Here is a 144179-nt window from a genome sequence, read left to right as displayed (position 1 = left end):
GCTGTAATCGCAGCAAAAGGTGGCGCTACAAAGTATTAACTTAAGGGGGCTGAATAATTTTGCACGGCCAATTTTTCAGTTTTTTATTTGTTAAAAAAGTTTGAAATATCCAATAAATTTCGTTCCACTTCATAATTGTGTCCCACTTGTTGTTGATTCTTCACAAAAAATTACAGTTTTATATCTTTATGTTTGAAGCCTGAAATGTGGCAAAAGGTCGAAAAGTTCAAGGGGGCCGAATACTTTCGCAAGGCACTGTATGATATGTACCGTACAGTAGTCTATATATGGTATGTACTGTACAGTAGTCTATATATGATATGTACTGTACAGTAGTCTATATATGGTATGTACTGTACAGTAGTCTATATATGGTATGTACTGTACAGTAGTCTATATATGATATGTACCGTACAGTAGTCTATATATGGTATGTACTGTACAGTAGTCTATATATCATATGTATTGTACAGTAGTCTATATATGATATATACCGTACAGTAGTCTATATATGGTATGTACTGTACAGTAGTCTATATATGGTATGTACTAAGCAATAGTCTATATATGGTATGTACTGTACAGTAGTCTATATATGATGGTAGGGATGAGAAATGGTGTTGGGAGGAGTTTCATACACTATTTACCCTAGAAGCAATAGAAGGTGATCTGCTGCCTTATTGTATGTAACTGACGTTGGGTGTGTCGCTGTGTGTGTGTGTGTGTGTTTGCAATATGCGTATGTGTGTTAGTAAAACTCACATTTAGCCTTAGCCCAGATTTCACTGAGTTCATCATGTCATGTGGCAGTAAAGCAGCCTGCCCTACTGCCATATACAATCCCCTGTGTTGTATCTGGTGCAACAATGAATGATTCCTCTAATACTGTATCAGTAAGCAGAAGCCATGTATTATGAGAGAGTTTATTGGATTAGAACAGGACGGAGGGTGTGGAATCAGAATCCCTCTATGAGGTACTTGGAGAGTGGAATCTGTGTATGAGGTTAGAGATGGACTAGGAGGTTTAGTTTGTGTATAAATCTCTGTGTGTGGAATTATATGTGTGAGTGTGTTTGGAATCTCTCTGAGGTTATGGTTGGGGCAGAAGAGAAGCCCAGGTCTCCCCAGGGGACAAATGTGTTTTCTCCTGTACGCAGCAGGTTACGTCAGCTCCTCCACACACACACACACACACACACACACACACACACACACACACACACACACACACACACACACACACACACACACACACACACACACACAGCTTATAAAGAACCCCTGTGAGGTCAGCTCCTACAGGCTGAGGCTGCCCACTGTTAGCCTGGCTAGCCAGCTAAGCTCCACAGTCTCCCAGGCGGCTCCAGCCACCAACCACCCTGCTGCCCTGTTCTCTCTCTATCTCTCCTGCTCTCTCTTTCTCTCTCTATCTCTCCTGCTCTCTCTCTCTTTCTCCTGATCTATTTCTCCTGATCTCTCTCTATCTCTCCTGCTCTCTCTCTTTCTCCTGCTCTCGCTTTCTCTTTCTCCTGCTCTCTCTCTCTTTCTCCTGCTCTCTCTCTTTCTCTCTCCCACTCTCTCTTTCTCCTGCTCTCTCTCTCTCTCCTGCTCTCTCCCGCTCTCTCTCTCTCTCTCTCTCCCGCTCTCTCTCTCTCTCTCTCTCGTGCTCTCTCTCTCTCTGTCAGCCCTGCCGTTGGCTCTCTGGAAGGTTGTGTGTGTATTTGGGAGGGGGTCAGTGCTGCAGACTGGGGCCTGGTGGCCTGGTGGTCTTTTCCTAAAATGTCGGCACCCCTCCTCTCGTCTTCCCCCTCTACCCTTTCCTCTCTTTTTCTCCCTTTCTCAGGGGCTTGGGGGGCTGTGGGCAGGGGCCTTATTCCGTCAGCCCCGGGGCTTCTGTCGGAGGCTTGTTCCATTTTGCGTCATGGTGTTGACTGAGCGGACCCCACACTTAACTCCCATAGAGCAGTAGGCTGGGCGGGCAGGCGGGCGGCGCGGGGTAACGCTGCCCCATGTTCACAGACTGGTGATCTGATGGCCGTGTTTATTTTATGTAGCACTCGTTTGAAGGAGCAGAAAAAGTCTTTGGGCTTTTTGTTTCAGCACTTTCACTGCCAGGTCAGAGGTGCTCACCGTGGTAACGCTCAGGAAGAATAATATTTGCCCTCATATTTGCTCCAAACAGGCTTTTTTCCATATTAGTGTGTGTGTGTGTGTGTGTGTGTGTGTGTGTGTGTGTGTGTGTGTGCGCGCGTGTGTGAGTGTGTGGTGTCAGGGATATTCGTTGAGTTTCTCTTCCACTGATTCGGCACATTGGAGGTGAGGGGTAGAGAGCGGGTGAGTCGACCGCACCGCGATAGCATCTCATTCCAAGAGGAGAGGGTGTTGTTCAGGTCAACCCCGGGGGCTATCCCTGCACCCCTGACTGAACCCCTGGCTGGAGAGGCCCAGAGAAGGCCTTCACGGCCACATAAAGCCCCACACACACACTCTCAGGTAGCCTAGAGGTTAAGATCGTTCGACCAGTAACCGATAGGTCGCTTGTTCAAATCCCCGAGCTAGCAAGGAGACAAAATCTGCCGTTCTGCCCTTGAGCAAGGCAGTTAACCCCCAACAACAACTTCTCCCCAGGCGCTGATGACATGGACGTCGATCAGAGAGGTTGGACCAAATGTGGAAGACACATTTTGGTTGAATGCATTCAGTTGTGCAACTGACTAGGTATCCCCTTCCCCCATGCCCCTGGCTCCCCCTCAGTTGTCTTGATTGTCAAAGCTTCCCGGGGGTTAATTCACTTGAATGGAGTTTGAAAAGTAAAGTTCAGGACTGGCACAGCAGCAACACCGCCCACTCCTCCAGCACTTTAACAAGCCTGGCCTATTAAAACTCACACACCCACCTATCTAAACCGCGTCAGCTGGTTTACATAACGCCTGTCAAACGAAGCGCCAGAAATCCCTGAGCAGAGTCGTTAAGTTTGTATGTGGCGCAAACAATAAGTAGAGAGAAAAAGAAGTAGTCGAACTACATAGCTCCTGTACCAAGCTACTGAGAAAGAAGAGGTAGAACTATAACTCCTGTACCAAGCTACTGAGAATGAAGAGGTAGAACTATAGCTCATGTACCAAGCTACTAAGAAAGAAGAGGTAGAACTATACCTCCTGTACCAAGCTACTGAGAAAGAAGAGGTAGAACTATAGCTCATGTACCAAGCTACTAAGAAAGAAGAGGTAGAACTATACCTCCTGTACCAAGCTACTGAGAAAGAAGAGGTAGAACTATAGCTCATGTACCAAGCTACTACGAAAGACGAGGTAGAACTATAACTCCTGTACCAAGCTACTGAGAAAGAAGAGGTAAAACTATAACTCATGTACCAAGCTACTGAGATAGAAGAGGTAGAACTATAGCTCTTTGTACCAAGCTACTGAGAAAGAAGAGCTAGAACTATAACTCATGTACCAAGCTACTGAGAAAGAAGAGGTAGAAGTATAGCTCCTGTACCAAGCTACTGAGAAAGAAGAGGTAGAACTATAGCTCATGTACCAAGCTACTGAGAAAAAAGAGGTAGAACTATAACTCCTGTACCAAGCTACTGAGAAAGAAGAGGTAGAACTATAGCTCATGTACCAAGCTACTAAGAAAGAAGATGTAGAACTATACCTCCTGTACCAAGCTACTGAGAAAGAAGAGGTAGAACTATAGCTCATGTACCAAGCTACTAAGAAAGACGAGGTAGAACTATAACTCCTGTACCAAGCTACTGAGAAAGAAGAGGTAGAACTATAGCTCATGTACCAAGCTACTAAGAAAGACAAGGTAGAACTATAACTCCTGTACCAAGCTACTGAGAAAGAAGAGGTAAAACTATAACTCATGTACCAAGCTACTGAGATAGAAGAGGTAGAACTATAGCTCTTTGTACCAAGCTACTAAGAAAGAAGAGGTAGAACTATAGCTCTTGTACCAAGCTACTGAGATAGAAGAGATAGAACTATAGCTCTTGTACCAAGCTACTGAGAAAGAAGAGGTAGAACTACAGCTCTTGTACCAAGCTACTGAGAAAAAAGAGGTAGAACTATAACTCCTGTACCAAGCTACTGAGAAAGAAGAGGTAGAACTATAACTCCTGTACCAAGCTACTGAGAAAGAAGAGGTAGAACTATAGCTCCTGTACCAAGTTACTGAGAAAGAAGAGGTAGAACTATAACTCCTGTACCCAGCTACTGAGAAAGAAGAGGTAGAACTATAAATCCTGTACCAAGCTACTGAGAAAGAAGAGGTAGAACTATAACTCCTGTACCAAGCTACAGAGATAGAAGAGGTAGAACTATAAATCCTGTACCAAGCTACTGAGAAAGAAGAGGTAGAACTATAACTCCTGTACCAAGCTACTGAGAAAGAAGAGGTAGAACTATAGCTCCTGTACCAAGCTACTGAGAAAGAAGATGTAGAACTATAGCTCATGTACCAAGCTACAAAGAAGAGGTAGAACTATACCTCCTGTACCAAGCTACTGAGAAAGAAGAGGTAGAACTATAGCTCATGTACCAAGCTACTAAGAAAGAAGAGGTATAACTATAACTCCTGTACCAAGCTACTGAGAAAGAAGAGGTAAAACTATAACTCATATACCAAGCTACTGAGATAGAGGAGGTAGAACTATAGCTCTTTGTACCAAGCTACTGTGAAAGAAGAGGTAGAACTATAGCTCTTGTACCAAGCTACTGAGATAGAAGAGGTAGAACTATAGCTCTTGTACCAAGCTACTGAGAAAAAAGAGGTAGAACTATAACTCCTGTACCAAGCTACTGAGAAAGTACATGAACACCAATCCTCCCTCTTACCCAATTCACCTCAGCCTCTATCACCAAATGTACAGCAACTGGGATTTCCCTGGGCTCCAAATACAAAACAGTCCATTCTCTATATGTCACTTAAAAGTGATGACAGAGGGTTGACACAGACACTTTCTCTGCTTCTTGAGACTGACTCTGATGCGTTTCACAATAAGGAAAATCACTGTGGCCCTCTGGGCCTAGTACCAACACTACTACTACATTAGCCTGCCTAGTCTTCTCTCCCTTCCCTTTCTCTATCGCTCTATCTCCCTATCTATCTCCCTCTCTCTAGCTCTCTTTCTTTCTCTCTATCCATTCTGTTCTCTTCTGACTCAGCTGTTATGTAGGAAACCCTGTCCCTTTGAAGAGGGGAAGAATCTTTCATTACTCAACAGAAGAGAGAGAGAAGGAAGGAGGGAGATGATAGGGAAAGAATAACTGGTCCATTGTCTCCCCCCCCCCCCCCTTCCCTTGCCCCCCTTCTCCCACCAATGATAATTGTCCTGAGCTAATTACAGAGAAACGCTCCAACAGGTGTGGAACTCTGCACCTGGGGACAGAGGTGTGTGTGTGTGTGTGTGTGTGTGTGTGTGTGTGTGTGTGTGTGTGTGTGTGTGTGTGTGTGTGTGTGTGAGAGAGTATGAGAGAGAAAGAGTAAGAGAGAGAGAAAAGGAGAAAGAGAAGATAGTTCTCCCTGTATGTCGATTTACATCCATATGACAGAATGTATGCACATATCAATGCGGCTGAATGTGTAGCTACTGGTGTGATGTATGTGTGTGTGTCGGTGTGCATATATGAATGTGTGTGAGTGTGTCACACACAGACTAACGACCAAACCTTAGACATGACACACATTCAAACTCAGACAGGGATCAGAGAGGTTAACTGTAGAGCATATAAACTGGACACAATATTACACAATCAGCACAGTGCGGTTACTCTCCCCTCCAGATCTATTTTCCATACATCTGGGTTAAATTACTGGAAAGTACAAATTTGCACACACAGACACACATTCTCACTCACTCTCATTCATACACTGCATTGAATTTCAAATGAGAGAGATTACAAAGTCACTTATTGATAAATGTAACCACAGGGGCCTCGTAGAGATGATTCACAATCTATAACTGACTCGAAGCATGTTTTTTGATAACAGCCGAGTAAGACAGAGACAGGACCCCAGTTAGAATTGGAGACGGTGACGATGATGTACAGTTGAAGTCGGAGGTTTACATACATTTTAGCCAAATACATTTCATCTCAGTTTTTCACCATTCCTGACATTTAATCCTAGTAAAAATTCCCTGTCTTAGTTCAGTTAGGATCACCACTTTATTTTAAGAATGTGAAATGTCAGAATAATAGTAGAGAGAATTATTTATTTCAGATTTGATTTCTTTACTCACATTCCCAGTGGGTCATAAGTTTACATACACTCCATTAGTATTTGGTAGCATTGCCTTTAAATAGTTTAACTTGGGTCAAACGTTTCGGGTAGCCTTCCACAAGCTCCCCACAATAAGTTGGGTGAATTTTGGCACATTCCTCCTGACAGAGCTGGTGTAACTGAGTCAGGTTTGTAGGCCTCCTTGCTTGCACACGCTTTTTCAGTTCTGCCCACAAATGTTCTATAGGATTGAGGTCAGGGCTTTGTGATGGCCACTCCAATACCTTGACTTTGTTGTCCTTAAGCCATTTTGCCACAACTTTGGAAGTATGCTTGGGGTCATGGTCCATTTGGAAGACCCATTTGCGACCAAGCTTTAACTTCCTGACTGATGTCTTGAGATGTTGCTTCAAGATATCCACATCATTTTCCTACCTCATCATGCCATCTATTTTGTATAGTGCACCAGTCCCTCCTGCTGTCATAGGCGTCGTAAGGATTGGACCAAGGCGCAGCGGGTAAAGTGCTCATCTTCTTAATTTATTTAAAGAAAACACTTAAACAAAATAAACAAACGATGAAAAACAGTTCCATAAGGCTCCCAGGCTATACAGAAAATAACCACCCACAAAACACAAGTGAAACAAACCTCAACTAAATATGGCCTCCAATTAGAGACAACGACAACCAGCTGCCTCTAATTGGAGGTCATTGCCAAAAACCCCAACATAGAAATAGAAAACTAGATATAAACATAGAAATAGATAACATAGAACCTAAACCCAAAAACACTGAAACACACAAAACAAACACCCCCTGCCACGCCCTGACCAAACTACAATGACAAATAACCCCTTTTACTGGTCAGGACGTGACACCTGCAGCAAAGCACCCCCACAACATGATGCTGCCACCCCCGTGCTTCACGGGTGGGATGGTGTTCTATGGCTTGCAATCCTCCCCCTTTTTCCTCCAAACATAATGATGGTCATTATGGCCAAACAGTTCTATTTTTGTTTCATCAGACCAGAGGACATTTCTCCAAAAAGTAGGATCTTTGTCCCCATGTGCAGTTGCAAACCGTAGTCTGGCTTTTTTATGGCGGTTTTGGAGCAGTGGCTTCTTCCTTGCTGAGCGGCCTTTCAGGTTATGTCGATATAGGACTCGTTTTACTGTGGATATAGATACTTTTGTACCTGTTTCCTCAAAGGTCCTTTGCTGTTGTTCTGGGATTGATTTGCACTTTTCGCACCAAAGTACGTTCATCTCTAGGAGACAGAACGCGTCTCCTTCCTGAGCGGTATGATGGCTGCGTGGTCCCATGGTGTTTATTCTTGCGTACTATTGTTTGTACAGAGGAACGTGGTACCTTCAGGCGTTTGGAAATTGCTCCCAAGGATGAACCAGACTTGTGGAGGTCTGCAATTTTTTTTCTGAGGTCTTGGCTGATTTCTTTTCATTTTCCCATGATGTCAAGCAAAGAGGCACTGAGTTTGAAGGTAGGCCTTGAAATACATCCACGGGTACACCTCCAATTGACTAAAATAATGTCAATTAGCCTATCAGAAGCTTCTAAAGCCATGACATCATTTTCTGGAATTTTCCAAGCTGTTTAAAGTCACAGTCAACTTGGTGTATGTAAACTTTTGAACCACTGGAATTGTGGAATACAGTTAATTATAAGTGAAATAATCTGTTTGTAAACAATTGTTGGAAAGATGACTTGTGTCATGCACAAAGTAGATGTCTTATCCGACTTGCCAAAACTACAGTTTGTTAACAAGAATTTTGTGGAGTGGTTGAAAAACGAGTTTTAATGACTCCAACCTAAGTGTATGTAAACTTCCGACTTCAACTGTAAGTCCTTTCTCTTTCGGGACTGTTTTCGGGCTTTTTACCATAAAAGCGTTGAACCAAAGTTGTTGACCGGATGAAAGGAAGAAGTTTGGCTACCAGCCAAAGCATTAGAGGAAAAAACACGCACAACTTCTTGAGATTTTAGATAAATACCACTTCATGAAGTCGTGGGAATTTGAGGATGCTCCAAAACTGAAGAACAAAGATAAATTGACAGACTAGTTTTTCCACTCTCACTAGGCTATTATGGGGAAGTAGGCTACTTTGTTTATTTAGAAATTCGGCATGAGTCTACTGAGTGACAACAAATAGTTAGGTTACTTACAGTAACATGGTTTATGAGACGCTCGCAGGCCGTCACACAAACAGATGTTACTCACACCACACGGTCTGACATCACCCGTCTGCTGCCCGTCCACGAAAACCGCGCACTAATTTCACTTAAACGAGCTACTGGCCATTTTATGAGACCAACTATCGGATATGGCGCATTAATGAAATAAAGGAACAAACTGATTAGACTGTTTAGCGTGTGTCATCACCGCACAGAAAGGAAATTAAAAATCTTACCCACTGCATTGGAGTCATTCTCTCTGACCCCTCAGACAGTTCACCTTGGCACAGCCAGGCATCATCGAGTGTGGTCGTCATCTGCTTCCTAAGCCATGGAAGCACCATCGTGCGTATGTTATGTCTATGTTGGAATAACCTATTAATCACACAGGAAATATGATATTTCGGAAATCGGGTTGATTGACAGGGACCCCCGCTAATTCCCTTGTCTAGTAACTGTTGAGTCATCATTCCAGGGGTTGGCTGAGTGCTGCGTCGCCACCTTGTGGTCCTTTAATTCTGGCACCCCGGGTACAAAATGAGCCGGGACATTCACCTTTCCAGACAATGTCTAGCTGTTGAGTAGTGTGGTACAATCAAAGTAAAAAAAACAAACAAGGACAAAACAGCCATAACAAAGGAAACACACTATGGACAGATCATAGGGTACCAACATTTTATTTATAATATGAGGACAGACGGTTAGAAATAAAATACACATGGTAAAACAGTTTCCTTCATAGTGTTAGTGTTTACTTTGGTATACAATCTAATGTTCTGTGACAATACACATTTACTATATTCTTTATATGAGAATATATGTGAGTATCCATCCATCCAGTATAAAGCTGACCTACAGGGATATCTTTTACATAATAACATTGTCATACCATAATTTATGCTTCACTTTGCAGGACTTTTCTTTTTCAGGCAACCACTGCATTCAGGCAATGAGTTACAAAATAAAGAGTGTTTAGAGAACAGTAAAAGAACAGTTGTATTGTCTTACAGTTAGATAACTATTACATTGTGTTATGACTTTCTTTTGACAGTTGCCATTCCTCACACCAGTTGCCATTCCTCACACCAGTTGCCATTCCTCACACCAGTTGCCATTCCTATCCATTGCATCTGTCTTACGACAGAGGGTTCAATATAGGGTTAATTTCAAAGTTGCCCGAGATGGATGAGGTTGCCCCTAGATGCTGATCATGGATCAGTTTTGTGTCTTTCTCCCTTCATGGTTGAGGCGGATGGTGAACTGATCCTAGAACTGTGCCTAAGTGTAGCTTCTACCCGGAGCTCAACTGTCCAGCGCTCACAGCCTGGTCCTCTGATTGGCTGGCAGCTCATCCTGGTCGAGTCCCCACAGGAAGTTGCGCAAGCGTGTCACTTCCTTTTGTAGCTCGGGGCTGGGGATTGGCTGGGAGAGGTCCAGCTGAGGCGTCTCATTTGGCAGGATGAGAGGGGGGTGGTCCAGGAAACTTTCGAAGATGTCTTGGACAGAAAAGCATGAATAGAAATGTAGTGGTCTGAGATTCTTAGGAAGAAATCATACCCCTTCTATACATGTGTACTTACAATGTTCAGAATGTCTAAGGGCTGAATCCTGACTTGAGATCACAAATATTTTCTAATTGACATAAATGCATAATTTACGGGAATAGTCTACTTATCTCAAGTTTGCAGTTGTATCTAATGTTCTGTTCATAACCAAGTTGGAAGTTGTGAAGTCGTAAATACCAGTTAGATGCATTCACATGCTTTAAACTCATTTAGAAACGCCGATTTGCTCATGTCCAAAAAGCTTCATCAACCATAATCTAAAAGTAGAGCTATCATGCTTGTAAACAAATTATAGTGTTCAAAAACCATATTAATAGATTGCTATTTATAATTTATGTTTTGTTGTTACATTTATCTACTGAAAATGCTGTTATCGAAGTCTATTCCTTAGTAGGTGATGTCAGAGGTCCGCATGTAGGAGAAGTCAGAGCTTAGGGATGATAGACGAGTTTCCCCCTAGTAATTACTAGTTGGAGGACAGTTCACACGGATATTTTCCCTGTCGTATATGGTAAATACTACCTTCCCACTTGGCTATGAATGCAGCATTGCTCCTACATAATGACCCTCCAGGACTCCCAACCCCTCCCCTCTCGTGTCTCACCTCCACTGAGCTCCGTCCCAGGGGGAGGGGCCCAGGAGGCCGGTGGGGCTCTGGCCGGTCCCAGCTTGTAATGGGTCAGCAGATGGTGCAGCTGGGTGGGGCTTAGCAAGGCGTGGTCCTCCTGTAGGCTGGCCCAGGATGACTGGCGGGGGAGACATAAGAGAACAACCAATGAGCAACAAAACAAAGAAGGAGGAAAAGTGGACGATATCAGCAACGTCTACAACTGAGATGGGATGCCAAATCTGAAATCTACCCCTAGCCCGTTGTCACCGCTAGATTACCCCTTATATCTGAAAATAACTAAATGGGTGTGAACAAATTAATGGAAAATATTGTTTTTCTAGCTTCCTAGAGCAGTTATCATACAGTTTATACCTATCTGATCCAATCAGCTTTAGGAGAAGGCATCAGGAAGTGTCTAGAGGTAGGGGCTAGGGGTGGATGTGTGATAAGTCAAATAGGTTTAGAGGAAGAACAACACAACAACAAAAACAACGAGACCATAACATGATTCTTTATCCAGAATGTTTTGTTTTGGGTCATTATCTTGCTAAATCGACTGATTGTTAACTGGCTAAACCAGCATTATTTTTACCTGGATGAGGCGGGTCTTAGGGACGCACAGGAAATTGACTGTGACGGACAGCTTCTTCAGGAACTCGGAGGCGATATCTCCAAGTCCTGCGCCCTGCAGCCAGTCCAGAACCAGGTCCAGGTTTGTACGGATCTGGACCGCTCTAGACCAGGAGAACAGACCATCTGAGTGAGGGACAGAGCGAGAGAAGAGGAAGAAGAGACAGAAAGAGAGGGAGTGTGTGTGTGTGTGTGTGTTAGTGCACATCTGAACCAGGGTTGGAAAGTTCAAGTTATTTCAGAGCCGCACCCAGATTCTCTGTCTCGCTGTGCTTGGTAGCGCGCATCCCCTTATGACCTCTACACTAAATGGTTCGTGCACAAACAATGGCTTGTGTAGCGGAAAGCAATTTCTGCATGTGTAATGTAGAACCCACTTAGCTCATGACTGCAGCTTCCTCAGACCAACCCCTGACCTTGGAACCCAGTATGACCCCTGCCCTCTCACCTCTCTCCAGCAGTGTGTTGAGCAGGGAGGTGTTGGTGAAGAAGAAGAGGTAGCCGAAGGTTTGGGAGGTGAGTGGGGGGGAGAGGCAGGCCTCCCGGGACAGCATCAGGGAGCAGCGGTACACCTCCACCAGCCCAGCCACCGTAGGGGGGAGGGAGGACACGTCATCCCCCTCTCCCTCCCCTCCACCACCCTCACCCCCCTCCATCTCCCTCGCCTCATCTCTCTCCTTCTCTTTCTCCAGGCTGGAGAAAGGGTTGTTGTCCAGGAGAGCTGGGAGGAGGGAGTACAGCGTCTGACAGAGACAGAGTGACAGAGAGAGAGATTAATTCATGTATAGATCGGGATATAATTATGTACAGTAACTTGATTGTGTCTTGAGTGTGAGGCAACTCAACCTCCCTCACCTTTGTGAGGTGGTACACGCACTGCTGGAAGGTGTGCATTATCACGTCATCAAGCTGCGCCAGGGCCTCGGAGCAGGTGTCCAGGTCAGCTGACAACACCGGGTCACCAGGAGCTGAGGGTAAATATATATGCATTAACTTCTAACTACTGTCATTTAACTACTGTTATTGCAGAACAATCGAAAATATATTTCACTTTCTCAATGACGAAACTAACTTGTTTTGACTACTGTGGGGCAAAATGATGATAGCATGAATGTCACACAGGAAGAGGAAGACAGGGAGACACAAAGACACAACGGCCATGTGACGTCAAAACAAGAGACAAGGTTAATATGACAAAATGCTTTTATTGGAGAAAGAAGCTTTTTGGCAGATGATCGATGGTGATCTGCATTGATCAAGAGGAAACGGACTCTTATGACACGGGTGTCTCACCCTCAAACTCCCAGTCTCTCTCCATGGCCTCAACTTTGACCTGGAAGAAGTTGAGGAGCTCTGTGGCATTGGACATCCAGAACATCAGAGGTCGAAGGTCAGAGGACAGCTTCTGAGCACTGGGCGCACTCAGTTCAACCTCCTGCTCTGTGGAACTGGACAGAACAGAACAGAACACACACAGTGTTATAGAAGTTGTTGTCACTATCTATTCATCTATCTCAAGGAGTTACAGCAAGTCCTTGATCTATTTTAATGAGCATGCAGTGACGGGGTTCAGTAACACTTTATTTGGGGCGGCAGTTAGCCTAGCAGTTAGAGCATTGGACTAGTAACCACAAGGTTGCAAGATCGAATCCCCAAGCTGACAAGGTAAAAATCTGTTGTTCTGCCCCTGAACAAGGCAGTTCCTGTTCCTAGGCTGTCATTGAAAATAAGAATTTGTTCTTAACTGGCTTGCCTAGTTAAATAAAGGTAAAATTAAAATAAATAAAAAATTACATTTGGATAGTCCATCTGCAGATGCTCTACAGACTATCAGTAACATTTCAACTAACTTCCTACTAACCCTAACCCTTAACCCAGATCCTAACCCTCAACTTAACCCTTATCCTAGCCCTTATTCTAAACTTAACCCTAACCGTAACCTTAGCATGCAGTTACTTATCAACAGATAGTTTGTTGATAACATGATCATATGTAGAGCATCTACAGATGGACAATCCAGACTATCCAAATAAAGTGTGACCCAGGGTCCCACTACATCTCATTACATCTGTTAACTGCTATTTGCTTGGGATAACATCTGCTAAATGAACATTAATATTAATAGATATTTGTGTACAGTATTAGTTTATCAGTATCATATACAGTTTATACTTTGTGTAAACGTCACATATTTTAATCATGAATCCTTGCATAATGCTAAATAGTATCTGCATGTTCATCACATAATTTACAGACACACAAGCTGGACAATCAGTGCTCTTGATTCCCCCTAATACAGCCCTAAGGGAAGTTCCAAACACAGGAAACAGCTGAAATATGACGTTGAGCAGAAATGATCTTACTTTTGCGTGGGATGCTTATCCCCAAATTCCTTAATGTTATCCTGTAAAAAGAGTTGGAGAGGACATGAGAGGAGAGACACGTCTTGGCTTAGTGGGGGGGGTGGGGGGGGAGAGTTGGGTTACAAAGTCTGGACAGGCCACCAGGACAATTACAACACAGTTTCCAGAAGGAAGTGACATCAGCTCATCCCCTGTTCTGTTCATCTACAGTGACAGGCATCTGTCTGTCTGTCTGTCTGTCTGTCTGTCTGTCTGTCTGTCTGTCTGTCTGTCTGTCTGTCTGTCTGTCTAAATGAATCCCTGTTCACAGCCTACAGGGTTTCAGAGAAAGACGTGTCAGTCTGGGGCTGGCTTTATAAGCTTTTACAATCCTATTTTATCTGGTGTGTATCTTTCTCTGTCAGTCTTGACTGAGCTACAGCTAGTTAGCGTTATTACAACTGAGATGATCCTAGACAGTCTTTCAAATGAACTCACCCAAACAATCCCTTTGATCTGATTGGCTGCTTTCAGCAGCAACTGAGGCGTGAGGGCGGGATCCAGGTGTTTGGAGGCGTGGTCAATCATGATTGACAGGAGAAAGGCTGGGGCTAAAGGTCCGCCCTCTGAGTCTGGAGAGGAGTTCTTAGAGATTATCTCCTGATGGAGAAAAAGTGAGAAACAGTGGCTTTCATTTATAGTCCTGTTTCAGCTCATATGTACCCGTTATCAACCAAGAAAGTAATATATGTGGTAACAATAGATACTTTAAGTTTCAGGTACCTCCCCCCCACTTATATAACACAGTTCTCTACTCTAATCTGTAGCAGACAGGTAGCAGACACAGTGGTGTAACTAACAGACACAGGGGTCTTTCTTCTGTCACCTGTAGCAGAGCGTCAGCGTGGCGAGGCTGGAACCGCAGCAGAGCCTCAGTGGACCCCAGGTACTGCCTTAACGCTTCCTGTCTGTCCACCAATCCCGAGAGGCAGCAAGTGGAGGGAACGTCAGCTTGCCAGGGCAGCGCCAAAGCCAGCGGAGGGGCCGGGGTCACTCGGGGGTCACGATACAGGAAGAGGAAGTGACTTCCTATACCAATCACGTCCCCAGGTTTAAGCACCGCCTCCCGGTAGAGAGCTTCTCCGTTGTGTGTGACAGCTCCTCCTCTGAAGGGACGCATCAGAGCTGGGGGGAGAGAGAAAATAGGTTGATTAACTAGTAACACTATAATTGAAGTTCTGCTCATAAACTGCTTATAAAAAGGTATGACATAGTTTTCTAACCATATATAAGGGGGTATCAAGAAGTGTCTAGTGGTAGGATCTCTGGAGGTTGATTGTGGACAGGAAATACTGTAAAATCAGGTGTCAACGTGTAGTAAGGAATTGTTACTTCTTTGGATAGATGTAAGCATATATGGAAAAGACTCCCTATTTTGCAGGCACTTTTCTGTTTGTTCAGGTCTGCAAACATCACAGGAGTATGGCCAGGATTTAGGACTAGGGTTGTTTGTGGACCAGACCTACCTTGCCCAGAGGGAGCGTCGGGTACGGCTGAATCTCTCCTGACCAACAGGTGCCTGGCCAGCATGTCTGGAGCAGAGAGGAACGTTTCCACCTTCAGAGGCCTCTTCCCCTTCCGCTCCCTTTCTCTGTCCTTCTCTCTCTCCCTCATCGTTGGCTTCCGCCCAAACACGTGTGTGTGCCCTGCCATGATGTACAAAACAAAGTCCTGTAGAAAACACACACAGAGGAGAACAGAAGAAGGAAATAAGAAAGAAAGAGAGAAGGGAGTCTGTTATCATCCAAAGGCCATGGTTATGATAATGGGACATCTTGGAGATCTTAAGTTGTGCGGAGGTCAGGAGATAAGGTATGAAGTGTGTCACAGTTTGCTACAATGAAGACTTGTGTGAGGTCAGTGTGAGAGATGGAGTGATGTACACAGTGGGGTTTTGTGTGTTTCCAAAGGTATTGTGTTGCTGTGAGTCTGTTTTGTGCTCAGGGTTGAATGGGAGAGGCTGGGGAAGGGTTGGAAACAGTGATGGTATGTGGCGATTAGGGGAATGCAGGTATGATGTCATGTTCAGGGTGTGTGTGTGTGATCATCTGGGAGGCGCAGGTCTAACCTTGCTCTGGTCGTAGCCCTGCAGCAACAGGAAGTAGGGTCGGTCCGTGGGCGGGAGGATCAGGCTCTGTGACATCACTTCCAGGTCGCAGGCTGAGTAGTCTTTCTCCTCCTCTACTGCCTTGTCTGCTTTGTTCCTCCGCTCCACCTCATCTCTGACCTTTGACCTCATCATCTAAGACAGAGGGAGGAGTCTTTATGGTCAGACTGCTGCACTGCTGAGATTAGGTGGGGTTGCCCTGTTGCTATCATGTTGCAATATGTGTTGAAACACATCCTCACCTCTCCGTGCTCCAATGGAGCTATCATGCTCACAATGTTCTTCCTGTCCTGGAGTCCTGCACTGTTGTTAGGGTGGTTTCCGGAGCGACTGGGGTCATTGCCGACGTGGTTTCCTTGGCGACGCCTCAGGCTGAGGTTCATGTCGCTGATGCTCCTCCTGAGTTCCGAGTTCCGTCCTCGATGACCTCGCTCACCCTCCTCAGCCCCGCCCCCCGACTGTACGCGGCTTCGCCTCCAACGTACACCTGTTACCACGACAACCAGACATATCATTAAAAACAAAGAAACGACACTTTCACTGGATGACTGTAGGAAACCTCAGATGTAAGAGCTGGTCATCTAGAGACACTATATTGTCCTTTTACCTGTGTGGTTCTCTCCTTCCCTCTCTCGCTCCTTCTCTTTCTCCCTCTCCTCTCTTTCGTAGTCGTCCCGTCTCTGGATCTCAAAGCGGCGTTCAAACCCATCCTTGGGCCGCCACATGTCCACCAATAGCAGCGGGCATTCCCATTCGGCCACACCCCTACGACACTCTGTCTCCCATTGGACGGCTCCATCTGGTTGCTGGATGGGCTTTCCAATGACATCACACAACAGGAAGTCTTCCGGGCTGTGTTTCTGCAGGGCTAGGAGAGGGAGGCAGGGCGACCAGGCTAATTATTTTTCCAATGAATATGACTTGCATAAACTGGACATTATTGCTCAGTTGAAGTGTTCACAGCTGTGGTTTATTTACTGGAACAATTCTGGCTATGTGCCTGACTTCATGGTGCAATGATATGTGTCAATAAGGAATATGAAAACCAGTAAGCCACTGTCCCGTTCTCTACAGTTACTGTCATTTCCCGTCCTTCTGCTATGGCAGGAATAGTCTACATACTGAAAGTCCCAAAGCTTTTGGCTATAATAGTTATTGTGTGGTAATCATACAATAATCTAATCCCATGTTTATCTGTACTTTCACCCCTCTCTTACATGAATCCCTGTACTGTACTCGGTCTGTACTCTCTCTCTCTTTCTGCCTCTTACCTGCATCGTCCGTCTCCTCCCTCTCTCTCTCCGTATAGCGGGTGATGACCTGGGCGATCAGCTGTTTGGCTGTAGAGTGGGCGGTGGCCAGCAAAGAGCGGTAGTTAGCCCCACTAGACAGAGCATCCCCATAGATCTTGATGAGGCCTGGGGCTGTGGAGGAGGCAGGGGGCAGGTAGTGGTGGGAGGAAGGGGCAGCAGAGTGGGCCCACACCTCCCTCTCCTTCTCCCCTATGGCCTTGTCTCGGTCACTGTTGGAGCGCCCCCTCAGGAAGAGGTGGGAAAGACGCTTGGTGCGGGACTGGGGCCCGGCGGGACGGGGCCGGAGGAAGGCCGGAGAGGGAGAGGGGGATGGGGGAGCGAGGGAGGGGGTGGAGATGGAGAGGGAAGAGGAAGGGGCAGAGGGGGCCTCGTGGAGGGACGCTGCATCAGAGCTGGTGGTGGACCTAGTGAGAGAGAAGGAGAGGAGGGGGAAGGAAAGAGAGAGAGGGGGAGTAGGGGATGTCAGCTGGGAGTTATGGCTGATAGAGCTGAACATAGACAATATTAACTGCTAGAAAACGGTCACGGGATTCAAGGAACACTGCATGACATGTGACACATGACCATACAATCAAATCAGTCCATAACGAGCTGTTGTCTTGTTTCATTTATTGTATGCAAAAACATGTCAGACGCTTAACTTGACTGTGGCTGGAGATATAGTGAGGAGGACTGAAGGATAAACAAACTGAATACAGAACAAACTGAAAAAACAGCGAGGCGGCAGACAGACAGACAGAAAGACCAACCAAGTTAAGAGACCTGGGTTGATGTGTGACAGACAAACAGACCAAAAGACCAACCAAGTTAAGAGACCTGGGTTGATGTGTGACAGACAAACAGACCAAAAGACCAACCAAGTTAAGAGACCTGGGTTGATGTGTGACAGACAAACAGACTGAAAGACCAACCGAGTTAAGAGACCTGGGTTGATGTGTGACAGACAAACAGACTGAAAGACCAACCGAGTTAAGAGACCTGGGTTGATGTGTGACAGACAAACAGACTGAAAGACCAACCGAGTTAAGAGACCTGGGTTGATGTGTGACAGACAGACAGACAGAAAGACCAACCGAGTTAAGAGACCTGGGTTGATGTGTGACAGACAAACAGACTGAAAGACCAACCGAGTTAAGAGACCTGGGTTGATGTGTGACAGACAGACAGACAGACAGACAGACAGACAGACAGACAGACAGACAGACAGACAGACAGACAGACAGACAGACAGACAGACAGACAGACAGACAGACAGACAGACAGACAGACAGACAGACAGACAGACAGACAGACAGACAGACAGACAGACAGACAGAAAGACCAACCGAGTTAAGAGACCTGGGTTGATGTGTGACAGACAAACAGACTGAAAGACCAACCGAGTTAAGACACCTGGGTTGATGTGTGACAGACAAACAGACTGAAAGACCAACCAAGTTAAGAGACCTGGGTTGATGTGTGATAAGTTGATTAGTTGAGTCAGATGTGTTACTGCTGGACTAGAACAAAGTCGTTGAGAATCAACATTGGACTAAGTGACATTGAGGTACTGTACATAGGTAGCAGAGAGACTGACTTGACAGAGATGGCGCTGGGCCAGCGGCCCCCCAGCTTGGCAAAGTGTTTCCTGGGAGAGTTGATCCACAGACCCACAGGGAAATGGAGCTTCCTGAAGCGAGGACTGTCAGTCCCCTCCATCTGATCCATCTGAGAACCAAAGAGAGAGAAAGGTATTGTGTAATGTGAGAACTCAAAGAACACAGATCAAATGTTCATAATCTTTGAGTTAATTAATTAATATGTGTGTGGACTATACTGTTTAACATTCTATTCATGTGGGCCTGAAACAAGGAAATCATCAGGGGGAGGAAGACTGACCTTTTCCTCCAAACAACCCAACTGGGGGTATGTAATCCTAAATTTATCAAATAATGACATCATCATCATGAATAGTTTAAGGTCATCATCATGAATAGTTTGAGATCCTCCGGATCCTTGTGGAATTGTTCATTGTTACACACCAAAGGAAATTGGCTGTGGAAGTGATTGTTGCCCCCCATTGGTAAAAAAATATATATTTCTTTTGAAAATGGTAGATAGGTTACACTTGGCTCAAATCATCTCAAATTCTTACGTTACAGCACTGTAAATTACATCTTGTCACAAAGGTACTCTAAACTGAATGTGTGTCATTCCTCCTTATCCAAACAGGAAGTGTGTTGTACAGGCCTCAGATCCAGCTGTCGTGTTGAAAGGGAAATCCCCACTCTTAAGGTCACTACATGTCTGTCGCCTCAGTCTACAACTAGGAGTTGAATGAAATTACTCGTAATGGTGGAATGTAGAGTTTGGGGAGGGAAAACTGTGCTTAGGGACAGCTTCTATTCTTCAAAAAATTTGATGTGTCAACATAAAAAATGAATGCAGAACGGTTCAAATTTGAACCCAAATAATCTATTTTCATTGTTATTTTTTTTATTCAATCTTCTATAATGCAATGTTGCAAAAGAAACAGCAAAAACTTATCAGCAACATTTTACTGTGGAAAATGATCAATATTGTGACCTCTAACAGCTTATCATGGATGACAGCTCAAATGTAAAAAAAAAAAATAGAGTGGAAAAGTGACGAACCAATGCAACACAATATGCCCTCTACAATAAAAGCGTACTTGAAAGTACTTACCGAGAATGACTGCAGTTCTCTCTTTGTATAAGTGTTTTATTAGTCCTTCTCAACAGAAAAAAAAGAAAATGGTTAAAAACAACTATGTATTTTCCTTTTTCCCCAAGACAAAAACTCCATTTTCAAAATGTCTATCTGCGCCACAGGTATCTCTCTCTCGAACACGTTCTCTTCATCAATATATTCTCTTTTTAAATCAGAACATATTTTTCTCCACTATCTCTCGTTTTCTTTGTGTTTTCTGTCTGTCTTCTAAGTAATGGTGGTACGGGCTCCTTCTCTCTCTTTCTCTGCCTCTGTGGGTCTATAGATAGAGAAACAGGCCCATTGTTCTAAGTGACAGAATTTCCTTCCTTCGCGCTGGACAACACCTATATCCTGAGAGAGAGAGAGAGAGAGAGAGAGAGAGAGAGAGAGAGAGAGAGAGAGAGAGAGAGAGAGAGAGAGAGAGAGAGAGAGAGAGAGAGAGAGAGAGAGAGAGAGAGAGAGAGAGAGAGAGAGAGAGAGAGAGAGAGAGAGAGAGAGAGAGAGAGAGAGAGAGAGAGAGAGAGAGAGAGAGAGAGAGAGAGAGAGAGAGAGAGAGAGAGAGAGAGAGAGAGAGAGAGAGAGAGAGAGAGAGAGGAAATGGGGAGATTATTTTGTGATGCACACACTTGCTGGCCCCTTGTACCTTCACTGTACATACACACTATAAAGAGATAAGACTAGAAATAGAGATTGGGGGGAGGGGTTAATCCAGCATTCCCCTGTCTCCCCCAAGCACACATGCACACTCGTGGACACTGGTCGGATTCCGTTAGACCATTGCCTTTGGCATTAGGGTGCTTTGGAGCGCTGGGGTTGGGTACGGAGAAGATTGGGTGGGGGTGGGGGTGTAGGAGGGGGCGTGGGCTGGGGGGCAGTGAGAATCTGTGATTAATTTGAACAACTAATTACTTTAACAATGCCACTCAGAGAAAAGAGGTTTATGCTCCCAGCTTAAAAATGATAGCAGTCAGTCAGAACGGCATATAATGTTTTCTAGAAAAGGACATAATTTGAGCAGCAGGTTTTTGCTGAAAAGAGGAAGAAGGAAACAGCGAGACAGGAAGTCAGAGAAAGAGGGACACCTGTGACCTCTGAACTTGTCTACAACAGGAAGATGGTGACAGGAAAAGAGAGGACAGGCAGGGAGAGAGGGGGAGCAAGAAAGGGAGAAAGAGAGAAAGTTACATTGGATTCATCATAATATCTGAACCAATAGGCTAAGGCTACATACATCCCTTCCACTATAATAACAGATATAGTACACACTATGCATTCTTACAATGTGTTAATAAATGTCCAATAAAGCTTGAAACTATGCAACTGAAATTATAGGCTATTACAGGTACTACCAAAACACACAAAAACTAGACGTTTCCTTCGAAATGAGACAGTGTGCCAAACCACACAGCGTACTTCCACTGAGAGGTAGTGAACCCGTCCAGACACTCTGAGGTCTTTGGTTTGGAGAGGTGCTCACAGACAGGGATGGCCGGGTGACAGCAGCCTGTGAACACTCCTTTGCGTCATGGAGTTTCTTTGTTTTGTTTGCTTTTGGCGTGCGGTTGACAATTCATCCCCTTTTCCAGGTAGGTAACCATCTGTGGGTTTTCATTGGAATAACTGTCAACTAAAAGAATGACACTTTAAACTTGGCACAGTTCAGGTGTGGGCCTGCATAGTATTCTCTTCCTTTTTCTCTATCTCTTTTCTTTGGGAACAGAGAAGAGTTAGAAGCTATTTATCTTTACTATTGTTAGACATACTGACACAGTTGCGGGGGATCTTTTTTAGCCTGGGCAAAGCTTTATCACAATGTCCATTTTGGCCTGCTACTGTGGGCCCTGTATTTTCGAAACAAAACAAACACGTTCTTCTCACAGCCTACATTGCTTACAAATGTGTGAGCAACTTTCATGAGCAAGACAACACTGCTGGAGGACAGAGATGTGCAGAGGTTTCTAGATGTTGAGAGGCAGAGGTAAAAATAGATGACTCACAGCATTGGCCATCCTATTGATTTGGGACAGGCGTAAGGCTGTTGATTTGGGATGGAATTTCATCCTGTTGATTTGAGGCAGGAGATCAGGCTTTTGATTTGGGACTGGATCAGGTGTTTTTGTCTGGGGCTACAACAGAAAATGTGCTGTTGGGGGTAATGGGAGACTGGCGTTGGGAAACACTGTACTAGGCTATCACTGACATGTTTGACATGATCTTCTTCGTGTAAATACATTATGCTAAATTCAGTGATTACACTTCATATGGCTTAAAAATCCCAAAGTGATTCCCATAATTTATTTGTGTTTCTAATCATTGTTTATAGGCAATAAAGAAGGAATTATGCCTAAAAACCTGGGAAACTGACTCATTCCTTTTCTCATTCCCATGCCAACTTTTCTCATTCGCATGCCATGGTGATTACGTTTGCTAGTCCACTCACAACCTCCAACATCCCAGCATACACTGCGTTACGGTCTTCCGGTGAGAGAGGACATCATACCAGAGAGGACACGAGAAACAGTCCAAGGTAGGTCGTGGAAAACTGCTGAAAAATCATAATAATTTGTCTCTTTCAATTAATATACTGAGGGTCATATTTTTTGGTTTGTGGAAAAGTATGTTAATGAATTGGAAATAACGTGTGCCGTGCCACTGTTTTGATACAGCCGGCTAGCTAGCTTGGTTCAAGCTAATGTAGCTAGCCAGCAAGCAAGCCAACAAATACATTTGAAGCTGTGCCAACTATTCTACATTAGTTCATTCGATGTGGTTAGCGAGCTTTAACTTCAAACGTTCTAGCTAGTCTGAAATCTCTATTCAAGTCTTTTACTTATTTGTTAACTAACTAACGTTAGTTACCTGGAAATAAGGATTGATAAGTCACCTTCCATGACTGAATTCTAGCTAGCTAAGGTTACAAGCTTTCAATCGGTCTGTTTGTCCTAGTTGTGAGTTGTCATTGCGGTACTTATCACCTAGTCAAATAGACACCTGTACAGGCTCTCATGGATAAGTATTTTGCAAGCTAATAAGCCTATCTGAACTAGTCCATTCCATATTCTATTATCATGACAACAAGATAATTTCCTAATGTATGTGCAAGTGTACAGTTCGCTTCGGAAACCCAGGCGAGTCAACGAGAGCAGATTTGGAAGGATGGCCTCGTGAGACTACTGTACAGCTCATGTTTCGTGACATTATATGACATCTCCCTATCAATGTGTTTCAGTGTTGACATAGTGAGACCGCCAGCTAACCAGCATGTCTGACGTTATTGAGGAGAAGATAAAGAACTACAGGACGGCTCCCTTTGACGCCCGCTTCCCCAACACCAACCAGACCCGCAACTGCTTTCAGAACTATCTGGGTAAGTTAGCTAGCTGATCAACTACTTCTCCTTTCTCTCCCCCTCTTTCTCCAGCGCCTGCCAGCAGTCTACTACTCATTTCTACCTCCCAACTGACACGCGCACACACACACACACACACACTCAATGGTGCAAGGACAGGATACTTCTAGCCATCAGGCTCTTCTGCCACCCTGACTCTTGGTTCCCTTCCCAGCAATTCTGTTCACAAAGATAAAGATCTGGGTTGGTTAACAAAACAAGGATTGTTATCTGAAGCTCAATTTTGACCTTATTTGCCTGGACTAAGAATCATGCGGTTGATGATTTGCAATTGATGTGCATTGTAAACGGTGGTATTTGCTCTCGAAGCATTGATGAATGTCCAACTTATTTGGTTGATAAGAGCCCCATGAGAAGCACCTCCTCACAGTGTGGTCTAAATCACTATCGGTTCACATTAGACCAGATAGAATGTTGGCTGTCCCTCAGCTATTCACCAAGGTACGCCATCATAAGCCAACTGTCTACTGACTGACATGTCTGTTAGGAAAGGGTACTACTTGGGTATGCCAGATCTTTTCGGTCTTCAACGCTCGTTTATTAAGGATAGCCTAATGTATCTGTCGTTGTACTTTTTTTTTACGTTGACATTTTAGTCATTTAGCAGACTAACAGTAGTGAGTGCATACATGTATTTTTTTTGCTTCATACTGGTCTCCCGTGGGATTCAAACCCACAACCTTGGCGTTGCACGTGCCCATGCTCAACCGATTGAGCTACACGGGGGACCCCACTGGTTTTCTCTCGGCTCTGTTAGTTTTAATTAGTGTCAGATTAATGTTGACATCATTTAGCACATCAGATAAGGGTCCATTTGTGGTGGCTGTTTGCTATTAGAGTTTTAGGTACAGAAACGTAACACCAGTGTCAGTAAAAGTTGTAATAACTGTCTTAATGCTTACCACTTCATTCTGTCAATATTAACTCTCTCCTCCCTCTCTTTCTAGACTTCCACAGGTGCAACAAAGCTTTGTCAGACAAGGGCCAGGATGTGGCTCCCTGTGACTGGTACCAGAGGGTCTACAAGAGTATCTGTCCCATGAGCTGGGTACGTATGCTGCCACTGTGGCTCATAGTATGGGGCGGGCACTCCTTTATAAGGTTAAGCAGAGCCATAGAGTGGCAAACTATTCAAACAGAGCCTAAAGGAGTGGGCATACACACAATGCCCCCTAACTGCCTTCCCATGGTTGTGGAGTATTGTCAGCAATGATTGGACCTCCCCAAGAGATGGATGATTAATCACTTTAATCAGCTCACGTTAGAACCTACTTTCACTCACATTAGCAGTGCCTCAACTATTCACAATGTGCCAACAGTCTGAGCACCACATTCCATAGAAGCCTTTAGTAGTTCCGGCATGTCTAAACTCTGCCAACAGTCTGTTCTGACATGTCCACTGAGTGGTACAGTTATGAATGTACCTGTTCTTCTGTGTCTCAAATGTCCTTACCTGAAGTGGTAGTTGGTATACAGTGTGGACCTCTGTTATGTTGCAAGTGTTTATGCACTCTGTTATGTTGCAAGTGTTTATGCACTCTGTTATGTTGTGAGTCCAATAACTGACCATGGTCCCAGTCTGAAGTCGATTCCTACCCCCTACCCTTAGACACTTTTCATAGATCTGAAAGCATGGGATGGGTGTAAAGTGAAGGCAGAATGAAGGCTACAGTAGCTACTGTGTTATAACTGTATGTTACACTGATAGGCAGTTTAACCTCATGAGTGCATTTCATCCTGCAGGTCGCCAAGTGGGACGACCAGATAGAGGCCGGAAGCTTTCCCGGCAAGATCTAAAATGGCTGACCTCAGGACATTCTGTTAGCCACACCTTCAACTTTGACCCCTATAGCGTGCCTAAGGACATGTGTTGACCACGTACCAGACCATTCTTAATGTTATTAACAGTGTTACTTATGTTACAAGCACTTAATAAAAATGCGCACCTGTTTTGAACCTGTCTGGTGGTGGTTCATTGGGTATTTTATTAGGATCCCCATTAGCTGTTGCAGCAGCTACTCTTCCTGGGTCTACACAAAACCTAAAACGTGACAAAATACATAACACTGATAGACAGGAACAGAAACACATTTTAGATAAGAACAATACAACTAAAAAAGGTCCTGTTGTACTGCATATATGTACACAGCATATACAGTTGGAAGTCGGAAGATTACATACACCTTACCAAAATACATTTAAACTCAGTTTTTCCCAATTCCTGAGATTTAATCCTTGTAGAAATTCCCTGTCTTAGGTCAGTTAGGATCACAACTTTATTTTTAGAATGTGAAATGTCAGAATAATAGTAGAGAGAATTATTTATTTCAGATTTTATTTCTTTCATCACATTCCCAGTGGGTCAGAAGTTTACATACTCAATTAGTAGTTGGTAGCATTGCCTTTAAATTGTTTAACTTGGGTCAAACGTTTTGGGTAGCCTTCCACAAGCTTCCCACAATAAGTTGGGTGAATCTTGGCCCATTCCTCCTGACAGAGCAGATGTAACTGAGTCAGGTTTGTAGTCCTCCTTGCTCGCACACGCCTTTTCAGTATTGCCTACAAATGTTCTATAGGATTGAGGTCAGGGCTTTGTGATGGCCACTCCAATACCTTGACTTTGTTGTCCTTAAGCCATTTTGCACAACTTTGGAAGTATGCTTGGGGTCATTGTCCATTTGGGAGACCCATTTGCGACCAAGCTTTAACTTCCTGACTGATGTCTTAAGATGTTGCTTAAATATATCAACATAATTTTCCTTCCTCATGATGCCAACTATTTTGTGAAGTGCACCATTCCCTCCTGCAGCAAAGCACCCCCACAACATGATGCTGCCACCCCCGTGCTTCACGGTTGGCTTGCAATCATCCCCCTTTTTCCTCCAAACATAACGATGGTCATTATGGCCAAACAGTTCTATTTTTGTTTCATCAGACCAGAGGACATTTCTCCAAAAAGTACGATCTTTGTCCCCATGTGCAGTTGCAAACCGTAGTCTGGCTTTTTTATGGCGGTTTTGGAGCAGTGGCTTCTTCCTTGCTGAGCGGCCTTTCAGGTTATGTTGATATAGGACTTGTTCTACTGTGGATATAGATACTTTTGTACCTGTTTCCTCCAGCATATTTACAAGGTCCTTTGCTGTTGTTCTGGGATTGATTTGCACTTTTCGCAACCAAAGTACGTTCATCTCTAGGAGACAGAACGCGTCTCCTTCCTGAGCGGTATGATGGCTGCGTGGTCCCATGGTGTTTATACTTGTGTACTATTGTTTGTACAGATGAACATGGTACCTGCAGGTGTTTGAAAATTGCTCCCAAGGATGAACCAGACTTGTGGAGGTCTACAATATTTTTTCTGAGGTCTTGGCTGATTTCTTTTCATTTTCCCATGATGTCAAGCAAAGAGGCACTGAGTTTGAAGGTAGGCCTTGAAATACATCCACAGGTGCACCTCCAATTGACTCAAATAATGTCAATTAGCCTATCAGAAGCTTCTAAAGCCATGACATAATTTTTGGGAATTTTCCAAGCTGTTTAAAGGCACAGTCAACTCAGTGCATGTAAACGTCTGATCCACTGGAATTGTGATACAGTGAATTATAAGTGAAATAATCTGTCTGTAAATAATTTTTGGAAAAATGACTTGTGTCATGCACAAAGTAGATGTCCTAACTGACTTGCCAAAACTATAGTTTTTTAACAAGAAATTTGTGGAGTGGTTGAAAAACGAGTTTTAATGAATCCAACCTAAGTGTATGTAATCTTCCGACTTCAACTGTACATACAAGATTTTAGGTCATACTGCGGGGTTCCCCAACTGGTGGGCCGATTCAGGCACGCGGGTGATTTTATTTGGACCCCCAAGTCATTTTTCATTGTTGGACATAAAAGAAAATAAAAACACTAGCAAATCAGCTCAAAGTGATTTTAATTTTGGTAATCCAAAGTATTCCCACACATAATAGAGATATATATTTTATCATATAGGAATGTAAGCAAGGTTTGCCATTTTTATGTTTTAGTCCAGTGTTATGTCTGTTTGGGCTTCTTGTGGTCAATTTGCAGTCTACAAATGATTTGTAATTTGGCCCGTGGCTGAATCTAGTTGATGATCTGTGTCAGACAGGGTCAGAGGCCATGAGGTGTTGCCTCACTTTGTTTTTTTAAAACTATTTTTGCCGCTTGCCTGAGTGACCCGAGTTGGAAGTGAGTTCCATGCAACCATCGCTCGATACGATACTGTGCAATACCTTGAGGGCATTCTGGATTTGGGGACCGTGAAGTGACCCCTAGTGTTATGTCTGTTGGGGTAAGTACTGTGTCAGCTGTATGTAAGTGAATTATACACACAGTTTGGAATTTTCAACAGTATGTTTCTTACAAGAGTGATGTGGTCAATCTCATCTACTTTTTGCCATGAGAGACATTGGGTTGTATTTTCAACATTCATTCTCGCTATTTTGACAGGGTACTTTTTACTTTGATATACCACTTAGTTCAGCTGGACATGTTTGAGTTACAATGATGTTTCTGTGATAGTCGGTCTATTGAATAGTTGTTGGTCATTAGGAATGCAAATTTTTTGGACTGAGAAATTTCATTCAATCTAATACATTTTATGATTGGGCTCAGTGCACAGCATAGACTGACATTGATTCTGCAGCTTCTAAGTGTTCCATAGAAGGTAATCTCCATATGATGGCAGTTGTCATTACTAGAAATCAATTCAATGCAATGCCCACTTTGTAACACAGGGTGGCAGTGTTGGATCAATTCAATGCATTTCTGCTAATGTAACCCGTTTCTGCATACTGGTAGTCTTGAAGAGCTTTCTGATCAGTGAGAATGTCTATTGATTTAAAAATAATAATAATAATTTGTGCCTTATATCATGACCACATCAGTAGGGTGGAGATGGAGTGTGTCTGAGTGCACGTAACACACCCCACACACCCCTCTCTCCCCCTCCCTGGCAACATGACCAGTAGAGATGTTGGCTGATTGGTTTCACTGGAAACAGCTCTGAGACCACAGACAGGATGTGAGAGAGGGGAGGGAGACAGTGATAGACTAAGCAAAAGTCATGTCTGTCAATCCCACGTAATCAAACTTGTGGGTCCCTGTCAAATGATCAAATTCCTTTTGTATTTGTCAGGATTTACTTGTTTTTGGACTGAAAGCAAACGAATTCCAAACTAGACTTAAGCAATGCATGTCATTCAGATTTTTTGTGGATAGTTAAAAGTGTTTTTTCTGCAGGATTTCATAGGGTTTCATAGAGATGATGTCTAGGAGAATGGGCAGGGTTTTATAGGCATGATGTCTATGAGAATGGGCAGGGTTTAATAGGCATGACATCTTGGAGAACGGGCAGGGTTTCATAGGCATGACGTCTTGGAGAACGGGCAGGGTTTCATAGGCATGACATCTTGGAGAACGGGCAGGGTTTCATAGGCATGACATCTTGGAGAACGGGCAGGGTTTCATAGGCATGACGTCTTGGAGAACGGGCAGGGTTTCATAGGCATGACGTCTTGGAGAACGGGCAGGGTTTCATAGGCATGACGTCTTGGAGAACGGGCAGGGTTTCATAGGCATGACGTCTTGGAGAACGGGCAGGGTTTCATAGGCATGACATCTTGGAGAACGGGCAGGGTTTCATAGGCATGACGTCTAGGAGAACGGGCAGGGTTTCGTAGGCATGAGTTTTGGAGAACAGGCAGGGTTTCATAGGCATGACATCTTGGAGAACGGGCAGGGTTTCATAGGCATGACATCTAGGGTTTCGTGCAGGATGGAGCATGCAAATGGAAGTCACAGTGGTTGGCTCTCACTGTATGATCACACTTCTGAGAATCTGTCTGCTGCACTTGGTGACTGGTTCCTGTTCTCATTTCACAGTTTCCTGTTTCAGAAAAGGAAGTTGGCTCAAGACTCACAGTTGCAGACAGAGAAAGACCGAACAGCAGTATCCCTCCCCAAGTTTTGAAAACAACTGAAAACAGAACTCTTCACCAACCTTATATTTCTTGCACTCGTACCTGAACTTGTCTTATCTTCCTGGCACTGATTCTGCTGATAACGGCTATTTTGAAGAAGAGTACTCTCAATGACTGTGATATGTGGTTGTTTTACCCTACTAAATATATTTGAATGCACTGACCGTGAGTCATTCTGGCTAAGCGTCTGCTAAATGACTCCAATGTAAGAAGTTTTTCAGCACACTGCATTAAGTTCTTCAGAAGTGACACACACACACACACACACACACACACACACACACACACACACACACACACACACACACACACACACACACACACACACACACACACACACACTGTAGCTGTTGACAGATCCATTACTAGCAGAGAGAACAGTGTCTAGTCCTTTCATTCACTGTGTTCCTCCACTCTCTGGCAGAGTCCAGGCCTCGTTTGTTCTAATTAAGAACATTCTTCACTTCATACCCTCACCCTACCCTCTTCCATAATGCACCACCGGCCAGCTCCAACAAGCCCTGGTCAGGCACTCTCTGTACGCAGCCTGCCCCTCTGTTCTGTACCTACCGACATCCATCCATCTTCCAGGTCAGCACACCTGTCACTACCACTACAGTATGTCCTGTCCTCTCAGAGTTTTCTCTTTTTCTCTCTGTTCTTCTCCCCTTTGTTCTGCAGGAGGAGTTCTGAATTTAGAGAGGTAGTGGGTCGGCTAAGCATAATAAAAAATATAAAAAACTGGCCATTTGTGAGGGATAAAAAAGTAATATGCTACATAAAAGCAGAATTGGTAAGAACAGAAATATTTAGTAGACTAATTATTATGCAGTAGTCTAGGCAGGAGAGTTTGTCAGGTTCCAGACAGGGAATTAGTGGGTAATGAAGATTAAAAAGTGTTGATCGAGATTAAAATGAGCAGGCCATTCTTACTGTTGTTTTACCACCCACTGTGCTGGTCTCATGATTTCTGCATGACCGTGCTTTTGTGTCCGAACTCAGTGGCCATAGTCTTTTGTTCTCGGGCCTGCGGTGGGCAGCACAGAGCTTCCATTCACCGGGGCTGTTTGTTCTCAATCTCGCGATCCGCACGCATTCCCGAGCACGTCTTCCCCCAGTTTCAGTCAAGCGCAAAAAAAACCAAAATATTGTTGCGCCACTGGTCCACAGTATTCACTAAATTCGTCGACTCAGAGCCGATGGCTCGTCTGGCATTTAAGGCCTGAACAGCGCCAAACCGGCAGCCGTGTCCCCCAGGCTGTATGCCGCCAAGACCATACCGGAAAAAACGCTTCTCATCTGTGGTAGGCTAAGTGAATAACATGCGCCTCCTCCTGTAATATTTATTTTGTTTTATAAGGGTGGGGACAAGTTTACCATTGAAGCTGCTTCACTCAACTCTGCCTCACGCCTTACACCAATACATAGTTTAGTTAGATTCTTAGCTATCTGTAAAAAGTGTTAGTGTTATTAGCCTTAGCCCATTTAGCTTGCTTGAACCAGCTAATCTCCCACTGCCACGATGGATATCAAACATGGGCTCCGCCAAAGTATCCAAACAAAGCCGAAGGAGAGCGATGAGCAGCAGCAGCATCAAACCACTGAGGCCGCCGCCAAGCCCATCAGCGATGATGCTGCCGAGCTCCAGCTAGCTCCGCGTGCAGAGCCTTCCCCCTCTTTCACAAACTCCGCCAGGATAATGGCTCCACAGCCCCATCCACCTCCAACTGCTCCTGACGATCTTGGAACAGAGGAGCCAGCCCAGGTTAGCCTAGAATCCTACCCTAGCTGTATGTTTTCTGTCCAAAAACATTTGTTTAATAGCAACTGGTTAATAGGAAGAGAGTGTCTGGAATACTTGGTTACTGCAGATGCAAAAAAAAATTCTCCCATGTCGAAAGTTCTGTGTTGGGTCCAATGTTAATGCAGACAAGGCCTTCACCAAATCTGGGTATTCTAACTGGATACTAAATCTGGGTATTCTAACTGGATACTAAATCTGGGTATTCTAACTGGATACTAAATCTGGGTATTCTAACTGGATACTAAATCTGGGTATTCTAACAGGATACTAAATCTGGGTATTCTAACAGGATACTAATGGATTCACTTGGCATGCATAACGCGAAGAGCATTTGAAATACACTGTGGAAAGAAAAACTAGTTTGGGTATGGGTACACAGGTGTCAACACTTGTTAATGATGGGCAGCTGGCAAGAAATCACATGTAAGTGTCGGCGATTGTGGACATTTATTGAGCTCCTTGTTTCAAACCAGCAACCACTGAGGGGGACATTGAACGCAATTGACTCAAGAGCGGATGGGGGCAGTGGACTTTTTTCTGTCTATGATGGAACATACTCTCTGAAAAGACAAGGAACTTGCCAAGGTGTTTAGCACCATACCCCACAATACCACATACACATCACACATTATTCTAAATGAAATCCTAGGGCTTATTAGTGGGATTGTCAATTAGGAAGCTAAGTGCGAGAACTAATTTTTCACTTAGAGAAACGTGTTCAGCCAGCAGAGAAGAAGCATGCTACACTGAATGAAAGTTTGACTAGTCCAACTGGCATTTGAGGGGGATCTTACAAAAAGTTTTGGAGAGAATGGAATGATTGATTACTCAGGAAGTTCTACAGAGCATCAATGAGGCTGCAAGTGTTCAGAAAAGTTGAGTTACAGTTCATATAAGGAAATCAGTCAATTGAAGGCTCTAATCCATGAATTTCACATGACTGTGCAGGGGCACAGCCATGGGTGGGCCTGGGAGGGCATAGGCTCACCCACTTTGGAGCCAGGCCCAACCACTGGGGAGCCATGTCCAGCCAATCAGAATTCGTTTTTCCCTAAAAAAGGGCTTTATTAGAAACAGAAATTCTCCTCAGTATCATCAGCTGTCTGGGTGGCTGGTCTCAGACAATGCCGCAGGTGAAGAAGCCGGATGTGGAGGGCCTGGGCTGACGTGGGTACACGTGGTCTGCGGTTGTGAGGCCGGTTGGACGTACTGCCAAATTCTCAAAAACAACATGGTAGAGAAATTAACATTAAATTATCTGGCAACAGCTCTGGTGCACATTCCTGCTGTCAGCATGCCAATTGCGCACTCAAAACTGCACATTTTAGAGTGGCCTTTTATTGTCCCCAACACAAGGTGCACCTGTATAATGATAATGCTGTTTAATCAGCTTCTTGATATGCCACACCTGCCAGGTTGATGGATTATCTTGGCAAAGGAGAAATGCTCACTAACAGGGATGTAAGCAAATTTGTGAACAAAATTTGAGGAAAGTAAGCTTTTTGTGCGTATGGAAAATTTCGGAGCTCTTTTATTTCAGCTCATGAAACATGGCACTAACACCTTACATGTTGCGTTTATATTTTTGTTCAGTAGATTAGGTCATGCCTTTATTGATCTGATATTTTGTTTACTATGCCTACTACTTGGTACCTCTGTTTTGTTCTGTTCGCTGAGATCGACTACAGATTTTGCACCAACCTCACTGTCACTTCAAAAGCACTCAATGATCTCGGAGTCTCGTAATTTTGTTTATTGTGGTATAGCGTGATATAAGCACAATTCAATATCATTTCAATGCAAGAACCTCCAAAAATATTGCCCTCTCGATGATTTCAGCTATCCTCTTATGCTGGCAATGAGTCTGCCCAACACCAGAGCCAATCGCATGCAAGGAACAAAGAACCATCGAGCCACATTGAAACAGCGCCAGAAAGCTGATGCCTAGAGGAAAAAAGTTAATATAGCTAGCATTTGTCTCTGCCTCATATTTCTGAACAGCTGAAATAAAAACTATGTGGCAATTTGAACGAACATTCCAAAAACATACAGTACCATTCAAAAGTTTGGACACACCTACTCATTCAAGGGTTTTTCTTTATTTTACAACGTTTTACATTGTAGAATAATAGTGAAGACATCAAAACTAGCGTTAAACAAAAAAGCGTTAAACAAATCAAAATATATTTTATATTTCAGATTCTTCTAAGTAGCCTCCCTTTGACTTGATGACAGCTTTGCACACTCTTGGCATTCTCTCAACCAGCTTCACATGGAATGCTTTTCCAACAGTCTTGAAGGAGTTCCCACATATGCTGAGCATTTGTTGGCTGTTTTTCCTTCACTCTGCGGTCCAACTCATCCCAAACCATCTCAATTGTGTTGAGGTTGGGTGATTGTGGAGGCCAGGTCATCTGATGCAGCATTCCAACACTCTCCTTCTTGGTCAGATAGCCCTTACACAACCTGGAGGTGTGTTTTGGGTCATTGTCCTGTTAAAAACAAATGATAGTCCCACTATGAGCAAACAAGACGGGATGGCGTATCGCTGCAGAAATCTGTGGTAGCCATGCTGGTTAAGTGTGCCTTGAATTCTAAATAAATCACTGACAGTGTCACCAGCAAAGCACCTCCCCACCCCATCACACCTCCTCCTCCATGCTTCAGGGTGGGAACCACACATGCGGAGATCATCCGTTCACGTACTCTGTGTCTCACAAAGACACAGCGGTTGGAACCAAAAATCTCAAATTTGGACTCATCAGACCAAAATGACAGATTTCAAGGTCTAATGTCCATTGCTCGTGTTTATTGGCCCAAGCAAGTCTCTTCTTCTCATCAAATCAAACTTTATTTGTCACAAGTGTAGACCTTACCGTGAAATGCTGTACATTTACATTACAAGCCCTTAACCAACAGTGCAGTTCAAGAAGAGTTAAGAAAATATTTACCAAATAAACTAAAGTAGTTTTAGTAGTTTTAAATAAAAAGTAACACAATAGTATAACAATAACGAGGCTATGTATTGGGGGTACAGGTATCAAGTCAGTGTACGGAGGTACAGGTTAGAGGTCATTTGTACATGTACAGTGCCTTGCAAAAGTATTCATCCTCCTTGGCGTTTTTCCTATTTTGTTGCATTACAACCTGTAATTTAAATGTATTTTTATTTGGATTTCATGTAATGGACATGCACACAATTGTCCAAATTCGTGAAGTGAAATGAAAAAAATTACTTGTTTAACAAAATTCAAAAAAATAAAAACCAGAAAAGGGGTGCATGCATATGTATTCACTCCCTTTACTAAATAAGATCTGGTGAAACCAATTATCTTCAGAAGTCACATAATTAGTTAAATAAAGTCCACCTGTGTGCAATCTAAGTGTCACATGTTCTGTCACATGATCTCATTATATATACACTTGTTCTGAAAGGCTCCAAAGTCTGCAACACCACTAGGCAAGGGGCACCAAGGAGCTCTCCAAACAGGTCAGGGACAAAGTTCTGGAGAAGTACAGATCAGGGTTGGATTATAAAAAAATATCCGAAACTTTGAACATCCCACGGAGCACCATTAAATCCATTATTAAAAAATGGAAAGAACATGGCACCACAACAAACCTGTCAAGAGAGGGCCGCCCACCAAAACTCACGAACCAGGCAAGGAGGGCATTAATCAGAGAGGCAACAAAGAGACCAAAGATAAGCCTGAAGGAGCTGCAAAGCTCCACAGCGGAGATTGGAGTATCTGTCCATAGGACCACCTTAAGCTGTACACTCCACAGAGCTGGGCTTTACGGATGAGTGGCCAGAAAAAAAGCAATTGCTTATTAAAGAAAAAAATATGAAAACATGTTTGGTGTACAGTTGAAGTCGGAAGTTTACATACACCTAAGCCAAATACATTTAAACTCAGTTTTTCACAATTCCTGACATTTAATCATTGTAGAAATTCCTTGTCTTAGGTCAGTTAGGATCACCACTTTATTTTAAGAATGTGAAATGTCAGAATAATAGTAGAGAGAGATTTATTTCAGATTTTATTTCTTTCATCACATTCCCAGTGGGTCAGAAGTTTACATACACTCAATTAGTATTTGGTAGCGTTGCCTTTAAATTGTTTAACTTGGGTCAAACGTTTTGGGTAGCCTTCCACAAGCTTCCCACTATCAGTTAGGTGAATTTTGGCCCATTCCTCCTGACAGATCTGGTGTAACTGAGTCAGGGTTGTAGGCCTCCTTGCTCGCACACACGTTTTCAGTTCTGTAGGTTTGAGGCCAGGGCTTTGTGATGGCCACTCCAACACCTTGACTTTGTTGTCCTTAAGCCATTTTGCAACAACTTTGGAAGTATGCTTGGGGTCATTGTCCATTTGGAAGACCAATTTGCGACCAAGCTTTAACTTCCTGACATGTCTTGAGATGTTACTTCAATATATCCACATCATTTTCCCACTTCATGATGCCATCTATTTTGTGAAGTGCACCAGTTTCTCCTGCAGCAAAGCACCCCCACAACATGATGTTGCCACCCTCATGCTTCACGGTTGGGATGGTGTTCTTCGGCTTGCAAGCCTCCCCCTTTTTCCTCCAAACATAACTATGGTCATTATGGCTAAACAGTTCTATCTTTGTTTCATCAGACCAGAGGACATTTCTCCAAAAAGTACGATCTTTGTCCCCATGTGCAGTTGCAAACCGTAGTCTGGCTTTTTTATGGTGGTTTTGGAGCAGTGGCTTCTTCCTTGCTGAATGGCCTTTCAGGTTATGTCGATATAGGACTCGTTTTACTGTGGATATAGATACTTTTGTACCTGTTTCCTCCAGCATCTTCACAAGGTCCTTTGCTGCTGTTCTGGGATTGATTTGCACTTTTCGCACCAAAGTACGTTCATCTGTAGGAGACAGAACGCGTCTCCTTCCTGAGCGATATGATGGCTGCGTGGTCCCATGGTGTTTATACTTGCGTACTATTGTTTGTACAGATGAACGTGGTACCTTCAGGCGTTTGGAAATTGCTCCCAACGATAAACCAGACTTGTGGAGGTTTGCAATTTTTTTTTTTAGGTCTTGGCTGATTTCTTTTGATTTTCCCATGATGTCAAGCAAAGAGACACTGAGTTTTAAGGTAGGCCTTGAAATACATCCAGAGGTAGTTGGTTAACAAGAAGTGGTTGAAAAACGAGTTTTAATGACTCCAACCTCAATGTATGTAAACTTCCGACTTCAACTGTATATATATTAAGGCTATATGTCTGTTACGGATATCACCAAGCAAGACACAGTCTACACACGAAATCTACACATTGCATTGGGACAAAACTAACAGCATTTTGTGTGAAAAACCAGAACTGCAGGACACTTCATGTTTTATGGATAAAATTAAAATGTACAGAGATCCATTCCTGACAGGCTGATCAGATTAGCTTTCAGCCTCAGAGCTTTATCAGATTTAATAGCAGCTTCAGAGGCTGATAAATCAGGATGCTGCTTTGTTGGCTGTTTCATGAGTAATGGAGGCTTATTAGCAGTCCAAGTGCCTTATAGGCTGATACATACATATGATATGAGTGGGTGAGCTCTATTCATGCCATGCTGATCAGATTCAACAGCAGCCTCAGAGGCTCATAAATCATGATGCTGCCATTTATGGTTTCCTGTTGACTCAATTAACCACATCCCTCCTCTCTGCCGTAGTAAACTCTTGCATATTGTGTCATTCCTAATCCCTCTTTAGAGTCTTTCAGCTTTTATTTATTTCATCACATTCCCAGTGGGTCAGAAGTTTACATACACTCAATATTTGGTACTAAAGTTCTACAATGAAAAGACAATGTAGTATTATTTAGGTTTAGCTGTGTATGACCTGTATGTCCCATCTCTCTCTGCCTGAGTGTAACTGTATGCATTTTGTCCCTTCAGTCACTCCATAGCAAAAGCTAGAGCTCCTCTACTTCACTGAGCCTGGGGTTCCGGAAATCTAAAGGAGTCCTACAGGAATCCAGTCTACTTACAGCTCCTGCAAAATTAGATTTTGTTTTCATTTCCTAAAAGAGAGACTGGGTTTATTTTATTTGAACCAGTCCAGTCAATTGTTGATTTAGGGATGATGTTGATGAGGAAATCTGATGATTAAGATGTAAACCATGTTCGGTTAGTTTGGAATTCTGCCAACCCTTTTTATCACAAGACACTTAAAAAATATATATATTTCCCTGTTTATATCATGGAACAAAAGTATAACATAAAGAAAGGGTGTGTGTGTGTCTTTAAATAACACATTCCCTGCATTGTGCACTGTTAGTCCTGGCCATTGGTAGTGGGAATAGAGTTTCAAATGTACATACTCATTGCCGGCATGTTTATGTAGTAGAAGGATACCATGGCAACCAAGACTGATCCTGAACCGGAAGACTAACATGTCAATCTGCTTGTTGATGAAGGTCCTTCTGAGATAGGCACCGCTCAGATGTCTTAATCAGGTCATGCCCAGTTGTTTGGGAGTTGAGGTGTTTTGCAGATGAAACCATAAAAAGTCCATCTCAAGTCAGCCCTCTAGAACAAGCTCAATGTCTACTCTAGGGGTTATGCTCTTTTAAGAGCATCTTTCAGAATGTTGCAGATAGAAATGTAATGCATAGAATAATATACGATGCCACCCTCTTGAATAATAGATGGTTAGTCCACGTTGTACATTCTTACAATATTTCTATCGGCATTCTACATGTTGTGTTTCACTTAATATTCCCTAATTAATTTCTGCTTTGTAAATAGTTTTATACTTGTTTTGATAATGTAACGGCTGTTGAATGGAGTAGACCAAGGCGCAGCGTGGTTAGTGCTCATCATGAAATTTAATGGAAAATGAGAACTTTACACTTTAGAACTAAACAAAAGACAACAGCCAAACAGTTCTGTCAGGTAACAAATGACTAAACATAAAATAACCACCCACAAAACCCAAAGGAAAACAGGCTGCCTAAGTATGACTCCCAATCAGCAACAACGATATACATCTGTTCCTGATTGAGAGCCATACCCGGCTGAAACAAAGAAATCCCAAACATAGAAACACGGACATAGAATGCCCACCCAAATCACACCCTGACCAAACCTAAATAGAGACATAAAAAGGCTCTCTCAGGTTAGGGCGTGACAGATAAACCATACTGTCAGATTGTAATCAGTCTTACATACCAGATGATCCTAAAAGGACCTCATCTCATTCATGATTATCATGCACTAAATATCTATGGACTATAGCAGCATAGCTGCAGGAAGTAGGGGTGCTGAGGGTACTGCATCACCCGATGAGAATTCAGAATAAGAAAAACATTTTCCACAAAAGTATTGCACTGGGCCTTTACTCGTCCTGGGCCTTTATTAGTCCTGGACCTCTAATAGTCCTGCCTTTACTAGTCCTTGGATTTTATTAGTCCTGGGCCTCTAATAGTCCTGCCTTTACTAGTCCTTGGCATTATTAGTCCTGGGCCTCTAATAGTCCTTACTTTACTAGTCCTGGGCCTTTATTAGTCCTGGGCCTCTAATAGTCCTTACATTACTCGTCCTGGACCTTTATTAGTCCTGGGCCTCTAACAGTCCTACCTTTAATAGTCCTGGGCCTTTACTAGTCCTAGGTACTTTACTAGTCCTGCCTTTACTAGTCCTGGGCCTTTACTAGTCCTGGGCCTTTACTAGTCCTGCCTTTACTAGACGTGGTTCTTTACTAGTCCTACCTTTACTAGTCCTGGGCCTTTACTAGTCCTGGGCCTTTACTTGTCCTGGGCCTTTACTAGTCCTGGGCCTTTACTTGTCCTGGGCCTTTACTAGTCCTGCCTTTACTAGTCCTGGGCCTTTACTAGTCCTGTCTTTACTAGTCCTGGGCCTTTACTAGTCCTGTCTTTACTAGTCCTGGGCCTTTACTAGTCCTGCCTTTACTAGTCCTGGGCCTTTACTAGTCCTGCCTTTACTAGTCGAGGGCCTTTACTAGTCCTGCCTTTACTAGTCCTGCCTTTACTAGTCCTGGGCCTTTACTAGTCCTGGGCCTTTACTAGTCCTGACTTTACTACTCCTGGGCCTTTACTAGTCCTGCCTTTACTAGTCGTGGGCCTTTACTAGTCCTGACTTTACTAGTCGTGGGCCTTTACTAGTCGTGGGCCTTTACTAGTCCTGCTTTTACTAGTCCTGGGCCTTTACTAGTCCTGCCTTTACTACTCCTTGGCTTTTATTAGTCCTGGGCTGTTACTAGTCCTGTCTTTACTAGTCCTGGGCCTTTACTAGTCCTGCCTTTACTAGTCCTGGGCCTTTACTAGTCCTGCCTTTACTAGTCGTGGGCCTTTACTAGTCCTGACTTTACTAGTCGTGGGCCTTTACTAGTCGTGGGCCTTTACTAGTCCTGCCTTTACTAGTCCTGGGCCTTTACTAGTCCTGCCTTTACTACTCCTTGGCTTTTATTAGTCCTGGGCTGTTACTAGTCCTGTCTTTACTAGTCCTGGGCCTTTACTAGTCCTGCCTTTACTAGTCCTGGGCCTTTACTAGTCCTGCCTTTACTAGTCGTGGGCCTTTACTTGTCCTGCCTTTACTAGTCCTGGGCCTTTACTAGTCCTGGGCCTTTACTAGTCCTGACTTTACTACTCCTGCCTTTACTAGTCGTGGGCCTTTACTAGTCCTGCCTTTACTAGTCTTGGGCCTTTACTAGTTGTGGGCCTTTACTAGTCCTGCCTTTACTAGTCCTGGGCCTTTACTAGTCCTGGGGCTTTACTAGTCCTGCCTTTACTACTCCTTGGCTTTTATTAGTTCTGGGCCTTTACTAGTCCTGGGCCTTTACTAGAGGACATATATAGCCATCTGTATCGTGGGCAATTTTTCTACGGACAGTCCTGAATAATAATGAGTGAGAAAGTTACAAAGGCATAATTATTATACCACCCAGAAAATGTAGGGTTAGCATGTCTTGTGGGGTATGATATTTGTGCATCTGTAACGCTCAATCATCATTATTCACGATTCATTCAGGACTTTAGATAGTCATGATAGCGTCCACATTAATGTAGAAAGGTTTAGAAACATTCTGTTCTTCTTTACAATAAAAGTGACTCCAAAATGTCACAATACATTATTTAGCATTAATTTCTATTGGGCACAAAATAATCTGAAACACAACTAAACAAACAGCAAATGCATCCAACAAGTTTGTATTATCACACGCCTGATGTAATCACTGCGTGCTAGGAATATGGGAACAAATACTAAACCTTTTACTACTTTAATACACGCGCTCATGCAGTGCATTTGGACCCCTTGACTTTTCCACATTTTGTTACATTACAGTCTTATTCTAAAATGGATTAAAAAATCTACACACAATAATAATGACAAAGCAATAACAATGACAAAGCAAAAACTAGTTTTTAGACATTTTTGCTAACTTAGAAAAACACAAAACTGAAATGTCACATTTAAATAAGTATTCAGACCCTTTACTGAGTACTTTGTTGAAGCACCTTTGGCAGCGATTACAGCCTTGAGTCTTCTTGGGTATGACGCTACAAGCTTGGCACACCTGTATTTGGGGAGTTTCTCCCATTCTTCTCTGCAGATCCTCTCAAGTTCTGTCAGGTTGGATGGGGAGCGTCGCTGCACAGCTACATTCAGGTCTTTCCAGAGATGTTCGATCTGGTTCAAGTCCGGGCTTTGGCTGGGCCACTCAAGGACATTCAGACACTTGTTCCTGAAGCCACTCCTGCGTTGTCTTGGCTGTGTGCTTAGGTTCATTGTCCTGTTGGAAGGTGAACCTTTGCTCCTGTCTGTGGTCCCGAGCGCTCTAGAGCAGGTTTTGATCAAGGATTTCTCTGTGTCTCCCAGTCACTGCCACTGAAAAACATCCCGACAGCGTGATGCTGCCGCCACCATTCTTCACCGTAGGGATGGTGCGAGGTTTCCTCCAGACATGAAGCTTGGCATTCAGGACAAAGACTTCATTCTTGGTTTCATCAGACCAGAGAATCTTTTTTCTCAAGGTCTGAGAGTCCTTTAGGTGCCTTTTGGCAAACTCCAAGTGGGCTGTCACGTGCCTTTTACTGAGCAGTGGCTTCTGTCTGGCCACTCTACCTTAAAGGCCTGATCGGTGGAGTGCTTCATATATGGTTGTTCTTCTGGAAGGTTCTCCCATCTCCCCAGAGGAACTCTGGAGCTCTGTCAGAGTGACCATCGGGTACTTGGTCATCTTCCTAACCAAGACTCTTCTCCCCCGATTGCTCAATTTGGCCAGGCGGCCAGATCTAGGAAGAGTCTTGGTGGTTCCAAACTTCTTCCATTTAAGAATGATGGAGGCGACTGTGTTCTTGGGGACCTTCAATGCTACATTACGTTTTTGGTACCCTTCCCCAGATCTGTGCCTTGACACAATCCTGTCTCGGAGCTCAATGGACAATTCTTTCGACCTCATGGCTTAGGACCTTATATAGACAGGTGCGTTCCTTTCCAAACCATGTCCACAGATGGACTCCAATATAGTTTTAAAAACATCTCAAGGGTGATCAAAGGAAACAGGAGGCACCTGAGCTCAATTTTGAGTCTCATAGCAAAGGGTCTGAATACTTCCGGAAATAAAATATTTATGTTTTATAATTAGCAAAAATAAAAAATAAACAGTTTTCGCTTTGTCATTACGGGGAATGTGTGTAGAATGATGAGGGAAAAAATATTTAATCCATTATAGATAAGGCTGTAACTTAACAAAATGTGGAAAAGGTCAAGAGATCTGAGTATTTTCTGAATGCATTTGTCCCAATACTTTTGGTCCCCTAAAATGGGGGGAATATGTGCAAAAAGTTCTGTAATTTCTAAACGGTTCACCTGATATGAATGAAAATACCCTCAAATTAAAGCTGTATCATTTCAAATCCAAAAGTGCTGGAGTACGGAGCCAAACAACAAAGATTCTGTCACTGTCCCAATACTTTTGGAGCTCTGTGTACTGCATATGAAGTCACCACTGAAGGACATAATGTAGAACACCCCTAACTGTAACTGGTAAGACTCAAGTGTGTAAATGACAAAACAGACCAACACAAACGTCAGCCGTGCGCACTAGATCACCTGCTGGGTGTCGACGAACGGTGGCCTTTCAACATTTAGAAAAATCACAATATTCTGTGGTCTGCGGCTGTGCAATGTCGACGTTAGTGTTGGTCTGTTGTGCCCTTAATAATGAACAAAGTAAGACGAGACAAGCCATCTTTTTCAACAGCGCATTTATTGTCACAGGTCTAATTTGAACATTGCCTCCACAGTGCTTCTATCAGAACACACACCGGGAGGAGAACCTGTGTGTTGGAATATAATAGCAAAACAACAAACAGCAGTGCTTAAATAAGAGTTAAAGTGTAACCCATTTCACCAGGAGGCAAATGTAAACAGGGGGAATCCTTTGTAGTCTTGGTGAGAGAACTCATGTCCTCACAGCTAAGGCAGGAAGTCCGCAGGGTGGTCTGGGTTTGGGACATAATCCTGGAGAGAAGCACAACAGACATACAGTAAGTGGTGTTAGGGGATAGGAGGGCAACTTGCCGTGACTCAGCTCATGCGGGGCTGACTCAGCTCATGCGGGGCTGACTCAGCTCATGCGGGGCTGACTCAGTTCATGCGGGGCTGACTCAGCTCATGAGGGGCTGACTCAGCTCATGCGGGGCTGACTCAGCTCATGCGGGGCTGACTCAGCTCATGCGGGGCTGACTCAGTTCATGCGGGGCTGACTCAGTTCATGCGGGGCTGACTCAGCTCATGCGGGGCTGACTCAGTTCATGCGGGGCTGACTCAGTTCATGCGGGGCTGACTCAGCACATGCGAGGCTGACTCAGCTCCGTCGGGGCTGACTCAGATCCTGCAGGGCCTTCCAGTCATACAGAGGGGGTATATGTACGTTGCTAGTTATATTTCGCAAAATGAAATGTTTACTTTTACTTCACAACATTCGTAAATAAAATAATGGGACTTTTTACTCCATACATTTTCCCTGACACCTAAAAGTACTCGTTACATTTTGAATGCTTAGCAGAACAGGAAAATGGTCCAATTCACGCACTTATCAAGAGAACATCCCTGGTCATCCCTACTGCCTCTGATCTCAATTTACTGTTGCAAGTTAGAATAGTAGAATACACAACGTGCAATTTCAACATTTGTTTGTTCATCAGCCGTTTTTCTCATTATGTCAGTCACTGATATTCAGTCAATAGCCCATGTCAGCTAACATTTTTTTGATTGCTAAGTTAGTTTAGCGGCCAGCTATCTAAACTTGTTAACATGGTCGCATTACCAGCCAGGGGGCCTCCATTGATTTCAAATAAAAAAACTGCAAGACATTTCTCTCCACCCTATGGAAAATTGTATAGAATTGCAGGAAATTAGCTGTAAACCGCAAATGTTCCTCTCTGCCCCATAGCAAAATGAGTAGAATTGCAGGGAATTAGTTATAAATTGCAAAACCTTTCTCTCTGCCCCATGGCAAAATGTGTAGATGTGCAGCAAACTTGCTTTAAAACTGAAATATTGTGGGGGGTCTATATCCTCGTGAGACCATCCTGAAATCTCCAGAGCTTCCACTGTTCTGCCTACAGTTTGAATCCACAAGTGAACCAGAGTGGAAGCTCGCGAGTTCAGCATGGTCATGAGAGGGTACTATGACTATGAATTTGAGAGAGTAAACATTTCTCCTACGTCATTCTTCAGCATTATGAGGCAGGGCTACCTTTTATGTTTCCATTAGGACTAAGGAGTGCACCATTAAGTTGAAACAATATTATGTTACACAATATCAGATGCGTAACTTACTGTACTGCAATGCTTCAGAGACACCATTCCTCTTATCACAGCGTTCCTTGTTGATGAATCACTAGATTTCCTCCATCTTGTCTTATTAGCCAATGATGTACTGCCTGAGAGAGAAAATAACTTTTGCTGTTATTTTAGACCCTTCTTACTTTTTCTTGTTATTCCTACCTTTCTTTGGACTAAATGACTGTTCCAATTGCTACCAACTTGCAATCCCCGTAGTCCTATGTAAACCAATCAGCCTGGCAAGCATGTTCATATGTAGATATGTCAATTAATCATTGTGACACTGAATTTTGAAAGGAGGCTGTCAGATACTTTCATTAAACTTACTTGTAGCACATGGAACCAGAAAAGTAACACTGCAGACTGTGGGACAACTGATTTGTCTTTATTCCTTTCATGTCACTGTCAAACATCACACATCTTTAAGACAAAAAATGTTGTGAAACAAAGTAGTGCACTCAATCATTGATTGAAGAATGACTACAATTAAGGTCAGGTAGCATTCTTGACCTGATTCATATTGATACTGTAGACACATTTTTTTCTCATGAAACCAATTTAAAGGCTTAAAGGCAACATCCTGACTGAGTCTCTGAGGTTGCTATTGAATCTGATCAGCCTGATAGGAGTAAAGCTCACCCACTGGATCATATGCATCAGCCTATAAGGCACCATGACTACTAATATGCCTGCAAGGAGAATTGTTCATGAAACAGCCTACAAGACAGCATCCTGATTTATCAGCATCTGAGGCTGCTATTGAATCTTATCAAGCTCTGAGGCTGAAAGCTAATCTGATCAGCCTGTCAGGAATGGAGCACTGTACATTTTTATATTATCCACAAAGCATGATGTGTCCCTTATAATTATACACATATCAGTTATACAAGCTAACAACCGGGACACAGAAAACTAGCTAGCTTACTAGCTAGCTAACAAGACTACCTAGCTAAGTGAGCTTGCTAAGCAGCCCTTCTAGCAAGCTAGCTAACAAACATATTGCTAATCTATAACAAACCAGTCTGATATATAAGTGATATATCAGTATAAAGTTGCCTTTATTTTGAAAGATGCTAGCTATATTACCTTTTTTCTCTAGGCTTCAGCTTTCTGGCTCTGTTTGAATGTGGCTTTGATGACTCATTGTTCCCTGCATGCGATTGGTTCTGGTCTTGGGGGCGACATGCAGCCTGTGAGACAGTGCTGCATGTCTTCTTCTTCATCTTCTTCGGAGGGGTTTAACGGCGGTTGGCATCTAATATGTTGCATTAATGCCCCCAACTGGACTATAGTATAAATCCATTATACTTTGTGATACCCCAAAGATATATACCCAATTTATTAAATAATAATACACCCTTCTGACTACCCAATTCCACTACTTTGACCCTATCTGCTCCTGCACCATGCCAACGGTCTGGGAGGACAGGACACCACCTCTCAACACACTCTCTAACTCTTCAGAAGTCAAATCTCGTACAACCAAGTACTGCAGCTGCCAACACAACATCTATTTTCTGTGATTGACATTCCATTTCTGAGGTACAGTTGATAACCATTGCTATGAACTCTAAGAAGCCCACCTTACTGAAGCATATATCACTCCTTGGCCTATTCCTCTGTGCTGGCACAGATCTACTACTCACAGGCATACCACTGGAAGTAGGGGTGCTGCAGAATAAAAAATACAAATGTAACTTTTTTTGGTCCACAAAATTAGTGCACTGGGCCTTTAATAGTCCTGTATTAGTGGATATAACCTTCTGCAGAACCAGTTCGAGCAAAAAGATTTGTCCAGCAAAAGGCCTGGATCCACTTTCTCCAAGAATCTAACTCCCACTGGGCAAAACTCATCTTTATCATAACCATGTCCATCAATGCAAGGCTCAGCTTGCGAGATCCTCACCACACCTTCCACCTCACTTAAATCTCCCTCATTCACTTCCAGTTCACTTCCAGAACTCGGTCTGGTGGACAGCGCACCCTGTTTGTACTTGACCCCAGACTTGTTCTACACACCATCTTCATCTTCATCAAATTCCAATTCAGCCTCTGCTTTCTTCATTCTCTTCGACCTCTTCTTCCTCTTTTTCCTCCTCCATTCCTCCTTCCGTGACCCTGTCCCAATATTTTTCTCCTCCTGGCTTTGCTAGCGGCCCAGTGGCATCCAGATGTAACTCCATCTCATAATCGTCTTGCTCAACTCGAAAACGTGTCTTCTGAAGGCGCCGACATTTTGAGAGAATGGGCAGGCGCACAACTCCCAACCAGCCTACACTCTCCTCTAACGTTCTCTCAGACAGGATCATACTGCCTGCCAGGCGCTGTTCAGGGCTTAAATGCCCCACGAGCGCAATTATTTGGTATAAAACTGCGTGCGCTTTTACGTGTAGGAGCAAGCATGACCAGAGATGACCAGGGCGCGTAGGGTGTCGGCAAAGCTAGGGAACGTGCGGACAGACTTGTGCCACTATCGTATATAAGTCGGTGACGAGAGAGGGAGGGGAGCAAGTGCTGAACATTCTTCTAAGCATACAGTTCTAGATAATGGACTAAAGGGAGATACGATAATCTATTTGGCACCAAACAGGAATTACGGTAAAATAGCCTATATCGTTTTACTATTGTGAAGTTAGCAAACATTTGTATTTGTTCATTTAGAACGAGAAGGGATGTATTTATAGACATAGATTTATTTATAGACTTTAGTCAATAGTAGTCATCAGGAGGACGCTCTGTCAGAATTAGTGGGGTATAGAATAGAATAGGATGAAATTTAATTAAACCTGTATCATCACCACTTTCATAAAATACATCATAATGTCAATATCAATCTAGGGAAACGTTGATTTCTTTCTCATTTGAAAATTAGAGTTGAAACTGATGGTGAGATGAGGGAGGAAGGAAGAAGAAGAGGGAGGGTTTTATCATCATGTCTTTTGCTGCTCAAACCAGATAGTCTACTGTACAGTAGAGGTTGAATTTGTGCATCCATAGGTAAAATATACTCTGCTGTCTATGCAGCTGCTAGGCTTGATGTGTTTCAGCTGTTTTAGTTCGTCATTTCTAATGTATTAAAATGCTTCTGTTTTTATTTTTCTCTACAGGTGGTTCCTCTGCAAACTGCTGTTTGGACTGCCTACATTGTTTACCTTGCAAATGAGAGCCTAGTTTTGGAAGGAGAAACTCAAACAAAGTATTTAACTTGGAGTTATTTGATCTTTCCTGAGGAAGTCAGACAGTGAAACATAATTCAAGATGGAGAATATGGAAGCTGGGAAGGTAAGCAACACATTAGGTCTGTCATCTCGTTTCTCACATCTTCTCACATCTACTATTCTCCAGTGCTTGACTTGGACTGAAATAGGTGCTGGTACTATTTATATTTAGGTGCAGGAACTCCACAATACTTTTGAGATAATATTCTATAAAAGGTGCAGGAACTCAAGCAGTAGTAATTTTGAGGTGCTGGTACTCAGCTCTGGTGAGCTACTGCCCAAGTCGAGTACTGGTCTTCTCACAGAGTTACTGACCACATCATATGACTTTATTCATTTATTCATGTTGCTTCTTTTTGTTGTTGTTGCAATTTCAGTTTTTAATGTTTCCTTCCACAACATAACAATGCAATTGAATTACATCACCATTTGAACAACATTAGTTACTCTACCATAACACCAGTTGTGCAACAGTATTTCTACTACTACTCTTCTCCTCCACCTCTTTGTACATTATACATTCATTTATCTCTGGTGACTATTTCATAAACAATCCGCATCCACCAGCACTGTTTCCTGAGGAAGAGTAGAGCAATGTGTTTTTCCCTCCCTGTCTTTGTCTCCCTACCTTTAATGAGTCAGTCAGAGAATGGTATTTACAAGGAGACGGGTAAGTACTACTTTTCCTCTCTGGTATGTAGAAGAACAGGGGCTGGGGTGGAAGGGAAGTGGGAGAGGAAAGAGAGAGAGAGGGGGATAGAGAAGGAGAAAGGGGATTGGCGGATGCTACAGATACAGGTGGCGTGTCTGAACTTGAGCGGGTCTGTTTTATTCTCTGGCCTGTACCTGCATGTAGGACTAGGAGAGACAGACAGAATGAGGGAAGAGAGAGTGATATGTAATAAGGGAGGTGGGTAAAGCAAATGATGTGTGAGGTGAGAGAAAGGAGTAGAAAGAGCCATATGATAGAGGGAGCAATAGCAATAGCAATAGCAATAGTAATAGTGTGACAGAGGGATAGAGTTATAAGCCCTTGTAAACAGTAGCTATGTGGAGATTATCCATTAGGCCTAGATTGGCCATCAGACCCCCCATGATGAACCCTGTGACCTCAGATCTCCATACATTGACTTAGCAACACAAGGCTTTCCTTATTCTCTATCACTTACATAAAGTGCCCCTAAAAACACTGCTAACCTAGTCATGATTACACTCTTAAACCACTCTAAAATGACAGATGGATTGGATGCTTACTGTTACCAGATGCTTCTTCATATGGTTGCCTAGCTACAACATGGCTTGTCTTTTGAAACAGGTTGCACACTGTTGGTTGTCTTTCTCTTCTTTGTGGCTGTTAGGCAATGAGACTTTCCTACCAACTTTTGATGTGAAATTGAGCTTCTTGCCAATAGCATGTCACTCACTGACCATGTTGTTACACTACATGACCAAAAGTATTTGGACATCTGCTTGTCGAACATCTCATTCCAAAATCATGGGCATTAATATGGAGTTGGTCCCCCCTTTGCTGCTAGAACAGTCTCCACTCTTCTGGGAAGGCTTTCCACTAGATGTTGGAACATTGCTGCGGGGACTTCCATTCAGCCACAAGAGCATTAGTGAGGTCAGGCACAGATGTTGGGTCGATTAGGCCTGGCTCGCAGTCAGTATTCCAATTCATTACAAAGGTGTTTGATGGGGTTGAGGTCAGGCCTCTGTGCAGGCCAGTCAAGTTCTTCCACACCAATCTCGACAAACCATTTCTGTATGGACCTCGCTTTGTGCACAGGGGCATTGTCATGCTGAACAGGAAAGGGCCTTCCCCAAACTGTTGCAACAAAGTTGGAAGCATAGAATCGTCTAGAGTGTCATTGTATGCTGTAGTGTTAAGATTTCCCTTCACTGGAACTAAGGGGCCTAACCCGAACCATGAAAAACAGGCCTAGACCATTATTCGTCCTCCACCAAACTTTACAGTTGGCGCTATGCATTCGGGCAGGTAGTGTTCTCCTGGCATGCGCCAAACCCAGATTAATCTGTCGGACTGGCAGATGGTGAAGCGTGATTCATCACTCCAGAGAACGCATTTCCACTGCTCCAGAGTACAATGGCTGTGAGCTTTACACCACTCCAGCTGTCACTTGCCATTGTGCATGGTGATCTTAGGCTTGTGTGTGACTGCTCCGCCATGGAAACCCTTTTCATGAAGCTCCCGACGATCAGTTATTGTGCTGACGTTGCTTCCAGAGGCAGTTTGGAACTCGGTAGTGAGTATTGCAACCGAGGACAGACCATTTTTACACTCTAGGGGCTTCAGCACTCAGCGGTCCCGTTCTGTGAGCTTGTGTTGCCTACTACTTTGCGGCGGAGCCTTTGTTGCTCCTATACGTTTCCATTTCACAATAACACCACTTACAGTTGACAGCTCTAGCAGGGCAGAAATTTGACAAACTGACTAGTTGGAAAGGTGGCATCTTATGACGGTGCCAAGTTGAATGTGACTGAGCTCTTCAGTAAGGCCATTCTACTGCCAATGTTTGTCTATGGAGATTGCGGTGTGCTCGATTTTATAAATCTGTCAGCAACGAGTGTGGCTTAAATAGCCAAATATACTAATTTGAAGGGGTATCCACATACCTTTGTATATATAGTGTATATTGACTAACAGCACTGATGGGAAATGAGAAATGTAACAAATAGGGAGGTTCAAGACCCTTGTAAGGCATCACAGTAAAATGGAGGGATGTATTGCAAAAGGAAATAGCAAAACGGTATTATACTGGGAAAGAAGTGTTAGTCTGTGGACATTGGAGAGTTGGAGTTTAGATCAGAATGAATGGTGGATTGGCCACTGTGGGTGAAAATCCAGCACTTGCAGAAAGATGAAATGAGGAATAGAGAGACAGAGAATCAGATAGACAGATAATAGGATGAGAAACAGAAGGACTTCATTATACATCAGAAATCACTTTTCCGGTCATGTGGCACACACACACACACACACACACACACACACACACACACACACACACACACACACACACACACACACACACACACACACACACACACACACACACACACACACACACACACACACACACACACACACACACACAGCAGGCAGGCACACATTGACATAAATGCACATGTCTATATAGGTTTGTGTAAAACAAGTTGTGCTATTCAACAAGCTTTACAGGCTTTTTAGTATAGTACAGTATGTGTGGTATACACACACTCAACCATGCTACTCACTGTTTATTATCTATGAGTCACTTTACCCCTGCCTACGTGTACATATTACCTCAATTACCTCGACTAACCTATACCCCCGCAAATTGACTTTGTACCGGTACCCCCTGTATATAGCCTCCACATTGACTCTGTACCGGTACCCCCTGTATATAGCCTCCACATTGACTCTGTACCGGTACCCCCTGTATATAGCCTCCACATTGACTCTGTACCGGTACCCCCTGTATATAGCCTCCACATTGACTCTGTACCGGTACCCCCTGTATATAGCCTCCACATTGACTCTGTACCGGTACCCCCTGTATATAGCCTCCACATTGACTCGGTACCGGTACCCCCTGTATATAGCCTCCACATTGACTCGGTACCGGTACCCCCTGTATATAGCCTCCACATTGACTCGGTACCGGTACCCCCTGTATATAGCCTCCACATCGACTCTGTACCGGTACCCCCTGTATATAGCCTCCACATCGACTCTGTACCGGTACCCCCTGTATATAGCCTCCACATTGACTCGGTACCGGTACCCCCTGTATATAGCCTCCACATTGACTCGGTACCGGTACCCCCTGTATATAGCCTCCACATTGACTCTGTACCGGTACCCCCTGTATATAGCCTCCACATTGACTCTGTACCGGTACCCCCTGTATATAGCCTCCACATTGACTCGGTACCGGTACCCCCTGTATATAGCCTCCACATTGACTCGGTACCGGTACCCCCTGTATATAGCCTCCACATTGACTCGGTACCGGTACCCCCTGTATATAGCCTCCACATTGACTCGGTACCGGTACCCCCTGTATATAGCCTCCACATTGACTCGGTACCGGTACCCCCTGTATATAGCCTCCACATTGACTCGGTACCGGTACCCCCTGTATATAGCCTCCACATTGACTCGGTACCGGTACCCCCTGTATATAGCCTAACTGTGACGGTATTCAGTACAGTAAATGATGTGCTCACACACTCTTTCTTGCTGTCTTACTCAACATTAAAGCTGGAATCCTTAATGGTCAAACTGACACATCAGTTTGGGCTATTACAACAACAAAGAAGTTACTGGAAACAACGAACACTGTATTTTTTTCCTCAGACATTGCAGGAGCGATAGAACAGCACTGCAAATGTTTTATTTAACTAGGAAAGTCAGTTAAGAACAAATTCTAATTTATGATGATGGCCTACCAAAAGGCATAAGGCGGGTACGGGGGATGGGATTAAAAATAAAAATGTAGGCCAAAACACACATCCCGACAAGAGAGACACCACAACACTACAGAAAGAGAGACCTAAGACAACAACATAGCAAGGCAGCAACACGTGACAACACAGCATGGTAGAAACACAACATGACAACAACACGGTTGCAACACAACATGGCAGGAGTACAACATGGTAGCAGCACAAAACATAGTACAAGCATTATTGGGCACAGACAACAGCACAAAGGCCAAGCCCCTCACCTCCACTTCGTCAACAAAAACAATAACAACGGCCGTGGGGCAGACAAAGGCACTGATTCCTCTACTGCAGTTTCCATCTTTAACATGTCTGTGCAGATTAAATATGAAGGCCTACGTCTATTAAAGAGACACACTCACCAGCCTGTCCTCCAGCCCGTACCTTTGGAGACAGTCGAAACTTGGTGACTTGCACAACATCTGTTTTACACAAACCTATAAAGATTTACATCATCTCATGGGGATTATTATTTTGAAGGGGACCCTGTTTTACTGTCTTTAAATATCTTACTTCACTTGTAGTAGGTCTATTCATTCAGTTTTCAGATTGTTTTAGATGACTGGGTATTGTAATGTCACAAGGCCAGAATGTCCTTCCTAGAGAAATACAATATGCCTGATTAGTACTATCACAGAACATAACACTTTTATCAGTGTAACTTGGGTGATGAAACCCTTAGAGCATTTTATTCTTATGGCACCGGCATCTGTGTTTTTAGTGTTAGCCCAGGCTACCTCCGTATGTAGTCATTCTGTGTCAGTTGGTCTTTGATTTGAATTATGTTCCAGAACTAGGCCTCTTAATTATGCCTCCTACACATACAGTACCAGTCAAAGGTTTGGACACACCTACTCATTCAGTTTTTTTTTCAAATTTGTACTATTTTCATAATCAAAACTATGAAATAACACACACACAATCATGTAGTAACCAAAAAAGTGTTATACAAATCAAAATACATTTTATATTTGAGATTCTTCAAAGTAGCCACCCTTTGCCTTGATGACAGCTTTGCACACTCTTGGCATTCTCTCAACCAGCTTCATGAGGTAGTCAGTCACCTGGAATGAATTTCAAATAACAGGTGTGCATTGGTAAAAGTTAATTTGTGGAATTTCTCTCCTTAATGCGTTTGAGCCGATCAGTTGTGTTATGACAAGGTAGGTGTGGTATAGAGAACATAGCCCTATTTGGTAAAATATCAAGTCCATATTATGGTAAGAACAGCTCAAATAAGCAAATAGAAGTCCATCATTACTTTAAGACATAAAGGTTAGTCAATCTGGAAAATTTCAAGACCTTTTAACGTTTCTTCAAGTGCAGTCACAAAAACCATCAAGCGCTATGATGAAACTGGCTCTCATGATGACCGCCACAGGAAAGGAAGACCCAGAGTTACCTCTGCTGCAGAGGATGAATTCATTAGAGTTACCAGACTCAGATTGCAGCCCAAATTAATCCTTCACAGAGTTCAAGTAACAGACACATCTCAACATCAACTGTTCCGAATACACTGCGTGAATCAGGCCTTCATGGTCGAATTCCTGCAAAGAAACCACTACTAAAGGACACCAATAATAAGAAGAGACTTGCTTGGGCCAAGAAACACGAGCGATGGACATTAGACCGATGGAAATCTGTCCTTGGGTCTGATGAGTCCAAATTCGAGATTGTTGATTCCAACCACTGTGTCTTTGTGAGACGCAGAGTAGGTGAACTAATGATCTCCGCATGTGTGGTTCCTACCGTGAAGTATGGAGAAGGAGGTGTGATGGTGTGGGGGTTCTTTGCTGGTGACACTGTCAGTGATTTATTTAGAATTCAAGGCAGACTTAACTAGGATGGCTACCACAGATTTCTGCAGCGTTACGCCATCCCATCTGGTTTGCACTTAGTGGGACAATGACCCAACACACCTCCAGGCTTTGTAAGGGCTACTTGACCAAGAAGGAGAGTGATGGAGTGCTGCATCAGATGACCTGGCCTCCACAATCACCCGTCCTCAACCCAATTGAGATGGTTTGGGATGAGTTGGACCGCAGAGTGAAAGAAAAGCAGCCAAAAAGTGCTCAGCAAATGTGGGAACTCCTTCAAGACTGTTGGAAAAGCATTCCAGGTGAAGCTGGTTGAAAAAATGGCAAGAGTGTGCAAAGCTGTCATCAAGGCAAAGGGTGGCTACTTTGAATAATCTAAAATCTAAAATATATCTTGATTTGTTTTTTGGTTACTACATGATTCCATATGTTATTTCATAGTTTTGATGTCTTCACTATTATTCTGCAATGTGGAAAATAGCAAAAATAAAGAAAAACCCTTGATTGAGGAGGTGTGTCCAAACTTTTGACTGGTATTGTATATTAGGACCGTTATGATAACGTAACGATCAGTTTTCCTTTACATTCCTGTACACACGTAGCCTATAGCTCATAACATTAAGACAAAGGAGATGATCGTGGACTACAGGAAAAGGAGGGCTGAGCATTCTCATCGACAGGGCTGTAGTGGAGCAGGTAGAGAGCTTCAAGTTCCTTGGTGTCCACATCACCAACAAACTATCATGGTTCAAGCACACCAAGACAGTCGTGAAGGGGGCACAATAATGCCTATTCCCCCTCAGGAGACTGAAAAGATTTGGCACAGGTCCTCAGATCCTCAAAATGTTCTACAGTCGTGGCCAAACGTTTTGAGAGTGATACAAATATTAATTTCCACAAAGTTTGCTGCTTCAGTGTCTTTAGATATTTTTGTCAGACGTTACCATGGAATACTTTTATTTACAATTACATGAAGTTGATGCAAAGAGTCAATATTTGCAGTGTTGACCCTTCTTTTTCAGGACATCTGCAATCCGCCCTGGCATGCTGTCAATTAACTTCTGGGCCACATCCTGACTAATGGCAGCCCATTCTTGCATAATCAATGCTTGGAGTTTGTCAGAATTTGTGGGTTTTTGTTTGTCCACCCGCCTCTTGAGGATTGACCACAAGGTCTCAATGGTATTAAGGTCTGGGGAGTTTCCTGGCCATGGACCCAAAATATCAATGTTTTGTTCCCAGAGCCACTTAGTTATCACTTTTGCCTTATGGCAAGGTGCTCCATCATGCTGGAAAAGGCATTGTTCGTCACCAAACTGTTCCTGGATGGTTGGGAGAAGTTGCTCTCGGAGGATGTGTTGGTACCATTCTTTATTCATGGCTGTGTTCTTAGGCAAAATTGTGAATGAGCCCACTCCCTTGGCTGAGAAGCAACCCCACACATGAATGGTCTCAGGATGCTTTAATGTTGGCATGACACAGGACAAATGGTAGCGCTCACCTTGTCTTCTCCGGACAAGCTTTTTTCCGGATGCCCCAAACAATCGGAAAGGGGATTCATCCGAGAAAATGACTTCACCTCAGTCCTCAGCAGTCCAATCCCTGTACCTTTTGCAGAATATCAGTCTGTCCCTGATGTTCTTTCTGGAGAGAAGTGGCTTCTTTGCTGCCCTTCTTGACACCAGGCCATCCTCCAAAAGTCTTTGCCTCACTGTGCGTGCAGATGCACTCACACCTGCCTGCTGCCATTCCTGAGCAAGCTCTGTACTGGTGGTGCCTCGATCCCGCAGCTGAATCAACTTTAGGAGACGGTCCTGGCGTTTGCTGGACTTTCTTGGGCGCCCTGAAGCCTTCTTCACAACAATTGAACCGCTCTCCTTGAAGTTCTTGATGATCCGATAAATGGTTGATTTAGGTGCAATCTTACTGGCAGCAATATCCTTGCCTGTGAAGCCCTTTTTGTGCAAAGCAATGATGACGGCACGTGTTTCCTTGCAGGTAACCATGGCTGACAGAGGAAGAACAATGATTCCAAGCACCACCCTCCTTCTGAAGCTTCCAATCTGTTATTCGAACTGAATCAGCATGACAGAGTGATCTCCAGCCTTGTCCTTGTCAACACTCATACCTGTGTTAATGAGAGAATCATTGACATGATGTTAGCTGGTCCTTTTGTGGCAGGGCTGAAATGCAGTGGACATGTTTTTGGGGGATTCAGTACATTTGCATGGCAAAGAGGGACTTTGCAATTAATTGCAATTCATCTGATCGCTCTTCATAACATTCTAGAGTATATGCAAATTGCCATCATACAAACTGAGGCAGCAGACTTTGTGAAAATTAATATTTGTGTCATTCTCCTAACTTTTGGCCACGACTGTACAGCTGCACCATCGAGAGCATATTAACTGGTTGCATCACCGTCTGGTATGTCAACTTCTCGGCCTCCGACTGCATGGCACTACAGTGGGTAGTGCGTACGGCCCAGTACATCACTGGGGCCAAGCTTCCTGCCATCCAGGACCTCTATATCAGGCGATGTCAGAGGAAGGCCCTAAAAATGGCCTAACACTCCAGCCACCCTAGTCATAGACTGTTCTCTCTGCTACAGCAAGGCAAGCGGTACCAGAGCGCCAAGTCTAGGTCCAAAAGGCTTCTTAACAGCTTCTACCCCCAAGCCATAAGACGGCTGAACAGCTAATCAAATGGCTACCCTGACTATTTGCATTGACCTCAATTATGTACATATTACCTCGACTAACCTGTGTGTGTGTGTAATATTATATTAACTAATATAATCCATCAGTTATACCTTAACTGCAGTGCAATAAAACATTAACTAGAGTGTAATAGTGCAACTTAATGTAAAGTGTTATCCACGGAGCTTTATATCCTATCATATCCTATTCTGTTGCTGACAGTAGCATGAAACCATGAAAACAATATCTTGCTTTTCTTCTGGCTAGTCTTTTCTCCCTAGCAACTGGGTCTGTGTTAATCTTTTGTCTGTGTCATGCAGCCTTCTCCTTATTAGACAATGGCATCTACAGTATAAAGTGTGCCTTGAAAATACCTTAAAATGCCATAAAATTGTTTTAAGTGATAATATTCAGTATTCATACAAGAATTAAATATGAATTAAATTAAATGATTAAATGTTGTAAACTAGTGAAAACATGGGATAACAAAGCTACCGTCATTCAGTATAACGGGTGACATTGTGGTATAACATGAAACTTTTGTTGTGCTGAAGGACAAAAGGATACTGAAGGATGGATTTCATACATAAACATATTTAACAGGCAGTTCCTTGGCCACCTATATAAAGTAATGTTCTTGACCTATAAATATTATCCTTACTTTTCATATTTAATATAGCTTTTTATAAAATAATAACTTTAAAAGTATGTTTTCTGTGTTGTACTGAAGGACATGCGTTTTTGGTACAAAGGTTACTAGAGGGTGAAAAAGTGAAATGATCAGAGATTTACTCACCTCATCACATTGATAGAGGGTCTTCAATGGGTCTTCTTTGTGATGTCACACACTGTCACATGATTACCTTTAAATTGGCTTTTTACCTTTGCGATACTGAATGACATTGATGAAGAGCAAAAGTCCAGACAAAAGTTATTCAAGTTTTTTTTAAAATGATTTTTATACAGTATGTTGCCCATTATTCTATATATTGTTGCAAACACTAACACAATCATGCCATGAGTGTTCATTTATATTTTTAGGATGAATTTCTAAATTTTAAAAACACTTTTGTCTTTAGAATTTTAACACGGACAGTTACACCGAAGGACATTTTGACACTTTAGAGCTCAATAACTCCCTTAATTGAATAGTTTGCAACACAAATATTTCTAGGTCAAAAGAAGGGTAAGAGTTGAGTGATTTAATATTATATTTATACATATTTCTCTTTTTATGTTAAATGAATGGCCTTCGAACACCAAATTTAAACATCTCGTCTTTGGCCCATCTATGTTTAATAGTGTGTGTCATAAAGAGTAGCCTACCTTTGTGTAATAATAACTGATATACTGTCATGTCACTTTCCTATAGCCTACATTCTCTGTAAAAGAGATGTAGTATTTGAGATGAGTAGGTTTTCGTCCTTTAAAAAAGACCACATCAAACAGGGTTTCTTTCCCTGGTCTGGCCCAGGGCTTTGCATAGCAGACGTTCGTTATAACCAATCAGCTTGGTCCTGCTATGTTGCCCAGCTTTAAATGTCACAACTGACTATCTTTCACCAAAAACAAACAGCTAAAAAGAAAACATTTTCATGCCAGATGTATTCACTTGGTATTTGTTTAAGTAGTAGTTAGTATTAGTATATTAACACATATTGGACTGGTATAACAGCCGAACCCAATACAATAGGCCTCAACAGTAGAATAAAGTAGCATAAATCCATAGTAGCATAGAGTCTCTATTCTTCTCACAGTTCATCCTCAAGACTCCGGGTCGATCAGGATTGCGGAACATGGTTCCATTTCCACTGTTTTGTAACACCTAGCCTAGCGTGGCAGTGTAGACAGTGACAGCTTGTGAATGCTCAGAGAGAAAGCAGAAGAGAGGGAGAACAATCACAAACAGAATGGTTCTTTGTGTATTTTCTACTGTCACTGGGAACAACAAGAGCCTTGTGGGCCAAGACACTGGCTATGACACTGGCTATGATGAGAATGACAGAATTATTGTACACTACATCTCCATCCATATTCATTAGACCAGTGGATATCTAATTTCCTGTTTCTCTCTCTCTCTCTCTCTCTCTCTCTCTCGCTATCCTTTTCTCTGTCACTTTCTTGTTATGTTTCTCTCTCTCTTTCTATTATTTTAACACCCCTCTCCCTCCATCACCCCTCTCTCTCCCTGTTTTCCCTCTCTCTCTTCCTCTCTCTATCTCTCCTCCATCCCAAGAAGAAGAAGGGAGTGACCTGTTACCTCCTCTACTGCATCACTACAGCCGTCATCGGCTCCCTGCAGTTCGGATACAACACTGGAGTCATCAATGCCCCTGAGCAGGTAGGTGTGTGTGTGTGTGTGTGTGTGTGTGTGTGTGTGTGTGTGTGTGTGTGTGTGTGTGCAATACGGGAGTGGTCATAATGGTCATCATTGTTAATGTATTATTTATTCAAATAGGAATGATACCTCCTTTTGTAATCAACTTAGCGTTGTGTCATACTAGTCGGCGCACACACACACACACACACACACACACACACACACACACACACACACACACACACACACACACACACACACACACACACACACACACACACACACACACACACACACGGAGTTGGATGGATGTGCTGTTGTTTTCAACTTTGTCTCCCCCTTTTGGGCAGTCAGTTGCAGTACTCATGTGTATTGACTATAACAGTCAGGGCTGGAACAGGGCTAGAACAAATGCCTGCACCCTCTGTACATCTCCAGGACTAGGATTTTAGACCACTTGTCTAAATCCTCAGTGATATTCCCACCCTTTAACCTCTGAAGGTTCTAAGGTTCTGTCATCTCCACTCAGAAACTGCGACGGTTCTTCCAGAATGTGTCTATGGATCGTTATGGAGAACCCTTCTCCTCTGGGACTAACACCATGGTTTGGAGCTTCGCTGTGGCCATCTTCAGTGTGGGGGGTATGGTTGGGTCCTTGTCTGTGGGGGTCATGGTGGACAAGTTTGGGAGGTGAGTTAAGGACTAATGATACAAAGAAATGCAGATGTACAGTAAATGTGTGTGTGGAAGTGGTTTTGTATCTGTAATGACTTTGTACTGTTTTATTTATTTTGTTCCCAGCACCACAATGAGAGGTGTGCGGCGTGTAAATATTTGCTCTCAAAGATGAGCCAAGGGCCCTTAGTCGATTCTGTGCTGTAATGTTAATTGAGGCTGTAGTGTTAATTGCGGTCTTACCTCCTAACTAGAGGTCGACCGATTATGATTTTTCAACACCGATACCAATTATTGGAGGACCAAAAAAAGCAGATACCGATTAATCGTCCGATTTTTATATATATATTTGTAATAATGACAATTACAACAATACTGAATGAACACTTATTTTAACTTAATATAATGCATCAATAAAATCAATTTAGTCTCAAATAAATAATGAAACATGTTCAATTTGGTTTAAATAATGCAAAAACAAAGTGTTGGAGAAGAAAGTAAAAGTGCAATATGTGCCATGTAAAAAAGCTAACATTTAAGTTCCTTGCTCAGAACACATGAAAGCTGGTGGTTCCTTTTAACATGAGTCTTCAATATTCCCAGGTAAGAAGTTTTAGGTTGTAGTTATTATAGGACTATTTCTCTCTATACGATTTATATTTCATATACCTTTGACTATTGGATGTTCTAATAGGTACTTTAGTATTGCCAGCCTAATCTCGGGAGTTGATAGGCTTGAAGTCATAAACAGCGCAATGCTGGAAGCACAACGAAGAGCAGCTGGCAAATGCAGGAAAGTGCTGTTTGAATGAATGCTTACGAGCCTGCTGCTGCCTACCACCGCTCAGTCAGACTGCTCTATCAAATCATAGACTTAATTATAATATAATAACACACAGAAATTCGAGCCTTAGGTCATTAATATGGTAAAATCCGGAAACTATAATTTTGAAAACAAAACGTTTATTCTTTCAGTGAATTACGGAACCGTACCGTATTTTATCTAACGGGTGGCATCCATAAGTCTAAATATTGCTGTTACATTGCACAACCTTCAATGTTATGTCATAATTATGTACAATTCTGGCAAATTAATTACGGTCTTTGTTAGGAAGAAATGGTCTTCACACTGTTCGCAACGAGCCAGGCAGCCCAAACTGCTGCATATACCCTGACTCTGCTTGCACAGAACACAAGAGAAGTGACACAATTTCCCTAGTTAAAAGAAATTCATGTTAGCAGGCAATATTAACTAAATATCCAGGTTTAAAAATATATACTGTGTATTGATTTTAAGAAAGGCGTTGATGTTTATGGTTAGGTACACATTGGTGCAACAACAGTGCTTTTTTCGCGAATGCGCTTGTTAAATCACCCATTTGGCGAAGTAGGCTATGATTCAATGATAAATTAACAGGCACCGCATCGATTATATGCAACGCAGGACAATCTAGATAAACTAGTAATATCATCAACCATGTGTAGTTAACTAGTGATTATGTTAAGATTGATTGTTTTTTATAAGATAAGTTTTATGCTAGCTAGCACCTTACCTTGGCTCCTTGCTGCACTCGTATAACAGGTCGTCAGCCTGCCACGCAGTCTCCTCGTGGAGTGCAATGTAATCGACCATAATCGGTGTCCAAAAATTACGATTACCGATTGTTATGAAAACTTGAAATAGGCCCTAATTAATCGGCCATTACGATTAATCGGTCAACCTCTACTCCTAACCTGGCCTCATCTCACCTCACTTCATCACTCTTTATTTAGCAGGCCATTCATGGTCCTTGGCAGGGCACTGGACTAAATGGCTTCCCTCCATCTTTCTAACCATCACACATTTTTCCTCCTACTTTCTTTCTTTTCTTTCCCCTTTTCCTATCCTCCTCTCTCTGTCTCTCTCCCTCTTCCCAGGCGGAAGTCCATGCTCCTGGCCAATGTGCTGGCCCTTCTGGGTGGAACTCTGATGGGTCTGTCCAGCCTCTGTAAGTCCTTTGAGATGGTCATCATTGGCAGGCTGGTCATTGGCGTGTTCTGTGGCCTGTGTACGGGACTGACACCCATGTACGTGGGAGAGCTGGCCCCCACGCACCTCAGGGGGGCCTTCGGCACCCTCCACCAGCTGGGAGTGGTCATTGGCATCCTGGTGGCACAGGTACCACAGAGAGGACCAGGCACTGGTTCACTTTCATCATTTAGGTTATTTTAGTTCAAACTCTACTGAGTTTATGGTAATTAATTGAACTTAATGTTATTGAGGTCAACTGAATTAAATGCTGTTCATTTCACTGAATGTAATTGACCGATCTCCTTTTCTGTACAATCAAGTCAGTTAAATTTGTTTTAGTTTGAGCATTACTTTTCTACTACCTTAGGCTTTAACCCTGGCTATCCTGTTGTCCCTCTCTGCTCTGTAGGTCTTTGGTCTGGAGTTTCTGCTGGGGTCAGACTCCCTGTGGCCCCTCCTGCTGTCCCTGACGGCCATCCCTGCTGTGGTGCAGAGCATCATGTTGCCCTTCTGCCCAGAGAGCCCCCGCTACCTCCTCATCAGCCTCAACCAGGAGGAGGAGGCTCGCAAAGGTCAGGGGGAGGAGACATGTTACTGATCACATTACACACAGGAGATGCTACTGATCATGTTACACATAGGAGATGTTACTGATCATGTTACACATAGATGTTACTGATCATATTACACACAGGAGATGTTACTGATCATATTAAATAAAGGAGATGTTACTGATCATATTGCACAGCACTCATTTAGGTGACTTTTTTATTTGACTGTTTATTTAGAAACTATGTGGTGTAAAAAATTACTCCGTTGTTTATTTGGGATTCATTAGTATCAGAAAATGCCTAGTATTTAAAAAATATCTCGCCCTCCCTCCAGCCCTGGTGCGTCTGCGTGGCTGTGAGGACGTAAGTGATGACATCCAGGAGATGAAGGAAGAAGGGATGAAGATGGCCATGGAGAAGAAGGTCACAATTCCAGAACTCTTCCGCTCGCCAGCCTACCGTCAGCCAATCATCATCGCCATCATCCTGCAGCTCTCCCAGCAGCTCTCTGGCATCAACGCAGTGAGTAGACTACAACTCCCACAATGCAACATAATTAGGGCCAGGAGTTATTCCATACTACATAATTGAACTAGGAAAAACCTCAGGGAAACGCCTTTAAGAAGGACAGAGAGTTTTTCCTTCTCATAATCCATGACCCCTGATCTAACAATACATGACAGTTGGAAGCAATATGGTGGAAACCTATCGAGCCATTTTATAAATTAGTAATGAAGGAAAGGAGATGAGGAAAGAGAAGCATAGCCACAGATTTCAAAAGAATAAGTTCTCAATGAGCCTTTCCAGATAAAGTTATTGCGTATAGGCATATGTAGTAGGACGTGTAATGTTGCAACTGTCACAGTTCTACAGAAGTCACAGTTCAACGTTAGAATACTGAAACGAAATGATTCAGTGAAGAGATGCCAACATACAGAGACTGTCAAGGCACCACCTCCTCTTCAGCCCAGAGGCTGAGGAAGGAAGCGTTTGATTAAGTGGAATGGATGTAGCATAATAACATGACTAGCGAGATGATCACCCTAAGATCTAATGGAGATTGTCTGTTGATAAGGTCAGTTAACCTGGCTGTCAGTCTGAGTTAGCGTTAGCCAAGTTTATCCTGACTCAGACAGACCCAGGTTAAAGGTCAATGCAAAGACCTTTAAACTGGGCCTAATTCAGACAGATGTTAGAGGGCCCTTTTACTGAACTGTTTATTGACGTGTATATAGATATGTATAGTGGAACTGTTGTTTATTGATGTGTTCATGCAGGGCTCAACTGCTAAATAGACAGTGGTCTTAGAATGACTCCCTTCTTAAATAAAAGTTACATAAAACAATTATAAATACAGCATCAATCAAACCCAGATGGCCACAGAACACACTGAAACAACAGCCCTCTCTCTGTCTGTAGGAGTAAACATGGGTCAATAACAACTAGATTTAACTAGATACATATCCTCATATTGGTTCCCTCTCTCCTACTTCCTCCTCAGGTGTTCTACTATTCGACAGGTATATTTGACACTGCCGGGGTGACCCAGCCCATCTATGCCACTATAGGAGCTGGGGTGGTCAACACTCTATTCACAGTGGTGTCTGTAAGTATTTTAACACATATCTGGTCAAGTATAATAATACAGAAATAGTACAGTTTGATAGTGCACTACTTTTGACCAGACTCTACTATGAAATGTGATACCCTTGGACACATTCTAAGCACTTCCTTGTTTGATTCACAGCTCTTTCTGGTGGAGAGGGCGGGACGAAGGACCCTGCACCTTATCGGATTGGCTGGAATGGCTGTCAGTGCTCTGCTCATGACCATCTCCCTCTCATTAGTGGTGAGTTTCAATCTCGGCTGTCCATCATTTCAAATGTCAAGAACCCGACAATAACTATTCTTGTCCCACCATAAATATCCTTGACTGGATTTTATTCCACTGCTTAACATTGAAAATGATCCACCACCATTGTTGCAACCCCTATTACTACTCTGTTCAACCTTTCGTATCGTCTGAGATTCCTAAAGATTGGAATGCGGCCCTTCAAAGGGGGCGACACTCTAGACCCAAACTGTTACAGACCTATATCCATCCTGCCCTTCTAAAGTCTTCGGAAGCCAAGTGAACAAACATATCACAGACCATTTCGAATCCCACCGTACCTTCTCCGCTATGCAATCTGGTTTCCGAGCTGGTCACGGGTGCAACTCAGCCACGCTCAAGGTCCTAAACGATATCATAACCTCCATCGATAAAAAACAGTACTGTGCAGCCATCTTCATCGACCTGGCCAAGGCTTTCGACTCTGTCAATCACCGTATTCTTATCGGCAGACTCAACAGCCTTGGTTTCTCTAATGACTGCCTCGCCTGGTTCACTAACTACTTCTCAGATAGAGTTTAGTGTGTCAAATTGGAGGGCCTGTTGGACCTCTGGTAGTCTCTATGGGGGTGCCACAGGGTTCAATTCTCGGGCCGACTCTTTTCTCTGCTGCTGGTGATTCTCTGATCCACCTCTACGCAGACGACACCATTCTGTATACTTCTGGCCCCTCTTTGGACACTGTGTTAACAAACCTCCAAACGAGCTTCAACGCCATACAACACTCCTTCCGTGGCCTCCAACTGCTTTTAAATGCTAGTAAAACTAAATGCATGCTCTTCAACCGATCGCTGCCCGTACCCGCCCGCCCGACTAGCATAACTACTCTGGACGGTTCTGACTTAGAATATGTGGACAACTATAAATACCTAGGTGTCTGGTTAGACTGTAAACTCTCCTTCCAGACTCACATTAAGCATCTCCAATCCAAAGTTAAATCTAGAATCAGCTTCCTATTTCGCAACAAAGCCTCCTTCACTCATGCTGCTAAACATACCCTCGTAAAACTGACTATCCTACTGATCCTTGACTTTGGCGATGTCATTTACAAAATAGCCTCCAACACTCTACTCAACAAATTCGATGCAGTCTATCACAGTGCCATCCGTTTTGTCACCAAAGCCCCATATAATACCCACCACTGCGACCTGTATGCTCTCGTTGGCTGGTCCTCGCTTCATATTCGTCGCCAAACCCACTGGCTTCAGTCCTTGCTAGGTAAAGCTCCGCCTTATCTCAGCTCACTTGTCACCATAGCAACACCCACACGTAGCACACCCTCCAGCAGGTATATTTCACTGGTCATCCCCAAAGCCAACAACTCCTTTGGCCGCCTTTCCTTCCAATTCTCTGCTGCCAATGACTGGAACGAATTGCAAAAATCACTGAAGTTGGAGATTTATATCTCCCTCACTAACTTTAATCGTCAGCTGTCAGAGCAGCTTACCGATCGCTGCAGCTAGACACAGCACATCTGTAAATAGCCCATCCAACCAACTACCTACCTCATCCCCATGTTTGTTTTTGTTTTTCTGCTCTTTTGCACACCAGTATTTCTACTTGCACATCCTCAATTACACATATATCACTCCAGTGTAAATTGCTAAATTGTAATTACTTCGCCACTATTGGCCTATTTATTGCATTACATCCTTACTTCATTGGCACAGACTGTATATAGATTGTTCTATTGTGTTATTGACTGTACGTTTGTTTACCCCATGTGTAACTCTGTGTTGTTGTTTTTGTCACACTGCTTTGCTTTATCTTGGCCAGGTCGCAGTTGCAAATGAGAACTTGTTCTCAACTGGCCTACCTGGTTAAATAAAGGTGAAAAAAACCACACAAAAAAACATGTTTGATCTCTCCATTCCCTCCCTCCTCTCTGAGTAGAAGACCAACACATCTCTGAGCTACCTGGCCATCGTGGCGGTGTTTGCCTTCGTGGCCAGTTTTGAGATGGGCCCAGGTCCTATCCCATGGTTCATAGTTGCTGAGTTGTTCTCCCAGGGGCCTCGGCCTGCAGCTATGGCCGTCGCCGGCTGCTCCAACTGGACCGCCAACTTCCTGGTCGGGCTGGGCTTCCCCAAACTGGAGGTAGGTTCTTCTTCCTCATCCTACCCCTCTCACTACAGACACCTATGTATATGTATCAAGATAAATCTGCAGGCCTCAAAGCTGAATGAATGGGATTGGCACCGTTATAAGACCAAAACATCAGACAAACTTTACAGAGATTGTGTTACTCTCTAACCTCCTCTCTCGCTCTCTTTTACAGGAGCTGTGTGGTCCTTACGTCTTCATCATCTTCATGATCTTCCTCATATTCTTCATTGTCTTCACCTACTTCAAAGTCCCGGAGACCAAGGGGCGGACCTTTGACGACATTGCCAAAGGATTCGCCAGCACTGCAGGAGCCCAATCTCCTCCCCCAGAGGGTATGGTCACCCTGCCCGTTTCCCCGACGACGGAGAAAGTTCCAATGGTTGAGTTTCCGACGGAAGAGAAGTAAAAGAAGGGATTGTCAGCGAATCCGTAGATAGTGGAACAGTTAGACAACAGGGTTACAGGGTTAGGCAAGCCCCTTGTGCATAGATACTGTAATGTAGGGAGTTTAAGTTCAAAACAAAACTTTTTGTCCATTTGAGGTTGAATTGGACTTTTAAAGTGCAGGTCTAGAGATATGCACTGTTATGGAGAGGAGCTTCCATATGAAATAGCAGCTTAGTGTCGAGGTGTGTGTATAGTGTGTGTTGGGAATAGGGTTGGGGATGATCATGCAGGCATCATGAGAGTGCGTGTCAAAGAGGAGTTATGTTTACTGTGTGTGTCAGTGTGTGCATGTGTGTGTGTGCCTTCAGTCATTTTCTTTTAAACTGCCTAAAGTATTTATTACTGTAAGTTATTAATGATCATTTGTAATGATCTTTTACCAATGCCCAAGTAATTTATGACACTTATTTTTAGGTGACTTACCTCATAGACGCCAATCATTATTTAATCAATGACAATTTTTACTACTGTACTTTTTAATGATTGACATTACAATAAAAACCTTTATAGTATTAGCATGTAAGAGGATAAACATTCCAACAAATATGTTCAGTAACAAACTTCCCGTATTGTCCTTCACTTGGGTGAAAGGGGAATAGGATTTGGGTTGATGTGTACTGAGGTCAGTGTGTTTGGGAGGACAGTACGGGAACCTAAAAATCCTCTCTGCCTGGTGTCTCCTAACCTAGCCTATCTGTCTCTCTGCCTGGTGTATCCTAACCTAGCCTATCTGTCTCTCTGCCTGGTGTATCCTAACCTAGCCTATCTGTCTCTCTGCCTGGTGTATCCTAACCTAGCCTATCTGTCTCTCTGCCTGGTGTATCCTAACCTAGCCTATCTGTCTCTCTGCCTGGTGTATCCTAACCTAGCCTATCTGTCTCTCTGCCTGGTGTATCCTAACCTAGCCTATCTGTCTCTCTGCCTGGTGTATCCTAACCTAGCCTATCTGTCTCTCTGCCTGGTGTATCCTAACCTAGCCTATCTGTCTCTCTGCCTGGTGTATCCTAACCTAGCCTATCTGTCTCTCTGCCTGGTGTATCCTAACCTAGCCTATCTGTCTCTCTGCCTGGTGTATCCTAACCTAGCCTATCTGTCTCTCTGCCTGGTGTATCCTAACCTAGCCTTTACGTCTCTGGAGCCTGACCTTGAACTGTCACAGAGACTCAACAGCACGGACGTGTCTCTCCCTGAATACTGAGTCAGCTAGAACACTGGCCCACTAATGGCTCACCCATATCTGTGGCTTCTGTCTGCCTCATCAGACTACTTACAGTATACGCTTCCAATGCCTGGCTGGACTATCATAGCTATGCTAATGAGGAGTTCAGTAGTAACATTTCTTCAAATATCCAAATAGTACATCAAACATAGATTCTGGGTTCGGCCAGTATGATAGTAGAATTATTTGACAGCATGATAACAGTCTCTTCAAGACAGTTAGATTGAGAGAATGTGTGGAGGAACTTTGAAGAATCTCAGATGTACTCCAATTCATGGGGCGGCAGGTAGCCTAGTGGTTAGAGTATTGGGCCAGTAATCAAAAGGTTGCTGGATCGAATCCCTGAGCTGAGGTAAAAATCTGTCGTTCTGCTCCTGAACAAGGCAGTTAACCCACTGTTCCCCGGTAGGCTGTCATTGTAAGTAAGAATTTGTTCTTAACTAACTTGCCTAGTTAAATAAATGTTAAATAAAAAAATCATGTATCAGCTAGGGTTAGAGGCAGTATATGGAGCAAAGCCATTCAACCACTACTAGTACTTGGAAAGTCTACATTGACCTCAGTGTGATGTATAGTGGCTACACAGTTTTTGGAGTGAGATCTCACAATCTACTAAAGACAACCGCGTGTAACATGAGCTGTGATTGCTTTGTGTGTGAAGAATTCTATATATTCTATATATCATAGAATATAATTTATCATAGACTAGAGCTAACCTTTATATTTTTAATCAGACCGTTTCTAAGAGTGAATTTCTAGTCATTTTAACAACCTACCAAGTGTGAAGTATATGATCACAGTAGAAGACGATATATGACTTGTTAGGAACATCCTGAAAATAGTTGTTCCAACAAGGTGTCTACCGTTAAATGAGAGTACACACCAACCCTAAAGTAATAGTATTTATTGTGACAACAACATGCTAAAAGTGTCTAAAAATCGTGAAACTTCAGTGGTGTAATACTGTATTGTGATTGTGGAGTCTTGTGTAGGTTTTGACCAGGTTAGTTGTTGCTATACATGGTTGAAAGTTATTTCTACTATATTGTAGCTAATATTCCATAATGGTGGCAAATATCTTCTCTGTGTCTCATACATTATCTGATAATGCATTTTTGTTGTATTATTACTCATGTGATGTTGTTACTCATTGATAACTGAGCACTTTTCTACCTTTTGGCCTAAAACAACATTTGACCTATCATCACTTTGGCAATCTGGCTTTTCTTAGATGGTTGTGAATGTGGTGTGTACATATAAAGTATGTCAATATGTGTCTGTTACAAAATACATTCCTGTTATGATAGCTTTCCTCATAGCTTTCATAACTCATTTCATAATGTTTCTGGCACTGCTGCTTGCACTCTGCACATACTACTGAATGTAGCTATCGTGATGTACTCTACCATTCGCTGCCATATATATTGTGCTAACATGATGTTAATGTGTATATTATGAATGCAACGGTTCAATGGGCGCTCTTGTGTATTAATTCATTGTCTTAGTATGTAAATGTTCCACTGTACAGGAGATTTTTTTTCTTCTTAAAAAATTACCTTTCTTGGCCCAATCATTTTTAATTTTAACAACCTAGAAAGTTAAAGACAAGTTAAAGAGAGAGAGAGAGAGACCAGAGAGAGAGACCAGAGAGAGAGACCAGAGAGAGAGAGACCAGAGAGAGAGAGAGCAGAGAGAGAGACCAGAGCGAGACCAGAGAGAGAGACCAGAGAGAGAGAGACCAGAGAGAGAGAGAGACCAGAGAGAGAGAGAGAGACAAGAGAGAAACCAGAGAGAGAGAGAGACCAGAGAGAGAGAGTGACCAGAGAGAGAGAGACAAGAGAGAGACCAGAGAGAGAGAGAGAGACCAGAGAGAGAGAGAGACCAGAAAGAGACCAGAGAGAGAGAGAGAGAGAGAGAGAGAGAGACCAGAGAGAGACCAGAGAGAGAGAGCGACCAGACAGAAGAGAGAGAGAGAGCGACCAGAGAGAGAGACCAGGGAGAGACCAGAGAGAGGGAGAGACCAGAGAACGAGAACAGATCTAGATGAATGAGTCAATGAGTACTGTATAAATTCGTTTTTTTTCTCCTTATTGTGTTGTAATAAAGAGTCACTCAAGCTTTGAGCAACTAAAATAAAATAATATTTGTATTTTAAATGGAATCTGTGACTATATTTTTGTTCCATTGATAAATCAGAAGAGTCTTATATACTCAGTTGTTTTTTTTTCTTCCTCAAATACATAAAGTCACTTTCCTTGTATCTGTGTGTGTATATCAACCTCACTGTATGTATTCTGTGAGTGTTTATTCTATGGTTATTTCTGTGTTCTATGTAACGCTATTTCTTGGTTACAAATGCTTCTTGGTAGAAACTACATTTCCCATGATACAACACAAAACCTACTCTGCCTTGTAGAATTCACTAAACACTGTAACAACGTAATGATGTTTGACCTGGAAATAAAGCCACTAGTGACCATACCAACTGGTGAGTTCTGATTCCTTGTACAGTCCAACACTCAACTCCCAGTTAGTGCAGCACATGTTATAAGTGCAGTGCACGTCAACCAGTCCTCATTCAATTATTTGTAATTTTCTCCTGATACTCCTGATTCTCCTGATACAGTGTCTGCATGTTCTGGTTTAGTACACACATTTACAACAGTGCCAAGCCGTTGCATTAGTCAGAGGTCTACTGTTACTGTAGGCTAGGTTAGATGGATTATATTTCTTCCTGTCTCTGCCTCCCTTAATGAGGATCACAGTTCAGCAGATACCTCCACTCTCGAGGGGTTAAATGCGAGAGACACATTTCAGTTGAATGCATTCAGTTGTACAACTGACTAGGTATCCCCCTTTCCCTTTCCTTTCCATGGAAAATCTACCGAACATTTAGTCACTGCAGAGAATTGCAGCATGAAAGTCTGCTTGAGCATCAACAAGCTGTAGTAACCAGTCCTGACCAGCAGGCGTCAACAAGCTGTAGTAACCAGGCCTGACCTGCAGGCGTCAACAAGCTGTAGTAACCAGGCCTAACCTGCAGGCGTCAACAAGCTGTAGTAACCAGGCCTGACCAGCAGGCATCAACAAGCTGTAGTAACCAGGCCTGACCTGCAGGCGTCAACAAGCTGTAGTAACCAGGCCTAACCTGCAGGCGTCAACAAGCTGTAGTAACCAGGCCTGACCTGCAGGCGTCAACAAGCTGTAGTAACCAGGCCTGACAAGCAGGCATCAACAAGCTGTAGTAACCAGGCCTGACCAGCAGGCGTCAACAAGCTGTAGTAACCAGGCCTGACCAGCAGGCGTCAACAAGCTGTAGTAACCAGGCCTGACCAGCAGGCGTCAACAAGCTGTAGTAACCAGGCCTGACCAGCAGGCGTCAACAAGCTGTAGTAACCAGGCCTGACCTGCAGGCGTCAACAAGCTGTAGTAACCAGGCCTAACCTGCAGGCGTCAACAAGCTGTAGTAACCAGGCCTGACCAGCAGGCGTCAACAAGCTGTAGTAACCAGGCCTGACAAGCAGGCGTCAACAAGCTGTAGTAACCAGGCCTGACCAGCAGGCGTCAACAAGCTGTAGTAACCAGGCCTGACCGGCAGGCGTCAACAAGCTGTAGTAACCAGGCCTGACCAGCAGGCGTCAACAAGCTGTAGTAACCAGGCCTGACCAGCAGGCGTCAACAAGCTGTAGTAACCAGGCCTGACCGGCAGGCATCAACAAGCTGTAGTAACCAGGCCTGACCGGCAGGCGTCAACAAGCTGTAGTAACCAGGCCTGACCAGCAGGCGTCAACAAGCTGTAGTAACCAGGCCTGACCAGCAGGCGTCAACAAGCTGTAGTAACCAGGCCTGACCAGCAGGCGTCAACAAGCTGTAGTAACCAGGCCTGACCTGCAGGCGTCAACAAGCTGTAGTAACCAGGCCTGACCTGCAGGCATCAACAAGCTGTAATAACCAGGCCTGACCGGCAGGCATCAACAAGCTGTAGTAACCAGGCCTGACCAGCAGGCGTCAACAAGCTGTAGTAACCAGGCCTGACCAGCAGGCATCAACAAGCTGTAGTAACCAGGCCTGACCTGCAGGCGTCAACAAGCTGTAGTAACCAGGCCTGACAAGCAGGCGTCAACAAGCTGTAGTAACCAGGCCTGACCTGCAGGCGTCAACAAGCTGTAGTAACCAGGCCTGACCGGCAGGCATCAACAAGCTGTAGTAACCAGGCCTGACCGGCAGGCATCAACAAGCTGTAGTAACCAGGCCTGACCTGCAGGCGTCAACAAGCTGTAGTAACCAGGCCTGACCAGCAGGCGTCAACAAGCTGTAGTAACCAGGCCTGACCAGCAGGCGTCAACAAGCTGTAGTAACCAGGCCTGACCAGCAGGTGTCAACAAGCTGTAGTAACCAGGCCTGACCAGCAGGCGTCAACAAGCTGTAGTAACCAGGCCTGACCTGCAGGCGTCAACAAGCTGTAGTAACCAGGCCTGACCTGCAGGCATCAACAAGCTGTAGTAACCAGGCCTGACCGGCAGGCATCAACAAGCTGTAGTAACCAGGCCTGACCAGCAGGCGTCAACAAGCTGTAGTAACCAGGCCTGACCAGCAGGCATCAACAAGCTGTAGTAACCAGGCCTGACCTGCAGGCGTCAACAAGCTGTAGTAACCAGGCCTGACAAGCAGGCGTCAACAAGCTGTAGTAACCAGGCCTGACCTGCAGGCGTCAACAAGCTGTAGTAACCAGGCCTGACCGGCAGGCATCAACAAGCTGTAGTAACCAGGCCTGACCGGCAGGCATCAACAAGCTGTAGTAACCAGGCCTGACCTGCAGGCGTCAACAAGCTGTAGTAACCAGGCCTGACCAGCAGGCGTCAACAAGCTGTAGTAACCAGGCCTGACCTGCAGGCATCAACAAGCTGTAGTAACCAGGCCTGACCGGCAGGCGTCAACAAGCTGTAGTAACCAGGCCTGACCAGCAGGCGTCAACAAGCTGTAGTAACCAGGCCTGACAAGCAGGCGTCAACAAGCTGTAGTAACCAGGCGTCACTAGTGGACAAGGGGCTCCTGCTGGTATGATCTCCACCTTGCCTTTGGGGAGATGCGTGTTTAGATACTGTCTGGGTGAGCAATCCTATTAGTGTGTGTGTGTATGACAAAACATTTTTGGGCACAGCTCCAAGAAATGCATGTTGTTACAGAATTCAGATATGCTAGTGATGTCATAGTTTCATGCCAGCCCCAGTGCCAGCCTGAATTAATGTGTGTTTACACAGAAGGATAACATAGAGGAGAAGGACATCTTGGCATGTCTAGACAGTGGTTCTAGTGCAAACCAGCCAAACTCATTTGTAGATTTTTCCGCCACACTCTGTCGTTCTTGTTACCACAGTTATGAATGTGGAGTGTTTACCTCACGCCTGGCACAATATTGGTGCTGCTGTCGTTTTTTCCTTCACTCTGAAAATTATTTGTTCTCCTTCCCCCATCCATCTCCCCATATCTCTCTCTCTCTCTCTGAAATAGAGCAGGCAGACTCCTCCTCCCAATCCCCCCCTCTCTCTCTCTCATTCTCTCTCTTTCTCTCTCTTTCATGCTCCCTCCCTCCTCCCTCTCTGAGTTAGTGTCATTCTGTAGTGGAGATGTGGAGTGTCCTTCTTTCTCTCTCTCTGTTTCTCCAGTCTAATTCAGCTGAAGAAGGTAAGAATGACTTTATCTCTCTATTCCTATATAAGACAGTGTGTGTGTTTGTATTAGTGTGATTGTGAGTGATGGGGAGTTTGCTTTTTGTGTTTTTCTGTGTTTGTGCGTTTGTGAGTGTGTGTGTTTGTGTGCAATGGATGTGGCTCTATGTGTGAATGTATGGGTGTATGTGTATGTGTGTTGTGCGCTTGTGTGTGTTCAAGAGTGATGGAGAGTTGGTTTGTCTCTGTACGTATGTGTGTGTGTGTGAGAGTGTGTGCATACGTGTGTGTGTATCCATGTTATAGTGTGTCAGACAGGACTTAGATGGCATGGGAAAGCCAGGTTCTCCATGGGGCCTGTCAAGTTCTCACAACAAAAGAATACAAATGTGGGGCATAATCAAAATGATTAATAAGCATAACCCTTTTCTCCCTCTGAACCCTGCCACCCCCCACTCATGATATCATGAATGTGACAGTTAAAGACCCCCTGCCTCCCTCCCTATTCAGCTCCACTACAGCCACAGTAATCCCTACCAGCACGCCTCCTCCTCCCCTCCTCCTCCTCCTCTTCCACCTTTTCTCCCCTCCTCCTCTTCCGCCTCCTCCACCTCTCCTCCCCTCCTCCTCTTCCGCCTCCTCCACCTCTCATCCCCTCGTCCTCGTCCACCCTTCCTCCCCTCCTTCACCTCTGCTCCCCTCCACCTCTCCTCCCCTCACCTTCCCTCCTCCACCTCTCCTCCTCCCCTCCTCCTCCTCCTCCTCCTCCTCCTCCTCCTCCTCCTCCTCCTCCTCCACTTCTCCTCCTCCTCCTCCTCCTCTTCTCCTCTCCTCCTCCTCCCACTGTAACATGTGCCTCTTTTCATCTGTTGGTCTTTTTGCCCATTGTTCATGTTAATGGGAGACTGTCCCAGTATTCAAGACAGTATGTTGTTACAGGCTTTGATAGGTCTTGGTGATGATATATAGTCAAATGGATGGATGGATGGATGGATGGGAAGGGAGATAAAAAGAGACAAAGAAAGAACAAAAGACAGAGAGAGAGAGAGAGAGAGAGAGAATAGCAATAAAGCCCTCAAATTTAAATGTAATTGAGAGAGAAAGAGAGAGAGGGATGGATGGATGGATAGCTGCACAAAATCCACATGCATAAAGTGGCCTGTCAAGTTGAAGTGGACTGTCATATTGAAGTGGGTTGATATGCGAAAACTAAGTAATAGTTAATGACTCACTATCTGTCTTTGGCTGTGTGTATGTGTGTGCGTGTGTGCGTGCGTGCGACTTTATGTGTGTATGTGTGTGTATGTGTGCATGCGCAGGTGTAATTCTTTGTCTGTGTGGTGTGTACATGTGTGTGTGACTTAGTGTATGTCTGTACACTCATTACACCTTTGTGCATTGTCTCCATCTCTTGGAGAGGCCTCTGCATATATTTCATCTGAAAAGCACTGGAAAGCTCCTGTTCTATTTGAAAGAAGAGCGATGATGGGTGATGTGCAGTGATTGATGTGTATGAGTGGTTATTCATGATGGCTCTGTCTATGTGTGTCAAAGCAGGGGAGGAAACTGCTCTATCTAGCTCCACAGATTTGAGCTGCAGCGTGTGTAACAGATGGTCTTTACTAAGATGAAATGTGGTGTGTGTGTGTGCGTGCGTGTGTGTGTGTGTGTGGGGGGTAGATTGTGTCACTGCAGACTCTGTTGATGTGCTGAATGATTGACAGAGCTCGTTCTCTAATGCTGTATTAAGCTGATAGCACAGAACCATCTAAAAACGACATAAAACCAGTTGGTTATGCCAAGACCTGACGGCAGTGGGAGGTTGTGATTTAATTGAAATGAATGTCTGACTGTCTGACAGACTGTCTCTATGTATGTGACCATGTGTTCAGTGTCTGTGGGATCTGGTGTCTGTTTTTATCTTTCTTGGCCGAGTGTGTTGTGAGTCAGTGTGCAAGTGTGAATACATGTTTTTTGTTCTGCATGCAGCAATGAGTATATCTATGTCTGTATGTAAGGTTTTTCAGGGAGTTGAGGTTGTTGAATCTTGTGTTGTGTTTGTCCAGTGTATTCCCTGTCCTGAGGCTACTCTACACTGCTGTGGGTTGAACAACTCTGACGCTTTATGTCTCTGTGTGTGTTAGTGTGTGTTAGTGTGTGTGCGTGTGTGTCATGGCTCACTATGGTGGCTGAAAGGTGTTGGTGTGTACACTCCTATAGCCAGGTAGGAGCCAAAGATCACAACATACCTAAGAGATTGACAAGGTGCCGACTGATGCGTATTAAACATGAAGAAAAGAGATAAATCTCTCTTATACTCCTTTTTTTGAAGCGAACACCTCTGTGGCAACATGTTCGTCCTTTGAGGAAGAACGTCTAATAACTGGGTTATTACTCTAAGGTATCCTGTCTGTGTTTTTCCATCTATCACTCTCCTTTGAGTTTAACTGTTCAACAGGTCTACGCGGGTCTCCTCTGAGTTAGGGAAGACTGCTTTCAGTTACTATGCCCCTCCGTCCTGGGATGACCTACAGCTCATTCTAAAACGTCCTTATTTGGTCCCAGAAGGGGCTCTGATCAAAAATGTGACCAATGAAAACTGCCCTTGTTTTGATTGATTGTATGTATTTGTTTCTACTGCCCTTTTAATTGGAACGTGATTTATTTGAAATGTTGTAACTCATTTTGTAGTGATCATTTTTAAATGTGTTGCTCATGTTGCTTGAACTGTGGTTCTCAGAGCACCATTGGAAACGAGACCCTGGTCTCAATGGGTTTCCGCTGGTTAAATGAAGGTTAATAAATCAAATAAAAAGCTGTTGACTTGTGTTGGGTTCAACACTAACCGGGATACCCTTTGCTATTTGTGGTGTGATATGTGATATGTTCTATAACTGCTGCGAAATGAATTGCCTCTCTGAGGACATTCAAGTTTTCTGAATCCGAATCTGAGGTCATTTGGGCCAGTGCTGGTAACAGGTTCTGGCATTAATTGAGCAGATAATTGGCCTTATCTCTGGTGTGATAAGCTGTTCTTTCAGGGCATTAGAAATAAAAGAAAATGTGTTAAAACGGAGCGCGTGCCTCTCAGCGGGAGTCTTGGGACCGTGGAACCGTTTTAAAACAGCAACTCTCCCGCTAAAAGCTCGCCATGTCCTTGAGGCCTGGCCGCCTGCATGCGTGCACATATGGAGAATGAAATGGCTTCGTGTGAGGCGAGAGGATGACCCCACAACGACACCACGACCCCTAGGTGAGCCAGGGCTTTGTTTTTGTTGGGACATTATTTGGGGGAAGGCTTACATTGTATATTTTTCTCACATTTATTAGGCTTATTTCCCCTGTCTCCCCTTGCGTGATGTGAGGATTATCTCCGTGGTCGTGTCTGGTTTATCCATGGCTGAGTCATGCCTCACTTCTGTGATTCAAGAGCCATGAACCCCGAGGCGACAGAGACCAAAGACCACTTACTGTCTGGCAGAGAAAAGTTAACTTATCTGTCGAGGAGAATATCTTTTTTTTAACTGAATAATAATAATAATAATTTGGGGGTGTTATATTTGTCCTGTTACACACATGTGTGTAATGGAAATGTGTTTCTTCATATCCCAACTCCCCTTGTGACACCCGTAGGGAGTGGGGTCACAGCCAGGGTCACCATTGAATAGCGCCCCTGGAGCAATTAGGGTTAAATGCCTTGCTCAAGGCCACAGCGCCAGACTTTTTTTCTCAACTTGTCGGCTCCGGTATTCAAGGCAGCAACCTTTCGGTTCTGGCCCAACGCTCAACCTCGAGGCTACCTGGCGCCCAAATTAGCCCTCTACCAAGATAGCCTCATAATGAGCCAAACACGGTTGTGGCAGAAAAGGGAGAGAAAGGGTGAGAGAGGGTGAGAGAGGGAGAGTAACAGTTTGTTCATGGAATGGTTAGGCCTAGGCCTGCTTTTTGAGTAAGAGGAAGAACAAATGGTGAATGAAGTTAGCCCTGAAATAAAGCTAGCTGGATAACGTGCCAAATAGCCCGATAATATTAGTCTGAAACTGGAAAGAGAGAAAGGGCCACAGAACGGCAAAATAACAGTTCATTCATTACTGAGTGGTTTAGGAATAGGCCTACTGCTACATTTCTGCCAAAAAGGAAAACATGGTTAATGGAGTTGCCCAATAGTGTGCCAAATGAGAGATTTTAGAGTATCATGGGAAGGTAATGCACAAAATGTCAGAGAAGAGATATAGAGAGGCAGTAAAAAAAGACAGGGTATTAGCAGGGGGAAATAACTTGCTCATAGCTTCACCAAATTGCAAATGTCTTTCTTCCTGTATCTTGCTGGTGCCTGTTTAGTGACTTACTTCTTGCTTCATTGCTAGGTTAAGCTATGCAGACTGTAACAGGGCGTGGGGTGTGATGGGTTAACCACTGCTCCCTCCATCAGCACTTGTCCTCAGCGTAACCAACAGTGAAGTTTTGATAACTCCCTTTGACGTGTGTGAGCTTATTTCTGGAATTGTGTTAATCCCCCCTTTTCCCCATTCCTCCTTTCCCTCCCTCCATCCTTCCCTCCACTCTTTCCCTGTGTCTCTCTCTCTCGGTGGTTGTATGTAATGATGGAGGGTAGTAGAATCTGTCCTTGACTGACTGTCTGTGGATGGATGCAGCATCTGGAGTGTATTAAGAGATAGGGTGGAGATGGGTGGATGAATGGAATGTTTCTGTGTTTGTCTATAAGTGTGTATGTTGGAGTGTCTGTGCCACGATGTTTGTGTGCCTTACCTTCAGTGTGTGTGAGTGTGTGTGTGTGTGTGTGTGTGTGTGTGTGTGTGTGTGTGTGTGTGTGTGTTTTGTAGGTGTGTTTGGGCCCATCGCCGAGAGGTGCTAAAGCATGTTTGTGTGCCTTACCTTCAGTGTGTGTGAGTGTGTGTGTGTGTGTGTGTGTGTTTTGTAGGTGTGTTTGGGCCCATCGCCGAGAGGTGCTAAAGCATGTTTGTGTGCCTTACCTTCAGTGTGTGTGAGTGTGTGTGTGTGTTTTGTAAGTGTGTTTGGGCCCATCATGGAGAGGTGCTAAAGCATGTTTGTGTGCCTTACCTTCAGTGTGTGTGAGTGTGTGTGTGTGTGTGTTTTGTAGGTGTGTTTGGGCCCATCGCCGAGAGGTGCTAAAGCATGACACACACACCTTTGGTCTCCATCAATATTAACAGGGAAGAGGTTGGTAGAGTGCTAACTGACTCTACTGCCTGGAAAGTGTCAAGGCAGCCTACGTCTCCTTTTAGATATGACTAATATGTACAGTACTAGACACTACTCACAGTGGGTGGCAGTGTATGCATTAACAACTGTAGCTACATAGAAAGGAAGAGGGATGGAGGGATGGAAAGAGAGAGAGCAAGAAAGAGAGCAGGCAAGGCCACTCAAGTGAAGTGAACACACCAGTGACATTGGGACAGAAACTAATGTGAGTCACCTTTACACTTCAGCAGAGAGTGGAGTGCATATTATCACCACAAGACAGAGAGACGTAAGGATTAGAGAGGGGGAGAACAACACTTTAGTTTTCTCTCTCTACGTGTGTCTGTCTTCCCCAAAGACAGGAGATAAACACATACTGTACTGTGTCTGTCTGTCTTCTTTCTTTCATTCTGTCTCCTGTGTCACAACCCATCCTCTCTCGTTTTATCCCTCTCTCTCTGTCCCTCTTCTGTCCGTCCACCAGCCTTCCTTTCTTCCATTCTCTCTCTCTGCGGTGTCACAGCCCTTACCAAACAAACAGTGGCTCTGGCATCAATAATGAAACAGCATGTATCTCCTTATTTGAGGTACGGAGAAGCCTGCCCACTGTCACTTTACAGATGAATAATAGACTCACGTAGAGGAGGAGAGGATGAGATGGACACGGGGACAGATGGAAGGAAAGGGGGAGAAAAGACAGAGGTATAGAGGAGAGGATGAGATGGACACGGGGACAGATGGAAGGAAAGGGGGAGAAAAGACAGAGGTATAGAGGAGAGGATGAGATGGACACGGGGACAGATGGAAGGAAAGGGGGAGAAAAGACAGAGGTATAGAGGAGAGGATGAGATGGACACGGGGACAGATGGAAGGAAAGGGGGAGAAAAGACAGAGGTATAGAGGAGAGGATGAGATGGACACGGGGACAGATGGAAGGAAAGGGGGAGAAAAGACAGAGGTATAGAGGAGAGGATGAGATGGACACGGGGACAGATGGAAGGAAAGGGGGAGAAAAGACAGAGGTATAGAGGAGAGGATGAGATGGACACGGGGACAGATGGAAGGAAAGGGGGAGAAAAGACAGAGGTATAGAGGAGAGGATGAGATGGACACGGGGACAGATGGAAGGAAAGGGGGAGAAAAGACAGAGGTATAGAGGAGAGGATGAGATGGACACGGGGACAGATGGAAGGAAAGGGGGAGAAAAGACAGAGGTATAGAGGAGAGGATGAGATGGACATGGGGACAGATGGAAGGAAAGGGGGAGAAAAGACAGAGGTATAGAGGAGAGGATGAGATGGACACGGGGACGGATGGAAGGAAAGGGGGAGAAAAGACAGAGGTATAGAGGAGAGGATGAGATGGACACGGGGACAGATGGAAGGAAAGGGGGAGAAAAGACAGAGGTATAGAGGAGAGGATGAGATGGACACGGGGACAGATGGAAGGAAAGGGGGAGAAAAGACAGAGGTATAGAGGAGAGGATGAGATGGACACGGGGACAGATGGAAGGAAAAGGGGGAGAAAAGACAGAGGTATAGAGGAGAGGATGAGATGGACACGGGGACAGATGGAAGGAAAGGGGGAGAAAAGACAGAGGTATAGAGGAGAGGATGAGATGGACACGGGGACAGATGGAAGGAAAGGGGGAGAAAAGACAGGTATAGAGGAGAGGATGAGATGGACACGGGGACAGATGGAAGGAAAGGGGGAGAAAAGACAGAGGTATAGAGGAGAGGATGAGATGGACACGGGGACAGATGGAAGGAAAGGGGGAGAAAAGACAGAGGTATAGAGGAGAGGATGAGATGGACACGGGGACAGATGGAAGGAAAGGGGGAGAAAAGACAGAGGTATAGAGGAGAGGATGAGATGGACACGGGGACAGATGGAAGGAAAGGGGGAGAAAAGACAGAGGTATAGAGGAGAGGATGAGATGGACACGGGGACAGATGGAAGGAAAGGGGGAGAAAAGACAGAGGTATAGAGGAAAGAGAGAATAATGAAAGTGGGATAGATAGATCCATTGGTACACAGAGCGAGAGAGCGAGTGAAAGAGTGACCAGACAGACCACTGCATTAACACACCACTCAGGCCCAGATTGCAGACTCAGCAGATTTCTCATCTGTCAGGGATGAACTTTGAGTGTCTTCCCTCTAGAATGGGGACTGGAGGAAGCAGTGATAGTGTAAAGGAGGCCTACTGCTGTTCACAGTGCAGTTGTGGGTGTTTGTTGGTGGCCTGACTTTTTAAAGTCAGATACTGGGGAGAACTAGAGTGACAGTAAATGTTAGAATTATCTATTTGTTCAATCTATGGTTTAGGGGTAATGTTAGGGTTAACGTTAAAGATGAGGGTTTGTGGTTGAAATCCCATTTGTGATTTTCATTATTTTTTATTTAACCTTTATTTAACTAGGCAAGTCAGTTAAGAACCAATTCTTATTTACAATGACGGCCTAGGAACAGTGGGTTAACTGCCTTGTTCAGATTGTGACTACAGACACAAGTCACCTCAACCACCGACACTGTCAGGGAAAGACAGCAGGCTGATCATGTAAGACAAGCCAGAGGGCTCAGTCACCACACAGCAGATAATGATATTACCTCCATAAGGTGATTCATTCATTAGTGTGTGTTATTGACACTGAGCTCAGCGCTACGCTGTAAAGACAGTTATCCCTTGGGGCTGTGTGATATTGAAAAACAAAGGCGATTGAAAGGAGAGTAGTCAATGTTTCAGTGGCAAACCTTTTATTGTCACGCAACACGCTAGAATAGTTGAATTCTGGCACTAGTTCCAATATCATTTCCAAGAAACACATATTCCATTGTAAATATAATGCCAATTTGAATGCCAACTGTCATAGAGCAGTTGGTTTTCATCATGGAGGATAGTTTGCAGAGCTAGCAGAAACAGAATTGACATCAATTCTCCGAAAATAACGTTTCCGTGCTCTTAGCTGAAGTGAGGCTTAGTCCCGTAGAGAAGAGATGTAAGATATGGACAGTCAGATTCTCGGCTCTTCACGTCTGACAAGAAGCTAAATAGTAGAGACATCAATATTACATTTCTATGATTTATGCATGAATCTGGCCCAAAGTAGAGGGTTAATTAAATGTGAAATGAGACAGAGTGCTCATGCATGCTTGTAGATTCTTCTTGTGCTTGCATACACAGTACCAGTCAAAAGTTTGGACACAACTACACATTTAAGGGTTTTTCTGTATTTTTTTTTACTATTTTCTACATTGTAGAATAATATTGACGACATCAAAACTATGAAATAACACATATGGAATCATGTAGTAAACAAAAAAGTGTTAACCTCTTACATCTAGGCGTTCTGCTAGCGGAACCCTGTTCCGCCAGCGGAACCTCTAGCCAACAGCCAATGGGATCGCATGGCGCGAAATACAAAAACCTCAAAAATCCAATAATTTCAATTTTTCAAACATACGACTATTTTACACCATTTGAAAGATAAACCTCTCCTGAATCCAACCACGTTGTCCGATTTCAAAAAGGCTTTACAGCGAAAGCAAAACATTAGATTATGTTAGGAGAGTACATAGACCAAAATAACCACACAGCCATTTTCCAAGCAAGCATATATGTCAATAAAACCCAAAACACTGCTAAATGCAGCACTAACCTTTGATGATCTTCATCAGATGACACTCCTAGGACATTATGTTATACAATACATGTATGTTTTGTTCAATCAAGTTCATATTTATATCCAAAAACAGCTCTTTACATTGGCGCGTGATGTTCAGAAAATGTATTCCCACCAAAAACCTCCGGTGAATTTACAAAAATACTCATCATAAACGTTGACAAAATACATAACAATTATTTTAAGAATTATAGATACAGAACTCCTTTATGCAATCGCTGTGTCAGATTGCACATTTTTCAATATTCTGAGTACATAGCTCGCCATCAAGGCGAGCTATTCAGACACCCGCCAAGTTCGGCGCAAACTAAACTCAGAATTAGTATTAGAAATATTCTCTTACCTTTGCTGATCTTCACCAGAATGCACTCCCAGGACTGCTACTTCCACAAGAAATGTTGTTTTTGTTCGAAATAATCCATAGTTATGTCCAAATACCTCCGTTTTGTTCGTGCGTTCAGGTCACTATCCAAAGGGTAATGCGCGAGCGCAATTCGAGACACAAAAAGTCAGTGTTCCATTACCGTACTTAGAAGCATGTCAAACGCTGTTTAAAATAAATTTTTATGGTATTTTTAACGTAAAATTGCGATAATATTCCAACCAGACAATAGTGTATTCATTCAAGGAGGAAAAGAAAAAACAGCGTGCTCGCGGGAACGCGCATATCCAACCTCTTTGTCCTCAGGCAGACCACTCAGTAACTGAGCTCCTATACTCTGCCCAGAGACAGGAGAAGGCTCAATCCACTTTCTGAAGGCTTTAGAAAGCCAATGGAAGCCTTAGAAAGTGCAACATAACAGCACAGATACTGTTGTTTCGAAAGGGACTAGAAAGAAGAACTACATTTCTCAGATCCTACACTTCCTGGTTGACTTTTCCTCAGGTTTTTGCCTGCCATATGAGTTCTGTTATACTCACAGACACCATTCAAACAGTTTTAGAAACTTCAGAGTGTTTTCTATCCAAATCTAATAATATGCATATCCTCGTTTCTGGGCAAGAGTAGTAACCAGTTTAAATCGGGTACGTTTTTTAATCCGGCCGTGAAAATACTGCCCCCTATCCATATCAGGTTAAACAAGTCCAAATATATTTTATATTTGAGATTCTTCAAAGTAGCCACCGTTTGCCTTGATGACAGCTGTGTACACTCTTGCATTCTCTCAACCAGCTTCATGAGGTAGTCACCTGGAATGCATTTCAATTAGCAGGTGTGCCTTGTTAATTTGCTGCTAGGTGACCTAAACTGGGACATGCTTAACACCATCCTACAATCTAAGCTTGATGCCCTCAATCTCACACAAATTATCAATGAACCCACCAGGTACAACCCCAAATCTGTAAACACGGGCACCCTCATAGATATCATCCTAACCAACTTGCCCTCCAAATACACCTCTGCTGCTTTCAACCAAGATATCAGCAATCACTGCCTTATTGCCTGCATCCGTAATGGGTCTGCGGTCAAACGACCACCCCTCATCACTGTCAAACGCTCCCCAAATACTACCCACCACTGCGACCTGTACGCTCTCGTTGGCTGGCCCTCGCTTCATACTCGTGGCCAAACTCACTGGCTCCAGGTCATCTACAAATATTTGCTAGGTAAAGCCCGCCTTATCTCAGCTCACTTGTCACCATAGCAGCACCCACCCGTAGCACACGCTCCAGCAAGTATATTTCACTGGAAAAGCATGAAGCTGGTTGTGAGAATGCCAAGAGTGTGCAAACTGTCATCAAGGCGAAGGGTGGCTACCTTGAAGAATATAAAATGTAAAATATATTTTGATTTTTTCAACACGTTTTTGGTTACTACATGATTCCATATGTGTTTTTTCATAGTTTTGATGTCTTCACTATTATTCTACAATGTAGAAAATAGTAAAAATAAAGAAAACCCCTGGAACGAGTAGGTGTCCAAACCTTTGACTGGTACTCTCTGTGTGTGCATGTGCATGAGTCAATGGGAGTTTTTTGTGTGTGTTTGTTGTGTGTGTATATTTGCGTGTATGCTTGTGCAATGGTTATACTGTTTAAAGCACAAAAATATTATCTATAATAATAATCTGGAAGGATCAGTCAGTGTGTATCAGAGAAACAGCGTGTCACAGAGAGAGAGAGACAGAGAGAGAGAGAGAAAGAGACAGAGAGAGCGATAGAGACAGAGAGACCTAGAGACAGAGAGAGAGAGAGACAGAGAGAGAGAGAGAGCGCGACAGAGACAGAGAGACAGAGCGACAGAGACAAAGAGAGACAGAGCGACAGAGACAGAGAGACAGAGACAGAGAGAGACAGAGAGAGAGAAAGAGAGACAGGGAGAGAGAGAGAGAGAGAGCGACAGAGAGAGAAAGAGAGAGACAGAGAGACAGAGACAGAGAGAGAGAGAAAGAGAAGGAGAGAGAGAAAGACAGAGAAAGAGAGAGAAAGAGAGAGAGAAAGACTTAAGAGAAAGACAGAGAGAGAGAAGAGAAAATAGAAAAGAGAGAGATGAAGTGATCAAGATGAGTCTTGATATATGACGAAAGACTCTAAAAGGTTATTAAGGGTATTAACTGAGACTATGGGTGAGGGGATCCTGTAGTTTGTATTCTTAGAGGTGTGTTAGACTTGTTTTAAGTTAAGTATACCTTATTCCTATCTCCTCCAAGATATTCACCACAGTTTACAGACTGTACAGTACAATGGTTTTAGTGGAGCTATTCATTAAAATGCCTGCAGTTGGATATAATCTTTTGCTATCATAGTGTATTTCAATTCTGCCCTTGATGTTAATACGTACCTTCAGGATCCTGGTTTACTTTAGTGTAACATGAGATCATGAGGGAGGGAGGGAGACGGGCATGTGGGGGGGGGGGGTTAAAGGATGATTTGTGGAGGTCTCCATCTGCAAGCATAATCCAAAATAAATCTCTTTACGAGAGAAAGTGGGAGAGAGAGGGAGGGACAGAGCGAGGCGGGTGGGGGGGAGGGGTAGGGGGGTCGATGGAGTGGATTTGATGCTGGCTAAGAATTATATCAGTTTCTTGTGTTTTAAGGTCAAGCACTGATCGACAAAGAGAGAGGGAGAGGGGAGAGGGAGAGGGGAGAGGGAGAGGGGAGAGAGGGAGAGGGAGAGGGGAGAGGGCTGGGGAGATGGGAGAGAGGGAGAGGGAGAGGGAGAGGGAGAGGGAGAGGGAGAGGGAGAGGGGAGAGGGGAGAAAGAGAGAGTTAAAGCATCTCTTTAGCGTGGGTCACTGTGTTATCTGTCTAGCCAAACCAAGTTTTCAGATCACATTCCATCTCCCTGATCGTCATTTAGGTGACAGTCTCCCACTTTATCTCGATCTCTGTTTCTGTTGGAGAAAAAGACAGAATGATCTTCCCCTCTCATGCAGAAAAGTCTGTAACATTAATTAGAAATGATAATACATTCAAATGCTATGGCTGAAATGCAGAAATGATTAATTTGTAAACAGAAGATGGTTTCTGTATCTGTGTGATGTAGCCTTCAGCGCTTTGCCTCTGTGTCAGTCTCTCTCATCTCTCTCTGTGTCTCTCTCTGTGTCAGTCTCTCTCATCTCTCTCTGTGTCTCTCTGTCTCTCTCTGTGTCAGTCTCTCTCATCTCTCTCTGTTGCTCTCTGTCTCTCTCTGTGTCAGTCTCTCTCATCTCTCTCTGTGTCTCTCTGTCTCTCTCTGTGTCAGTCTCTCTCATCTCTCTCTGTTGCTCTCTGTCTCTCTCTGTGTCAGTCTCTCTCATCTCTCTCTGTTGCTCTCTGTCTCTCTCATCTCTCTCTGTCGCTCTCTGTCGCTCTCTGTCTCTCTCTGTGTCAGTCTCTCATCTCTCTCTGTCTCTCTCTGTGTCAGTCTCTCTCATCTCTCTCTGTTGCTCTCTCTCTCTCTGTGTCAGTCTCTCTCATCTCTCTCTGTTGCTCTCTGTCTCTCTCTGTGTCAGTCTCTCTCACCTCTCTCTGTCGCTCTCTGTCTCTCTCTGTGTCAGTCTCTTTCATCTCAATTCAATTAAATTTGCTTTATTGGCATGGCGTAAAGCAAATTGAATAAGGGTTTCAAATTTGGGAAAATGACTTTCTCTAATTGTTTTATATTTCTGACATTTTGTCAGGAAATGCAGCTCCGTCTCAGGTTCTGCTGTTGTGCAGTGGTTGCACAGCCTTTCCTCTACAGGGAGCCAGGTTTTCCTGTGTCTACCCTTCTCAATGGCAAGGCTGTGCTCACTGAGCCTGTACTTTGTCAAGGTTTTTCTAAGGTTTTGATCAGTAACCATGGTCAAATATTTAGCCGTAGTGTACTGTCGATTTAGGGCCAGATAGCACTGCATTTTGCTTTGTGTTTGTGCTTGTGTTTCCCAATAAGCAATGTAGTTTTGTTTTGACTGTGTTGTAATTTGGTTTATTCTGATTGATTGGATGTTCTGGTCCTGAGGCTTCAGTGTGTTAGTAGAACATGTTTGTGAACTCAGCCCAAGGACCAGCTGGATGAGGGTCCTGAGGCTTCAGTGTGTTAGTAGAACAGGTTTGTGAACTCAGCCCAAGGACCAGCTGGATGAGGGGACTCTTTTCTTTGCTCAGCTCTTGGCATTGCAGGGCTTGGTAATGATATGAGAGGTATTGCAGGGCTTGGTAATGATATGAGAGGTATTGCAGGGCTTGGTAATGATATGAGAGGTATTGCAGGGCTTGGTAATGATATGAGAGGTATTGCAGGGCTTGGTAATGATATGAGAGGTATTGCAGGGCTTGGTAATGATGTGAGAGGTATTGCAGGGCTTGGTAATGATATGAGAGGTATTGCAGGGCTTGGTAATGATGTGAGAGGTATTGCAGGGCTTGGTAATGATATGAGAGGTATTGCAGGGCTTGGTAATGATATGAGAGGTATTGCAGGGCTTGGTAATGATATGAGAGGTATTGCAGGGCTTGGTAATGATATGAGAGGTATTGCAGGGCTTGGTAATGATATGAGAGGCATTGCAGGGCTTGGTAATGATATGAGAGGTATTGCAGGGCTTGGTATTGATATGAGAGGTATTGCAGGGCTTGGTAATGATATGAGAGGTATTGCAGGGCTTGGTAATGATATGAGAGGTATTGCAGGGCTTGGTAATGATATGAGAGGTATTGCAGGGCTTGGTAATGATATGAGAGGTATTGCAGGGCTTGGTAATGATATGAGAGGCATTGCAGGGCTTGGTAATGATATGAGAGGTATTGCAGGGCTTGGTAATGATATGAGAGGTATTGCAGGGCTTGGTAATGATATGAGAGGCATTGCAGGGCTTGGTAATGATATGAGAGGTATTGCAGGACTTGGTAATGATATGAGAGGTATTGCAGGGCTTGGTAATGATATGAGAGGCATTGCAGGGCTTGGTAATGATATGAGACGGGGTCACTGTATTTTAGATGTTTCCAAAACTTAATTGCTCTTTTTTGAGTTTTTATTATTCGTGAATATTGGCCTAATTCTGCCCTGCATGCATTGTTTGTAGTTTTCCTCTGGACATGTAGGAGGATCTTACAGAACTCTGCATGCAGGGTTTCAATGGGGTGTTTGTCCCATTTGGTGAAATCTTGTTTTGCAAGTGGACCCCACACCTCGCTGCCATAAAGTGCAATTGGTTCAATGACATATTCAATTCGTTTTAGCCAAATTTTAATAGGTATTTCAATTTGAATTTGCTTTTTAATGGCGTAATGGCATCTCTCTCTCTGTCGCTCTCTGTTTCTCTCTCTGTCAGTCTCTCTCATCTCTCTCTCTGTCGCTCTCTGCCTCTCTGTGTCAGTCTCTCTCATCTCTCTCTGTTGCTCTCTGTCTCTCTCTGTGTCAGTCTCTCTCATCTCTCTCTGTGGCTCTCTGCCTCTCTGTGTCAGTCTCTCTCATCTCTCTCTGTGGCTCTCTGCCTCTCTGTGTCAGTCTCTCTCATCTCTGTGTCAGTCTCTCTCATCTCTCTCTGTCGCTCTCTGCCTCTCTGTGTCAGTCTCTCTCATCTCTCTCTGTGTCAGTCTCTCATCTCTCTCTGTCTCTCTCTGCCTCTCTGTGTCAGTCTCTCTCATCTCTCTCTGTCGCTCTCTGCCTCTCTGTGTCAGTCTCTCTCATCTCTCTCTCTGTTGCTCTCTGTCTCTGTCTGTGTCAGTCTCTCTCATCTCTCTCTGTGGCTCTCTGTCTCTCTCTGTGTCAGTCTCTCTCATCTCTCTATGTGGCTCTCTGTCTCTCTCTGTGTCAGTCTCTCTCATCTCTCTCTGTGGCTCCCTGCCTCTCTGTGTCAGTCTCTCTCATCTCTCTCTGTGTCAGTCTCTCTCATCTCTCTCTGTTGCTCTCTGTCTCTCTCTGTGTCAGTCTCTCTCATCTCTCTCTGTCGCTCTCTGTCTCTCTCTGTCAGTCTCTCTCATCTCTCTCTGTCGCTCTCTGTCTCAGTCTCTCTCATCTCTCTCTGTGTCAGTCTCTCTCATCTCTCTCTGTGTCAGTCTCTCTCACCTCTCTCTGTCGCTCTCTGCCTCTCTGTGTCAGTCTCTCTCATCTCTCTCTGTCGCTCTCTGTCTCTGTCTGTGTCAGTCTCTCTCATCTCTCTCTGTGTCAGTCTCTCTCATCTCTCTCTGTCGCTCTCTGCCTCTCTGTGTCAGTCTCTGTCATCTCTCTCTGTGTCAGTCTCTCTCATCTCTCTCTGTCGCTCTCTGTCTCTGTCTGTGTCGTCTCTCTCATCTCTCTCTGTGTCAGTCTCTCTATGTGTCAGTCTCTCTCATCTCTCTCTGTCGCTCTCTGCCTCTCTGTGTCAGTCTCTCTCATCTCTCTCTGTGTCAGTCTCTCTCATCTCTCTCTGTCGCTCTCTGCCTCTCTGTGTCAGTCTCTCTCATCTCTCTCTGTGTCAGTCTCTCTCATCTCTCTCTGTTGCTCTCTGCCTCTCTGTGTCTGTCTCTCTCATCTCTCTCTGTCGCTCTCTGCCTCTCTGTGTCAGTCTCTCTCATCTCTCTCTCTGTCGCTCTCTGTCTCTCTCTGTGTCTCTCTCTGTGTCAGTCTCTCTCATCTCTCTCTGTGTCAGTCTCTCTCATCTCTCTCTGTCGCTCTCTGCCTCTCTGTGTCAGTCTCTCTCATCTCTCTCTGTGTCAGTCTCTCTCATCTCTCTCTGTTGCTCTCTGCCTCTCTGTGTCTGTCTCTCTCATCTCTCTCTGTCGCTCTCTGCCTCTCTGTGTCAGTCTCTCTCATCTCTCTCTCTGTCGCTCTCTGCCTCTCTGTGTCTCTCTCTGTGTCAGTCTCTCTCATCTCTCTCTGTTGCTCTCTGTCTCTCTCTGTGTCAGTCTCTCTCATCTCTCTCTGTGGCTCTCTGTCTCTCTCTGTGTCAGTCTCTCTCATCTCTCTCTGTGGCTCTCTGTCTCTCTCTGTGTCAGTCTCTCTCATCTCTCTCTGTGGCTCTCTGCCTCTCTGTGTCAGTCTCTCTCATCTCCCTCTCTGTCACTCTCTGCCTCTCTGTGTCTCTCTCTGTGTCAGTCTCTCTCATCTCTCTCTGTTGCTCTCTGTCTCTCTCTGTGTCAGTCTCTCTCATCTCTCTCTGTCACTCTCTGCCTCTCTGTGTCAGTCTCTCTCATCTCCCTCTCTGTCGCTCTCTGTGTCAGTCTCTCTCATCTCCCTCTCTGTCGCTATCTCTCTCTCTCTTTCTGTGTGTTCATGTGTGTGTTTGTGTGAGTGGTGTGTGTGCACGCATGTGTGTGTGTGTGTCAGCGCACGCGCTTGTGTGTGTATGTCTGCATGCTAATTAGGTTAGCTGATTAGTGCAGTGTGTGATGAAGGCAGACAGTGTGTTTGCTCTGTGTTAACCCTGTCTGTGCTGGTGTCAGCATCAATCACAGGTCATGTGTTCCTCCATCAACACTGCATGTGTTCTGAACACTGGTCTGTTTAGTCGTCTGTTCAATCACTCACTCTTCAAGAACTTTACAAGGACTGATTGAAGCAGACTGAGGGTCTCTCTCTCTCTCATGTCAAATCATGACTGTTTGTTTCCCTAATCCTAAAGTAGCTGACGTCCAAGGACTTATAGAATGCTGTTGCAGGCACTCAAAGTTACTGCATGAAACGTGGGAATAAGTGGTAGTTAGGCTTCTTGTCTGGATGCTGTTGGTGTTATGGACTAGTGGTTCACCAACCGTTTCCTCACGTGATAAATCAATGCTCTGGTTGTCACTTTTATAACAATATAATTTGCCCCCGCCCCCCCTTCTATCCCCCTTCTCCCCCTCTCTCTCTATCTCTCTCTCCCCCTCCCCTCCCTCTCTCTCTGTCTCTGTCTCTCTCTCTCTGTGTCTCTCTGTCTCTGTCTCTCTCTCTTTGTCTCTGTCTCTCTCTCTCTGTGTCTCTCTGTCGCTCTCTCTCTGTGTCTCTCTGTCTCTCTCTCTCTCTCTCTCTCTGTGTCTTTCTGTCTCTCTCTCTGTGTCTCTCTGTCTCTCTCTCTCTCTCTGTCTCTCTCTCTCTCCCTCTCTCTGTCAGTGATGCTGCTGGACACAACAGAATCTACCTCGGAGCTTGGCTGGACCACCTATCCTGACACTGGGGTAAGCAGAGGACAAATCACTGGGAAAATCTCAAAACACACACACACACACTCAGGGCTCTGGTCAAAAGTAGTGAACTTCATTGGGTATATAGGGTGTCATTTGAAACATAGCTACTGATCGATATGACATCATCAACGTTGACATTGGTAATAGATTGCATGATGAGGCTCCAGTTCATAAGATGGGTCTGGGGTCCCATCAGAGGAAGTCAAAACCTGTGTGTGTGTGTGTCTGTGTGTCTGTGTGTCTGTGTGTCTGTGTGTCTGTGTGTGTGTCTGTCTGTCTGTCTGTCTGTCTGTCTGTCTGTCTGTCTGTCTGTCTGTCTGTCTGTCTGTCTGTCTGTCTGTCTGTCTGTCTGTCTGTCTGTCTGTCTGTCTGTCTGTCTGTGTGTGTGTGTGTGTGTGTGTGTGTGTGTGTGTGTGTGTGTGTGTGTGTGTGTGTGTGTGTGTGTGTGTGTGTGTGTGTGTGTGTGTGTGTGTGTGTGTGTGTGTGTGTGTGTGTGCATGTGTGTGTTTGCTCAATGCTAGGCGTACATCATCATCATCATCATCATCATTACCATACTCACTGAAGCAGTATCCAAAACAAATGATTATGGTAATGGAGTGCCTGTAAATGTCTCATTATATGACTGACTGTTACATTTCAATCTACTGTATACAGCTGCATCATGTACTCATGTATACATCAGTCTTCCTGGTGTTATGAAATATGTTCCAAACTCACACTGTGAGCATTGAGCTTGTATGAATACCGTACAGTACAGGCCTGGTGTATATTAGAGCCAGCTGAGTATGATCACGCTGATTGCTGTGAGGAAGCTTTGCGTTTGCATGGGTGTGTTTTCTATAGAGCCACAGAGATGACAAGTGGTTCTGAGATAGAGATATGGTGATTGGGCCTGGGGCACTAAGCTAAGAGAAGCAGACAAAGAGGGAGAGAGCAAGAGAGAAGGAGAGAGAGAGGGAGAGAGTTTTCCGTTAACCCTTTCCTCCCCCTTCTCTTTTCATAATTCCTTCTCTCTGTCTTGAGGGCCGGTTGATACTCTTTATATATTTTTCCTCCCTTCGTCTTGTTCCTCCTCCTCCCCTCTTTCTCTCTCTCCCTCTTTCTCTTTCTCTTCCCTTCACTGCCTTCCTCCCTCTCTGTCTTCCTCTGCCCTCCAGTGTCCCTGCTCCTACCTGTCCTGTCTCTCCTCCTCTGCCTCTCTCCTTCCCTCCCACACTCCTCTCCATCCCTCCATCCCTCCTCCACTCCTCTCTCTCCTCTCCATCCCTCCACTCCTCTCTATCCTCTCCATCCCTATTCCACTCCTCTCTCTCCTCTCCATCTGTCCATCCCTCCACTCCTCTCCATCTGTCCATCCCTCCACTCCTCTCTCTCCTCTCCATCTGTCCATCCCTCTACTCCTCTCTCTCCTCTCCATCCCTCCTCCACTCCTCTCTCCTCCTCTCCATCCCTCCATCCTCCCTCCACTCCTCTCTCTCCTCTCTATCCCTCCTCCACTCCTCTCTCCTCCCCTCCATCCCTCTATCCCTCCTCCACTCCTCTCTCTCCTCTCTCTCCTCTCTGCCCTGCAGGGTGTTGGTGGCATTGAGACCCCCCCTGTCATTTCTCCCATTCTCTTCCTCCCTTCTTCCATCCCTCCTCTCTTCCTCTGCTTTCTGTTCCTCTCTTCATCCACATCATCCCCCATCCCTTCTCCCTCTCTCTTCTCCCTCTCTCCTCCCTCCCTCCTTCCTCTCTCTCTCTCTGTGCACTTCAGTGTGTCAGAGGCCTTGTTCCTCCCTGTCCTCTGTCACTGTGGAGATTTGGTGTTTTTCTGGGAGTTCGGTTCAGATTAAATCACAAATGACTCGTCTCTCTCCTCCACCCCCCCTCTCCAATCTGTCTACTTTTTTCCGCTCATGAGAGGGAGACAGAAAGAGGGGGAAGGGGATAAGAGGAAGGGGGAAAAACACAGAAAACAAATGCAAGCAGGCGGGTTTCAGTATTTATTCATGGCCGTACGGTGGCACAGCACACACGCGATGTCACACATTTAGACCTGTGCTCACTCACTCACACTCATCCTGTATGCCTGGCTGAGAGTCTCCACTCTATCCCCTACCATGACTTTTACCTACAGTACCTCTCTCTCTCTCCTTCTCTCTCTCACACAAACACAATCTGTCACATGCATGCACACACACAGTCTCGCTCCCTCCTTCTCCCTCCCTCTCTCTCTCCCTTAATTTCTTTCTCCTTCTCTGTCTCCCTCTCTCTCTCCGAACATAACCCGGGACACTGTCTGGAGGGGGCAGCCCACCCCCTCCCCCCTCTCTTTCTCTCTCTCACACACACACACACACACACACACACACACACACACACACACACACACACACACACACACACACACACACACACACACACACACACACACACACACACACACACACACACACACACACACAATCTGTGTCACATACATATTCTGTCACACACTCTCCTTCTCTGTTTCCCTCTCTCTCTCCTAACATAACCTGTATCAGTGCCTAGGAGGGACTGTCCCTCTCCTCTCTCCATTAGTCTGCCAGCCTCTCAGCCTCTTTTCACCTGTTCACTGATGTTATCATTACTCCAATTGCACCAAATGGGAATGCACTCTGTCTGTCAGTGTGATGGTGGAGGGTTTCAGTTCTCTGCTCTTTTTCTGTGGACAAGGTGACACACACATACACACACACACACACACACACACACGCACACGCACACGCACACGTACACGCACCCACATACACACAGACACAAGCAGACACACACGAGAGATACAGTATACTCTGCTAGGGTGTACAGATCAGGACCCTGGCAGATTGGAATGATGATGAGGACTAGTACACAGCAGTAGAGTAGCTACTGTATTACAACAGAAAATGCTATGCTTGTCACTCAGGGCCACAACGGCCTAAAGCAAAGCCTTTTCATACAGAGGAGCGTCCTAGTGTATAATCGCTGAAACTAAGCCCTGCATCACATTTACATTTGACTCATTCAGCAGACCTTCTCATCCTGAGCGACTGTTTTGAGCAGCAATGCTGTCCTGCATTTTGCATCTTACGCTCCACACCATAAACTTGTGTTCTTATCCTCCATTACCAAAAACAACATAGAAACTATTTTTCTTTAACGGTTTCATCTGCATTAGGCTTGTCGAGAGAGAGAGAGAGAGAGAGAGAGAGAGAGAGAGAGAGAGAGAGACAGAGAGAGAGACAGATAGAGAGAGAGACAGAGAGTCTGACAGACCAATCAACCTGCACATGTCCTCTACTGTATGCTTATTGTTATTGTTCAATATATGGTTATTTTGACCCATAGTTATTGTTGTCCCGTTGGCAATTATGATTCTTATTATTTTCATATTGTAAATATCCAAAATAAGCTTTGGCAATATGTACATTGTTACGTCATGCCAATAAAGCAAAGCAAATTGAAGAGAGAGAGAGAGAGAGAGAGAGAGAGAGAGAGAGCGAGAGAGAGAGAGAGAGAGAGAGCGAGAGAGAGAGAGAGAGAGAGAGAGAGAACCCACTGCACAACAGCAGAACCTGAGACAGAGCTGCATTTCCTGACAAAATGTAAAAAATATAAAACAATTAGAGTGTCATTTCCCCAAATTTGAAACCCTTATTCAAGGTTTCAAAGACCTCTCTGATGAGAGTAGGCTACCTGTCCTGTTGGGGGAGGACGCAGAGAGCTGTGGGTTGGCAGCGCACTACATTGCTGCCTGCCATAAGATGAGGGACAGTATCTGACAGACCAATCAACATGTCCTCTACCATATGCTTATTGTTATTGTTCAATGTATGGTTATTTAGACCCTTGGTTATTGTTGTTACTGTTGTCCCATTGACAATTTTGATTCTTATTATTATTCTTATTAAGTCGGTTAGGACATCTACTTTGTGCATGACACAAGTAATTTTTCCAACAATTGTTTACAGACAGATTAATTCACGTATAAATTCACTATATCACAATTCCAGTGGGTCAGAAGTTTACATACACTGAGTTGACTGTGCCTTTAAACAGCTTGGGAAATTCCAGAAAATTATGTCATGGTTTTAGAAGCTTCTGATAGGCTAATTGACATAATTTGAGTCAATTGGAGGTGTACCTATGGATGTATTTCAAGGCCTACCTTCAAACTCAGTGTCTCTTTGCTTGACATCATAGGAAAATCAAAAGAAATCCGCCAAGACCTCAGAAAAACAATTGTAGACCTCCACAAGTATGGTTCATCCTTGGGAGCAATTTCCAAACACCTGCAAGTACCATGTTCATCTGTACAAACAATAGTACACAAGTATAAACAACATAGGACCACACAGCCGTCATACCGCTCAGGAAGGAGACGCGTTCTGTCTCCTAGAGATGAACGTATTTTGGTGCAAAAACTGCAAATCAATCCCAGAACAACAAGGACCTTGTGAATATGCTGGAGGAAACAGGTACAAATATATATCCTATATCAACATAACCTGAGAGGCCGCTCAGCAAGGAAGAAGCCACTGCTCCAAAACCGCCATAAAAAAGCCAGACTACGGTTTTCAACTGCACATGGGGACAAAGATTGTACTTTTTGGAGAAATGTCCTCTGGTCTGATGGAAGAAAAATAGAACTGTTTGGCCATAATGAAAAAGGGGGAGGCTTGCAAGCCGAAGAACACCATCCCAACCGTGAAGCACAGGGGTGGCAGCATCATGTTGTGGGGGTGCTTTGCTGCAGGAGGGACTGGTGCACTTCAAAATATATGGCATCATGAAGAAGGAAAATTATGTGGATATATTGAAGTAACATCTCAAGACATCAGTCAGGAAGTTAAAGCTTAGTCACAAATGGGTCTTCCAAATGGACAATGACCCCAAGCATACTTCCAAAGTTGTGTCAAAATGGCTTAAGAACAACAAAGTCAATGTATTGGAGTAGCCATCACAAAGCCCTGACCTCAATCCTGTAGAAAATTTGTGGGCAGAACTGAAAAAGCGTGTGCGAGCAAGGAGGCCTACAAACTTGACTCAGTTACATCAGCTCTGTCAGGAGGAATGGGCCAAAATTCACCCAACTTATTGTGGGAAGCTTATGGAAGGCTATCCAAAACGTTTGACCCAAGTTAAACAATTGAAAGGAAATGCTACCAAATACTAATTGAGTGTATGTAAACTTCTGACCCACTGAGAATGTGATGAAAGAAATAAAGCTGAAATAAATCATTCTCTCTACTATTACTTAGGCAGCCCTTTTCCCTCCTTGAGTTGTGGGATCTTATTTTTTGTACTGCTTTGTAAAGCCTGCAAGACGTGACGGTCGTTTTCCATTGTTTATTATTTTGTTTAAGTGTTCAGATTTAAAATAAATATCAAGATGAAGACATACCACACTGCACCTTGGTCTACTCCTTTTGACGATCGTTACAATTGTATTTACTTCACCACCATGGCCTTTTTTGCCTTTACCTCCTTATCTCACCTCATTTGCTCACTTTGTATATAGACTTATTTTTCTGCTATATTATTGACTGTATGTTTGTTTTACTCCATGTGTAACTCTGTGTTGTATGTGTCAAACTGCTTTGCTTTATCTCGGCCAGGTTGCAATTGTAAATGAGAACTTGTTCTCAACTAGCCTACCTGGTTAAATAAAGGTGAAATAAAATAAATAAATAAAATATGTTAAATGTATTACATGGAATTATAATCAAGGTTTCTCTGACATAACACTGTATATTACAATAAAAATGTAAAGGGTGTATCTTTGAGTCCATGTGCCAGTGTTCCCTCCAGTAGGATTTACAGCCTATGCAAACATGCCCCTTATTCCTCCTCTCACTGTCTGAATAGGATATCAGATGTCAAACACACAGCACAGAGAGGCAGAGACCTAGTTAAATGTGATGCTGATAATTACTTTTCACCCAGTTAACAGAGAACAATACTTTTGGATAACATTCCACTCAAGGTCCCATAAACCCCAGTTATTATGAACTAACATAATGAACAGACCATGCTAAAAGTGTTCTGAGAATATATTCAAGATGAAAACATACATCTGTTTTTTATACGGTCCCATATGACTGATAACACTGCCACACACTTACTTAACCCTCCTCTCACCCTCTCTCTCTCTCTCTCTTTCTAGCTCTCTCTCTCTCTCTCTCTCTCTCTCTCTCTCTCTCTCTCTCTCTCTCTCTCTCTCTCTCTCTCTCTCTCTCTCTCTCTCTCAGACTCTGTCTCTCTCTCTCTTTCTCTCAGTCTCTTTCTCTGTCTCGCTCTCTTTCTTTCTCTCAGTCTTTCTCTCTCTCAGTAAACAGTGCAGGGTAGAGAGGGGCTTAGTAATGTCACTTTGCTGAAGTGAAACTTTACTGGAAACCTGAATGTTATGAACAGGATCAATCGTTTTCAATTCAATAATCTATCTATACAGCTGCACCTACTGTAGTCTCCAGTCATTTTCTGGCTCTTTTCCTGATCAGTGGAAGAAAAGCAACAGTCAACACATGTTTAGGTGAGTAGAGAGAAAGTAGAGAGAATCTGATGATAAAAACCTTGATTTAACTAGGCAAGTCAGTTAACGAGAGTCTTGTCTTTAAAATGGTGTAAAATAGTCATATGTTTGAGAAATTGAAGTAATAGCATTTCTAAGGTATTTGAAAATCGCGCCACGGGATTACACTGGCTGTTGCGTAGGTGGGACGATTTCGTCCCGCCTAGCCCAGAGAGGTTAAGAACAAATGCTTATTTACAGTGGTGGCCTAGGAACAGTGGGTTAACTGACTTGTTCAGCGGCAGAATGACAGATTTTCTAACTATCAACCTTTCAGTTACTGGCCCAACGCTCTAACGACTAGGCTACATGCCGCCCAAATATAAATACCTTGATGTGATAAAAAGTGTGTTGTTGACACTGAGAGGACACATTTGTGACTAAAAAACGAATATTGAATGACATTTCAGAGAGACTACCATAAATGATATTTTCTTCGGTCTGTTCCCAGCTATGGCTTCCTCCAGCATTATCCTGTCTGAAGAACAGTTCCAGTGTTCTATCTGTCTGGATGTGTTCACTGAGCCAGTCTCCATCCCATGTGGACACAACTACTGCAAGGCCTGTATCAGAGGATACTGGGATAGCACTGACCTATGCCAGTGTCCAATGTCTAAGGACACAGACCTGAGCTTCATGTCAGCATTTTAATTTCTGAAATAACTGCTCATCTCAAGAAGCATGCTCCAGTTGAAACCACAACCTTCACTCCAGGACAAGCCCAAACCATAACCCCATGACAAACCCATAGATGTGCCATGTGATGTATGTACTGAGACAAAGCACATGGCCCTGAAGTCCTGTCTGGTGTGTCTGGCCTCTTACTGTGAGACTCACCTGGAGCATCATCGGATAGTGGCTTCTTTAAAGAAACACAAGCTGATCAACCCTGTGGAGAACCTGGAAGACAGGGTGTGTAAGAAGCATGAGAGACCCCTGGAGCTGTTCTGTAGGAGTGATCAGACGTGTGTGTGTCAGTTCTGCACTGAGACAGACCACAAGACTCACAAGACTGTCCCCATAGAGGAAGAGTATGGAGAGAGAATGACTCAGATAAAGAAGACTAAGGGTAAAGTTCAGAAGATGATCCAAGAGAGACTGTTGAAGGTTAAGGAGATTGAACAGGCAGTAGAGCTCAGCAAGAGAAATGCAGAAAAACAGATAGCAGACAGTGTGGAGGTCAACACTGCTCTTGTGCTCTCCATTGAGAGAAGCCAGGCTGAGGTCATTATGGAGATTGAGAAGAGACTTAAAGTAGCAGAGAAGCGGGCTGAAAGGCTCATTGAAGAGCTGGAGCAGGAAATCACTGAGTTACAGAGAGGAAGCACGGGACTAGAGCAGCTCTCAGATATTCAAGATCACCTCCTCCTCCGTCAGAGCTCACCATCCATCTGCGCCACCCTTCCAACTACCAACAACTGGTCTGAGATACAGTTGAAGTTGGAATTTTACATACACCTTAGCCAAATACATTTAAACTCAGTTTTTCACAATTCCTGACACTTAATCCTAGTAAAATTTCCCTGTCTTAGGTCAGTTAGGATCACCACTTTATTTTAAGAATGTGAAATGTCAGAATAATAGTAGAGAGAATTATTTATTTCAGCTTTTATTTCTATCATCACATTCCCAGTGGGTCAGAAGTTTACATACACTCAATTAGTATTTGGTAGCGTTGCCTTTAAATTGTTTAACATGGGTCAAATGTTTTGCGTAGCCTTCCACAAGCTTCCCACAATAAGTTGGGTGAATGTTGGCCCATTCCTCCTGACAGATCTGGTGTAACCGAGTCAGGTTTGTAGGCCTCCTTGCTCGCACACGCTTTTTCAGTTCTGCCCACAAGTTTTCTACAGGATTGAGGTCAGGGCTTTGTGATGGCTACTCCAATACCTTGACTTTGTTGTCCTTAAGCCATTTTGACACAACTTTGGAAGTATGCTTGGGGTCATTGTCCATTTGGAAGACCCATTTGCGACCAAGCTTTAACTTCCTGACTGATGTCTTGAGATGTTGCTTTAATATATCCACATAATTTTCCAACCTCATGATGCAAACTATTTTGTGAAGTGCACCAGTCCCTCCTGCAGCAAAGCACCCCCACAACATGATGCTGCTACCCCCGTGCTTCACGGTTGGGATGGTGTTCTTCGGCTTGCAAGCCTCCCCCTTCTTCCTCCAAACATAACGGTGGTCATTATGGCCAAACAATTCTATTTTTCTTTCATCAGACCAGAGGACATTTCTCCAAAAAGTACGGTCTTTGTCCCCATGTGCATTTGCAAACCGTAGTCTGGCTTTTTTATGCCGGGTTTTACCGAGCAGCCTTTCAGGTTGTCGATATAGGACTCGTTTTACTGTGGATATAGATACATTTGTACCTGTTTCCTCCAGCATCTTCACAAGGTCCTTTCCTGTTGTTCTGATTTGCACTTTTTGCACCAAAGTACGTTCATCTCTAGGAGACAGAACGCGTCTCCTATCCTCTCCTTCCTGAGCGGTATGACGGCTGCGTGGTCCCATGGTGTTTATACTTGCGTATTATTGTTTGTACAGATGAACGTGGTACCGTTCAGGCGTTTGGAAGTTGCTCCCAAGGATGAACCAGACTTGTGGAGGTCTACAATTGTTTTTCTGAGGTCTTGGCTGATTTCTTTTGATTTTCCCATGATGTCAAGCAAAGAGGCACTGAGTTTGGAGGTAGGCCTTGAAATACATCCACAGGTACACCACCAATTGACGCAAATGATGTCAATTAGCCTATCAGAAGCTTCTAAAGCCATGACATCATTTTCTGGAATTTTCCAAGCTGTTTAAAGGCACAGTCAACTTAGCCTATGTAAACTTCTGATCCACTGGAATTGTGATACAGTGAATTATAAGTAAAATAATCTGTCTGTAAACAATTGTTGGAAAAATTACTGGTGTCATGCACAAGGTAGATGTCCTAACCGACTTGCCAAAACTATAGTTTGTTAACAAGAAATTTGTGGAGTTGTTGAAAAACGAGTTTTAATGACTCCGACCTAAGTGTATGTAAACTTCCGACTTCAACTGTAAGTGTCCACAGTGGTCTGTGTGTGGGGACTATGAGGAGTACTATGTCTCAGCTGGAGGAGACACTTCATAAAGAGATGGCGAAGTTGTGTGATGCTGAGCTGAAGAGGATGCAGCAGTGTGCAGTGGATGTGACTCTGGACCCTGATACAGCACATCCATTCTTCAGCTTGGCTGCGGACAGGAAACAAGTGAGATATGGAGACAAAAAGCAGAATCTCCCTGCTAACCCATAGTGGTTTGGAGATGCAACCTGTGTTTAAGGAATGCAGGGGTTCTCCTCAGGAAGTTTCTACTATGAGGTGCAGGTGAAAGGGAAGACTGGGGGTTTTAGGAGTGGCTAGAGAGTCCATCAACAGAAACTCTACTAAGACACTGTGCCCTGAAAATGGATACTGGACTGTGGAGCTGATAAATGGAAATTATTTTCCTAATGCTGAGCTTCATGTCCCCCTCTCCCTGAGAGAGAAGCTCCAGAAAGTGGGGGTGTTTGTGGATTATGAGGAGGGTGAGGTCTCCTTTTACAATGTGGAGGCCAGGTCCCACATCTTCTCTTTCACTGGCTGTACCTTTACTGAGAAACTCTATCCACTCTTCTCTACAGGAAATAATTATTCTGGTGATAACTCAGCTCCTCTTGTCATTTCTCCCATCAAGTCTGACTGAGTTTAGTGAACAGGGAATTCAGTCACAAGGAAGCCCAAAAAAAAACTGTACATTTGAATTTGTTGATATGTTTAATTTTAATAGAGAATAAGCTGGCATACTGTCATTGATAAGATTTTACAATGTCAAATGTTAATATTTTATGATGTTGACCAAATTGGTCCCGCTTTAAATCACGTTCAGCTTATAAAGGCTTCATAAAGCCTTCAAAATGCCTTCATAAGCACTAAATACATGTGTTACAAAGCATCTGTAACTGTATGTCATGCTTTATAAAGGGTTCATAAATGTGGCCTAACTGCGAAATAATCACCAATGTCAAATGTGACATAACCCACTATGTCGAATATGACATAAACATGTGCTTTATAAAGGGTGACATGTTGTGCTGAAGGACGGCATACACTCTAAAGTGAAGTCATGTTAGTCACATTACATCTAATCTCATTCCCAGACACTTCCGCCCAAATGAACGGAAGGTCTGGTGGACCAACGCATCAAATTTTGCCATCACTAGTTAGGGTTAGGTTTAAAAATCACATTTTAATTCGATCAGTAAAACAGACCAAAGAACGAAGACTGAAAATCTCTGAAATCAGTCATTCTATCTTTGAAAAAATAAGTAATTATATTGTTTCATTTCTCAGTGTGAACAATATAGCAATACACTGTTTTATGATCACACCATATCAGACAATCTCTTTACTTTCTCTCTACTCACCTCAGCGTCTGTTGACTCTGTTCTTTCTCTACATCTGATCAGAAAAAGGCTCCAGTGACTGGAGACTACAGTAGGTAACAGTACAGCTGTATTGATAGATTCTTTAAAGTGTAAAAGTTCGGTCCTGTTCATAACATTCAGGTTTTCAGTTAGGTTTCACTTCAGCAAAGTAACATTCATAAGCCCCTCCCTACCCTGTACTGTTTACTGTGAGAGAGAGACAGAGAGACAGTGAGAGACAGAGAGACAGTGAGAGACAGAGAGAAAATCCACTAGATTCTTAGATTTTTTTCCAGACCTCAAAAGTCATCCCCTGATGTGGTTTAAGCATTGTCAGGAACACATAAAACCGAATTTAAATAAAATAAAATAAAATGTTATTTGTCACATGCGCCAAATGCTTACTCACAAGCCCTTAACCAACAATGCAGTTTTAAGACAAATACCTAAAAAAAGAAGAAATAAAGTAACAAACAATTAAAGAGCAGCAGTAATATAACAATATTGAGGCTATATACAGGGGGTGCCTGTACAGAGTCAATGTGCGGGGGCACCGGTGTCGAGGTAATTGAGGTAATATGTACTGTACATGTAGGTAGAGTTATTAAAGTGACTTATGCATAGATAATAACAGAGAGTAGCAGAAGCGTAAAAGAGGGAGGGTGCAAATAGTCTGTGTAGCCATTTGATTAGATGTTCAGGAGTCTTATGTCTTGGGAGTAGAAGCTGTTTAGAAGCCTCTTGGACCTAGACTTGGCGCTCCGGTACCGCTTGCCATGCAGTTAGTTTTTCTATTTAAAATAGTGTGGAAAAAGGTGTGAAAACCCCAAAAACGGGGGAAACCCGAAACATGGAAAAACAAAACGGAGAAAACGACGTTTGGAGAAAAACAGAAGTAAAACTGATTTTAAAACGTCCTACCAACGTTTTTTGCTGTGCATGACTGCATTCTGGGGAAGGTTGAGGTCAGGTCCAATATTGACTATGCACCCAAGAGGGAAAGAGGTTTGGCCATCCAATAAATGTTTTAGAGTAATATAATATAATATATACAATTTAGCAGATGCTTTTATCCAAAGCGACTTACAGTCATGCGTGAATACATTTTTACATATGGGTGGTCCTGGGAATCTAACCCACTATCCTGGTGTTGCAATGCTCTACCAAGATGCATGACAGGTTTATAAATGCTTTGTGAAGCCTCAATTCAATAGGATTTAAAAGGCCTTTATTAAGTGGTGCTTATGTCACCCTTTATAAAGCACTGGTTTATGTCATCTTTGACATAGTGGGTTATGTCACATTTGACATTGGTGATTATGTCACACAGTTATGCCACATTTATGAACCCTTTATAAAGCATGACACAGTTATAGAGGATTTGTTACACATTTATGTAGCGTTTATTAAGACTTTATGAAGCCTTTACAAGCTGCACTTCATTTAAAGTGGGACCTAACAATTTAAGAGTTTTGTCTGTGACCATGTGCTGCTTTTTTTGTTTCCTGCAGGATTTATAGCTACTTATACAGACCCCTTATTCCTCCTCACATTCTGTAGAGCACATCTGATTTCAACACAAACAAAGGGAGAAGGTTGTATATGTGATACTGATAATGACCCATTACAGAGAACACTACTTGGACTTTGGAATACATTTCATTCAAGGTTCCATAAAGTCCAATAAAGTTATGAACTAACGTATTGAATAGATCATTTCAAAAGTATGTATTTACACGGTAAGACCAGTACATGCACAGCTCAGTGTGTTATAGAGAAGATAGACCGAACCGAATGGGTGAGCCAAGCTGTTAAATATGGACACTATTCCTTTAAGAGCAGAGTATCAGCCCTGCAGTCAGTAAACAGTAGGTCAGGAAGGGCTTATGAACTTCACTTCGCGGAAGTGAAACACTGAACTAGAGACCTGAATGTTAAATAGGATCGATTTATTACACATTATAGAATTTATCCACACAGCTACAACAGTCACTGGAAATTTTCCTGATCGTAAGTAGAGAACAAACAGTCAACACACACTGAGGTGAGTAGAGAGTAAGAATTATACTAGAACTTTCTTTTCTAAGAGCTTGATGTGTAGTAGGCCTAGTCCCATTTAGAATCAGAGTGGAAGACATAGGCTGCGTTCACACAGGCTGCCCAATCTTTTTTCACTAATTCATCTTTTGAACAATCAGATCGGTTCTGAAAAAGATCTGATGTGAAAAGATCTGATGTGATAGGTCAAAAGACCAAATAGTGAAAAAAATATCAGAACTGGGCTCCCTGTGTGAATGCAGACTCTCCTCTCTAACACGTTGGCTCAACATTTCCAAACAGTCCCATTACACCTCAGAATGTTGAATACATTTCATTTGGACTTACTTTACCTGTTGTCAACTGATTGTGTCCTTATGTCAGTGGTAATCTGGAGACTAAATATCCACAGGGAAATGTTACTAGCCCAACTTTCAGTACGCTGGTCAGGATGGTTCTGTCAGAGGTTTGTAGTTTCAATACTAACACAATTCGTACACAACGTAAACACTTGCACAATATGTAAACAATGGCTGAGCGCAACAGAACCACAGACTGAACGTTGACGACTTCCAGCTCATTGCGAGGAAACAACGTTTGGTAGCGCTTCGGTCGACAACGCTTCGGTCGACAACGTTCGGGCACGTTCAGCTATTGTTGACATATTGTGCATCACGTGCAATGCATCAGGAGATTGAGAATGCATACTGGAAATACAAACCAATTGAGCCATACTGTATACAGACAGGCTCCCCATAAAGCTGGGTTAATAATACTTTCCTGTGGACATTTTATCTCATCCCCTACCATCAAAAGGACCAACAGAATGGACAACCGTTAAAGCACGTTTTAAATATAATTTTATTCAACATTCTTCTTATTTAACATTCTGGATTGTAGAGATTCTTGCATATTTTTTAGGGCTATTTCATTCAGACTGAATAGCCATGGGGTAACCATGGTAACAGTGATGTTTTAGGCAAGATGTGAGGTGATAAACAGTGTATAGAAATTGTTTTATATCAGGAACCCATATAAACACTCAGAAGACATTTTTGTTTAATGAATAAATAACAGAGAAAGAAAACTATAGATTTTTATTACATTTTTTATTCAGAGAGACCATCAATCATATATATGTTTTTTGGTCTGTTTCCAGCTATGGCTTCCTCCAGCATTGTCCTGTCTGAAGAACAGTTCCAGTGTTCTATCTGTCTGGATGTGTTCACTGAGCCAGTCTCCATCCCATGTGGACACAACTACTGCAAGGCCTGTATCAGAGGATACTGGGACAGCACTGACCTGTGCCAGTGTCCAATGTGTAAAAAGACATTTGATAAGAGACCTGATCTCTTTGTCAATACTTTCATTTCTGAAATGGCTGCTCAGCTCAAGAAGCATGCTCCAGCTGAGGTCACACCCACCACCCCAGGAAAAACCCAAACCACAACCCTCGCCAAACCTGGAGAAGTACCATGTGACGTCTGTACTGGGGGGGAGCACAAGGCCCTGAAGTCCTGCCTGGTGTGTCTGGCCTCTTACTGTGAGACTCACCTGGAGCCTCATCAAATACTGGCATCTTTCAAGAAACACAAGCTGATCAACCCTGTGGAGAACCTGGAAGACAGGGTGTGTAAGAAGCATGAGAGACCCCTGGAGCTGTTCTGTAGGAGTGATCAGACGTGTGTGTGTCAGTTCTGCACTGAGACAGACCACAAGACTCACAAGACTGTCCCCATGGAGGAAGAGTATGGAAAGAGAATGACTCAGATAAAGAAGACTAAGGGTAAAGTTCAGGAGATGATCCAGGAGAGACTGCTGAAGGTTAAGGAGATCAAACAGGCAGTAGAACTCTGCAAGAGAAATGCAGAGAGACAGATAGCAGACAGCATGGAGGTCTTCACTGTTTTAGTGTGCTCCATTGAGAGAAGCCAGGCCGAGCTCATAAAGGTGGTTGAGGAGAAGCAGAAAGTCTCAGAGAAGCGGGCAGAAAGGTTCATTGAAGAGCTGGAGCAGGAAATAACTGAGCTAAAGAGAAGAAGCCCTGAGATAGAGCACCTTTTAGATATTGAAGATCTCCTCCTGCTCCTCCAGACCTCCCCATCTAGCTGCACTCTTCCACCTACCAAGAACTGGTCTGAGGTCACTGTTGAAAGCGGTCTTGGTGTGGGGACTCTGAGGAGAGCTGTGTCTCAAGTGGAGGAGACATTAAATAAAATTAGGGAGAAGTTGTGTGATGCTGAGCTGAAGAGGATGCAGCAGTGTGCAGTGGATGTGACTCTGGACCCTGATACAGCACATCCAGGCCTCATCTTGGCTGCGGACAGGAAACAAGTGAGATATGGAGACATAATGAACAATCTCCATGACAACCGAAAGAGATTTGTTAATAATTCCCGTGTTTTAGGGAGGGAGGGGTTCTCCTCAGGAAGATTCTACTATGAGGTGCAGGTGGAGGGGAAGTCTAGGTGGGTTTTAGGAGTGGCTAGAGAGTCCATCAACAGGAAGAATTGTGATGTATCACCAAGTCCTGGAGAAGGATACTGGACTGTGGGGCAGTGGAATATGAATGAATACAAGGCTTACGCTGGGCCTTGGGTCAACCTCTCCCTGAGAGAGAAGCCCCAGAAGGTGGGGGTTTTTGTGGATTATGAGGAGGGTGAGGTCTCCTTTTACGATGTGGAGGCCAGGTCTCATATCTACTCTTTCACTGACTGCACCTTCACTGAGAGACTATACCCATTCTTCTCTACAGGTTCAAATACCTCTGGTGATAACTCAGCTCCACTTATCATCTCTACCATGAAGTCTGACTGAGTTTAGTGAACAGAGAACTCAGTCACAGGGATTCCCAGCAATATGCCCTATTTAATGTGTTAATATTTTTTTTGCGATAGAGAATTTTAGTGTTAATACTTATCAGTTGATCAGATTTTATAATGAAGAATGCTTCTCTTATGTCCTAGTACTATATTACAATGTACATTAAACAAGTATTTCCTGTAAGTCTTTGTACTGTATTTTTTAATAACTACTCCTACAGACCACTTATTCCTCCTCTCACTTTAAGTGAGATCACATTTCAAACACACACAGCATACACAGATGAAGAGGGAGTTTCAAATGGTGCAGTGATACTGATAATGACTCATCACCAAGCTAAAAGTACAATGCTTCTTGGACTTAACCTATCCAACCTCTAGGATAACCTAGAAAGTCCCATACAGTGATCCATAAAGTAATAACTCTCTCTCTGTCTTCTCTTCCTCCCTCTCTCACCCCCTCTCTCTCGCTTAGTGGGATGAGGTCAGTGTCCTGGATGACCGGGGGAGACTCATCCGGACCTTTGAGGTCTGCAACGTCAATCAGAACCCCCGTCTCCAGGACAACTGGCTGGCCACGCCCTTCCTCTTCCGCTTCTCGGCACCACGGGTCTTTGTGACGCTGCGTTTCTCCATGCGGGACTGTGCCAGCCTGCGCTCGCCCTCGCCCTCCTGCCGCGAGACGCTCACCCTCTACTACAAACAGGCCGACTCACAGAGAGAGCTGGAGAGGACATGGGCTGCAGAGGTATGGCAGAAAGACTACACTTCCCATCATGCCATTAATACCCTACCTTCTTATTGTAGGTATAATGCCACATTCACGTGCTCGTCTGAACATCCTTTTCCCTAGTTGTGATGTCAGAAACACCACTTTGTTTCATTCATGTGTTTTTTGGTCGGAACAATGATTCAACCAGATAAGATTTTAGCTAGCTTGATAAGCTGACGTTGCTAAAGTAAAGTTAGCTAGCTTGATAAGCTGACGTTGCTAAAGTAAGCTAGCTTGATAAGCTGACGTTGCTAAAGTAAAGTTAGCTTGATAAGCTGACGTTGCTAAAGTAAAGTTAGCTAGCTTGATAAGCTGGCGTTGCTAAAGTAAAGTTAGCTAGCTTGATAAGCTGACGTTGCTAAAGTAAGCTAGCTTGATAAGCTGACGTTGCTAAATTAAAGTTAGCTTGATAAGCTGACGTTGCTAAAGTAAAGTTAGCTAGCTTGATAAGCTGACATTGCTAAAGTAAAGTTAGCTTGATAAGCTGACGTTGCTAAAGTAAAGTTAGCTAGCTTGATAAGCTGACGTTGCTAAAGTAAAGTTAGCTAGCTTGATAAGCTGACGTTGCTAAAGTAAAGTTAGCTAGCTTGCTTAACATTGACACTATGGTCAAACTAGCTACATTATCCATATTGATAAGGTTCTAGTTGTAGTTATGACATAACAACAATTCCTGGTCCTGACTCAGAAAGCGAGCCACCGCTGGACGGTACCAGAAAATATGTTCTGTAGATTCTGTTTCCTCGTGTCTACACAAGGCTAACTGTTCAATGCCCCATATATTGAACATTATTTTTGTAGCAAGTATTTTATAATAGTTTACATTAAAATGAACAAATGTATGTGTCGATTGTTGTTTTATATGTCAGTTCATAGACCCGATGCCAAGGTATTGGGACATGAAAAACGGACTTGAATTTGATATGATATTGCTGTCAAACCTTTTTACTTTAAGTGAAACGGATTCATTTTTCGATTTATACTAATCAATAATCATTTAAGCCATTTACTTCCCGTGGTATTTATAGTTTCTAAGAACATCTGTTAAAACGTTGAGCATAAAGACTACATTTCCCAATATCCCATTTTGGTAATATGTAGTTCCACATACTCCACAAAACGGGCTCCAAAAACGAGGAAATAATGTTGCTTTGGTTTGCCATAACATTCCTCTCATTCTCATCCCCCTCAATATCATAAAATAATCTACATTTCCCATCACACAATAGTACTTTGTAGTTCCTACCTTCAGGGCTTGTGGTTTCCAGTGGAGAGCAGTTACAGAGCTGTTTTGCCAAGTCGATAGAGTGCTGCTCTCACAGAGGGAAGGATGCAATATTTGTGGATGAATACATTTCTCCTTGGAGAAAGTTAGATACTGTTTAAAAATGCAAATAAGAGCCTGAAGTGTAGAGGAATGTAGAGTGTGGAGCAGTAGGAAGGCCAGGAGTCTGAGTCTCTGGGGGAAGTTAGCATTGTTATCTTGAAACTGGGGAGAATTAGACTAGATTAAAACACAGACTGTTTGTTTTTGACTCAATGAGTACCCTCAGAGCTAACTGTTGCATACTCTTAAATACTTAGATAAACTGTTACATACTCTTTATCTTATCCTTCTCCCTAATCCCTCACGTTTTCATTTCCACAATGAAATTGATTACATAATCCCTTTCTCTCATCCCCCTCTCTTCCTCCCCATCCCCCTTTCCCATCCCTGTCCAGCCGTCCAGTGGAGAGAAGGACACGAGGGAGGGCTGGGTGAAGATTGACACCATAGCAGCAGATAAGAGTTTCACCAAGGTGGAGCCCAGCCTGCCTCACCAGTACCAACCAGACCGCTACCGTCGGGTCAACATCAAGACCCGCAGCTTCGCTCCGCTCACACGCAATGGGTACTGTACGAGAACGTTTGAAACAAATTCATGAAAAATTCCCATATACAAACCATGCTCATCACTTGTGACAAAAAGTCCTTTGTCACCTTGTAGGCAATAGTGTACGGTAACTAACTCACCTAAACCCACTCTGTCACCTATGTAGTGGTCCTTCAAGCCTGATAATAAGTTAACATGTTATGACTCTTGACCCCGGTTTCAGATTTGTCCTGGCCATCGTCGACAGCGGCGCATGCGTCTCTCTGATGGGTGTGTCCATCTTCTACCGCCGCTGCCCAGCAACCAACCGCTATCTTGCTTCCTATCTGGCCACACCCTCAGGGGCGGAGCCTACCGCCCTGGTCCCTGTGACTGGGACTTGTGTTCCCCACAGCCAAGCACAGGGAGGCTCCGCCCCTCGCATGCACTGCAACGCAGAAGGTGACTGGATGGTGCCGGTGGGTGGGTGCATCTGTGAAGAGGGATATGAGCCCAATCAAAACGGATCTGCCTGCTTAGGTGTGTTCAATAAGTCTGGTATACTTTTTAAAAATTAAAACACACACTAAAATGTCAAAGGACCAACAATATTTAACAATATCTAAAGTTTTTGCCTGCTGTCCACCTTCCTGTCAGTTCTCCTGTCCCCCCTCCTATCAGTTCTCCTGTCCCCTGTCCTGTCAGTTCTCCTGTACCCTGTCCTGTCAGTTCTCCTGTCTCCCCTCCTGTCAGTTCTCCTGTCCCTTGTCCTGTCAGTTCTCCTGTCCCTTGTCCTGTCAGTTCTCCTGTCCTCTGTCCTGTCAGTTTTCCTGTACCCTGTCCTGTCAGTTCTCCTGTCCCCCCTCCTGTCAATTCTCCTGTCCCCCCTCCTGTCTCCCCTCCTGTCAATTCACCTGTCCCCCCTTCTGTCAGTTCTCCTGTACCCTGTCCTGTCAGTTCTCCTGTCCCCCCACCTGTCAGTTCTCCTGTACCCCCTCCTGTCAGTACTCCTGTACCCCCTCCTGTCAGTACTCCTGTCCCCCCTCCTATCAGTTCTCCTGTACCCTGTCCTGTCAGTTCTCCTGTCCCCCCTCCTATCAGTTCTCCTGTACCCTGTCCTGTCAGTTCTCCTGTCCCCCCTCCTATCAGTTTCCTGTACCCTGTCCTATCAGTTCTCCTGTCCCCCCTCCTATCAGTTCTCCTGTCCCCCCTCCTGTCAGTTCTCCTGTACCCTGTCCTGTCAGTTCTCCTGTACCCTGTCCTATCAGTTCTCCTGTACCCTGTCCTGTCAGTTCTCCTGTACCCTGTCCTGTCAGTTCTCCTGTACCCTGTCCTATCAGTTCTCCTGTACCCTGTCCTGTCAGTTCTCCTGTACCCTGTCCTGTCAGTTCTCCTGTCCCCCCTCCTGTCAGTTCTCCTGTACCCTGTCCTGTCAGTTCTCCTGTCCCCCCTCCTGTCAGTTCTCCTGTACCCTGTCCTGTCAGTTCTCCTGTCTCCTGTGTCACTAACTGTCTGGATCAATATGGGATGGAACTGCTGCCGTCACTCTGATCACTGGCCCAGCTTGACTGAGAGGACGGGGGTGGAGGGCAGGGATGGACAATGGCCCTGTGCTATGTGTGTGTGTGCGTTTGTTGGGGGGGGGGTTATGTGCAAATGTTTTATGAGACTGTGTCGACAACATCCTACATAAATGAAAAGGTGTTTATGTCTGGGAGCATAAGTAGGAGATGAGGGCTTTGTGTTGTGGTCTCTGTGTTGGGGGTGTTTTAACTGAAGAAGCAGGAAGGGAGCAGAACTCAGGGGAATAAGAGACAGCTTGTCAGACCAAGAGCTCAACTACTGCTTCAACAAGCCCCACTTGACCCAGTGTGTTAGCACACACACACACACACACACACACACACACACACACACACACACACACACACACACACACACACACACACACACACACACACACACACACACACACACACACACACACACACACACACACACACACACACACTACTACAGGGACATGGACACTACACCACAGTCTGGGTCAGTGTGCCCCCTGAAGAAGTAAAGTCTTCATTCTTCACTGGGTGGGGGTCAATAGGAGAAATATCAAGAAAGACACCATGGAAAATCGAGAGGGGGAGGAGGGAAAGAGAGAGAGAGGAGGGGGGAGAGAGAGAGGGGAGGGGGAGAGAGGGAGGGGGAGGGAGGGATGTGACACATTTAGGTCATAGTGATGTAATGGCCACTCCTCTGTGAACAAGTGGCAGAAACCACAGCGGGAGAGAGAGAGAGAGAGAGGGAAAGAGAGAGGGAGAGATGGAGGGAGAGAGGAGATAAGTTGACACAAGTTAATGACTCAAGGAATTGAGCAAGCAGAAAGTCTGAGGAAAGTAAGGACACAGAGAGAGGGGGAAGGGGTATTGACTGAGATGTGGAGAGCGGGAGCCTGTGTGGTGCTGTGTGTGTGTGCTTGTATGTTTGTCTGTTCCTACACTTTTAGATAAACGGGTTCCAAAAGGGTTCTTCGGCTGTCCTCATAGGAGAACCCTTTTTGTTTCCAGGGAGAACCCTTTTTGGTTCCACGTAGAACCGTTTTACATTTACATTTACATTTTAGTCATTTAGCAGACGCTCTTATCCAGAGCGACTTACAGTAGTGAATGCATACATTTCATACATTTTTTTCCTCCGTACTGGTCCCCCGTGGGTTCCATGTAGAACCCTCTGTGGAAAGGGTCCTACATGGAACCCAAAAGGGTTCTACCTGGAACCAAAGGGCTCTACTTGCAACCAAACAGGGTTCTTCAAAGGGTTCTCCTATGGGGACAGCCAAATAACCATTTTGGGGTTTTCTAAGAGAGAGAGAGAGAGTGTGTGTGTGTGTGTGTGTGTGTGTGTGTGTGTGTGTGTGTGTGTGTGTGTGTGTGTGTGTGTGTGTGTGTGTGTGTGTGTGTGTGTGTGTGTGTGTCTATGTGTGTGTGTGTGTGTCTATATATGTGTGTGTGTGTGTCTATATATGTGTGTGTGTGTGTGTGTGTGTGTGTGTGTGTGTGTGTGTGTGTGTGTGTGTGTGTGTGTGTGTGTGTGTGTGTGTGTGTGTGTGTGTGTGTGTGTGTGTTATCCCTGGACTGTTGACAGTTGAAGGTAAAGGTCCAGTCCAGTAGTTCTCTGTGGGGCTATCTGCTACCCTCTCCTCCACAGGCCAGGGCTGGTCAGGGGCCTCCCAGTCCCAAGCTAGCTAACAGCTTCATTAATACTGCTGCTCTGAACCAAGTCAACTGCAAAATGTCTTCATGCTCTAATGGCTTACATCTGGGCTCTCCCCGCCACTCACATGGTTTGTCCCACTTTGATTGATATTTACTGAGAAATAACCACTCCAAGTCCACTCTGTGGGTCTGTGGCTTGGCCTCCCAGATGGGGCTAAACAGATCATAAGGAGTGGGAGCCCCAACAAACACAGGGTTTTTTGTGTTCTAATTATTCTGTGATTATGTTAGTTGATCAGGTCATTGACTAATGATGTGGATGTGACGTCATGCCATTGTTGTCCCTGTTTGGTCGTTTGGATGAAAAAACTGATAGCTGAGACGGTTGCTGGGCCGTGGTCGCCGTGGTCACTGAGGGTCTTTATTCTACATTGTCTATGTGGCTCAGGTATAAATATCTGTGTAGACACCAACAACTCAGTTGTACGGCTCTAAGGGGGTTCCTGGCACATTCAAGATCGGAGCTGATGAATGATATGTTTATTCAGCAAATGCTGTAATCCAAATGGACTTAATGTTAACCTATTCATTAGTAGTGACCTGTGCTGGAATTAAACCCACAACCGCTTGGTGTTACAAGCACCATCCACGCTCTAACCAGCTCAGCCATCAGAACCACTAACTCCTCTCAGATCCTCTAGTGATGACAGGGAACAGAGCAGGAGACAAGCAGCACACTATTCTCTCCTCAGCAGAAGACCTACAGTAGAGAGAGAGAGAGGAGAGAGAGGAGAGAGAGGAGAGAGAGAGAGAGAGAGAGAGAGAGAGAGAGAGAGAGAGAGAGAGAGTGTGTATGCTCAGCAGAAGCACGACTGAGCATGAGACACAATTACACCTGTTCACCCAGACATGAAACAGCCATTTTACATCATGGGGCTTTCTAAGGAGGTCCACATCAGTTTCATGTCACATAGTTCCTTTAACAATGATGATATATATATACACTGCTCAAAAAAATAAAGGGAACACTAAAATAACACATCCTAGATCTGAATGAATGAAATAATCTTATTAAATACTTTTTTCTTTACATAGTTGAATGTGCTGACAACAAAATCACACAAAAATAATAAATGGAAATCCAATTTATCAACCCATGGATGTCTGGATTTGGAGTCACACTCAAAATTAAAGTGGAAAACCACACTACAGGCTGATCCAACTTTGATGTAATGTCCTTAAAACAAGTCAAAATGAGGCTCAGTAGTGTGTGTGGCCTCCACGTGCCTGTATGACCTCCCTACAATGCCTGGGCATGCTCCTGATGAGGTGGCGGATGGTCTCCTGAGGGATCTCCTCCCAGACCTGGACTAAAGCATCCGCCAACTCCTGGACAGTCTGTGGTGCAACGTGGCATTGGTGGATGGAGCGAGACATGATGTCCCAGATGTGCTCAATTGGATTCAGGTCTGGGGAACGGGCGGGCCAGTCCATAGCATCAATGCCTTCCTCTTGCAGGAACTGCTGACACACTCCAGCCACATGAGGTCTAGCATTGTCTTGCATTAGGAGGAACACAGGGCCAACTGCACCAGCATATGGTCTCACAAGGGGTCTGAGGATCACATCTCGGTACCTAATGGCAGTCAGGCTACCTCTGGCGAGCACATGGAGGGCTGTGCGGCCCCCCAAAGAAATGCCACCCCACACCATGACTGACCCACCGCCAAACCGGTCATGCTGGAGGATGTTACAGGCAGCAGAACGTTCTCAACGGCGTCTCCAGACTCTGTCACGTCTGTCACATGTGCTCAGTGTGAACCTACTTTCATCTGTGAAGAGCACAGGGCGCCAGTGGCGAATTTGTCAATCTTTGTGTTCTCTGGCAAATGCCAAACGTCCTGCACGGTGTTGGGCTGTAAGCACAACCCCCACCTGTGGACGTTGGGCCCTCATACCACCCTCATGGAGTCTGTTTCTGACCGTTTGAGCAGACACATGCACATTTGTGGCCTGCTGGAGGTCATTTTGCAGGGCTCTGGCAGTGCTCCTCCTGCTCCTCCTTGCACAAAGGCGGAGGTAGCGGTCCTGCTGCTGGGTTGTTGCCCTCCTACGGCCTCCTCCACGTCTCCTGATGTACTGGCCTGTCTCCTGGTAGCGCCTCCATGCTCTGGACACTACGCTGACAGACACAGCAAACCTTCTTGCCACAGCTCGCATTGATGTGCCATCCTGGATGAGCTGCACTACCTGAGCCACTTGTTTGGGTTGTAGACTCCGTCTCATGCTACCACTAGAGTGAAAGCACCGCCAGCATTCAAAAGTGACCAAAACATCAGCCAGGAAGCATAGGAACTGTGAAGTGGTCTGTGGTCACCACCTGCAGAACCACTCTTTTATTGGGGGTGTCTTGCTAATTGCCTATAATTTCCACCTGTTGTCTATTCCATTTGCACAACAGCATGTGGCATTTATTGTCAATCAGTGTTGCTTCCTAAGTGGACAGTTTGATTTCACAGAAGTGTGATTGACTTGGAGTTACATTGTGTTGTTTAAGTGTTCCCTTTATTTTTTTGAGCAGTGTATATTCCTTAAGACAGTTCCCTTAACACTGATGATATATATTCCTTAACACAGTTCCCTTAACACTGATGATATATATTCCTTAAGACAGTTCCCTTAACAATGATGATATATATATTCCTTAAGACAGTTCCCTTAACACTGATGATATATATTCCTTAAAACCTGTTGAGGACAGACGTTCCGCTTGCGGAACCCTGTTCCGCCGGCGGGACCCCTCGCTAACAGCCAATGGAATAGCAGGGCGCGAAATACAAAACAACAAAAATCTCATAATTCAAATTTCTCAAACAACCAACTATTTACACAATTTTAAAGATAAACTTCTCGTTAATCTAACCACATTGTCCGATTTCAAGAAGGCTTTACGGTGAAAGCATAGCATTAGATTATGTTAGGACATCACCTTGACAAAAAAAAACACACAGCCATTTTCCAAGCAAGGAGAGGAGTCACAAAAACCAGAAATACAGCTAAAATTATTCACTAACCTTTGACGATCTTCATCAGATGACACTCCCAGGACTCAATGTTACACAATACATGTATGTTTAGTTCGATAAAGTAAATATTTATATCCCAAAAAAACATTTTACATTGGCGTGTGATGTTCAGAAAATGTTTTGCTTCCAAAACCGTCGGTGAATGAGCACATCAATTTACGAAAAAAATACTCATCATAAACGTTGATAAAATTTACAACAGGTATTGAAAGAATTATAGATACACTTTGTAACGCGGGTCGTATAAAGGGGACCAAGACGCAGCGTGTAGAGTGCTCATACTTTACTTTAATGAACACACTTAAACAAAACGACAGCCAACAGTTCCGTCAGGTAACTAACAAAACGGAAAACAACTACCCACACCAACACAGGAAAAACAGGCTGCCTAAGTATGGCTTCCAATCAGAGACAACGATAGACAGCTGCCTCTGATTGGAAACCATACTTGGCCAAAACATAGAAAACAAAAACATAGAATGCCCACCCACCTATCACGCCCCGACCTAACTAAACAGAGAAAAAACACAGCTCTCCTAGGTCAGAGCGTGACACACTTCTCCTTAATGCAACTGCTGTGTCAGATTTCAAAACAGCTTTACGGCGATAGCACATTGTTCAATATTCTGAGTACAGAGCTCAGCCATCAAAGCAAGCTATAAAGTTACCCGCCAAGTTCTGGAGTCAACAAAACTCAGAAATAGTATTATAAATCTTCACTTACCTTTGCTGATCTTCGTCAGAATGCACTCCCAGGACTCCCACTTCCACAAGAAATGTTAGTTTTGTTCGATAAACTCCATATTTATGTCCAAATACCTCCTTTTGTTCGCGTGGTCAGATCACTATTCCAAAGGCAAAATGCGTGAGCGCAAAATCCGAGACGAAAAGTCAAAAAGTTCCATTACCGTTCGTAGAAACATGTCAAACGATGTTTACAATCAATCCTTAGGGTCTTTTTATCATAAATATTTGATAATATTCCAACCGGACAATAGCGTATTCATTACAGAGGAAAAAGAAGGAACTTCTGCCTCAGGCAGTCCACTTGTTGAGTCAAGCTCTTATTCTCTCCCCAGTCACAGTAGAAGCATGAAACAAGGTTCTAAAGACTGTTGACATCTAGTGGAAGCCTTAGGAAGTGCAAAATGACCCCACAGACACTGTAGTTTGGATAGGCAATCACTTGAAAAACTCCAAACCTCAGATTTCCCACTATCTGGTTGGATTTTTCTCAGGTTTTTGCCTGCCATATGAGTTCTGTTATACTCACAGACATCATTCAAACAGTTTTAGAAACTTTAGAGTGTTTTCTATCTAAATGTACTAATAATATGCAAATATTTGACTCTGGGCCCGAGTAGCAGACAGTTTACTCTGGGCACGCTTTTCATCCGAACGTGAAATACTGCCCCCTGTCCCAAACAGGTTTTAAGACAGTTCCCTTAACAATGATGATATATTTCTTTCATCACATTCCCAGTGGGTCAGAAGTTTACATACACTCAGTTAGTATTTGGTAGCATTTTTAACCTCCCTGGGCAAGGTGGGATGCTTGCGTGACAGAAAGCGTCTCCTTCCTGAGCGGTATGACGGCTGCGTGGTCCCATGTTGTTTATACTTGCTGACTATTGTTTGTACAGATGAACGTGGTACCTTCATGCGTTTGGAAATTGCTCCCAAGGATGAACCAGACTTGTGGAAATGTACAATTTTTTAACTGAGGTCTTGGCTGATTTCTTTTGATTTTCCCATGATGTCAAGCAAAGAGGCACGGAGTTTGAAGGTAGGCCTTGAAATACATCCACAGGTACACCTCCAATTGACTCAAATTATGTCAATTAGCCTATCAGAAACTTCTAAAGCCATGACATAATTTTCTGGAATTTTCCAAGCTGTTTAAAGGCACAGTCAACTTAGTGTATGTAAACTTCTGACCCACTGGAATTGTGGTTCCATGTAAAACCTTTTCCATGGAGGGTTCTACATGGAACCCCAAAGGGTTCTACCTGTAACCAAAGAGGGTTCTACCTGGAACCAAAAAGGGTTCTCTTCTCTTATGGGTACAGCCGAAGAACCCTTTTGGAACCCTTTTTTCTAAGAGTGTACGTTTGCTGTTTGATCTGCATTATGTTATATCTATTTTTTTACTTTTTTAAAAATGTAATCTTTATTTAACTAGTCAAGTCAGTTAAGAAAAAAATCTTATTTGACGGCCTACCCCGGTCAAACCCAGACGACGCTGGGTCAATTGTGCGCCACCCTACGGGACTCCCAATCACGGCCGGTTGTGATTCAGCCTGGAATTGAACCAGGGTCTGTAGTGATGATTCTAGCACTGAGATACAGTACATTAGACCGCTGCACCACTCGGGAGCCCAATATGTCTAGGAAATATCTTTCTCCAGGTCATGTAACCTCATGTTGATATTATGACAGTAAGTACTGGAGCTATCTGATATGAACTGGATAGTGTTAAATGTTCAGACCTGTTTTTCTGAGAGGGACAATCCATTAACCTGTTGAGGACAGACGTTCCGCTAGCGGAACCCCGTTCCGCCTGCGGAACCCCTAGCCAACAGCCAATGGCATCGCACGGCGCGAAATACAAAACCAACTAAAATACCACAATTCAATTTTCTCAAACAATCAACAATTTTACACCATTTTAAAGATAAGACTCTCGTTAATCTAACCACATTGTCCGATTTCAAAAAGGCTTTACAGCGAAAGCAAAACATTAGATTATGTTAGGAGAGTACATAGACACAAATAATCACACATCCATTTTCCAAGCAAGCATATATGTCACATAAAACAAAACCACAGCTAAATGCAGCACTAACCTTTGATGATCTTCATCAGATGACACTCCTAGGACATTATGTTATACAATACATGCATGTTTTGTTCAATCAAGTTCAGATTTATATCAAAAAACAGCTTTTTACATTAGCATGTGATGTTCAGAACTAGCATACCCACCGCAAACTTCCGGTGAATTTACTAAATTACTCATGATAAACGTTCACAAAATACATAACAATTATTTAAAGAATTATAGATACAGAACTCCTTTATGCAATCGCGGTGTCAGATTTTGAAATAGCTTTTCGGCGAAGTACATAGCTCGGCCATCACGGCTAGCTATTTTGACACCCACCAAGTTTGGGACAACCTAAACTCAGAATTACTATTAGAAAAATTGGATTACCTTTGCTGTTCTTCGTCAGAATGCACTCCCAGGACTTCTACTTCAACAACAAATGTTGTTTTGGTTCCAAATAATCCATAGTTATATTCTAATAGCTCCGTTTTGTTCATGCATTCAGGTCACTATCCGAAGGGACGACGCGCAAGCGCATTTCGTGACAAAAATTTTCTAAATATTCCATTACCGTACTTAGAAGCATGTCAAACGCTGTTTAAAATCAATTTTTATGCTATTTTTCTCGTAAAATAGCGATAATATTCCAACCGGGCAACGTTGTATTCATTCAAAGGCTGAAAGAAAAAAATGGAGTAGTCTCGTGACCACGCATCTCCAGTGTCACTGTCCCCAGGCTGACCACTTACAAATTCTCCTGCTGTTCTTCGCCCAGAGACAGCAGACACCCCATTCCACTTTCTGGCGGTTTTAGAGAGCCAATGGAAGCCTTAGAAAATGTCACGTTACAGCAGAGATGCTGTATTTTTGATAGAGATGCAACAGAAGGACAACAAATTGTCAGACAGGGCACTTCCTGTATGGAATCTTCTCAGGTTTTGGCCTGCCATATGAGTTCTGTTATACTCACAGACACCATTCAAACAGTTTTAGAAACTTTAGAGTGTTTTCTATCCAAATCTACTAATTATATGCATATTCTAGTTTCTGGGCAGGAGTAGTAACCAGATTAAATCGGGTATGTTTTTTATCCGGCCGTGAAAATACTGCCACCTATCCCAAAGAAGTTAAGGCATGAGGTGTTTTTATATGAGACTGAGTGTAACCAGGGCAGGGCTTAAAGGGACATGGAGCAGATTAGAACATGTTATTACCATTCAATATGCATTTCCTGAACAAACGTCAATAACTATAAAATGTCACAGACGTACAGTGGAGAGATGGAGAGGGAAACGGGGAGAGGATAGAGATAGACAGAAGGGAGAGAGGGAGGAGAGGATAGAGACAGACAGACAGACAGACGGGAGAGAGGGAGGAGAGGATAGAGACAGACAGAGGGAGGAGAGGCTAGAGATAGATAGAGGGAGGAGAGGCTAGAGATAGACAGGGAGGAGAGGATAGAGATAGACAGAAGGGAGAGAGGGAGGAGAGGATAGAGATAGACAGAGGGAGGAGAGGCTAGAGATAGACAGAGAGGATAGAGATAGACAGAAGGGAGAGAGGGAGGAGAGGATAGAGATAGACAGAGGGAGGAGAGGCTAGAGATAGACAGGGAGGAGAGGATAGAGATAGACAGAAGGGAGAGAGGGAGGAGAGGATAGAGATAGACAGACGAGAGAGAGGGAGGTTAGGATAGAGAGAGAGAGAAGGGAGAGAGGGAGGAGAGGATAGAGGGAGAGAGGGAGGAGAGGATAGAGGGAGAGAGGGAGGATAGAGATAGACAGATGGGAGAGAGGGAGGAGAGGATAGAGAGAGAGAAGGGAGAGAGGGAGGAGAGGATAGAGATAGACAGAAGTGAGAGAAGGAGGAGAGGATAGAGACAGACAGAAGGGAGAGAGGGAGGAGAGGATAGAGATAGACAGACGGGAGAGAGGGAGGAGAGGATAGAGAGAGAGAAGGGAGAGAGGGAGGAGAGGATAGAAAGAGACAGAAGGGAACAAGATATTTGCCCATGGAACCATGTGTATTCATGTCTCCTGTGTGTGGCTGCATCTGCGCTAGGACAAGTCTCTGTGTGTGTGTGTGTGTGTGTGTGTGTGTGTGTGTGTGTGTGTGTGTGTGTGTGTGTGTGTGTGTGTGTGTGTGTGTGTGTGTGTGTGTGTGTGTGTGTGTGTGTGTGTGTGTGTGTGTGTGTCAGATTAGAATGCTGGGAGCAAGAGAGAATGAGCACATAAGAGAGAGAGAAGGAGAAATTGGGTCAGTGATCTAAATACCAAGTACAATGTCAACAGCAAATTATACACTTCATTGCCATCCATCCATCCATCTCTCTCTCTCTCTCTCTCTCTCTCTCGCTCTCCCTTTGTTTCTGCTTATTATTCTCTTTTGGTTCTTTCTAATCTTTCTCTCTTTTTTCTTTCTCTCTCTTTCATTGTGTCCCTCTCTTTTTCTCTGCCACCATTTCAGTCCCATCCCTCTTTCCTTTCTACATCTCTCTCTCTCTCTCTCTCTCTCTCTCGGTCACTGTTAATGCATTGCGGTGTCCACTGCTGTTTGTTAATGTGTGTTTATTATTAACTCATTTTCCTCCCCATCCTCTATACCTCCCTCTCTCTCTCTCTCCCTGTTCCTCACCCTTCCTCTCTCTCTCCCTGTTCCTCACCCTCACTCTCTCCCTCTCCCTGTTCCTCACCCTCCCTCTCTCTCCCTCCCTGTTCCTCACCCTCCCTCTCTCACCCTCCCTCTCTCTCCCTATTCCTCACCCTCCCTCTCTCTCCCTGTTCCTCACCCTCCCTCTCTCTCCCTCCCTGTTCCTCACCCTCCCTCTCTCACCCTCCCTCTCTCTCCCTATTCCTCACCCTCCCTCTCTCTCCCTGTTCCTCACCCTCACTCTCTCCCTCTCCCTGTTCCTCACCCTCCCTCTCTCTCCCTCCCTGTTCCTCACCCTCCCTCTCTCACCCTCCCTCTCTCTCCCTGTTCCTCACCCTCCCTCTCTCTCCCTGTTCCTCACCCTCCCTCTCTCTCCCTCCCTGTTCCTCACCCTCCCTCTCTCACCCCCCCCTCTCTCCTTGTTCCTCACCCTCCCTCTCTCTCCCTCCCTGTTCCTCACCCTCCCTCTCTCCCTCCCTGTTCCTCACCCTCCCTCTCTCACCCCCCCTCTCTCCTTGTTCCTCACCCTCCCTCTCTCTCCCTCCCTGTTCCTCACCCTCCCTCTCTCTCTCCCTGTTTCTCACCCTCCCTCTCTCTCTCTCTCCCTGTTCCTCACCCTCCCTCTCTCTCCCTCCCTGTTCCTCACCCTCCCTCTCTCACCCTGCTCCTTCCCTCAGTATAGTGAGTGGTAATGTAAAGACATGTGGGCCTCCTCCTTCCCTCAGTATAGTGAGTGGTAATGTAAAGACATGCGGGCCTCCTCCTTCCCTCAGTATAGTGACTGGTAATGTAAAGACATGCGGGCCTCCTCCTTCCCTCAGTATAGTGAGTGGTAATGTAAAGACATGCGGGCCTCCTCCTTCCCTCAGTATAGTGCGTGGTAATGTAAAGACATGCGGGCCTCCTCCTTCCCTCAGTATAGTGAGTGGTAATGTAAAGACATGCGGGCCTCCTCCTTCCCTCAGTATAGTGCGCGGTAATGTAAAGACATGCGGGCCTCCTCCTTCCCTCAGTATAGTGAGTGGTAATGTAAAGACATGCGGGCCTCCTCCTTCCCTCAGTATAGTGAGTGGTAATGTAAAGACATGCGGGCCTCCTCCTTCCCTCAGTATAGTGAGTGGTAATGTAAAGACATGCGGGCCTCCAGTTCATAATATACATAAGCTGTATTAACCGTCCATTGTGTGGAAACAGAGGGAGGGTGGATGGAGGAAGGGAGGGAGAGGGGGATGCAGACAGAGGAAGGGGCAGAGGGCAGAAGAGGGAGCAGTAATAGAAGCTGTGTGATTGGCTGAGAGGGGCGGAGGGGAGGGCAAATAGAAAGTGCGGGTTATTGTTGGCAATAGAAACAGCGGGAGAAGTTTTGTAGTGAAGTCGTGTTCCGTGTCACAGCCCTATAGAACACATCTGGTAATGTGTGCCAGAGGCATGAAAGATGGATGGAACAATTCCCTTTTCTCTCCACTCCTCTACCAGTACTTCTCTCTTTCTCTCTTTCTGTGTCTCACATTCCACCCTCTTTTCCCACTATAACTACCCCACCTTCCTTATCATCTCTCTCCCTCTCGCTAACGTCTCAATCATCCTCTCTCTCTTTCTGATTCCCTCTCCTCCACTCTCACTCATCCCTCACCACCTTCTCTCTCTTTCTAACACCTCTCCTCCTCTCTCTTCCACTCTCACTCCATCCCTCTAACGGTCTCAATCATCCTCTCTCTCTTTCAGATTCCCTCTCCTCTCCTCCACTCTCACTCCATCCCTCCCCACCTTCTCTCTTTCTAAGAGGAGGAGAGAGGAGCAGAGTGGAGGAGAGTGGAGGAGAGTGGAGGAGAGAGGAGGAGAGAGGAGGAGAGGCGTTAGAAAGAGAGAAGGTGGTGAGGGATGGAGTGAGAGCGGAGGAGAGGGAATCAGAAAAAGAGAGAGGATGATTGAGACCGTTAGAGGGATGGAGTGAGAGTGGAGGAGAGAGGAGGAGAGGGGTTTCTCACTCCCCCTCGTACCTCCTCTTTCCTCCTCTCCTCCTCCCTCTTCCTCTCTGCTCCTCTCTGCTCCTCTCTCCTCCTCTCTGCTCCTCTTTGCTCCTCTCTCCTCCTCTCTGCTCCTCTCATCTCCTCCTCTCTCCTCCTCTCTCCTCTTCTCTGCTCCTCTCTCCTCCTATCTCATCCTCTCTCCTCCTCTTTCCTCCTCATCTCTCCTCCTTTCTTCTCCTCTCTCCTCCTCTCTCCTCCTCTCATCTCCTCCTCTCTCCTCTTCTCTGCTCCTATCTCATCCTCTCTCCTCCTCTTTCCTCCTCATCTCTCCTCCTTTCTTCTCCTCTCTGCCCCTCTCTGCTCCTCTCTCCTCTGCCCTCTGTCTTTCCCCTTTCTTCTTTCCTCTTTTCCACTACCAAGTTCTCTCGCTCTCCCTCTTTGTCCCTCTTTCTCCATCTCTCTCTTTCTCCCTCTTTCTCATCTATCATTCTCTCTCTTTCTCCCTCTCTCTCCCTCTCTCTCTCTCTCCCTCCCTCTCTCTTCTCTCTCCTTCTCCCTCCCTCTATCTTTCCACCCCTCTCCGACTTCACGCCTGTGTCTGAGAGTAGATCTGTGCTCTTCCAGACAAGTGAGAACACAGGAAACCTTTTATCTGTTTAAACATCTCCCCTGTCTCTCCACGTCTCCTCTATTCCCTCTCTCTCTTTATACTGTCTCCCTGTACACATGCATTCTCTACAAACACACCCACAGACACGCGCACATACCCACACACACACTCACACACACCTCTTGTCAACCTTTGGAGGTGGTACATGCTGGTGAAAAGGTTATCTAAATAAGGTCAGAGGATGTGAGAGGTGTTCAGCAGAGCACTCAGACTATCATGTCCAAGGACTGTCACACACACACACACACACACACACACACACACACACACACACACACACACACACACACACACACACACACACACACACACAATGACAGATACACACACACAATGACAGATACACACACACACACAATGACAGATACACACACACACACACACAATGACAGATACACACACAATGACAGATACACACACACACACACACACACACACACAATGACAGATAAACACACTTTTTTCTTTCTCTCTCTTTATCTCGCTCTGTGCCTGTCCCATAACCCCCAGTAGTTATCACCTAACATAATGAACAGACCATGCTAAAAGTGTTCGGAGAATATTTTCAGGAATGAAAAAAAACGTTTTTTATACGGTCTCATATGACTGATAACACTCTCTCTATCTCTCTCTCTTACTCACGCTCTCTATCTCTCCTCATCTCTCCACATCTGCAACAGCAGTTAGACACTTATTAGACAGAGACATGCACTCATCAAGTCTGGAACAGCATTCATAGACTTGAAGAGTACATGTCTCTGTCTTATAAGTGTCTAACTGCTGAGAGCTACAGTATAGGCAGAATCTCTCACTGCATTACAGTACGTTCAGAGAGAGCTACAGTATAGGCAGAATATCTCACTGCATTACAGTACGTTCAGAGAGAGCTACAGTATAGGCAGAATCTCTCACTGCATTACAGTACGTTCAGAGAGAGCTACAGTATAGGCAGAATCTCTCACTGCATTACAGTACGTTCAGAGAGAGCTACAGTATAGGCAGAATCTCTCACTGCATTACAGTACGTTCAGAGAGAGCTACAGTAAAGGCAGAATCTCTCACTGCATTACAGTACGTTCAGAGAGAGCTACAGTATAGGCAGAATCTCTCACTGCATTACAGTACGTTCAGAGAGAGCTACAGTATAGGCAGAATCTCTCACTGCATTACAGTACGTTCAGAGAGAGCTACAGTATAGGCAGAATCTCTCACTGCATTACAGTACGTTCAGAGAGAGCTACAGTATAGGCAGAATCTCTCACTGCATTACAGTACGTTCAGAGAGAGCTACAGTATAGGCAGCTAGTACAGTAAGTACATTCTTCTCTATGATCATGTGTGAACTGGAGTTGATGAGTGCTGTTTTAATCTGTTGATCCTGGCACTAGAACTGACCCAAAGAGATCTCTCCCTCTCTCTCTCTCTCTCTCTCTCTCTATCTATCTCTCTCTCTCTCTGCAGCATGTCCAGTGGGGTACTTTAAGTCGGTGTTGGGTTCGGTTCCGTGTTCAGCGTGTCCGTCTAACAGCAGAACCAGTCAGGAGGGATCGCGTGTGTGTGAGTGTCGCAGCGGCTTCTACAGAGCACCCGCCGACGTCAACTCCTCCGCCTGCACAAGTGAGCTATTTGTGTGTGTGTGTGTGTGTGTGTGTGTGTGTGTGTGTGTGTGTGGGTGTGGGTGTGTGTGTGTGTGTGTGTGGGTGTGGGTGTGGGTGTGTGTGTGTGTGTGTGTGTGTGTGTGTGTGTGTGTGTGTGTGTGTGTGTGTGAATCAGATTAGCTACATGCACTAGCAGCATTATGTAACAAATAGATCTGTCTGATTAAAAAGCTAACATATATATTTAGTCATTTAGCCGATGCTTTTACCCAGAGATAAGTATCTACTTCAGCACATATAATATGTACAGTGCCTTCAGAAAGTATTCACACCTCCTGACTTATTCCACATTTTGTTGTGTTTCAACCTGAATTCTAAATGGATTCCATAGATCTTTTCTCTCACCCATCTATACACAGTACCCCATAACGACAAAGTGAATTTTTGTAAATGTAATGAAAATGAAATACAGAAATATCTCATTTACATAAGTATTTCAACCCCTGAGTGATGCATGTTAGAAACACATTTGGCAGCGATTACAGCGATTACAGATTACAGCGATTACAGCTGATTACAGATTACAGCTGATTACATCTGATTACAGATTACAGCTGATTACAGATGAGTCTTTGCCCACCTGGATTGTACAATATTTGTACATTATTCTTTTTTTAATTCTTCAAGCGCTGTCAAGTTTGTTGATTATTGCTAGACAGACATTTTCAAGTCTTACCATAGATTTTCAAGCCGATTTAAGTCAAAACTGTAACTAGGCCACTCAGGAACGTTCACTGTGTTCTTGGTAAGCAACTCCAGTGTTAGAAACACCTTCCTAATATTGAGTTGAACCCCCCTTTGCCCTCAGAACAGCCTCAATTCATCGGGGTATGGACTCCACAAGGTGTTGAAAGAGTTCCACAGGGATGCTGGCCCATGTTGACTCCAATGCTTCCCACAGTCGTCATGTTGGCTGGATATTATTGGGTGGTGGACCATTGTTGATACACACGGGAAACTGTTAAAGTGTGAAAAAACCCAGCAGCGTTGCAGTTCTTGAAAAACTACAACCGGTACGCCTGGCACCTACTACCATACCCCGTTCAAAGGCACTTAAATCTTTTGTCTTGCCCATTCACCCTCTGAATGGCACACATACACAATCCATGCATCAATTGTTTCAAGGCTTAAAAATCCTTCTTTACACTGATTGAAGTGGATTTAACAAGTGACATCAGTGATGTGTTGGATTTGCCCCAAACATAACACTTTGTATTCAGGACATAAAGTTAATTTTTTTGCAGTATTTTGGAATATTTCTATTCTGTACAGGCTTCCTTCTTTTCACTCTGTCAATTAGATTAGAATTGTGGAGTAACTACAATGTTGTTGATCCATCCTCTGTTTTTTCCTGTCACAGCAGGGGCGAAAATCTGATATCCACTTTGGAGGGGACAATTACATGAAATTTTCTCAAGAGCAATTCCTGAGGGGGACACCAAAAGTAGTGCTGTAACACATAACCTACATTGTAATATGGTAAATGTATATTGAGGAACCAAAGAAATAAGGTGTTTGCCATACTCCTAACTACCCAAAACTACACAACTAATCACAACAGCAATACCATTGCCTTTAACAAATCTTAGTTCAGTCACCAGTTTAAGTTGAGAGTGGGGGTATCCATGGCATTTTCCAATTATGTTCCTATTTTATAAGTAAAAAAAATGGAGAACCTTTCATAATGTTGCCAAACAAAGACTCAACAAACTTACCTGAGACTCCCTGTTTCTGCCAGTCTGTCCCTGCATATCTGTCCCCAACTCTGCTGTCTGTGTGCCATCTGTTGCCTGCTCTGCCTAATGACATCATTGTGAAACATTTCCATTAGAATTTCATTTCTTTCTTATGAACATTTTATCAACTAGTCTTTGAGATATTAGGCTACTAGGGTTCTTACTATGCGTTTTGGTGTATTGAAAAATACTCCGTCTTTTATTTTTCTGCCATTTTTCTACATGGCTGGCTGGCTGGCTACACACACAGTGTGTAGGTTATTTACAGTAGGAGATGGGCTTCTATCATCTTCAATCATTCTATATGGGCTTCGATCTAAAAGGTAGCTAGCAAATGTGAAACGGATTAAAATGACAAGAGTTGACAGCTGTATGAGTTCACCATTTACACAACATATGCTGCAACTTTTTGTAATTTTAATAGTTTGTTTCATATTGGCTGGCTTCCAACAATAGCTGAATTTGCAAAGCTAGCGAGCACCAATTCAGTTTCAGTGGTGTTTGCTATAATCTTTGCTACCCGGGTTAAATAAAGGTGAAATAAAATAAATAAATAAAAGTTCTCTTGCGACAATTTAGCTTTTGCAACGAGACCATTAAATATATTTAAGACAATGGTAGAAGAGAGTGTAGTTCTGTTCAGTTTGGACTTCAGTTTATCGCTAACCTTATCACAGGGACTTTGAAGCACTAACTTACATCATCTGCATGCTGATTCCATCTTTGACGACGCCACATAAATGGAATAGGTACTAGCTAGCTTAATAGTTAATATTTGCGCGCTAGCTCTGCATATTCAGCTAGTGTGTGTGTGCGCGATTGACTGGATGAACCTCATGGCAGTTACGTAGCAAGCTAAGGAACTGGCAGTGGATCAAACCATTGTGAGGCAAAGGGCGGGGGGGTCGCAATCTTTTGAAACTTAAAAACGCGCTATTAAGTGTCTATAATCAGCACAATTGCTTTCATTGCGTATTATTAATATTATTTCAATTACATAGTTATGTTTCAGTGATATTGGGGGGGACAAATCATATTTTTCCCAGGGTGGGGGGGTCGTGTGCCCCCCGTCCCCCCCGGGATTTCCGCCCCTGTGTCACAGCCATTAAACTCTAACTGTTGTAAAGTCACCATTGGCCTCATGGTAAAAATCCCTGAGTGGTTTCTTTCTTCTCTGGCAGCTGAGTTAGGGAAGGACGCCTGTATTTTGGAAGTGTAATTAATAACTTCACCATGCTCATAGGAATATTCAATGTCTGCTTTTTTATTTTTACCCATCTACCAATAGCTGCACTTCTTTGCGTGGCATTGGAAAACCTCCCTGGTCTTTGTGGTTGAATCTGTGTTTGAAATTCACTGCTCGACTGAGGGACCTTACAGATAATTGTATGTATAGGGTACAGTGATGAGGTAGTCATTTAGAAATCATGATAAACACTATTATTGCTCACAGAGTCCATGCAACTTATGTGACTTGTTAAGCAAACTTTTTACTCCTGAACTTACTTAGGCTTGCAATAACAAAGGGGTTGAATATTTATTGACGCAAGACATTTCAGCTTTTCATTTTGTATTAATTTGTAAAAATGTCTAAAATCATAATTCAACTTTGACATTATGGGCTATTGTGTATAAGGCATTTGACTCAATTGTATCTATTTTAAATTCAGGCTGAAACACAACAACATGTGGAAAAGGTCAGGGGTGATGTCACAGCTGTCGTGGAAGAGAGAATGGGACCAAGGCGCAGCGGGTTGCGTCCTCAACATATTTATTTATAATAAATGCAAATACCACGGAAAAACAATAAACAAACTAACGACAGGAACAGAGAAGCAGGCTCAACAAAAGCAGTGCTATCAAACAACTACCCACAAGTGACAAACAAAAACACACACCTATTTATAGGACTCCCAATCAGAGGCAACTAGAAACACCTGCCTCCAATTGAGAGTCCAGCACCCAACCTACACATAGAAAACTATCCTAGAACATACACATAGAAATACAAACATAGACCAGTGACCAAAAAACCCCATAATACATAAATAAAGTACCCTCTGCCACGTCCTGACCAAACTACAATAACACAATATCCTCTATACTGGTCAGGATGTGACAGTTCCCCCCCCCCCAAAGGTGCAGACCCCGGATGCACCTACACAAAACACAGAGAACCCCCAAAACAAACAGAAAAATCCCCCCTAAACTAGAGGGAGGGAAGGGAGGGTGGCTACACCCCCCCCTCCCCAACCCACCTATATTGGAGGCGGCTCAGGTGCGGGACGTGGACTCCGCTCCACCCTCGACGTCGCCCACTTAGGTGGTGCCCCTGGCCGTGCCGGAGGACTGGTGGGCGATCCTGACTTCGCCCGGCTGGCGGGCGATTCTTGCTGCGCCCGGCTGGCGGGCGTCTCTGGCTGCGCCCGGCTGGCGGGCGACCCTTGCTGCGCCCGGCTGGCGGCGGCTCTGGCAGATCCGGACAGGCGGGCCGCTCTGGCAGCTCCTGACTGGCGGGCGGCTCTGGCAGCTCCTGACTGGCGGGCGGCTCTGGCAGCTCCTGACTGGCGGGCAGCTCTGGCAGCTCCTGACTGGCGGGCGGCTCTGGCAGCTCCTGACTGGCGGGTGGCTCTGGCGGCACCAGACTGGTGAGGCTGGGCTGACGCACTAGAAGCCTGATGCGTGGGGCTGGTACTGGACGTGCCAGCCTGGAGACACGCACCTCAGGGCTAGTGCGGGGAGCGGGAACAGGCCGAGTCGGACTGGGTTGACGCACTAGAAGCCTGATGCGTGGGGCTGGTACTGGACGTGCCAGCCTGGAGACACGCACCTCAGGGCTAGTGCGGGGAGCGGGAACAGGCCGAGTCGGACTGGGTTGACGCACTAGAAGCCTGATGCGTGGGGCTGGTACTGGGCGTGCCAGCCTGGAGACACGCACCTCAAGGCTAGTGCGTGTAGCGGGAAACACTGGACCGTAGAGGCGCACTGGCGGTCTCGAGCGCAGGGCTGGCATCACCCCTACTGGCTGGATGCCCACTTTCCCCTGGCACATGCGGGGCGCTGGTACTGCGCGTACCGGCCTGAAAATACCCGGCCTCGCCACAGCACCCATCACCCCAAAGCACGGGACCTGTCCAGTTTGTCTCTGCCCAAAAAGGGTACGGGGAGCTGGCCTGGGGCTCCATCCTCGCCCCGCCAAACTGCCCTTGTGCCCCCCCAAAAAAAATTATTGGGGCTGCCTCTCGGGCTCCCTTGCCAGCGCGTACATAGCCTCATAACGCCGCCTCTCAGCCTTCGCCTCCTCGATCTCCTCCCATGGGCGACGGTATTCCCCAGCCTGATGCCAAGGTCCAGCCCCGTCCAGAATCTCCTCCCAAGTCCATTCTTCGCCATAGTCCATGTAGTTAGTGACCTGCTCCTTCTTCCGCTGCTTGGTCCTGTTGTGGTGGGTAGTTCTGTCACAGCTGTCGTGGAAGAGAGAAGGGGACCAAGGCGCAGCGGGTTGTGTCCTCAACATATTTATTTATAATAAATGCGAACACCACGGAAAAACAATAAACAAACTAACGACAGGAACAGAGAAGCAGGCTCAACAAAAGCAGTGCTATCAAACAACTACCCACAAGTGACAAAAACACACACCTATTTATAGGACTCCCAATCAGAGGCAACTAGAAACACCTGCCTCCAATTGAGAGTCCAGCACCCAACCTACACATAGAAAACTATTCTAGAACATACACATAGAAATACAAACATAGACCAGTGACCAAAAAACCCCGTAATACATAAATAAACTACCCTCTGCCACGTCCTGACCAAACTACAATAACACAATATCCTCTATACTGGTCAGGACGTGACAGGTGAACTTTCTGAAGGGACTCATCTCTCTAATTCAGCATTTTCTTTCCTTCTCTATTCCTCCCTCCCTTACTCTCTCTCCTTCTTTCCCTCTTTCTCCATCCCTTACTCTCTCTCCTTCCTTCCCTTCTTATACATCTCTCTCTTCCTCTCTTCCTAGATTACATTTAAATGATTAGATTATTGTTCACTAACATATATTCTGCCTTACTTTCTAAGCCCCATTTGTCTCCCCAGTCCCCATCCCTCTCTGTCTCTCTGACATCACTCATTCTCTCTATCTGTCCCTGAGATATGATCATGTGTCAACTGGAGTTGATGAGTGCTGTTTTAATGTGCTGATCCTGGCACTAACCAAAGAGGTTCAAAATGTTTCATCTCTCACTCCCCCCCTCTATATATCTCTCTCTCCCCCCTCCAGGCTCTCCCTCTGCTCCGACCTCTGTCTCCTGGGAGTATGAGAGTGGTGATGGTGGGGTGTCTCTGCGCTGGCGCCCTCCAGTGGACATGGGGGGTCGTAGCGAGGTGTGGTACGGGGTGGTGTGTAGGATCTGTCCCTCGGCCACCTTCGCCGCCCCGGGGGCGTGCTCCTGGTGTGGAGAGGCGGTCACCTTCACCCCATCCCAGACTGGCATCAAGCAGACCAAGGTCACCCTCAATAACCTGCTCACCAGAGTCACCTACCTTATACAGGTATGACTACAACTCCCATGAGCACTAGATTTACATGCCTCTTAGAGGTAAGACTATAACTCCCATGAGTACGAGAGTTAACTATTTCATACAGGTAGAACTAAAACTTCCCTGATCACCTACCCCATATAGACACTACATTTCCCGTCACCTACCTCATACAGGTATAAAACTTGTGCATTAGAGTCACCTACCTCATATAGATACTGGATTAAATGTACATCCACTTACTTAGTTAACCTAACCTTGTCTTACTTTTTTCTGCTGTTGATTGACAGGTGCAAGCGGTCAATGATGTCTCAGCTCTGAGTCCTTTCCCACCTCAATTCACCAGCATCAATTTCACTACTAGCCAATCAGGTGAGAGCATGAGTCAGGCTTAAAGGGCCCTTCTGCCACTTTTCATCTCCAGCACCAAACCAGTGTCTACATACGTGAAATCAGTGCATTTCTATGATCTGTGGTTAAAAAGCTTCTCTGTAACATCACACTGTAGGATTAAAAGTAATTTTCAAATCCTTCAAGAAGTTTCTAGTCTTGCTCCCCACGTCACCGTGAATCTCATAGTGTTTGAAAATCACTTTTTTTGTTGTAACTTTTGATGATGTCATCGGGTAGAACTTTTTAGCTTCATATTTTTTCAACAAAACTTAGTAATGCGCCGTTTTCACATATGTTGACACTGCTATTGTACTGGAGATAATGAACATGAGAATGAAAGTGGTGAAGTTGCCCTTTAAGGAGTGTGACAAGAGAGTAAAGGAATAAACTTTCAGTTTGTTCTTTTTATGTGTGTGTGTGTGTGTGTGTGTGTGTGTGTGTGTGTGTGTGTGTGTGTGTGTGTGTGTGTGTGTGTGTGTGTGTGTGTGTGTGTGTGTGTGTGTGTACTTCATGTCTGTCTGTCAGTCTACATCAGTTTCTATGAGTATGAGTCTCTATCTCTCTCTCTTTTCTGCTCTCCATCTTTTCCGGTCCTGCTCTCTGGACTCGATATCCTGTCAGCTCACATTATGCTCAGAAGAGCGATATAGAGAGGGACAGAGAGAGAGGGAGAGAGTTTACAGACAGACAGTTTAGACAGGCCGTTTATAGACAGACAGTTTATAGACAGACAGAGAGAAACTTGTAACTTTTTATTTAGCTATTTTCCTCCTTTTGAAAATAAAGAATTTCTTATAGCCAATTAGATTTGAACAAATAACATTTTGAAGCCCCCATACGGGCAGAGATCTGCTAATAATAATGGTATTATTAGGTTGTTATAACCTCTGTTTGTGTTGCCTTCTGTGAGTTAGAGAAAGCATTTGGGGTTGTGAAATGACAGGAATTCTAATAGATATGACCATTGTAAGCACAGAGTCATACTGGGCCTGTTCGCAGCCGTGGTGGCACAGCTAAGTCTGGCAGGCAAGTCCATACCACAGATAGAACAATGAGACAAGTCCATACCACAGATAGAACAATGAGACAAGTCCATACCACAGATAGAACAATGAGACAAGTCCATACCACAGATAGAACAATGAGACAAGTCCATACCACAGATAGAACAATGAGACAAGTCCATACCACAGATAGAACAATGAGACAAGTCCATACCACAGATAGAACAATGAGACAAGTCCATACCACAGATAGAACAATGAGACAAGTCCATACCACAGATAGAACAATGAGACAGATGTTTCAATGGATGTATAAATGTGAAGCATCTGGTTGGCGTTTCAACTCACTACCAAATATGGTGATGAGAGTAAGCCCAGTGGCCAACATTCTGATCATTTTCTCATTGATTAAACATTTGATCTCCATACAGTTATCTGTTTCCAAAACTATAATCTGTAACAAACAGAGTGGACTGTGTTTTTTATACTTTACCCTTTGCCAACGTTTCTAAAAATGGAGTGCGAGGGCTAGTTGAGTTATTGCAGACGGGCACTTCATAGTAGGCGTTCTAACGGAAATATGCAAATTAATGTATTTATTTATTTATTTAATTTATTATTTAACTAGGCAAGTCAGTTAACAACAAATTCTTATTTACAATGACGGCCTACCAAAAGGCAAAGACCTCCTGTGGGGACGGGGACGGGGATGGGGACGGGGGCAGGGACGGGGACAGGGACGGGGACTAGGACGGGGACGGGACGGGACGGGGACGGGGGCTGGGATGAAAATAAATAAATAACATATAAATATAGGACAAAACACACATCATGACAAGAGAGACAACACAACACTACATAAAGAGAGACCTAAGACAACAACATAGCAAGGCAGCAACACATGACAACACAGCATGGTAGCAACACAACATGACAACAACATGGTAGCAACACAACATGGTAGCAACACAACATGACAACAACATGGTAGCAACACAACATGGTAGCAACACAACATGGTAGAAGGAGAAAAAGGCTAGAACGCTCCAATAGGATCTCACTAGCTTGTGCTTAGCTCTGCCCACCTCCTTGCTTGTTCTTCCCACTATGATTCATTTTCTCCCATTGGAAACGACAGGCTCTGGGCTATCTTGGGTCAGTTACACAAATCTTTGGCCATACACACTCTACAGAGCTGGCTCTTTCACTAGTCTGTGTCATGCTGCCCCCATCTGGTCAATACAGAATTGACATGATCTGGCAAGGCCAGCTTGTGTTCTCCCTCCTGTTCCTCTTTCTTCCTCCCTCTTTCTTTACAAAACTCATACATCTCTCTCACCGTCTCTCTCTCTCTCTCCCAGTGCCCTCTCCGGTCCCTAGCCTGCACCAGTTAAGTCGAGCCCCAGACTCCATCACACTGTCCTGGCCACAGCCTGACAGACCCAATGGAGACATACTGGAGTACCAGCTCAGATACTATGACAAGGTATAGGCTACACACACATGCACGCACATATGCATGTAGACACAAGTACATACACCCAGAGACTGAACCATTCTCTCTCTCTCCCTCCCTCCCCCTCTCTCCCAGGGTTCAGATGAGGACAGTGCAGTGAGTGTGTTCAGTGAGACCAACACAGTGACCGTCAACTCTCTGGCTCCTGGCTCCATCTACGCCTTCCAGATCAGGGCCCGCAACGAGAGGGGCTATGGCCCCTACAGTCATACTATCTACTTCACTACATTGGCCCTGGGTAACTCACACACAAACACACAAATGCACACGCCACACACACACTCACATACACACACAGTCAAACACACCCTCTAAATCTTTCTCTGTTTCTCACTTTTTCTTTCTCAGAGGGGAGTTCTAAGCAGATCCAGAATCGGCTCCCTCTATTGGTCGGTTCTGTGATGGGCGGGGCAGCCTTCCTCCTGGTCGTTGTGGCGATAGTGGTTGTTTTTGTGTTCCGCAGGTGAGTGGGTCCTTAACTCCTATCCACACATACATGATCATGTCACACTCATGTCACACACACACACAGTTGAATGTTCTGAAACACTGGTTTGTTGTGTCTCTACTCAGTAAGAGGAGGGAGAGCCCCTACAGTGACAGACTCCAGAGGTACATCAGCCACAAAGGTGAGTCAGCGTGTAGGATGACTACTATTATCATTCTGTCTGTAATATTCTCAGCTGCACATACAGTATATGCTACTTCTATGGTGTTGTTGACATGTTGGTGCAGAGGATGCCTCTGCACTGTGTTATAGAGGACAATGGAAGTAGTGACCGTGTCTAATTACCATCATAACCCCAAGGGCTTGTGGGAGAAAGAGGGGGTGAGGGGAGGGAAAGACAGAGAAGAAGAGAGAGTGACAGCATGAGACATCTGTAGAGAGACAGAGAGAAAAAGACATGGGAAATGAAAGGGAGAGGGAAAAGGAGGGAGAAAGATGAGGAGAGGAAGAAATACATGTTCTGCTTGTCCAAATGCAGCATGTTTTTATTGAGGGTGACATTATCCCTCTGGGCTCAGTGTTCTGCCATCATGCAGCATGTCACGCAGCATGGCTTGACCCAGACATGTCAAAGTCTAGGGCCAAATACTGTACATCAACACACTGTACAGGCCCTATTTTGTAATTGTACTGGTTCACTACAGCCATCCCTGCTCTGTGTGTTCCCTCTGGCAGGGGGGGTGAAGTACTACGTGGACCCTTCCACCTATGAGGACCCCAGTGAGGCGGTCAAGGAGTTTGCCCGTGAGATCGACCCCTCTCACCTCAAGATAGAAGAGGTGATTGGTGCAGGTAGGGGTCCTGGTTTGATCCATGCTTACAGGGATAGTTCTGTAAAAAGCTTGTCAGGTGTTTTCATAGCTCATAAGTTGGGCCAGGAGTCAAGCTGGGTCCAAACTCAACTCATAATATCTCTCTCTCTCTCTCTCCCACCCTTTCCCCCACCAGCCCAGTTTGGGGAGGTGTCTCGGGGGCGCTACCGGCCCCTGGGTCGTAGGGAGGTGCTGGTGGCGGTGAAGACGCTGCGCTGGGGCGTGACAGACAGAGAGAAGGCGGTGTTTATGACCGAGGCGGGGGTGCTGGGACAGTTTGACCACCCCAACGTGCTGAAGCTGGAGGGGGTGGTCACCCACAACCCACCAGAGAGGATCATCACTGAGTTCATGGAGAATGGACCACTGGATGCCTTCCTCAGGGTGAGAGCTACAACATCTACATCATGTTTGACCAAGAACTACAACTCCCATCTACAACATGTTCGACCAAGAACTACAACTCCCATCTACACCATGTTAGACTAAGAACTACAACTCACATCTACACCATGTTAGACTAAGAACTACGACTCACATCTACACAGTAACTAACTCCTCAGGGTGAGACTGATAGAACAGTACATCATATTACAATAACTGACCATAATCTATCTCTCTCTCTATCTCTCCATCTCTTTCACCCCCCAGGAGAATGAGGACCAGTTCAGTGTTCTCCAGCTGGTAGGGATGGTGAGGGGTGTTGGGGCTGGGATGAGGTACCTCTCTGAGAGGAACTTTGTCCACCGGGACCTGTCTGCCAGGAACGTGTTGGTCAACTCTAACCTGGTGTGTAAGGTGTCTGACTTTGGCCTGTCGCGCCTCATGAGGAGCCTGGACCACAACATGCCCACCTACACTGCCTCACTGGTACATGCTGCTGGGAAATTGAGTTTTCCTGTTGTTATGCTTTTGTGTTTCTTTAATGATGTTTAGTCTTGTATTTCCACTTTAAAAGACTACTTATGTTAATAGAATATCACAACATTCACATTCCTCAACCACTCACCCTTCTCTCTCCTCTCAGGGCAGTAAGATTCCGGTCAGGTGGACAGCCCCGGAGGCCTTCCAGCATCGGAAATTCAGCTCAGCTAGTGATGTCTGGAGCTTCGGAGTGCTCATGTGGGAAGTGATGTCATATGGCGAGCGGCCATACTGGGACATGAGCAATCAGGAGGTGAGTTGTGGGAGGGTTAAGTGAGAGCCAAACAGAGACTAAACACACTGACAGCTGAACAGAATGGTTAATCATCTCTAAGTCCCTCTGTACTGCTGGGACCTCTCTATATAGGGCAGCTTGTTAACATCCAGATGGTTACTAATACCCTTCCTCCTTCTTTCTCTCTCGCCCTCTCTCTCTCTCTGCCTCTCTCTCTCTCTCTCTGCCTCTCTCTCTCTCCCCCTCTCGCTCTCTCTCTTCTTGCTCTTCCTCCCTTCGCCACTCTCTCTCTCCCTTTGCCTCTCTGTCTCCCTCTCCCTGCCCCTGTCCCCCTTCTTTCTCCCCTCCCCTACCTCCTCTCTCTTCCCTCTCTATAATACAGGTAATGAAGGTGGTAGCAGACCAGTACCGTCTCCCAGCCCCCCATAACTGTCCTCCAGCGCTCCACTCCCTGATGCTGCAGTGTTGGCAGGCTGAGAGGGGCGACCGGCTAGGCTTCGACTCCCTCCTCTCCTCCCTGGACAGGCTCATACGACACCCTGCCTCCCTCAAGGCAGAGCATCCCCGGTGAGACTACACCTCCCATCTGCCTTTTCTTCCATATTTTACACAGCAGACGTAACGGATCACATTCACAAACAGTGACCTTAGGAGAGCATGTATTACGTTATCATGTAAATGTATTGAATCATTGCTATGTTAGGCCAATCATTTTCGATCTCGATCTTTCCCTCTCCAACTCAAGCTCCACCCAGCCACTGCTGAGCCCCACCCCCACAGACCTGTCATCAGTGGCGACGGTCAGTGAGTGGCTGACAGCGTTGAGGATGGACAGATATAAGGACCAGTTTGAGAGTGCACATCTGGACACACTGGACCGAGTCAGCAGGGTAACCATGGAGTGAGTCCTGGGCTTCCATTTCAATATCAATAAAGTTATTTTCATAAAATGCTAATCATGCTATTATAAGCAATTGATACTTTTCTGAACTCTCTCTCTCGTTCTCTCCTTCCCTCAGGGATGTGCAGAACCTGGGGGTGAACCTGTTGGGACACCAGAGGAAGATCACCAATGCAGCCCAGCAGCTCAGAACTCACCTCACCCAGGGCCAGGTGGAGGTCTAGAACCGACCTATCACCTGAGAGCTTCACAGGAAGTAACAGAGAGATGCACTATTGGAGCTGTAGTCCAAGGCAAAGCAAGATCTGGGAGGAGAGTTGCTGAGGAGGAACAGGAAGATTTGAAGGGGAAAAGTCTTAAAAAATGTGTTTTATTTCACTTGTTTGCTGTTGTTACCATTCTAACTCTCTCTTTGCCAGTCTTTACCTTGCTCTTCCTCCTCTCTTTTTCTCACAAATCCCACGTTGTCTCACTACTGTCCCTCCCTCTTTCACTCGTAAGTGTCACCACCCTCAATAAATGAAAACAGTGAAAATGTATTTTTTACCCAAACATAGGGATCTCCAGTCACAAGCAATTGCATAGACAATCAAAACTGATTTTACTGATTAATGTTGATATCATGAACACTGTTCATGATTATTTGTTAAGCTACATCACATCATCTGTACTGAAATCATAAAATGGCAACCCTTGTTGACTAAACATTAGCCAATGGTTTTTCCCATCAGTCACTAGCCTGGTCACTTTTATGGGGATTATTCCATTAGACTCAAGAAATGGGGTTGTAGTTTATGTCGTGGCAGAATGGAGTCACCCACCATTGAGCAGCACCCCCCTCTGTTTATATTTCACAGTTCACATTCCTTTTTTTATAGATAAAGTCACTGGGTCATTTGAGCATTGTGAATGTGAAATGGTTTAACTGGACTATGTGATCTGATTGCCCATCGAAGTAAGGAAGGCGATGTTATGCTTTGTGAGTATTTCGGGTCTGTTTGTGTTAATGTTCATGTGTGTGTGTGTGTGTGTGTGTGTGTGTGTGTGTGTGTGTGTGTGTGTGTGTGTGTGTGTGTGTGTGTGTGTGTGTGTGTGTGTGTGTGTGTGTGTGTGTGTGTGTGTGTGTGTGAGTACGCGCGTGCGTGAAGAAATCCCCATCAACTGAGGAGGGTCACCATTCTGTGTCGCTCCTCCTTGAACCGTCCGGCTAACAAAATCACACAGTTTCCCTGTAACAATAAATCCATAGCACTTACAGTACAATAAAACATATCAACATTTGTAACATGACAGTTTAATTCACACAGTAATATTAATTTCATCCGTTTCACATCTCCAATGGTTTCCACACTCCCAGGGTTCTGTGTTCTGTCCCTCCCTGGAGAAAGCCTCAGATGAGGTGTGTTTGACCCCTTTGATAGCCCACAGATTGTCAGCCATCCAGAACAGTGTCATAAATCGGGATTTTGTCATCACTCTGGACCTCGGCACCTACAAGTCTCCAGTCGCGAGCTTCACCTTCTCTCATTCTTCGATTGTGTGTGTGTGTGTGTGTGTGTGTGTGTGTGTGTGTGTGTGTGTGTGTGTGTGTGTGTGTGTGTGTGTGTGTGTGTGTGTGTGTGTGTGTGTGTGTGTGTGTGCACTTGAGTAAGTGTGTTTATTTTTATGTGTTCACCACTATTCCACTATTGTGCAAATTTGTAAAATAAAGAATATGATTTTATTTAAATCACTGCATTAAGCCTGTTATGTGTCTGACACATAAAAACTGTTTAATCACCAGGGGGCAGTAGCGATTTTAGCATGTCAATCTTGGTGGGACAAACTCAAAAACAAATTGCCAGCAAAGCCACTACACAACACTAAGCAATACATGAATTGCACTATAACGGTGAAAACTGTGCCCACAAACTGTTGGGGAACTGTTTCTTTTCAGCACCATGCAGGGAATCCTTACGCTTGTTACACCTGGCTATCAGCGGAGCCTTGTCTGGCAGCGAAACAGTTCATTCAGCCTCATTTACTGCCTTTTTAAAAAACATGGCTGTTATGGCTGACTTGCTTAAACAAATGAGGTTTCTACTGACAATTGAGATGTAGAACTATGGCATAAGGGAACGGTGAGCGGATAAGGGGCTATCCGTAATTTCGATTAAGACATTCATTAGCGAGCTAAGACGGACGTAGTCAATATAACCATTTTTTTAGCACTTTTAAAATGTACAGCGACAGAATTCAGAACATGGGCTATTCTTACAGTCAGAACCTTAGGATAAATAAATGGGGCATATAAGCAGACAATGAAAGCTCTTCCAATATTTGATGAAGACATTTCTCTAAAACAGGCTATAGGCTACATGTCCACCACCAAGTCAGAACAGTAGGCTAAGTTATGAGGGGAAAAGGGGCCCCATTATTAGGGTGAGTCACATGGGCTACTAACAACTCACTACACAACATACACTTAGTATTACTTTCTTAGCTACAGTATACATATCTCCCTGGCATATTACGTAATTTATGCAGCAGCATACAATACATTTTTGGACTCTGTTGTGCTGTGCTCACTTGAACAGGAAGGTGGCATGGCGGTCCTTCTTGTGGGCAAATTTTTTCATTAAGTTTTGTCATCAAAGTCTGGCATTCTTTGGATGCTTTCAAGACAACTTGGAATTCAGAAAAAACAAGGTCGAATCATGACGTCAGTGATCTTCAGGTTGGAGCTCTAGAAAGAGGCCAGAGTTCCCAACTTGGAATTCCCAGTTAGATGACCGCTCAAAATGTAGTTTTTGAGTTCCCAGTTGTGTTGAACTCACTGAAGTCTGATATTTCCCAGTTCCGAGTTTCCAGTTGTTTTGAACGTGGCAGAAGTCATGCTGGATTGACAACATGGTCAATGTATTCGATCTTTTCTGGCCCATGGTGTTGCGTGTGAATGTTTAAGCTTGGAAAAGATACCCTTAAACCCAGACTTGGACCACACACCCTCTCCACCGAATAGCAGGCAGGGAAGCAAAATAGTGATTGCTTTGCAACGCTTGCAGTTAGCCACTGATTCCTTCCAAACCACTCATTGTTGAATTTGAGATTTCCAACTTGTTGTGTAATGTTTATGTCGAATGGCCAATGAGCACCGATACGTTTTATCTATAATTTCTCTTCATATGACAAGGATTGAAAAGGATTTGCCAGTAGATTGTCGACATGTTTCATGATGATGACTGCTTGTCTAGCTTGCTACCTAAGATTTTGAAAGTATGATGTTGACATGATCAGTCCAATCAAAGCTACTGTAGATATAACGTGATTTTACAATTTTATCTGTGGCCAATGACCTTGAGCCTTCTTGGATGGGCACTTCTAAAGTAAATTTATGGCAGCACCCAAGGGGCTTGAAATTTCTAACTCTCCCTTTAGATTTCGCAGTGTCCCCATGAGTGACAGAACACTGAGCCCATCACGGTGCAACTAGAGAAGATTACCAACCCCTACGCTCTGTATTTTCCGCTAGCTGCCCCTCCACCACAGAAAGCACTGAGCTTGGCTGAAACACCTGTGTTTTGGAGCTGCCTTACTCAAGAAAGCAAAAAAGAGACCATGTTTGAATGCACGGAGCACTCGAAGGGTGAGAGCCCAGTGGCCTTGCAAGGAAGGGTGTTCCCGAGCGGTCTGAATACTGAAATGTCACATTTCTCCAGTAGACTATTTAATTTATAAACATAATACATTATACATATATCATGCCATTGCAGAATACATTCCTCACCTTTTCTGGCCATGATGAGTTCATATTCCCGAAGCCATACAACAAATTCCCATGAGCATCATTAATTGGGCCAATTAGATAGGCTATTACAGTTGAAGTCGGAAGTTTACATACACCTAAGCCAAATACATTTAAACTCAGTTTTTCACAATTCCTGAGATTTAATCCTTGTAAAAAATTCCCTGTCTTATGTCAGTTAGGATCACCAATTTATTTTAAGAATGGGAAATGTCAGAATAATTGTAGAGAGAATGATTGATTTCAGATTTTATTTCTTTCATCACATTCCCAGTGGGTCAGAAGTTTACATACACTCAATTAGTATTTGGGAGCGTTGCCTTTCAATTGTATAACTTGAGTCAAATGTTTCGGGTAGCCTTCCACAAGCTTCCCACAATAAGTTGGGTGAATTTTGTCCCATTCCTCCAGACAGATCTGGTGTAACTGAGTCAGATTTGTAGACCTCCTTGCTCGCACACGCTTTTCCAGTTCTGCCCAAAAATTTTCTATAGGATTGAGGTCAGGGCTTTGTGATGGCCACTCCAATACTTTGACTTTGTTGTCCTTAAGCCATTTTGCCACAACTTTGGAAGTATGCTTGGGGTCATTGACCATTTGGAAAACCTATTTGCGACCAAGCTTTAACTTCCTAACTTCGTCCTTCATGATGCCATCTATTTTATGAAGTGCACCAGTCTCTCATGCAGCAAAGCACCCCCACAACATGATGCTGCCACCCCCGTGCTTCACGGTTGGGATGGTGTTCTTCGGCTTGCAAGCCTCCCTCTTTTTCCTCCAAACATAACGATGGTCATTACGGCCAAACAATTCTATTTTTGTTTCATCAGACCAGAGGACATTTCTCCAAAAAGTACGTTCTTTGTCCCCATGGGCTTTTTTTGGCGGTTTTGGAGCAGTGGCTAATTCCTTGCTGAGTGGCCTTTCAGGTTATGTCAATATAGGACTCATTTTACTGTGGATACAGATACTTTTGTACTTGTTTCCTCCAGCATCTTCACAAGGTCCTTTTCTGTTGTTCTGGGATTGATTTGCACTTCTCGCACCAAAGTACGTTCATCTCTAGGAGACAGAACGCGTCTCCTTCCTGAGCGGTATGACGGCTGCGTGGTCCGATGGTGTTCATACTTGCGCACTATTGTTTGTACAGATGAGCGTGGTACCTTCAGGCGTTTGGAAATTGCTTCCAAGGATGAACAAAATTTGTGGAGGTCTACCATTTTTTTTCTGAGGTCTTGGATGATTTCTTTTGATTTTCCCATGATGTCAAGCAAAGAGGCACTGTGTTTGAAGGTAGGCCTTGTAATACATCCACAGGTACACCTCCAATTGACTCAAATGATGTCAATTAGCCTATCAGAAGCTTCTAAAACCATGATGTCATTTTTTTCCCCAAGCTTTTTAAAGGCCCAGTCAACTTAGTGTATGTAAACTTCTAACCCACTGGAATTGTGATACAGTGAATTATAAGTGAAATAATCTGTCTGTAAACAATTGTTGGAAAAATTACTTGTGTCATGCACAAAGTAGATGTCCTAACTGACTTGCCAAAACTATAGTTTGTTAACAAGAAATTTGTGGAGTGGTTGAAAAATGAGTTTTAATTACTTCAACCTAAGTGTATGTCAACTTCCGACTTCAACTGTATATCTGAAAGGGAGCAAGGTGAATAACATATAGTAGAATTGACCTGGAGAACAGACAGTTGATCTTTTTAATTTAAGTGTGTAGGCTACCACTGTAAGTAGGCCTACTGTAGTTGATTTTTTTTAATGAGTAGGCAATGTTACAGAATTCGCGGACAGTGCAGCATATTTAGGTCGGGTAAATGTAAAACAATATTGAATTCTATACGATATGTTTACAGATCCACAACAATTTGTAATTGTTTTTGTCTTTCAGAAATGGTCAGATAGGCCTACAGCAAATATCACTGCAAAAGAAAACATTCTGCCAACACTTCCAGAGACAGTTGGTCAAATTTGCCCTTGCTATTTCCTTTATACAGTGCCTTGGCCTAATTCTAATAATTTCAAAGTATACAGCAAATAAGGACATTTTAAATGCTTGTTCATGCGCACACAGTTTTAGGATGGGTCTAATTAATAACGGGAAACATGCTATGTGTGGTGTGCACCAAGTTTATAAATCTCTATCTGTACATTTTTTAAATGACGTGTGGTTTAATGTAGTGAGGTTTGAAATTATGGATGTACAGTACCAGTCAAACCACTCATTCAAAGGTTTTTCTTTATTTGTACTATTTTTACATTGTAGAATAATAGTGAAGACATCAACTATGAAATAACACATATGGAATCATTTAGTAACCTAAACCGTGTTAAACAAATCAAAATATATTTTATATTTGAGATTCTTCAAAGTAGCCACCCTTTGCCTTGATGACAGCTTTGCACATTCTTGGCATTCTCTCAACCAGCTTCATGAGGTAGTCACCTGGAACGCATTTCAATTAACAGGTGTGCCTTGTTAAAAGTTAATTTGTGGAATTTCTTTCCTTCTTAGTGTGTTTGAGTCAATCAGTTGTGTTGTGAGAAGGTAGGTATACAAAAGACAGCCCTGTTTGGTAAAATACCAAGTCCATATTATGGCAAGAACAGCTCAAATAAGCAAAGAAAAATGACAGTCCATCATTACTTCAAGAGCTTTGAAAGTTTCTTCAAGTGCTGTCGCAAAAACCATCAAGTGCTATGATGAAGTTGGCTCTCATGAGGACCGCCACAGGAAAGGAAGACCAAGAGTTACCTCTGCTGCAGAGGATAAGTTCATTAGAGTTAACTGCACCTCAGATTGCAACCCAAATAAATGCTTCACAGAGTTCAACA

The 144179-nt window shown here is 44.2% G+C and overlaps 5 protein-coding genes and 1 long non-coding RNA gene across 11 annotated transcripts; 4 read left to right on the top strand and 2 right to left on the bottom strand.

Moving 5' to 3' along the window:
- Positions 1-7676: 7676 nt before the first annotated feature.
- On the top strand, positions 7677-25126 carry LOC106605843 (cytochrome c oxidase subunit 6B1). 2 transcript variants are annotated; one of them, XM_045718786.1, is made up of 4 exons: positions 7677-7730; positions 22991-23128; positions 24118-24218; positions 24914-25126. In XM_045718786.1, exons 2-4 carry the CDS (start codon positions 23023-23025, stop codon positions 24965-24967), a joined length of 261 nt encoding a protein of 86 aa, XP_045574742.1. In that variant the 5' UTR covers positions 7677-7730; positions 22991-23022; the 3' UTR covers positions 24968-25126. The 2 variants fall into 2 exon arrangements, with proteins under 2 accessions (XP_045574742.1, XP_014057294.1); XM_014201819.2 differs by lacking the exon at positions 7677-7730 and adding an exon at positions 22182-22288.
- Positions 9084-20064, bottom strand: LOC106605844 (ras-interacting protein 1). Its single transcript, XM_014201820.2, has 16 exons — positions 19735-20064; positions 18626-18756; positions 17008-17453; positions 16344-16604; positions 15979-16223; positions 15698-15871; positions 15096-15300; positions 14456-14754; positions 14068-14229; positions 13591-13631; positions 12521-12675; positions 12083-12195; positions 11676-11970; positions 11190-11353; positions 10592-10733; positions 9084-9918 (listed from the first exon to the last, which is right to left on the bottom strand). Exons 2-16 carry the CDS (start codon positions 18754-18756, stop codon positions 9740-9742), a joined length of 3012 nt encoding a protein of 1003 aa, XP_014057295.2. The 5' UTR covers positions 19735-20064; the 3' UTR covers positions 9084-9739.
- Positions 25127-42213: 17087 nt separating the features above from the next.
- Positions 42214-45803, bottom strand: LOC106605842 (uncharacterized). The gene is made up of 3 exons (XR_001328949.2): positions 44900-45803; positions 43808-43911; positions 42214-42484 (listed from the first exon to the last, which is right to left on the bottom strand). It is a non-coding gene; the product is annotated as an uncharacterized lncRNA (long non-coding RNA).
- Positions 45804-46123: 320 nt separating this feature from the next.
- Positions 46124-69757, top strand: LOC106605841 (solute carrier family 2, facilitated glucose transporter member 3). 4 transcript variants are annotated; one of them, XM_014201818.2, is made up of 11 exons: positions 46124-46411; positions 46921-47095; positions 58296-58397; positions 58906-59066; positions 60969-61209; positions 61472-61634; positions 61948-62135; positions 63115-63219; positions 63361-63462; positions 65398-65601; positions 65783-69757. In XM_014201818.2, the coding sequence occupies exons 2-11, from the start codon at positions 47072-47074 to the stop codon at positions 66014-66016; spliced, it is 1524 nt and encodes a 507-aa protein (XP_014057293.1). In that variant the 5' UTR covers positions 46124-46411; positions 46921-47071; the 3' UTR covers positions 66017-69757. The 4 variants fall into 4 exon arrangements, with proteins under 4 accessions (XP_014057293.1, XP_014057292.1, XP_045574740.1 ...); XM_014201817.2 differs by having other exon boundaries at positions 58293-58397; XM_045718784.1 differs by lacking the exon at positions 46124-46411 and adding an exon at positions 46728-46810.
- A 3121-nt stretch (positions 69758-72878) lies between these two features.
- On the top strand, positions 72879-138259 carry LOC106605839 (ephrin type-B receptor 5). 2 transcript variants are annotated; one of them, XM_045718781.1, is made up of 19 exons: positions 72879-72961; positions 90328-90392; positions 106751-107023; positions 108770-108939; positions 109145-109440; positions 124779-124934; positions 130997-131268; positions 131547-131628; positions 134015-134139; positions 134245-134407; positions 134518-134632; positions 134743-134798; positions 135353-135469; positions 135626-135873; positions 136141-136359; positions 136517-136666; positions 137031-137215; positions 137394-137549; positions 137668-138259. In XM_045718781.1, the coding sequence occupies exons 1-19, from the start codon at positions 72904-72906 to the stop codon at positions 137771-137773; spliced, it is 3012 nt and encodes a 1003-aa protein (XP_045574737.1). In that variant the 5' UTR covers positions 72879-72903; the 3' UTR covers positions 137774-138259. The 2 variants fall into 2 exon arrangements, with proteins under 2 accessions (XP_045574737.1, XP_045574738.1); XM_045718782.1 differs by lacking the exon at positions 124779-124934.
- LOC106605840 (E3 ubiquitin-protein ligase TRIM39) lies at positions 103217-106459 on the top strand. Its single transcript, XM_014201814.2, has 2 exons — positions 103217-103460; positions 104613-106459. The coding sequence occupies exon 2, from the start codon at positions 104615-104617 to the stop codon at positions 106268-106270; it is 1656 nt and encodes a 551-aa protein (XP_014057289.2). The 5' UTR covers positions 103217-103460; positions 104613-104614; the 3' UTR covers positions 106271-106459.
- Positions 138260-144179: the final 5920 nt, after the last annotated feature.

Source organism: Salmo salar, chromosome ssa05 (assembly GCF_905237065.1).
Source record: "Salmo salar chromosome ssa05, Ssal_v3.1, whole genome shotgun sequence".
In the NCBI taxonomy this organism is placed as follows: Eukaryota; Metazoa; Chordata; class Actinopteri; order Salmoniformes; family Salmonidae; genus Salmo; species Salmo salar.
The sequence above is the reverse complement of the archived record's forward strand: the minus strand, read 5'-3'. Positions and strand labels throughout refer to the sequence as shown.

What these genes read in the sequence shown, in the direction of transcription:
- LOC106605844 (XM_014201820.2), bottom strand. Translation starts at nt 18,756, where the DNA reads ATGGATCAGATGGAGGGGACTGACAGTCCTCGCTTCAGGAAGCTCCAT. An exon ending in GATAAGCATCCCACGCAAAA is followed by an intron (nt 12,676 to 13,590) that starts GTAAGATCATTT and finishes TGTTCTGTCCAG; the next exon opens with TTCCACAGAGCAGGAGGTTG. An exon ending in GCGTGTACCACCTCACAAAG is followed by an intron (nt 11,971 to 12,082) that starts GTGAGGGAGGTT and finishes TGTCTCTGTCAG; the next exon opens with ACGCTGTACTCCCTCCTCCC.
- LOC106605839 (XM_045718781.1), top strand. Translation starts at nt 72,904, where the DNA reads ATGTGGAGTGTCCTTCTTTCTCTCTCTCTGTTTCTCCAGTCTAATTCA. An exon ending in GTTGTTTTTGTGTTCCGCAG is followed by an intron (nt 134,633 to 134,742) that starts GTGAGTGGGTCC and finishes GTCTCTACTCAG; the next exon opens with TAAGAGGAGGGAGAGCCCCT. An exon ending in CCACCTACACTGCCTCACTG is followed by an intron (nt 136,360 to 136,516) that starts GTACATGCTGCT and finishes CTCTCCTCTCAG; the next exon opens with GGCAGTAAGATTCCGGTCAG.
- LOC106605841 (XM_014201817.2), top strand. Translation starts at nt 47,072, where the DNA reads ATGGAGAATATGGAAGCTGGGAAG. An exon ending in AGAATATGGAAGCTGGGAAG is followed by an intron (nt 47,096 to 58,292) that starts GTAAGCAACACA and finishes CTCCATCCCAAG; the next exon opens with AAGAAGAAGGGAGTGACCTG. An exon ending in TTGGCATCCTGGTGGCACAG is followed by an intron (nt 61,210 to 61,471) that starts GTACCACAGAGA and finishes TCTGCTCTGTAG; the next exon opens with GTCTTTGGTCTGGAGTTTCT.
- LOC106605843 (XM_045718786.1), top strand. Translation starts at nt 23,023, where the DNA reads ATGTCTGACGTTATTGAGGAGAAGATAAAGAACTACAGGACGGCTCCC. An exon ending in CTGCTTTCAGAACTATCTGG is followed by an intron (nt 23,129 to 24,117) that starts GTAAGTTAGCTA and finishes CTCTCTTTCTAG; the next exon opens with ACTTCCACAGGTGCAACAAA. An exon ending in GTATCTGTCCCATGAGCTGG is followed by an intron (nt 24,219 to 24,913) that starts GTACGTATGCTG and finishes TTCATCCTGCAG; the next exon opens with GTCGCCAAGTGGGACGACCA.
- LOC106605840 (XM_014201814.2), top strand. Translation starts at nt 104,615, where the DNA reads ATGGCTTCCTCCAGCATTGTCCTGTCTGAAGAACAGTTCCAGTGTTCT.